At 39.5% G+C, this 144,179-nt stretch overlaps 2 protein-coding genes and 1 long non-coding RNA gene across 3 annotated transcripts in view; all 3 read right to left on the minus strand.

Annotated features, from left to right (window-relative positions):
- LOC128601443 (disks large-associated protein 2) overlaps positions 1-12,077 on the minus strand; it is an 18,655-nt gene extending 6,578 nt beyond the window's left edge. Inside the window, exons 1-3 of the mRNA XM_053614655.1 lie at positions 11,940-12,077; positions 7,208-7,267; positions 1,573-1,919 (exon numbers count right to left, since the gene is read on the minus strand). Of these exons, the coding sequence (XP_053470630.1) occupies positions 1,573-1,809 (237 nt within the window). The 5' untranslated portion in view covers positions 1,810-1,919; positions 7,208-7,267; positions 11,940-12,077. The remainder of the gene's footprint in view (positions 1-1,572; positions 1,920-7,207; positions 7,268-11,939) is intronic.
- Positions 12,078-32,748: 20,671 nt separating this feature from the next.
- On the minus strand, positions 32,749-72,062 carry LOC128601572 (disks large-associated protein 2). Its single transcript, XM_053614870.1, has 6 exons — positions 71,007-72,062; positions 42,613-42,827; positions 40,294-40,450; positions 38,533-38,752; positions 32,862-33,208; positions 32,749-32,784 (listed from the first exon to the last, which is right to left on the minus strand). Exons 1-6 carry the CDS (start codon positions 72,060-72,062, stop codon positions 32,749-32,751), a joined length of 2,031 nt encoding a protein of 676 aa, XP_053470845.1.
- A 33,413-nt stretch (positions 72,063-105,475) lies between these two features.
- LOC128601444 (uncharacterized) lies at positions 105,476-106,111 on the minus strand. Its single transcript, XR_008384710.1, has 2 exons — positions 106,007-106,111; positions 105,476-105,769 (listed from the first exon to the last, which is right to left on the minus strand). It is a non-coding gene; the product is annotated as an uncharacterized LOC128601444 (long non-coding RNA).
- Positions 106,112-144,179: the final 38,068 nt, after the last annotated feature.

Here is a 144,179-nt window from a genome sequence, read left to right on the forward strand (position 1 = left end):
GAAGAAGAACGCCTACAAGCACACGGGAGAAACTACAGAAGACGGCGACAATTTTAGCTCCGCCCTAACTCGTTGAGAGGAAAAGAGAGGAAAGCTCGGTGAGAGGGAAGGTAGCATCGGTTGTTTGAGGCAGCCGGCATTGTGGCCGTGAAACCAGCTAACCTTATGCTCCATGTAATGTTAGCGATAGCCAGTTATTTGTTAACGACCCTAACACATTGCAATGTTATAAACTACCTTCTAATGTTCCACCATGCATCGCCATTCAGCCCGTGTCCTGTCAGCCAAATGTAGCCTAATGTCACTAATAATTATTCAAATGTTCATGCTTTTAATAAATCTTTTATTTAAAAAAAAATGATATGGTGGCCTCCCACCATATCAGTGAATTTAAACTAATGCTTGCAATCAGAGTATAAGGGGTGTGTGTGTGTGCGTTTAGGAGTGCACCTTAGCACTTGTTATTAGCACTTTTTTGACAGACAGTGTTTGATAACTAAAATACCCCCCCCCCCCCCCACACGCCTCTTTTTGTCCGTATTAGCCAGAGGAGGATGTCCTCCAGCTGTTTTTAATTAATTAATTAATTATTATTATTATTTTTTTTTTTTAAACCACACCATGGTATCGACTTTGGTATCGAGTATCGTGTACTTTTGGTGGTATAAGTACCGACTACTAGATATTTGGTATCGTGACATCCCTAGTAGGAATGTGTGGATGATAGATGATAGATGATAGATGTGTGGCTAAACAATGTGTCCTGAGAGTCAGCGTGCCTGAGAGAACGAGTGAAAAAACACACCACTGATCACACAAATTGTAAAAAAATAAATAAATAAATAAATAAAATAAAAATAAACGGAGGTATTGTGTGTTTAATTGCCTGGGAAAGAGAGATATGATTAACCATTCAAAAGTGTATCTATAATTCATTTTTCAGTTCAAAGCTACAGTATATATCTTCTACTGCCATTACACTTGCTTATTTAGACTAAATTATAAGATCCTTATGAGTTTTTAAATTTACCTTTAAGTTAGCTAGAAATCTTCACTTTGCAAATGCTGAAGACAGTGGCACATTTTTATATTGTTACATAATTTACTAAAGCTAAATTGACTGCTATTAATGATTAAATATTAATCCTATATGAAGACTTAAGCTCTATCTTCCCTGCTAATCTAAGAGCCTAATTACTGTGACATAGCGTCATACTGTGAAATATCAGAATCTCCTAGTGTACTACATTGTATGTAGCTTTGTGTATTTTGACTGCTATTAATGATTAAATATTAATCCTATATGAAGACTTAAGCTCTATCTTCCCTGCTAATCCAAGAGCCTAATTACTGTGACATAGTGTCATACTGTGAAATATCAGAACCTCCTAGTGTACTACATTGTATGTAGCTTTGTGTATTTTTTGGTTGGGCATTGTCCTATGTGTTATGTATTGTCCACAGGACACTGTGTTCCTGGAGATTGGATATTTAATCACACTGTATTGTATATATTTAGATACATGGGTTGATGATGACAATTATAAATGAGTCAAGGTGTAATTTGTATACCTGTATTCCTATAGATGAACGCGGTGTTTTAAGGTATTCCTCTGCTTTCGACACGAGCACAGCCTTATCACAGGTCTGCACTGACGTATAGCTGCCTGTGGATACCAACCGTCTTCCCTCTGTGGCCAGTGTGAGCGCCTTGGCGCTGTCCAAGCTCTCTGTGGAGACATATTTCCCCCAGACATCCCTGCTGCGGGGCAAGCGGGGTAAACGGCCTTCTTGATATGCATCCTGCATGGACTCTGTGCTGCTCTGAGCTGTGACCGAGATCACCGGCTTTATTATGCTGCGTGGAGGAACCGGAGGAGGTGTTTTCTTATAGCTTGGAGTGAACGTCACTGCTGGTTCTGGATATTATAAGAGGGAGTGGAACAAAACATGGGTCATACTATTATCACACTGTGTCATGATGAGAAAAGAATTTCAGGATACAAAACTACAATCAGAAGTGTTAAATGCACCGTATATACAGGAGATTTTGATAGAGAATCAACATTTAGCAACTTGTTCAACATACCTGATTTAAAATACATATAAAAATGATGACTACACAAACCCAAACTAATGTGTTAGTGCACACATGAATAAATGATGTGTGAAGTGATTTGGCCAAATGAAGAGTGCAAGTTAAAGTTCGGTATTGCTTCTCAGGCTTTGTACTGGAGTATTAGATCAATGTATCTAATAAGTAATGTAATCTTAAATGCTTAACTTACTAATAGTGTACTACCAAATCAGGACACTGTCCGTCCTTGACAGGAGTAGTCACAATCGGCAGAATTCTAGTACATAAACAGGCAAACGATATTTATTCACTGAAAAGACTTGCGAAATATCATGGATGTGCAAGTTATATTTTCTTGTTTGACCCTTTAGCCTTTTTCTTGGTTGGGTTTGTCTTTGGATTATCCTCTGCCTTATTTTCACTGTGGTTTCCTGGGTTCTGACTACTACCTGATTTCTAGCTTAATCTAAAATTTTATTTTGTTTTGTCTCTCTCTCTCTCTCTCTCTCTCTCTCTCTCTCTCTGTGTCTGAAGTGTTAAAGCATACATCCCCTGATCTTGGGATCTGATCTTAGATGTAGCTTCTCAGGGCTAATTACTCAGAGGATATGTCTAGGCGCTTCATCAAATCTCAGGGGCAAAAGAGATGCTGGAAGCAATCATGAGCCTTCCAACACAAACCACTAACGTGTACTCTGCATGGGTCTTCCTGAGAAATATGACCAATCACCAGGCAAATATAAAGGCTCCTTGATGCTACTATTTGCCAGCTCTCCCAGACATTACTTGTGTAACAGTGCTCAAATCACCCTCACCATCTCTTCTACTGCCACTTACAGTAACTATTATGAGCAACCTATCAATAGGTTGAAAAGGAATCCCAGAAAGTATTTGTACATCTTGCATCAAACTAAACGCATGCCTTCCATAGTGTCACAGCAGAAAGTGGATGGAATGAAAATACACTTGAAACTGCTGTTCATTGTGACCTAAACAAAAATCTCCAATCTGAATTAGCTTAAAAAGATGACCAGTTGTCTAGGAACCAGTTCATACGCTGGATATCAGGACATTATAAGGGCCAGAAGCCCTTATCCCGAGCAAAACCCTTTAACACAAAGCAGTAGTACCAGAATGGATACATGAAATTGTAGCTATGGGGATGGGTCATGGCAAGTTATCAGAAAAAGAGAAAACTCATTGTTACCAAGAAGGACTTTGTCTATATTATAGAGAAAAGGGTAACTGCCATGCAACATGCTATGTACACTCCCAAAGACAATCATCGGCTCAGGTGAGTGTACAGGTCACAAAACTGTTTGTGATTATCAAAAATTCACATTTCCTCTCAGATTATTCTGGTGTTCATGTCAAGTTATGACTATTTTCCCACACTCATTGACACTGGGACAGCTGGAAACTTCATGGATGAGAAAGTAGCCAAGTAATTATACATTCCCGCGGTTCGTCTGAACAGTTCACCGAATATTCATGCTCTGAATTGGATCCCCGTAGGAAAGGGAATGAAATGGTAACCATGCCTACAGGAATCTTGCACAGTGAAACCATCAAATCTCTTACACATCTCCTTCTCCCGCTGAACAAGCCAAGTAAAAAAAATCCTGCAACAAGTCCTGATTCAAATTTCTGCTAACTATCAACGATTGTCTGAAGTCTAAAAAATCAACAGCCTCCAAATTACCCCACACAAACATTGTTGCTAATGGTCACTGAAACACATGCTGTGGAGGAGTATGAGCAGGAGGCCCTAGTCTTGGGGTACATCTGTTCTTCTACTTCCCTAGCAGCAACATGTTTCTTCTTTGTAGAAAAATATTAACATTAATCTGAACACAGTAAAGTATTGCTACATTTTTAGCGCTTGGAACGATACTCTTCCATTATCATGAGAATCCAACTAAATGGTCCCTGTGCCCTGTGCCATGAAGTCCTGGCAGTTGATGAATGTGTAAGGAGCCAGCAAACCTGAGAAGCAGCATACATCTGTCTTCAGCAGTGAATCACAAGGAAAAGTTTCAACCAGATAAGGAGGCTTTGGTAGGAGTCGCTAACATATGAAAGTGTTAGGTAGGCATGGAGCTATATATGAATCAGTCTGTGGAGAAGGAAGTGCAAACTAGTCAGCAGTACAAATCTAAAACATGAATTACAATGAAGGAGAGAGAGAGAGAGAGAGAGAGAGAGAGAGAGAGAGAGAGAGAATATGATTCACTGCACAGATTAAAATAGATTCAGAACTGAGATGCAGCTTGTCCATTGATAACTCATTCACCTACTTAGGATGGCTTATATACTTATCTGAAGCACAACGGTATGTTTCTGCAATGCAAAAGTTTCTAAACGTAAATTAGCACAGTCTTTACTTTGGTAGTTATAATAATCACAACTAAAGTAGTTTCAATTAAATACAAATTCAGTGTAATTTTTCCAGAGCAGGGGTATCGAACTCAAATTCTGCCCTGACAGTATCTATGATCACAACTGCAAGCGACATTACATGTTTTTAATGAATTCTAATTAAACAAAAACTGTATGTGACTGTATGTAGCCTTTGGGAGACGTCCTTAACAATTGCTGAAAAAATGTTTTCTGTTGTCCATGGTGTCCCATATCATTAATAAAATCCACCAAGTCCAGGATAATATGGTTAATGTATACTTTGTATTTGTTCCCTATGCTTCATTACTGTTGTAACACACCCTTATTTACCTCCCTTTATGCCTTGGAACACATACAGTGGTGTGATTTCTTCTGTTTTTGTGTACATCTCATACTAAATTGTTTCAGAAATTAAAACTAAATCTAAGATAAAACAAAGGCAACCTGAGTAAATACACAATACAGATTTTAAATGATAATATTATTTATTGAGCAAAAAAAGTTATCTAGTACCAACTGGGCCCGTGTGAAAATGTATTTGCTCCCATAGTTACTAATTCCCCAAATCTATGAAATTGCATTCATAATGGGGTTCAGCTGGACTAGACCCAACCAGGCCTGATTACTGCAAACCCTGTTCAATCACATCAACATTTACATAGAACTCAACAGCATGAAGTTGGTTAAAAGGTCTTACCCAGTAACACACTATGCCAAAATTGAAAGGAATTCCAGAAATGATGAGGAAGAAGGTGATTGAAATACATCAGTCTGGGAAGGGTTACAAAGCTATTTCAAAGGCTCTGGGACTCCAGAGAACTATAACGAGAGCCATTATCTCCAAATGGAAAAACTCGGCACAGTAGTGAACCTTCCCAGAAGGGGATGACCTTCCAAAATTCCTCCAAGAGCACCACAACGACTCATCCAGCAAGTCAGAAAAGAGCTAAGGACAACATCAAAGAAACTACAGGCCTCTCTTGCATCAATCAAGGTCATGACTCCACTATCAGAAAGAGGATACTCAAACCTTTTGAGAGAATGTTCTGTGGATTGATGAGTCGAAAGTGGAACTGTTTGGAAGACTGGGTCACGTTACATCTGGTGTAAACCAAACATAGAATTCCACAAAAAGATCATCATACCTACGGTCAAGCATGGTGGAGGTAGTGCGATGGTGTGGGGATGCTTCACTGCTTCAGGGCCTGGACAACTTACAATAATTGAGGAAAACATGAATTCTGCTCTCTACCTGAAAATCCTAAAGGAGAATGTCCGGTCTTTAGTCTGTAAATTGAAACTCAAGCGCAACTGGATTATGCAGCAAGACAATGATTCAAAGCATAGGAATAAATCCTAGTCCTAGAATTAAGTGAAAGATTGATCTCCAGTTATGGGAAGCATTTAGTTGCAGTTACTGTATTGCTGGCACAACCAGATTTTAAGTTTAAGGGGGCAATTAGTTTTTCACATTGGTGATAGGTGTTGGATAATGTTTTTGCTTCAATAATAATAAAAAAAAACTGTATTGTATGTTTACTCAGGCTGCCTTTGTTTTATGGTGTATTTCATTTTAAGATCTAAAACTATCTAACATGAAATATACACAAAAACAGAAGACATCAGGGCAAATATTTTTTCACACCACCATATGTCCCATGTGTCACTTGTGGCAAAAGGAGATGTGTATGCAGTGTGGAAAGGATTTTTAAACACGGGCACTTTCATCAGCAAGGACAATGTAATTGAAGAATTTTCTTGCCGATTTGTATGATCTTTTACATTTTAAGTATGCAGAGTTATACCTGCTTTCTTTACAGGCCACTGTTTTCCTGGAATTAATAGCGTATTTCTGTTTACTAGTTTTCTTTCCGAGTATGAATAGCTAAGTCATCACATAAAATCATGAAAACCCTAGGTGCAATCGCTGTCCTGTACAGAGCACATCGGGAAGAAAAAAATTGAGCTCCTTTACCATGTTGCCAGTAACAGGAGCAGGAACAGAAACAGAAACTTGGCTGCTGAGTTCTATGGAAGAGGAGGTGCAATTCCTTTACTGTGTTGGAATGCAGAGTAGAGCAGCTGGCAGAGGGTTTCACTAACAGCTCTTGCTCTAATATCAAGAGCTGTTAGTGGCAGTTCAATGGCAGCTGCAGAAGCACTAAGGTTGTGATTAATACCTCTGGTACAGACATCGATGATCTCACTAGTGCTAAAGGCTGATTAAGCCCTGAGCAGCATCACCAGGAACTGACACAATGGTTCACAAAGCATACGAAGCTTTGCCAGATGTGCAGATGTGATGTTGCATTAACACAGAGAATAGTTCATCCTAGTCCTAAGATAATGCTTATATATCAACACAGTGGGTACAGAAATCCAACAGACAGCACTAAACCAGCAATACTAGACATAGCAATGAAGTGTAGTTGCTCTCTGGAATTGTTAACACATATGAGAAAGCAAGCTGGCTGAGTAAAAATATCATTGCTAGGTTCAAAGGACTCAACTTGCATACTGAACAGTCCTTCTCGATGAAGAACAGAGCCATCTTAATTATGGATGCAGTCTTGAAACCGCAGATGCCGCTTGAGTAATTGCTTTTAGTTGAGGAACTTTAAAAAAAGAGGACTCAAAAGAAAGTGGGACTCTACTTAAATCTCAATTGTGCTCAATTTTGAGATTACTCATTGTGACACAAACATAACAACGGACAAACAGAGTTTTTACCTGGCGTTGGTTCCTGCGTTCGCTCAACATTACAGGCAGTAGGCAGGCGAAACTGGATCCCTGAAAGCAACAGTGCGGTTATTAGATGGGCTGCGCGTACGGTACTTAGTCCGTAAGTCCTGACAAAAGAAACACACTCCATCTTACCTCCTTTATTCTGATAATTAATGAAATTAATTTGGACATTTCCATATTGAACTGAATGGCACTTCCACAATCTGACACCAGATGATTGCAGCAAACACATTTCATAATGTGTGTCATTATCAAATGCTAATATTGCTTTTACTGATATGCCGGGATCACTGGGGTCAGATATGCACATGAATAGACACAGAATTCCTACCTAGCTTCAAAATGAAAAACAATCATATTATACACAGAAGCATTTAGTCTGCAGATATTTTTTTGTTGTTGTTGTTTACGAGTATTTAGAAAGTTCATTAGAATAATGTCGAAAAACAAACAAAAAAAAGGCTTATTGCTAAATGAAATTAAATAAAAATTCAAGCAAACTCAAGAAGAAGGTAAATGGAAATGTGACTTTAATTGTAAATCCATTATATGTGTAGACACTGCGCAGTTGTACTTATTTTAGCTCAAAGTGACCAATTATTTAATCACGAAAGAATTATTTTATTATTCAAATTAATCATTCAATGAAAAATTAAATGTCAACAATATTCTGATTACCCTACATATAGTTCATAAGATTATCTTTGGTGTCTGATATTTGCTTCTTTTTTTTTTTTTCCTGATGGACATGCTGGGTAAAATTGGCTATTCTTATAAATGTATTTTATTTCAGTTCATTCTCAGATGCTCAGCATATTTTGTACTCAAATAATATTTGAAAGCATGGTATATCTATAGTCAACTCCAGAATTATTGGCAGCCATCAAGACAATGGGCAAAAATCACCGTGTAAAATGGATATAACACCTCCACACAGCGAGGAAGATGGTGAGGGAGGAAAAGAAGAATGCAAAGATCACAATTTGAGAATTTCAGATTAATTCTTGAGAATTACATGAACTATTAGACACCAGCTCCATAACAATACACTGTTTAAAAGGGCTGCACTAAAGAATCTCCTAGGAAAACCCGCAAAATATAGCACCTAAAGACCCGGACTGTACCAAGCATAACAGGAGTCATTTGCTGTCAAACCTTTTGGCTGAGCACCCCAACAGGAAGTCTGGCAAATACTGGCAAAAGTGTAAGGCTCCTGAGTAGAGCAACAGAAAAGTTCAAATCCTGACCATGTCATAGCCATCCATGGCTGGCGGTTCAAGAGAGCAAAATTGGCCATGAAAAGGATAACATTGCTGTCTCCTGTTTCAAATACAGAGACACTAGCCAATCTTTGTGCTCATATGTGACGAAGGGGACAGTTAGTGCTTTCCTCTGAATCTGTTCAGCTGCCCTGTGACCCAGCACGGGCAGCAGTTCAAAAAGATGAGCAGGATGACTTTATGTGTTTCAGAGGAAACACAGTAGCTGGGTCTATAATGTATGAGCCTCAAAATATCACCCATTGCATATATTTTGCATTTCTTATTCATTTTCGTCCATTTCTTTGAGGGTTGCCAGTGGAGTTGACTGTACATACAATATCCACCTATTGACAAAATTTAGCAGTGCCATTTCATTTTAACTACAAATATTAACTAACACTGATATATTAGAACAGTAAAGTAAATAAGTGAATGTATGGGTTTACCATAAAAGCACAAAGGAGTGTGACATGCTGGAATACACAAGCGTTTAGGCATGTGCCGATAATTAGTTATACAATGTCATTCTGTTCAACACACACTACACTGTTTTTGTTGGAAATATAGTCACTTTTCAATGCACTCGGATTTAATTCTGTGGCACACTCTTTGGCTGATTTTCATTTATCTATCTTATTTTATTTGTTAATTTACTTAGTTTTGTTTTTTTTTTTTTTTTAAATGGATTGTCACACGTACTGTATCTTTAAGTCTATTTAACTAAAAAAGTAATTTTTATTAAAAACAAGACTAAAGTGCTGTTATTTTAGAAAGTTAAAGCATATCTTTAAACACAAAATTTTAATAATGTCATATGAAATTGTGTATAAATTGAAAACAGTTCTACTTGACTGCTAGCACGTGTCTACAAGTTATCTATGAAAAAGAAGAAGACCAGCAGAGATGGGTCTTAGTACCAAGGCTGATATGTACGTAACCATACTGAGAGTTACAGTATTTATTCTCTGTTTAGGCGTAAAATGGCACTGCAGCTCTGAACAAGATCACTTAAACATTAAATTGGCTCATGAAGCATGATATTTCAAATTAAACAACCAAAAAATATGATGATAAGAAATCAAAATGCAGAAAAGTGTGATAATTAAATCCAACTGACTGGTTAATCATTTCAATAAGCTCTGCATCGATGGAAACCAAGATCTGAGAAAAGAAAAAGTTCAGTGTGACGGAGAGAGATTGAGACAAAGACGAGACAGAGAGATAGCATGAGAAAGATACAGAAATAGATAGATGGATAGATAGAGAAAGACAAGAACAGAGGTATAGAGACAGAGAGAAAGTGAGAGAGAGGCAGGGCTGTTTTTAGCTAAAAGTGGTATAAGTAGTCATGTAGGGCCCCTGAGCCACCAGGGGGCCCCCAAAGGTTTAGGAACAGCTAAACCTTTAGAGATGGCAAGAGAGACAGATTAATCTCATAAAGACAGAGAACCAGAGAGAACCAGAGAGCGAGAGAGAGAGAGAGAGAGAGCTGTGAGTGCTGCAGGTCTCATTGCCAGTGGCTTCAGGACAAGAACACAAGACAGTTACTGCTGCATACCACAGTCAGCACTAACATTCTCCACTGTGCCATTAATTAACATAAATCATGACAGCATATTTTTACAATATGATTAACAACTTACATTTGAATGTCAAAATAAGATTGTATCAAAAAATTCACCAATATGCCTTTAAAGAATGAAATCTGAGGGAATATTTCACTTTAATTTGAATGTTTTAAGATAATTCTTTAATGTTTAAACAAATAGATATTTGTGAATGTATTTATATATTTATTAAATATTATAATAATAATAATAATAATAATAATAATAATAATAACAATAATAATAATAATAATAATAATAATACTGCTTATTCTTATTCTTATTCTTATTCTTATTATGTACATATTTGTACGAGTGTGAACTTGAAGGGAGCTCTGTGGGACCATTATGTTATATTGTATTCATTTTTAAAGGATTTTAAAGTACTTAAAGTTTTAAAAAATTCTACTCGAGCTGATGCCACACAGGAAATATATGATTTAATCCTGGTTTATTATTAAAGTCCAAATAGAGTTTAAAATTTTCCAATTTCTTTTTTTTTTTTTTTGGAGGCAAGATTCATACTCTAAAATGTCTGAAATTCCCACCTGTAAGGAGTATCTTGGTGTAATCAGAAGATTTTGACTCCTAAAGACACGAATACCACAGGTTTGTAAACACTGTGAATGCATGACTCCATTTGAATGTAGCAATAGACCTAGTCTGCTTGTTGTCATGGTTACAGTTAAACAAAGTTACACAGTATGAATAACATTGATTTCAAACTGTGGGATTTTTTTTTATTTTTTATTTTTTTTAAGCTGTATATAGTTGATTATGAATTTTTGAAAATAGATGTTGCTGTCAAAAGTAGATGTATTATGCTTAACTTATCTAGTACTAAATAGACTATTACATCTAGAATATGCTATCTAGCTAGGCTGGAGAAGGTGTTACTTTACAAAAAAGTATATCATTTACAACATTTTTATATTTCTAACATTAATAATGGCAACCAGAGTGAGTTTAACGAGAAACAAAGATATGTGAAGGGGGACAAATTTGGTTAATAAATTTTTGTTTAACGAGGAAAGCTAAAACTAGCTAGTAGCTACACCACAACCTACATGGCAAAAGAAGTTTAAACACATTAAGTATATAATTGCTGTCCCTCTTCAGCTAATTAAAAGTATTCATAATTAAAAGCTGCCCAACAAACAGTTTGACCTTGCTATCAGTCAGTGCTGTCCTTAAAATAAAATAATCTTTAATAAAACTTTAACTAACTAAAACAGGTGCTGTTATGAGAAAATAATCAATGGACCACACCACCATGTCATTAATTATTTTATATAACACAAATTGCTGCCTTATTCCTTAATTAACTAATCTAAATCTAATTTTACAAGTAGTTCGTTAAATTATCCAGCTAATACAGTGTCAACCTTGAGAATCGTAAACTTTTAGCATTTATAAATGAAGTCAGTCCGGCGAAAACATTTCATCACTGTTTGACAGCGTGAGCTATTCTCTTTACAATGTTACAGGTGTCCCTATACAGTATTAATAAATCAACAAACCTGCCACTTATCACAAATGACTGTTGCTAGTGGTCTCTTTTAGGCCCCACAGAGAATGTTGCAGGAAACAGATTATCCTCTGAACAGTGAAAGCAGTTATGGACTTTCACCTCACTGTCGTTCTGTTGTGATGTCCTGAGCCACCAGCACATGAGAATGTGCAGTAAACTCAAATCTGCTCTGTGTCACACAGCTTTGTGTTCTTTGAGAAATTGCTCACATGGATATGAAGTCATATAAATTCAAAAGTGTAAAAATGAAAACCCATCGTCCGTCTGAGATTAAACGCAACCTGATACAGCAGTAAGAGCCACAGTTTCGATCCCACCATTGTGCTGAGAGTTTGTCCACCTCAGTGAGAGAAAAGCCAGTAGAGTTCCAGTAGAGGTGTTGGTGTCTCTCTGAGCCCGGGCATTGAGGCTGGGTAGTCCTTGCCTGTGTGTGTGTGTGTGTGTGCGTGTGTGCGTGTGCGTGTGCATGTGTGTGAGCACAAATCTCACAAGATGAGAGGTGAAGGATGTGATGACTGCCAATGCAATGACACACATGATGGTTTCAGTTTATGAAAGTTGGTGATTGTTGTTAATAAATCGTTGATTCTGTTTCATTTAAAGTCTAGAAATGAGCTTGAATTTGCGGTCTACTTTTTTTTTTTAAAAAAAAAACCTTAACCCCAAAACACACGAGAACATAGTATCTAGGCTAGAACAACTGTTTGATGAGTGCAAGAGGAAGAACACAGGCAGCATTTTTGCTAGGCAAATGATGATGTCTCCTTATCCTTATTAGTTGTTGGTGGTCCACATTTCACCCATTTACTGACTCTGAGGTGACAAAAAGACCTGAGTTTCTCATCTGAGGAAGTCATTTATTCCAGGTGCTGGAATGTGAGGAGGATATTACAAAAACATTGTTCTGACTTAAAAATCAGTGATTACACATTGGATATAGTGATATTGCATAAATATGTAGGGTTTTATTATTATTTTTCCCTTTTTTTAAGCATATTGCATTTTGTTTGTATTCAAAAATATTTTATATATATATATATATATATATATATATATATATATATATATATATATATATATATATATAAATGCAGTTATTTATTATTCAAAAATTGAGAGCAATCCAAATGGTACGATTATTTTGGAATCAATTATTACTTATTTATGTCTGCCTACTGTATTCAAATGTATCCATTATGCATTTCTTAAATCCAAATATTTATATTTGCTAATTTAGAAGATACAGACAGGAAGCCATTGCAGGTCTCATTTCCATTTATTCATTTGGCAGACACTGTTATCCAAGGGACGCAGAATTCAATCCGGGTTGTCAGCTCAAATCCCGGACTTGCCAGAGAGCCACAGTTGAGCCCTTGAGCAAGGCCTTTAACCCCCAACTGCTCAGCCCTATACTTGGATTGGATTCTATCTCACTTTGGAGAAAAGTGCTTGCCAAATGAATACATGTAAATAAGCCCTACAGTGGCTCTCCAGCAATGTCAACAATTTACACTGACAACCATTCTGTTCCTCAATTATTCCCTTAACCACTGATCCACCACTGCAAAAAATGTATGAAAAATGCATTGGGTAAAGAATATTTAACATGAGGCAACTTTCAATACTCAGTCAAATTGCTTTAAGTCAACTGATAAAACCAACCAGGGGGTTAAATGTCATTTATGTGTCAGGTTTTAGTCAGGTTCTGGTTGTAGTTAGTGTTACTGGTTTAATGATGTTCCCTAAAAATCAGTTTATATAGATTAATCACAATATGAAAGGAACTTGAGCTGAATCTCTTCATCACATGGTGAGAGTGTGGAGATTAAATAAATCACTACCACGAGAGTAGATGCTGTTTTACACCGCTGACAAGTTGCAATCACACACTATACTCAAGGATATTGAGATGCCAGATAGAAAAACAGTTACACCGGGAGGATGATATTGCTTTTTTATTTGAAGCATGAAGACAACATGCCACATACCATTCAGCTCTTACATGACTTAATCTCTTCAGTGAGTACTGTAAGCAGTAAGTACTGCTTTTTAAAGAATTTAACTCTGACTTCATGTCAGAAGTTAATTCCCCATTGCACTGTATTTCACTCTCATCGGTGTGTTGTACAGTAGTCAGGCCACACTGAAATGCAAGCACTGTCCAATCACAGAATTAAGCCTTACTTGGGTACGTTATTGTAATCAGAGAAGGGAGGAAAAGGACAGAAATTGTACTTTTCCAGGAGGCATTGCCATCCATGTAAAGGAATACCTTTTATAGGCTCATTGTTTCTTCAATCTTACTGCACTGAAACCTTAATTAACAAGCTTTCCATAAAGTATGAGAGTTTTCACTTCTTTGATTATAGTCACACGCCTGAGAACAGCTTAGATCTGTGATTGAACAATGACTGCATTTCATTGTGGCACAACTGCAAAGCACTGGTATAAGTGAAATGCAATGCACTGGAGAATTACATTAACTTCTGATGCTAAGTCAGTATTAAATTCTTTAAAAAGCAATCCCCTGTTGAACAGCTCGGATGTCATGTGAGAGCTATGCACTGAAGGTTTTACTTCTTGGTTGTGAGGTCTCTGAGACTTAAATTCTGAATATAATTGCACTATCTGGGAAGTTGCTGTATGTTCATTAAGATCATACATAGGTGGCTTAGTAAGATGTGAATCAGACACCAATTCGCTTTGAAATTCAGCCAAATACAAAATTTAAATAATTTCCCTGTACCCCAAATTCAGTTGATCAGCCAAGACAAGTTTGTTGCCTGAAGATGGTAAACTGGAGGACATATTTAATTTCCAGCTACAGTACATTAGTTATGTAGCTCAAGTGAAAAGCTAAAGAAGCAAACACCAAACATGTCTTGGCTCATTGACTACATCTTGAGTGAGAGGGAAAATGTGCACATTACATTTTTGGGTAATGTACTCCTATAAATCTTCACTTTTATGTAACTAGCTATTGGCTAGGTTGAATTCATAATCTGCTAAAATGCGAACATTAGACGAATAATACATTATACAGATTATAAAGACAGGGGTAGTATGGGATGTCATTGTTTCATTGAGAAAGAGGTGTTATATTGAGGGAATATACTGTATATATCTGTTAATAAGCTAATCTGGTTAATGATAAAGTGCTATCTAACATGGCTTTCTCTCTACAGACAGGAAGTTGATTTTTTCTTTTGTCCACTGTGTTTGACTGATTATATTCAAGTGGGATATTATACCCTTTTTCTAGCTAATGTGAAATGTGTCTGTAATGATGTGTCAGTGTGTGGATATCCATCCATCCATTTTCTATACCGCTTATCCTACTGGGTCACAGGGAACCTGGAGCCTATCCCAGGGAGCATCGGGCACAAGGCGGGGTACACCCTGGACAGGGTGCCAATCCATCGCAGGGCACAATCATACGCATTCACACACCCATTCATACATTCGGACACTTTTGGACATGCCAATCAGCCTACCATGCATGTCTTTGGCCTGGGGGAGGAAACCGGAGTACCCGGAGGAAACACCCGCAGCACGGGGAGAACATGCAAACTCCACACACACAGGGCCGTGGCAGGAATCGAACCCCCAACCGTGGAGGTATGAGGCAAATGTACTAATCAGTAAGCCACCGTGCGCCCATGTGTGGATATAGTTATATTTATTATTGCATTATCATACAGCCAGTGTTGGTGATATTGTCATCTCTCTATATACAGTGCATCTGGAAAGTATTCACAGCGCTTCACTTTTCCCACATTTTGTTATGTCACAGCGTTATTCCAAAATGGATTAAATTCATTATTTTCCACAAAATTCTACAAACAATACCCCATAATGACAACGTGAAAGAAGTTTGTTTGAAATCTTTGCAAATTTATTAAAAATAAAAAATAAAATAAGCATAAGTATAAGCAGGTTTTCATCAAGGATGTCTCTGTACATTGCTGCATTCATCTTTCCCTCGATTCTGACTAGTCTCCCAGTTCCTGCCGCTGAAAAACATCCCCACAGCATGATGCTTCCACCACCATGCTTCACTGTAGGGATGGTATTGGCCAGGTGATGAGTGGTGCCTGGTTTCCTACAGACATGATGCTTGCAATTCAGGCCAAAGAGTTCAATCTTTGTTTCATCAGACCAGAGAATTTTGTTTCTCATGGTCTGAGAGTCCTTCAGGTGGGCTGTCATGTGCCTTTTACTGAGAAGTGGCTTCCGTCTGGCCACTCTACCATACAGGCCTGATTGGTGGAGTGCTGCAGAGATGGTTGTTCTTCTGGAAGGTTCTCCTCTCTCCACAGAGACACGCTGGAGCTCAGTCAGAGTGACCATTGGGTTTTTGGACACCTCCCTGACTAAGGCCCTTCTCCCCCGATCGCTCAGTTTGGCCGGGCGGCCCGCTCTACGAAGAGTCCTGGTGGTTCTAAACTTCTTCCATTTACGGATGATGGAGGCTACTGTGCTCATTGGGACCTTCAATGCTGCAGAAATGTTTCTGTACCCTTCCCCAGATCTGTGCCTCAATACAATCCTGTCTCGGAGGTCTCCAGACAATTCCTTGGACTTCATGGCTTGGTTTGTGCTCTGACATGCATTGTTAACTGTGGGACCTTATATAGACAGGTGTGTGCCTTTCCAAATCATGTCCATTCAACTGAATTTACCACAGGTGGACTCCAATCAAGTTGTAGAAACATCTCAAGGATGATCAGTGGAAACAGGATGCACCTGAGCTCAATTTTGAGTGTCATGGCAAAGGCTGTGAATACTTATGTACTTTTGTGCTTTTTATTATTATTATTATTTTTAATAAATTTGCAAAGATTTCAAACAAACTTCTTTCACGTTGTCATTATGGGGTATTCTTTGTAGAATTTTGAGGAAAATAATGAATTTAATCCATTTTGGAAAAAGGCTGTAACATAACAAAATGTGGGGAAAGTGAAGCGCTGTGAATACTTTCCGGATGCACCGTATTATTAGTCCAATACTGTCTCTTTTTGTAGTGTAAAAACATTAATTGACACATATTGAGGATTTAATATTACAGTGATGTGTAATTGACTAACTGTTAATTATTACTGAAGCAGGAGCAACATTTCTAGTTATAAGGAGTTTTTATTATTCAAGATTCCTGTTTCTCACTCCTTTTTTAAATAGGAAGTCACACAAGTTAACAGTTCCCCCCCCCCCCCCTTTTGGGTGTAATAGCGGGCCCTTGTGTTTTGCGTTTATGTTTACAGTTTATAGGTCCAAATATGAAACTACTCGATCTTCACCTTCAAAAACACTAACTGAGCAAAGAATATGATCATTTTAAAATATTCTCTGTTAAATGGCTAAAACTGGTGTACAGTGGAATTAAAAAAAAATCTACACACCCCTGCTAAAATGGCAGGTTTTTGTGATGTAAAACAAATACAATTAGATAAATTGTCAGATCTTTTTCTACCTTTAACATGATATAGCAATCAAAACAATTCAAACAGAAATAGAGGGGGGAAAAAAGAAAAAAATAAATAAAAACTTATCGCATATGTGTGCACACCCATTAAATAATACTTTGTTAAAGCATCTTTTGAGTGTGGTACAGCGCTCAGTCTTTTGGGGTTAGAGTATACCAACGTAGCACATCTTGATTTGGCGATTTCATTCTACTTTCCCTTGCAAAAATGCTCCTGTGCACAACCCTCTTCAAGTCATTCCACAGGTTTTCAATCTGGCTCTGATGGGGCTATTTTAAAAAAAGGTTGACCTTCTTCTGAAGCCATTTCTTTGTTGTACTTATATGGCTTATTATTGTGCTGGAAAGTGAAATTTTTCTTCATCTTCAGCTAACAGGTTTTGTGCCAAAATAGATTGGTATTTGAAGCTATCCATAATTTCATCTATTTTGACTAGTGCCTCGGTCGCAGCTGAAGACATGCTGTTCCATAGCACGAAGCTGACAGCACCATGCTTCAACATGGGTATGGTATCCTTTTTCTCCACTTGATTATGGCCTTCTCTGTGTTCCATGGTATATCTAATATTCTGAACATTCTTTTGTACCCCTCTCCTGATTGACAATGAGATCCCATACATGCTTTATAAGCTCTTTATGGACCACGGCTTCAGCAGTCGGATTAAACTAGCCAAGAAAATCCTACAGAAACAGTTGATCTTTATTTGGGGTTAATCAGAATCACTTCACTTTGAATACGAGTTTAAATGTGATTGACTAATTCTTACAATAATGAATTTTTCTTTTCCCCTAATGTATTTCTATTTGTTTTTCACTTGAATTTTGCTGCTATATCACATTAAGAATGGAAACTAAATCGGATATTATTTATTTTGGTTTAATTTTTACATTTAATTATTTTATTTTTTTTTTGCGATTTTACAGGAGTGTGTCGACATAACCACTGTTAAAGTCTTTAGTGCAGCTTTTATGCATTCTGGCATTTTGTATGTTTCAAATGGGCTGATGTTTAAGATCAGTATAATGGCTAAACCAACCTTCTTGAACAGGTTTGTTTTCTTTGCAAAGTGTATTTTAATTTCTGACTGCGTTCAGGAGAACAGAACAGTTAGGTGATGTGATTACAGTAACAAATACAAAATGGTTGAAATATGTAATGATGTATAGTCACGTGAAAAAACAAGTACACCCCATGGAAATTGTTGTTGTTGTTTTTTGACATATCTGGACAAGCAAACAACTGATCCTCTTTGAAACAGTGCCTATTAATAAAGGTGATACGCTCTATCCAATGACACATAAAATTTACATTTTGTAGTAATTTTCACAATTTAAATTAACAAAAAAAAAAAAAAAAAAAAACAGATCCGTCACATGGAAAAAGTAAGAACAACCCTACATTTATCAAACCTTTAAATCCATTAAATTAGAGCAGACTGTCTGATGCAAAAGAAGTCTCTAAGAACCCCAAAATTTCATCACAGGATCTGTTACCAAGTCTTACAACTGTTGGGTGCAGGCTTCTACAATCAGAAAGAGATTGCACAAATTTGACCTGCATGGGTGGCGTGCCAGGAAAAAGCCTTTGCAAGACTACAGTTTCCCAATGAGCATACAGGCAAAGACCAGGCCTTTTGGAATAATGTGCTCTAGACAGACAAATTAAAGTGCACCTATTATTTTTTTTTTTACCTATCATGTACTGTGTTATAGAGCTGTTTGTGAAACGTCTGCAAAGTTTCCAAACTCAAAGTGCACGGCAAATGGAGTTATTGACTCCCAAAAGAAAGAACTGATTCTAAACAGCCGAAACGAGTAGTCAGTAATTCCAGACTTACTTCCTGTTCAAACCTACGTAGGTTTGTAACAAAAAACCCCCGCCTCTGGTCTTCATTGGCTGCCTGCGAACAAGTGTACTTTGACCCACCCTGAAACAATACAGTTGGGATTGCATCCTGAAAGAGTTAGGTTCATGTCTAGAAGACGTTGTTTTCTGCACTGCAAAAGCAAAACCACTTTGCATGAACTCCCAGAGAATAGGGATGTAAAGCATCAGTGGTTAAAATTCATTTTAAAACCATACCACAGTAGTTCAAGTCCGACCTTCGGTTGTGTTCCCGTCATTTCACTGACGACTGCTTCTCAAATCTAGCTGAAGTCAATGCGGGATTTGTGAAACGATTATTAATTAAATAACCAACTTTATTTGGACCATCTTACACCTCTGGATCACAACCTGTAAGTATGATTAAATATTTATGTATATATTTTCTACTGAGTGTTCCAAATGCATAGTTTTGTGTTACATACAGCCAGTGCTCAGCTGTTAGCCTGTTAGCTCTTAGCCTCTGCTAACCAGCTAACTCACGTTATTGCCAAACTATATATAAATTTACCACTGAGAAACATCCTGTTCTTGTCATACTTGCGATGGTGGTTCGGGTTGATATTCTGATGTTTCATTATGGACTCAGGTTCAAATTGGTAAGGTAAAACCAATGACATTATTACTGAGCTGAAATTCAGATATGGTAATAGGCGTTTCCTTTATGACACGTGCTGTAAGCGGTAGACCAATCACAACAGACTGGGACAGCTGACCAATCAGAGCAGAGTATGCTCTCTGAAAGGAGGAGTTTACACTGAACGGATCCTGAGGAAAAAAGGTGATGCTGCAATGTAAATTATGAGAAAATTAAAGTGTTTTTTTGTTTGTTTGTTTTTTTACCTTGGATGCATGTAAACCTATTGTATGAGTCCTCTAAAACAAAATTAGGCACATTTTAAAAAGCATAATAGGTGCACTTTAAAAGATCGAGTTGTTTTAAAAGCAGACATGTAAAAGCAGTAAAAGCAGACATGTTTGCTGCAGACCAAAGACAGCTTTTCAGGAGAAGCACCTCATACCAACTGCTAAAGCACGGTGGAGGGAATGTTATGGTTTGGGGTTGCTTTGCTGCTTCAGGGACTGAACAGCTTGCATTCATTGACTGAACTATGACTTCTGCATCATATCAAAGAGTGCTTGAAGATAATGTGAAGCCATCTGTGCGAAAGTTGAAGTTGAACCGAAAGTGGACATTTCAACAGGATAATGATCCTAAGCACACTAGCAAATCCACCAAGGAACGGCTCAAAAAGAAGAAATGGAGGGTTATGGAATGGCCTAGTCAAAGACAAGATTTTAATCCTATTAAAATGGGGGGATTTGAAACAGGCAGTACATGCAAGAAAACCCTCAAACATCTTGCAACTGAAAGAGTATTGCATGGAAGAGTGGTCAAAAATTCCAGCAAGCCTGGTGGTCGATTATGCAAAATGCCTACAAACAGTTATTTCTGCTAAAGTGGGCAATACTTGCTTCTGAGGACATGGGTGTACTTACATTTTGCACAGAACAATATCACTTGATATCTATTGATATTTATGTTGAATAAATTATTGAAAAAGCTCATTTTCCTTGTGTTTTTTTCAAGCATATCAACTTTATTAATAGGCACTGTTTCAAAGACAATGTTTGCTTGTCCAAATATGTATAATAAAAAAAAAATAAAAAAAAAAAAAGCCAACCATTTCGATGTTGTATTTATTTTTTCACATGACTGTATATGTGGAGTGAATGGAAATGAATCCATACATGAGTGGATTAATGGTTATCGAGGGGAAAGGGTGCTAAAGTCTCACTAAAGTAAAGTCCATTTGAGATCAATTTGGCTCAGATGGATTAAAATATTTTAGACATAAGCGATGCTAGACATAGGTGTTTTTTGGACAACATACATATATACATACAGTGGTGATGCCCCCATGATTAGAGTGAATTCACTTTTCCTGGATGGAAAACAAATACGTCTGACAAGTCAGCATATAAATTACATCCCAGTGCGAATAGATTTTTCTTTTAGGGATGTTTGGGTATTCATAGACACAAAGAAGAAATAAGAAAACTTAATACATTTTACTGAATCCAACACAAAAGAAAGTTAAATAACACTTTAAGTAAGAAATAATATATATATATATAAATAAATAAAAAAACCTGAATAAATTCTCTGCAGCATGATGATAAAAAACATTTGATAACTGAATGATTAGCACATAAATAAATTATATCCCCTCCAAAACTGGCCATTACCTTATAAGATGCCGTGATATTTTAACGGTGTTATTTAAGGACAACAGTGACAAATAGCATAAGAGTTTATTGGGCTGCGAAAGTGCCATTACATTTTTAAATGAAATTTTTTCTGCGTCTTTTATCAAACTAATTAATTTTCTAACTTTTAATCAGGTTTTAAATTGTTGTGATCCTGTATTTGAAATAACTGCATGTTTAAATATAAACGTTATTATTCTGAGTAACATCATTATTATACTTTTTTTTTTTGCTTCATTCTGTTATATAAAAAAATCATCATCGGTCTCTTATTAGGATGTTACCCTTAATTAACCAATTAAAATTGATTAAGGAGTTAAATGATAACGATGCTCTGAAAAATAAGGTAATGATGACTAATGGAGAGGCTGAAAACAGTGTATTACAGACTGTTACAAAAACTTTCACTACGGCATGCAACTGCACATACAGAATCACCATACCACTATAATTTGAAGTGATAACATTGATAATATGTGTGTGAAATTTCATGAAATATCGTATTGTAGGCACAGGCTTCGTGCTATCAGTGAAAATACGGACAAACAGTCCTTTTACTATAATTAGCTGGATCTTATTTATAGATCTACATTTTCTACTTCAATATTCTGTTAAAATCTTTACAAACACAACTGGAAATGCAAGTGCATGCAAGTATATGTATGCATTATCTCTCCAAAAGTTATTTTACTAGCAATGATCAAATTGACAATAAAAACTAGCTTTGGCAAACTAGGTCACTAAATTGGAAGGGATTTAGACTTGTAGTATTATAGTTTATATTCATATTCTATAACAAACCTGGATTTTGTAGATAAATTTGAAGTGGGATTTTAACTGGAATTAGCAAAATACTGTATATCTTACCAAAAACTCGAACAGCCAATATAGAATTAGCATGTAGTATTAGCATTGAGTAATACTAATTTAGTTATTTAAATGTGTAAAATTACCATGCCATATATATATATATATATATATATATATATATATATATATATATATATATATATAAAATACTAATAAAATAAATAAATAAATAAGAAGAATGAGAATAAAGCCTTGTGCAGTCTGTACCCCACAGCTAACCGACCAGCTAGGAGACCGAAACAGTAAAAAGGGAAAAGGGAAATGGAGAATCGAATAAAAACACCACAGTGAGAAATTAGGCCTGCCGTGGAAGCATGCACTGGGAAGGAAATGTGCCTTTTCTGCATTCCATAAGCATAAAAACATAATCTCTACCCAAGAAATAAACTTTCAATGTGACATATAAAATCACATACTCATTCATATAGAATCTGCAATGTTCTTAAGGCATGCTGGGATTTGATTACAACAGTGTAGCTATGAACCCCATTGAAATGACAATGTCAAATTTAAAAGACCTTTATAATAGATTGTATTTCCACTTTAAACACACTCACATTCTGTTGCATTTTCTTTCAAAATAAAGCAAAGCAAATGATTAAATTAAACTCTCACATCGACAAGAATGTAAATACAGTATAAAGGAATAAAATATCGAATTCAATTACGGCAATAAATAAAATATTAAACAAAAAATACAAGTAAACCTTTGATTTAATGATCCGAAAACTTTCTTTTGTTTTTGTCACCCTGAGTTTAAGTAACGTAATTTACTCAAATTTGTTTAAGAGCACCTGAGTGTCAATTTAAATAATAATGACCTGCAGATGGGTGACAAACATGATTAACAAAGGAAGTTCTTATTCCAGATTACCCTGCCCACATCCATAGGGCAAGAGGGCTCACTGCATTGTTTGACAAGCATGAAAATGATTTTGGACTGACAGCACTCTTCAACACCATCATCTAAACAGCACTTAAGGGAATATATTTTGTAAGAATGCTGTTCGTCCCTCCAGTACACTTCACTGTAGATTTGTAGAATGGTACATGGAAGCTGTTTTGGTGGCTCATGGTGGCCCGACAGTTAACTAACCTAGTGTTGATTTTTTCCCTGTAATTTTTCACCCAGCTGTATATTATATTAAATCTTATTGTGTGATTTGCGGCAAGCAATTTCGCCACTGAGCTACTGTCTACTGTAAATGTTCATCCTAAAAGACATAGTTTAGCATAAAACATAAACAAGACCTGGATTAATGCAAAATACACCTCTTCGTTTTCCTTTTTAATGCCACAGATCATTTCTAACCATAAACTTGGAAACACAAATGAGATCATCAGGGGAAAGAAAAAACTAACCGATGCATACAATTAATAGACATTCTGACGTTATGGTACTTCTCATGACCTGGCTACAGCACTTTTACACAAAGAGTCTGGCAAAAAAAAGTTAAATTATAGTAAAATATATTGAAAATCTAGTAACTGAAGGGTTTCTTACAAAAAAAAAGTAAGTCAACAATCAGTACTAATTACAGAATTATTTATAATGAAATAGTATTTAATATAATGTAGTAAATGCACAGGTTGCAAAGAAAGGTGTGCGCAAGTAGCGAGTTCAGTTTTATATCTATTAGTGAAAAATTATTTTCGTAATATTCCATAAAACATGACAGTGTCACTTCAAAATTGATGACATACGGGTCCTGTATAATCAAGATTAATATGGCAATCTGTTCTTGATTATCTCGAGAACTTATTCAGCAAGGTTCCCCTGATTCAGTTTTAATGTCACCAGAGAAACATCAGAAATGACTTCAGCCAATCATGTGGCAGCAGCAGCACAGTATGCATTCATACAATCATGTAGATACAATCAAGAGTTTCAGTTCATTTTTACATCAAATTCACATCAGAATGGGAAAAAAGTCTCAGTGATCTTGACCGTGGCATGGTTGTTGGTACCAGGTTTGCATTTGAGTATTTCAGAACCTGATCTCCTGGGCGTTTCACACACAACATTCTCATGTCTAATGAAATGGTTGAAAATCACCACTCTTTACAACCATGGTGAGCGGAGAAACAACTCAGAACGCACAACACGTCAAACGTTGAGGTAGATGTCTACAACAGCAGAGGACAGCATCAGGTTTCACTCTTGTCAAATAAGAACAACTATCTGAGCTACAGTAGGTGACAAAATTGGACAGCTGAAGATTGAACAAACATCACAGTCTGTAGCTTTTCTTGTTCTTATCAAATGTTTGAATAATCAGTATTGAAAAAAAAAACAATCCAGTGAACAATATAAAGAAATAAATAAGACAAAATAATAAAACAAACATACAGTTACATTTAATTACATAAATAAAAGTTACAGTTAAATTATTTTACAAAAAATCCGTGTACTATGGGCCAGCATCTCTTCACATCTTTAAACCTTAAGTGAGGTTCATGACACATCATTATAGGACGTACATTTACGCTTTAATTATGCAATTTATATAATATAATCGCTACGTCTACAAACTTTAGACAGTTTAATCACCGTATAAAATAATGATTGTTACGAATGCGGTAATTGATGCTCAAGAACAAAAATTAACGGTCTGTTTAGGCTGTGGAGAAAAAAAATGAGATGTACACTTACTTGTTTTTACTTACATTTTGTGTTTATTATTATTATTATTATTATTATTATTATTATGTGTTAATATTAATTATTTACTATAAAGAATAATACATTTTAATTAGCTTGTGTTCCACAGAGCAAAGCATTCTTACCCTACAGACCAGAGATAAGATGACTATAGAAATCAATGAAATAATTTTATTTATTTATTTATTTTTTAATTTTTTTACAGCTTAAATAATGAATACTGAAAATCCCAATTATAGTTGTTAATGACACTGCAGGAAGATTTAAACTGCCCTGTCATCAGTCATTTGGCTCATAAACAATGCAACTATTTACTTGGCAATCAACAATCACATTAGTTGAAGGCCGCTTTCTGTCACTATTTAAAATTTTTTTTCTGTTTAAGCCTAACTGTAAAACTTTAGAGCTGTTAAGTTTGTAAAATCAGTCTGCTTAACAATATAATTTTATTTAGATTTATCTTCTACTCTCTGGATACAAGGTTTAGAATTTCAGAACTGCAGTATGAACTCTATTGTTCCATTTTTAGTGTATTTCTATATATACACATGGCAGTCTCTATTAAAGTACTTAATATTAATTCAGCATTAATGCTCTTCTACTACTGTGTCAGATATCTTGGTGGTTCTGATTTTTTTCCAGGGATTTACAGCCTGCATACATTTCAGCAGTGTATATACTATAAGAAAGAATTCAGATAAGAAAACAAAACAATGATGAGAAATGGAAAACAAAACAAATTCAGGGAGCATATTATCATGTTATCTATTTTTGTTACAGACAGTTACCATTATTGTAGGTCGCTCACCTATATGAAAGTGTCAGCAATGTACACACCAATGTTTCAGACTCATCATACAGTCAGGTGAAAAAATAAGTACACCCCATGGAAATTGTTGGCTTTTTTGACATATTTGGACAAGCAAACATTTGAACAAAGCCGCAAGGAAAAATAATCAATCATTGAATAAATCGTTTTTTCAATCATTTATTCAACAAAAATATCAATACATGTGATATTCTTCTGTGGAAGAAGTAAGTACACCCTCTGCCTCAGAAGCTAGTATTGCCCCCTTGAGCAGAAATAACTTTTTGTAGGCGTTTTGCATAATTGTCCACCAGTTGCTTGCTGGAAATTTTGACCACACTTCCATGCAATATTCTTTCAGTTGTAAGATGTTTAAGGGTTTTCTTGCATGTACTGCCTGTTTCAAATCCCCCACAACATTTTAATGGAATTCAAATTCAGGCTTTGACTAGGCCATTCCATAGCCATCCATTTCTTCTTCCTGAGCCATTCCTTGCTGGATTTCCTAGTGTTCTTAGTGTTCATTATCCTGTTGAAAGGTCCACTTTCGGTTCAACTTCAACTTTCGCATAGATGACCTCACATTAGCTGTCTTTGGTCTGTGCCAAACATGTCTGCTCTTACTGTGGCCAACCAACTCTATCTTTGATTCGTCTGTCCAGAGCACATTATTCCAAAAGGTCTGGTTTTTGTCTATATGCTCGTTGGCAAACTGTAGTCTTGCAAAGCTTTTTCCTGGCACGCCTCCCATGCAGGTCAAATTTGTGCAATCTCTTTCTGATTGTAGAAGCATGGACTTTGACACCAACAGCTGCAAGACTTACTAGCAGATCCCGTGATGAAATTTTGGGGTTCTTGGAGACTTTTATTTGCATCAGATGTTCTGCTCTTTGGTTGAATTTGCTGGGACGTCCAGTCCTGGACAAATTCCTCACAGTGGAATGTTGTATTTCAAATAATTTGGAGATCTGTTTAAATCCCTTGCCAGACTCATGGGCATCCGCAACTTTTTTTCTGAAGGCCTTACAGAACTCTTTAGATTTTGGCATGATGAACACCAGACACTAGATATGAGAGGGGTATAAACAAGACCGGTTCCACCACCTGCAATCCCTAAGCAGGTTCTAATCACTGGCACCCAATCTTGAACACCTGAATCAAATTTTATGGATTTGATGGGATGTACTTACTTTTTCCATGTGACTGGTCTGTTTTTTGTTCATTTAAATTCTGAAAATTACTACAAAATGCCAATTTTGTGTCATTTGATGTTTGTTTGCCCATATATGTCTAAAAGCCAACAATTTCAATGGGGTGTAATTATTTTTTCACATGAAATGTATATATCATATACTGTATGTTCATATATACAAACTGCCAAGGTATGAAAAGTCATTGAATGTTTTGATTACTATAAAATTGTAAGTCATATACTTAGCCTTCACGGTCAACTCAACATGTTTGAAAGATTTTGGAGTTACGTGTTAGACAGTGCTCTGCTCCAACAGCATCAATACACCAATTGAGGGAATATTGTAAAAATGTTGATCATTACTCCAGTACAGCTCAAGAGACTTTTAGACTGTGGAACACCACTGAAACACCTTAATAAGACATTTTCCTATCTCTCTTTCTTTCTTTTTCTCTGTCATATTAACCATTTTTACATTTTATAAGTCCCAGTTCACTATTACAAATATTTAGGTGCAAAAAAACAAACATAAGAGACCACAACTAAACAGTTTAATACATTTTAACCAAATATTAGCTCAATTTTATGAATGAAAATGCAAAAACCCTCAAATGACAGTTAAGTAACACATATAAAATTTGACTTGTTATAGCTAAATATGCTTTTCTTTCATGGAAAAAAAATCCACAACGGCAGCTCAAAGTTCCAAAGTTATGATTAATTTATTTCATGATTTCCAAAAAAAATATTAGGTGCTCAAGTGGTGCAAACTGAATCAATAATGGCAGTGAGCTATAAATAGCAGGAACAACCACAAGGACAAATAACGTCTACAGAAATAAATCATGTTTCAATCAAGTGTTTGTATGCATCATATTTGTAGCCTGAATTGCAAGTATGGTCTTTTATTATCATGACAATGATTTTTGTTGTTGTTGTTGTTGCATATGTGTATGGAGTTTGTGTCCACATCGCTTCTGTACTTTATAATAGTTTCAATGTAGGTGTCAGAGAAAGCTAGTGTTGTGTTTACTTAAAAAAAAAAAAAAAGATTTCTGAATTTAGATTTAATATCATGCTGTGCGTTGGTTAATGCATCTTCTCTGACTGTAGGGGCACAAATTAATGTTCTAATTATATTCAGAGGCAAAACTTGAGCTGCAGCCTCTAAACAATGCTGAATAGTTTTGCCTTCAGGTGTGACTGAATTATTAATGCATTTTAATAAACACAATGGGAAATATGGATTATATACCGATAGGTTATATAAGAGCAATAGCAAGGCTTATAATCTGCTTCAGCAGAGCATTTAAAGTGAGCTAATTACTCACAAAAGCAAATATATTTGGGCTTTTTTGCACAGAATCCTTCCAGTTGGTTTATTCTAAACATATATGATTTAAAATGATGGGCCTTAATTACATTGCTTGCTACATCCCAGATCCATAGACTTAAGCCAAGTGCACACTACACAACTTTCCAGATGTGTGAATCACTAATCACTGTCCTGTTCATACTATATGACTTTAATCACTTTAATCAGTTGTTTGGTGGATGTAGGAGTGTGCACACTACAAAATCACAAGACTCATACACAACCTAATCCAAAAAATAGCTGATCCCCAAATCCTACATTTTCACAAAAATAAACACAGGAAGTCATCTATCATGTCACTTTAGCTGCATTTGACTAAAACTCATAACTCGGAATTTCTGACCTCCGATTAAGAAAAAAAAAAAAAGAAAAAAGAAAACGCCCTCTTAACTTCCTACTCAGAAGTTCTGAAAGGTCTCCTCAACAGCTCCCAAGTTGAGCACATGACATCAACTCAACATGGCTGCTCATAGCATCACCAGAAGCAGCAATTATTTACATTTAAAAGAGTATACTATATATAGTGGTGCTTGAAAGAATTTTCTATATTTCTGCATAAATATGACCTAAAACATAATAAGATTTTACACACATTTTCACAAAAGTCCTAAAAAGCAGATAAAGATAACCCGGTTAAACAAATGAGACAAAAATATTATACTTGTTCATTTATTTATTGCAGAAAATGATAGAATATTACATATCTGTGACTGGGAAAAGTATGTGCTTTCAGTATCTGGTGTGACCCTCTTGTGCAGCAATAATTGCAACTAAACATTTGCGGTAACTGGTGATCAGTCCTGCACATCGGCTTGGAGGAGTTTTATCCCGTTCCTCAGTACAGAACAGTTTCAACTCTGGGATGTTGGTGGGTTTCCTCACATGAACTGTTTGCTTCAGGTTCTTAAACAACATTTCTATTGGATTACGGTCACGACTTTGACTTGGCCATTCCAAAACATTAACTTTATTCTTCTTTGACCATTCTTTGGTAGAATAACTTGTGTGTTTAGGATTGTTGTCTTGCTGCATGCCCCACTTTCTCTTGAGATTCAGTTCATGGACAGATGTCCTGACATTTTCCTTTAGAAATCGCTGTTATAATTCAGAATTCATTGTTCCACCAATGATGGAAAGTCGTCCTGGCCCAGATGCAGCAAAACAGGCCCAAATCATGATACTACCACCACCATGTTTCACAGATGAGATTAGGTTCTTATGCTGGAATGCAGTGTTTTCCTTTCTCCAAACATACCACTTCTCATTTAAAACAAAAATTCTATTTTTGTCTCATCTATAAACAAAACATTTTTCCAGTAGCCTTCTAGCATGTCCACGTGATCTTTAGCAAACTGCACAGGTGTAGCAATGTTCTTTTTGGAGAGCAGTGGCTTTCTCCTTGTAACCCTGCCATACACACTGTTGTTGTTCAATGTTCTCCTGATGATGGACCTCAGAAATCTCCTTTGTTCATGCCATGATACACTTCCACAAACCTGTCTTGTGAAGATCATACTTTGACAGATTCCTGTTCCTTAAATAAAATAGGGTCCTCACTCACATCTGACCAGCATCCCATTGATTGAAAACACCTGACTAAGTTCACCTTCAAATTAAACTGCAAATCCTAGAGGTTCACAAACTTTTGCCACTCACCGATATGCAACACTGGATCATTTTCCTCAAGTATAATATTTTTGTCTCATTTGTTTAATTGGGATCTCTTGGTCTACTTTTAGGACCTACGTGAAAATCTGATGATGTTTTGGGTCATATTTATTCAGATATATAGAAAAACATTCAAGCACTACTGTACTAATATTTTCTTTAGATCAATCAACATACACACATATTCACTTGTTAAATCTATAACAGTGACTATACAGATCGCTGTTTAGTCACTGAACTATCACTCATCACAGTTAGCTTGCTAGATTTATGCTAACAAAAGATGAACATGGTGGTGTCCATGTTTTTTTTTTTTACTTTGTACTCTAGCTCAAATGCATGGAGGTCAAAAAATGTTTAATTTCTCAACTTCTGAGTTAAGTTGAAAGCAGCAGACTTTGGCCGTGGTTGTTGCTTCTGCAATATTTTGTATGGAACTAGAAAAAGGAGAATAAGGGAAAATGTTAAGGAAGGATTGGTTGGGGAGATGCTGACAGCAAGAACTGTTTATTCTGCAAACAGAACCAAAGGGGAGGCTTTTTTTTACATTACTTTTTACATACCAGGAATCATGTAATAATAGCTGATAGAATGAATGTTGTGCTTGCATTTTGCCCTCACCCTCTCACAAATATATGGATGAAAATAAACTGGATTCAGGGATCTGCTGCACATGTCCGCAGATGAGTTTGATTTCCTCTTGAACTCTTATTGGCTTTTTCTCAGCAGTGATCATGCTACATGATTAATTACCAAGCATGTCAAACATGCTTAAAAATGTCATTTAAAATTTGGTCACTGAACTGCTCAGTTCTGACTACACAAGCAGTCACAGTGTAACAGAGACAGGGAAATCGGGACTAAAATTGTGTGGTGTGCACAATGCTTAATTCAAAGCCTAAATTTTGTTGCACTTAACAGCAAGAGGGAAAAAACAAAAAACAACAACAGACAGAAATAAGCATTGAATGTTGGACTGTAAAACAAGCATGCTTGTAAGACAGACACTTTACTGTACCCAAGAGATCATTTGCTAACAAACCAAGTGTCCGCAGTCAACAAAGCCGCTTTTGGTCTAACTCAGCTTGAAAACTTTCTTCTCCATAACTACTTTGGCATGAATATGATTTTCCCTTTACAAAATAAAATACCCTTTAAAGTCTTTACTTTTGACACAGTACATAAAACAGAACAGCCAAAAAAATATAGAAATATAATTTATGTTAAGGAATGTTTCTCATAGTTATTATATATTTAGGTTTACTGTCTGTTTCATTCTATAAATATGTTTCTCTTTTTTGAATGAAATTAAATAAATATTATGTAGAGGATTCACAGTATAACTCCAGCAGTTGTATATGGGGTTGTGCGCATAAGCCTTGTACGCACAACATAAGGTATATCTGTGTATTTTATACCCAATCATGTAAATGTATTGGGAAGATTGAAATGACTTTCATAGCCATCCCTACATTTCATTCTGAATAAATCATACTCTTTTATAAAGTACAAAATATAATCTGACATCTGTAATAATTTTCTATTCTTCGTTGCGATTACATACAAGTTTAAACTGTGTTGTATTGTCTGGCAAAAGAAAAAACAAAACAAAATTGGTCCCACTTAATTTGGATTAACCCACACATGAGTGTGGATGCTTAGATTGTAAACTGAATTAACTGGATTAGAATTTAGGATATGGACAGTAAATGTGCAACCGTTAATAAAAGTCTATCCACTATGTTAACATACTTTAATCCCAACACTAATTCTAATCTTTCATAGTTTTCTTAACTTCATTTATCTTCAAGTTTACAGCAAAAGGCTTAGTGTGAGGGAAGCATTTACGTTGATCTTTAAAATATCATGTGCTAAGTAACTCCCAACCATACATTGTTAATGATTATGACCTAAGATCATCCACAGTAACTTCATCGCCACAGTGGCAAAGTGCTGTAGTGTACAAAAAAATCCTGATGGCACTCTGATGGACATCATTTAGGATGTTTAACTTGACCAACCAATATGAATTAAAACAAAACTTTGCCAATTCAATGCACTTGAGAGCAGTTGTCTTATTTAAACGACAATGAGCCATTTTTAGTAAACTCATGTTTGATTAGATCACATCATCAGGATGTCATTGTAGAAGGGCAGCATGTGTATACTTTAGTCAATTGAGAAGCTTAGTGGTTAATGGCGGAGCATTACGAAGACAGTTGGATGAAGATGACATTCCTTGCATTGCTTGCCACATTCTTGGGTCAAATCTGTGGAGACATATACATGTATGAAGAAAAAACGCAGCAAAATGGATTACTCTGTGATGGTTTAGCTAACCTAACATACACCAGTGTGGCATCTTCTCCTGATTTCAGTGTAAAAAAATGCCTAGCTAGCAATCATCTCTGCATAGAGCAAAGGGACAAGGACTGCACCCTGGCTCTTAATGTGTGCAGACTTAAACAGTACCTTGCCCCTGTTTGCAGGGTTGGTTAAGAGGGGAATTAATTCCCGAGTTTCATTGGATTGCATGACTAGCATGATCAGAATGATAGTGACAGGTAAGACATTGGGCCACTAGTGTACTTCCTGCACCAGAGTTCCAGACTGGAGCTTCTCTGTCCTTCTGGTCGACTACGACTTTTCTTCTTCCTGCTGGTGTCCATCTTGGTCTCCCCTAGTGGTCTTTGACCTGATAGATCGGTGGGACTTACCGGGCTTGTAGGGCTTGTTGGGCTGTTAGAGGTTGTTGGGCCCTCAGGTGTTCCCTCAGTGATCTCAATCCTTGGAGGGTTCATCACCTCAAAAATGTTAAACGGTGCCGGTTCCGGTTGGCACATGACTGAGACATCCACAGTGTTTTGTCGGACTGGACCATTATTGCCAGTTTGGATCCCAACTGACACTCGTTCACTTGATTGGGTAGAGCTTCCGGTCGCTGCCTCCCTGCACAAGGTCCACATGTTATAGCACTGAGTGAAGTTAAAAAAGTTGCTATTAAAGGTCTTGAGCTCATTGCACACATCCCGGCGCAGTTCGGCCAGCTCAAACCGCATGGCCGCAATCTCTTCCTTCCATTGCATGTTGAAGGCTGCCACCATATTGGCTGATTCTTTAAAAGCTTGAATGGCCTGAGGAACATGTGGTTCAGGGATGGAGGGTGTTGGAGCAGGAACATGGTACATGGGTGGAGAAGAAGTGGGTGCCACAGAGATGGCTGTTACAGTAGAACTTGTGCTGTGATGACTCCGACCAGCATTCTCTCTCTCAAAACGCTCAAGCTCCTGGTAAGCCGAGGAGCTAGCACCGTCATCGTCTTCTATCATATCCTCATTTAACAAAGAAGTGCCTTCCATCGCATCATAGCCCTCTGGAAGACAAATTTGAATATGGAGATAGAAGAACATAGAGATAGAAGAATCCCTGTTTTAAATATACAGTCCCCTCTGAAAGTATTGGAACAACAAGGCCAATTCTTTTGTTTTTGATATACACTAAAGACATTTGGGTTTGAGATCAAAAGATGAATATGAGACGATAGATCAGAATTTCAATTTTCATTTCCTGATATTTAAATCTAGATGTGTTAAACAACATATAACATGGCATCTTTGGTGACAGACCACCCATTTTTTAGGTGCGAAAAATGATAGGAGCAGATAATCTTAATATCATGCTGTAAATTAAAATACATAACATTTAACATTTGGTTACATATCCCTTGCTTGCAATAACTGCATCAGGCCTGTGATGCACTGACATCACCAAACTGCTGAACTCTTATTTTGTGTTGTTCTGCCAGGTTGCCTTACAGCTTCTATTAGTTCTTGTTTGTTTTAGGGGGTTTCACCCTTCAGCCTCCTCTTCAGGAAGTGAAATGCATACTCAGTTGTGTTAAGGTCTGGTGATTGACTTGGCCGGTCTAAAACGTTCCACGTTTTTTCCCCTGATGAAGTCCTTTGTTGTGTTGACAATGTGTTTTGGATCATTGTCTTGCAATAAAGTCATCAATAAAGTTTAGTGAGAATGTTCCAGAAGCAGCCATGCAAGCCCAAGCCATGACACTTCCTCCACCATGTTTCACAGATGAGCTTGTGCTTTGGCTCATGAGCAGATCCTTTCTTTCTCCACACTTTGGCCTTTCTATCACTTTTGTAGAGGTTAATCTTGGTTCCAGAAGTTTTGTGAATCAACTCTGTATTTCTTTGCAAATTCTAATCTGGCCTTCTGATTTTTACTGCTGCTGAGTAGGGTGGGAGTAAGTCTTCTTCGAAAGGTGGATTGTGATACCTTCACCCCTGCCCTGTGAAGGTTGTTGGTGATGTCACTGACTGTTGTTTTGGGGGTTTTCTTCACAGCTCTCACAATGTCTTGGTCATCAACTGCTTTTGTTTTCCTTCTGGTTCAATGACTGGTTGTTAGTATAACAGTGGTTTCTTTCTTTTTCAGGACATTCCAGATTGTTGTATTGACTATGCCCAATGGCTCTAATCGATTTTCCCTCTTTTCTCAGCTTCAAAATGGCTTGTGTTTCTTCCATAGACAGATCTCTGGTCTTCATGTTGGTTTATCATCGAACAGGGCTCAAACCAAGAATATACACTCAGAGCTATCAATTGTTTAAACAGTCTAACAGGGCACATCTGAGCAACAAGAAAATCTGTCACTCCTGTCATGTTCCAATATTTTTAATCACTTGGGTGGGTTCAAACAAAAGGTGACATGTTCTAAGTTGTGTAACACATGTAAATATCAGAAAATGAAAGTTGAAATTCTGATCTCTCATTCATATTGTATTAATCTTTTGATCTCAAGTCCAAACATCTTCAGTGTATAGCAAAAACAAAAGAATTGGCCTTGCTGTTCCTATACTTTCAGAGGGGACTGTATCTATGCCTGTAGTATGTGAGTAAAAACTCTGCATAGACACTTCTGTCATCAGCTGTAATTATTCAAATAAGTTGCAAGTCAATAATTAAAATGATTGAAGTATGCCGTCTCTGTCAATTTCAAACACTTATAAACCCAAGTTATGTAAACATAATCCATGCAAGCTACTTCATGCCATTTAAGGTTTTTTTTTTTTTTACAGTATTTAGATGTGAAATAAATAAAATAGGATCTCGTACAGTATGTAGCAATATTTAACTTGTATTAATATTAATTAATAAATTAATATTTAAAGTGCACTTTGTTCCATTCCTTTGTAAGTTGAATCTGTCAGTGCTCAAGTTTTAATATATTTAGCAACAATTATTAAATAAATAAAGAAGCATCTTTTGGAAGTTCCAATTTTCTTTCTGTTTTTGTTTCATCCAGAATAACACTGTCTGTGTTTAGCTGGTTTTCCAGTGGAGGCAAAGCAAATGTATGACTGTTGGTCAGAAGTGATCAGTGCTGTGTAGACCTGCTATAACAACCAGCACTAAGACTTCACTGTCTTCACTGGTTGCAAAATGGTTTTAAATGACATTACCAGTTGGCCACACTGCTTTATATATTGTCACTGCTGGCAAACGGTGGTGTGTGATTGTTTTTACTCACATACTGTAGGCTTTGTATTGTGTGTTTACACTGCCTTCTCGCTCCTGTCAAGCATTAGCCTCCAAATGTCTTTCCATCTTTTCATCAGTCCAAGGGACAGCAGGGTTCCCTTGGCATTTGCCATCATTATCATCATCATTATCATCATCATCATCATCATCATCATCATAATCATCATCATCACCATTTTTTATAATCATAATAATCATTGTGCCAAAATCAAAAGATTTTTTTTTTGTGATAAATGCTAAATATTTAACAACATCGTTTTAAACACTGTCAGCAGATTTTCAGACTTTATGTTTTTTTTTTTTGTGCAACAGAAAAGATGAAAAGGCAATCGAACAATCACAAGTTAGTGGCCCAAGTAATAGATATGAACCCTATTGAACATATTAGGTCTTCCGATGTAAAGCCGATTGGACCGTGTGGAGATGTGGGGGTGTAAACAGAGCGTGAAACAAGACCTACAAGGGCTGCACCAGGGAGAGGCTGCAATCCCACTGTCCTACATGGCTGAAAACGTCCACACCAACAATATGCTGACATTTCAGTTTCAATGAGAGAACATTTCATTCATTTTGCAGCAATAGCAATTTAAAGATCCAAAATATTTACAGTACACTAATGGGAAAAATAGTTTCACTGTTAAATTAAACCCATATAAGAATGCTAATGGACTGCAAATCAGTTGTCCAAGAAAGCGAATAACTCACAATACCCCCACTTCTACCCCCAAGTACAAGAAACTCTAGGGTTTCGCCAGTTGGTTAGAGATTTGTCATAGTGCTTGATTCAATTTGCTTTGGGGCAATCATTATTTTCCCTAATCTAGTGTTAAAACATGGCAGCCGTCATGAGGCTAGTCCCTAATCAGTCGAGAAGGCAGTGTAAAAACACACATATACATAGATATATGTATGCGTGTTGGCAGTAAAATACCTGTGGCAGTTAGCCCTCCTGCTGCTCTTTTCCTCTGGATCTCCTTGTGTAGTGTTGGCTGGCCAAAGGAGAGGCTCTGTTTCTCTCCTTCCTTATACAATTTTATACAAACTTTCTCCTAGCTTATACAAACTTTTTAGCTCCAACTAATTATGCTTACGACTACAGGCCCTACAGGCATTATAGGAAATGTGGCACTACAGGCATTATAGGAAAATCAAGAATTTGATAACATTATCTTGATCTTCTATTCTATCACACTTATCAATGGGCAGTTGTTGAAGCCTACCTATGATTTGATTACTATCGTAGACGTAAACCATATCTGTAAATTGTTAAAAGGCACCCAAAAGCTTTGCTGCTGCCAAGAAGGGACAGAGTTGATGCTACCGGGACGTTATAAAACACATAAGCTTGACCTAAATTAATTCTGCACACAAGTTATTGGGCAAGAGTTGTCTGAGTTTCAGATTTCTATTAGAATTATTATAATCTTTTAAGATTTGGACTAACTGGACCTGCGTGTATAATGAAGCACTACAGACATTATTAAAAAAGGATTACATTATCTTGATTTCGTCTACACTTTTAAATCCGTCAACTTTCAGCTATCACCAGCCACATTTTATTTCATGACTACTGTAGATACAAACCACTTATCAAAGCATTTGAATATCTCAAAAGCTTCCTTTGCAATTTGCTGCCAAAGAGGGACACAGTTTGTGTAATTATATGTGTTATATACCAGAATAAAACAGATATAAGTGACCCATTCCACACATGTTAAAGGTCGAGAGGGAGCGTTGTACGGTGAAAGCGCTTCAGCAGGGTATGACCGTGGGATTTGGAAACTCTCCTTAATCCTCAGTTGCTGCAGTCACTTGGTTGGTTGTGATGGTTTTGACAAATTAAACCAGTGGTGTTTTATAAAAGATCCAATCAAAGAAACTCCATTTGGAAAAGAAAAAAAAAGAAAAGAAAAAAAAAAGGGAAAAAATGGAAACCCACATCAAAATGAATAAACAGATAATTCACTACAAAGTTCATTTGGATTAAACAAACAAACTGAACAAAAACAAGGAGCATTAAAAGGCCTATTTATACAGAGAAGAAAATCCAGTTGGATTACAATATTTGACAGTGAATACTGAAATAATCAAAGAGTGTTTCAATAGGGTTCATAGCTATACTTGGAATGTACACAGATGCACCATTAATGAGTGTGTGTTCAGGGAGTGGAACTGTTTGCACAAAGAACCATTGATGATACTTATACTCAATTTATGCAAGTCTTGCACCTTTAAATAGCTTCATGATAAACAGTTTATGATATAATAATTCAAATGATGCATTTTCATGATTTACTAAGTTGCCTCTATTATTTAAATCCATTCTTCATAGATGAATTATGCAGTTAGAGTGTCACTGTTTTTATCTTCCTTAAATAGCCATTCATCTTAATGGGGAAAAAATTGCATTGTTTTAAGCATTATTCTGGAAAACTACATATTCAGAACCACTTACATGCATTATGTGCATTTCTCAGTGAATAATTCCAATCAGAATCAGCCTTCAGATGCTTACATATTTTTGTAATTACTTTGTGCAACCAGATCGGAGGATTGAAATGAAGCGTCTCATCCCAGTAAGCTGCAGGTTACACCATTGTTAATAGTGCTCATATTTTTAAATAACAAAGCAAAGAAACTGCATTAACCTGTACATTGTTAAGGTCTCTGTCTCCGTCTGATCTTGTTGACCACTAAATCCCCCCCATGTTTCTTTTATCCTAAACGTTTCTGGCATGTTCTCAAACTTGTGAAACATGACTTATGTTGGAAAAAAAAAAAAAGAAAGCATGCTCTATATTTAGGAGCGTGTGTTGCATTGTGAGGCCCTCCATCTGTGTGAACTACCCTTCCCAGGTTAACTCTCGTCACCACCGGAATGGATAATGCATCAGCCGTGCAAGAACACAATCGGAGACATCTGCCATTGAACACTTAGAGGACAAAGAGGTCAAAGCAAATAAACAAACACACAAAAGGACAGGACTTAACTAGGAACATTCACATCCCAGCATCTCTCAAGCACAAGGGTTCCCCACTGTACATATGTAGGTATGTCATAGGATGTACGGACGGTATGATGGATATGTGCTCTTAAACCCCTTTTCTCTTTTTTTTTTGGAATCGAGGGGTGGTTTACCTGTTGTGGATCTGAGAGTTGAAGTGACAGTGGAGGATGTCATTGAAGGCAAGCAGTCGTCATCTTGGGAATACCCAGCCTGAATTGCACGCAGGTAACTGTGGCTTCGAGTGCGGAAAGTGGCAGGAAGGTCCAGGGCCTCCATGGCCTGGGACTCTACTTCACTAAAAACGGACTCGCAAACTGACTCATACTGGCCATTGACCTCAGTCTCACTCACCTGAGAGACAAAAACAGGAATAGCAGTCCTTAATTTTTCCTCTTCCTTTCTCTTTCTCACTTTGATTCTTCCCCTTTGCACAATAAACAAAGGAGCGTTAGCAGGAGGAAAAATGGAATGGACAAATTTAGCTTTTCAGCAGTTATCTATTTGAAATATAGAATGAAAGAATGAAAGAAAGTACAAGAACAATATTTGCACACTAAGTAACAGTCAGTGGTGTGTGTGGAAAGCATGTTTGAAGACCCTGCTTGGAAGTAAGAAGTGATTAGACACAAAATACACGTATCAAGCAGCAGATGCTATTCCTGAAGAACTACATTCCTGACATTATCAGGACAACACATGTCCTGATTCCACACCAGCACCATTTAAAGAGATGGTCTCTACTAAACCACAGCACATTCATTAATTCCATAAAATTGAATTCATTAAACACCAGCCATATCAGTAATATTGATGTACTGCTACCTTTGGAACAAGCCAAACAGTTTTGAAATCCAAATACTAAAATCACACTGAATTTATCGCAACAAAACAGACTTCATGGCTCCATCATCTTGTTCATCACCACATACAAGCTGCTTGCTAATTCCCTCTTGAAAATTGCGTATCTAATTAATCGCATACAAATATCAACCCGATCCAGTCAGTATTTAATGGCAATTGAATTCATATTTAACTTAATTCTGAGTTTGAAAAAGGGCATGCATAATGCTGATAACCTGTTACATGCAGTATAAATATATTTATAACAACTAACTGATGTTACAATGGAAATAAAAATATTTTACATCATCAAATGTGCAACTGTCTGAAATCTTTTTTTTAAAAAAATAAAAAAATTCAATGATCAATTTATACACTCATGCATTTGTGATTTTTTTGAAGCATTGGATTGTTGCGTGACTGTGGAGCAGAAAATGTGACCGTGAAGAAGGAAAAGAAAAGTTCCAAGAGGAGGAATATTCTGTCCACTGTAACAGATCTCATTGTGTTTTAAAGAAGATTCTCTGTTTATCCATTAGTCTAGTTTAGTTATGAGAAGTTTTTTGTTTTTTTTAAACATTGATTGACTGATTTATTAATTCATTCATTTGTTCATTCGTCTTTAGTAAGAACTTTATCCTGGTCAGGGTCCTGGTATATCTGGGGCCTAGCCGGGGAACACTGTGCGTGAGGCGGGACGCTAGTGCATCACAGGGTACCATGCACATTCACACATACATTCATACCTATGGGGCAATTTTAGCATAGCCAGTCCACCTACTAGCATGGGAAAAACATCTAAAACTCCACACCTAGGATCAGCATCATATCAGGGCCTTTGGATCAGTGAGACTGATTTTTTTAAACATATATTTCCAAAAACAATGGAATGTTCTGTTTTCTGCTGAGTGTAATTAACAAGTCACATGTAGTAGGTGTTAATGCATTGCTGACTTATTGTCATTTTGATTATGATTCTTTGCTAATAAAAAAGAAAAATCCAAATCAACATTTAAAAAGGTGTGTATATATGAGAACCTGCTCACACTCACCTGACTGAGGCAGCTTGCCTGACTGAGGGTGCTGACAGCGCGCATGTAGCTCTGGTTGCGAGAGCGGTATTGGGGAGGGTTGTAGGAGGTCACTGGGTCCAGAGACACACCGGGATGGGGACGCAAATCTCTCGTTGTTTGCAAGTGGTAGCCTTGGCTAAATGAAGGGAACAAGCAGGGAACTGCAGGCCATGATACTATTTTTCACCAACCTGATTTCTTGTAAATTATTGTAAAAAAAAAAAGGTCTGAAATTTGGAAGAAAAAAAAAAAAGCATCCATTCACTTCACTCAGCTTAGATACCTAGTTCCATGTGTAAGTTTACATAAACCTTAACCACAAAGACTAATATAGGGCCACAGCATTCAGAAATAGCCATTTAGTCTGAAGCAATGTGACAATACTGTATTGATGGTATATCATGAAAAGGAAAAAAAATTACCGGACTACTTAATAAAAGACGCAAAGATTCTGAGGAATAAACAGCAGGATATTCCACCAAGGTCAATCCAATCTCAGACAACATTTATAATACTTTTAGCAAAATTACTTAGTGACTTAGCTGGGTTTAGTGACTTTTGTGAAGTTGCAATCACTAATGTCTCCCAACAGCTTGACCTTAACAACTCTTCAGATAATAGTTGGATCAGACAATTTGTTATAAATTTCAAATCACACTTAAACTGTTAGCTGACTTCAGCGATTATAATGAATCATCCCTATTTGACCAAATTTAGTGGAAATTAGACTACACTGCATCATCTTAGAAAGCTTGGACTGAATTATTTTTGGAACTGAGCACTGATTCAGTTTTAAAACAACTCAGGCTGTCAGACCCAGACTGTGCAGCACCGTAATAGGCTCTCCATCTGTAGTAATAGGCTGCATTCTCTTTTTATATATATATATATATATATATATATATATATATATATATATATATATATATATATATATATATAAATCAGTGCAGCCTCAAAATGTATTAACAAAGCTTATCATTTATGCGTTTATTAGTCATAGGAGCCCACAATATAAGTACACATGGCAAGCAAGGTCATCATTCAGGTTAAATGTAATATTTGCCCTTTCTAAAATAGTGCCACAGCAAACAATAAATATGAACTCATTCATAAAGTCTCCTCTCATCTTTAGAAGATTTGTCAGATTGCAACTTTTTGTTACCTTCCTCCATTAATCTTTATTGGGAGGCAGGGAAGCTGAATTGTTCTTGGCTTGCTTCATGTCACTTCCGATCTACTGAATATTCAGATGAGTCACTGCTGACAAATTACCAGCTAGGCTTCAATATCCTGTAGACTGCAACCTTTCATAAAAATATCTCCACCCAATCCATGCAGCAAGGTCAGAGATAATGATCCATCCCAGTCAGCAGCACCATTATATAAGCCTTCAACAGACTAAGTTTCTCACATTTGAGGGATTTCTCCATCTAGAGGGATTCAAGCTAAACAGTAAGTTCTCTGAAAAAGAACTGTTAATAGGCATTAATATTCTGGTCTCTGAACATGAAAACGTTTATACTTGTGTGAATGTATCAAATCGAACTTTTTATATTTTACCCCCAAGGGGCACTTTTCCATAACGCTAAAGCTTAAAGATATACCATGCCTTTCTAATGTAACAGCATGTCTTTCAGGTATACAAACACGCATGCATGGTTGGTGGTTACAACACTTTTCATAATTGTAGACACACTAAGGCAAACAGTGTCTGCCAGCTTGCTGTAAGAAGCAAAATCATCCGTCACAGCACAGTTTTAATCCCAGTGCAGGTCTCACTGAAACAAATGCAAATGCAACCATCCAAAATGCAACAAGAAACAATAAACACATCGCACTTTCTATATATGCTGCATATCCTGTTACATATCTAATAACACATAACGCATGCATCTACTGTATGTAATAATAGAAAACATATCGCCTTCAAATGTGCAGTGTAAATGGCACAGAAAGCGCATTTCCCCATCACATTAAGGATGCTGAATCTGCTAGTCTGTAGAACAAACTACTATCAGAAATATCTCTCAGAGCAGATAGAAGTCATAGTAACTGCTACCATAACATGCCTCCTCAGGCTACTCTGTTACACCTAATGTCCACCCGTATCTTTCACTCCTCTCCCCCCCCAAAAAGAAACAGTCCTGTTAAATCATACCATACATCTGCAGCCACAGCAAGACCATTGATTTTGGCATGAACACATAAAATCAAATCATAATAAGCTTCAGCAACATTTGTCTGCTTCACCTGATCTCGACAAAAAGGACTGAGAAACCTCCGTGTCAGTCCTACCTTTGGCTGTCTATATGAGGTCTGTGGATGGCGGATTTGAGAATGAGGGCATCTGGACGGACAGATTTTTGAGGCGATGCTTTGGGACTGGTGTCTGATTCACCACTCTCATCATCCCCCATGGCTTTCACATAACTGCTGCTGCGCATCCGCCGACATGGGATCTCCTCATCCTTTTCAATTCCCGGGTAACCACTCCACTCATCCTGAGGCACCTGCGTACAAAGAAGACAAGGATCAGTCAAACAAGGGCAATGACATTTGTTACAAATAGAGATGCAGGGGAATATGGCATCAGTTAAACATAGAGCCATACAAGAAGGACAGTAGAGTGGGTACAGGTTTGGAATTTGAAGGTTTTTATGCAATCTGCAAAACGAAGATGAAGTGAATGAGAAATGTGCATTTTATAACATTTAAGCTAGACTGAAATCAGACTTACACAAAACTAGTTTGATACGTTGGACTGAACTGAATAGTTTCACAATGTGACAGAGATCAAACCAAAACCCGTGTGGACACTATTGTGTGAGAATTTATTAATTAGTTAAACCAAAAAGAGCAGAGATTAGAAACACAAAACTATTTAAATCATGCTCAATGCAAAACAAATCTAAGAAAATTTGTCACTGAAGAAATAAAAGGAATAATACATGTGCAGATAATAATGTGCAAAACTACAATAATGTAAACTAAGAATGAATAAACTCTGTATAAACTCTAGATACTGTAGTGTGTAAAAATCCCAGGAGCTCAGCAGTTCCCAAAATACTGAAAGTTGGGAACAAACGACCATGACATGGTCAAAGCCGCAATATGATTGGCTGATTGGATAATTGCATGAATGAGCAGATGTACGTGTTCCTAATAAAGTGGTCAGTGTGTGTATATCAAAACATACATGTAGAGCAGAGGTATTCAACAAGTGACTTGGTCTCAAATGGCCACCAGACCTCTGCCAATTACTAAGAAAAATGATATAAAACTAACAAGAAATGCATGGTGTATTTATTGTAGGACACTTCAGTGTGCTGCACATGAGCAAAATGTTTTTTCTATGTCAGCGTAGACAAAAACTGTGAGAAGAACAAGTGCTGAAATTAGGCCAATGGTTACAGAAGATGAAACTGAAGGAACAAACAATGTGCTGCTGCGTGGTTGTTGTTTCACCGTCACTGTGGATAATGAAGCAGAATCTCGTGTTTGTTATTTGTCTTTTTGCATTGCTCAGTCTGTCATTCTTTCACAGTATGTGTAGATGTCATTGATTAAACACAGAGTTATGTTCAATTCTCCTGCAGCAGACAGACAGACAGACAGACAGCACGTTTTCATTTTCCAGAACCTCATGCACACACTCAAGCTGCCATTTATACTTCTGCTGCAGAATATCAGAAACCTACATGCATTCAGATTGACATTTTATTCTTGCATGATGGTGCAACAGTTGTTTGGTGGGTTCAGTTAAAGATGGGTAAAATTAGTGAAAAAATATTTGGGGGGCTTAGTGGTTAGCACATTTGCCTCACAGCCCCAGGGTTAGGGGTTCGATTCCCACCACCACCCCATGTGTGCATGTTCTCCCCATGCTTCGGGAGTTTCCTCCGGGTACACCGATTTCATCCCTTAGTCCAAAGACATGCATTGTAGGCTGATTGGCATCTCCAAAATGTCCATAGTGTGTGTGTGCACAATTGTGCCCTGCGATGGATTGGCAGCCCATCCAGGGTGTCCCCCGCCTTGTACCCCGAGTCCCCTGGGATAGGCTCCAGGCTCCCCGTGACCCCATGTAGTATAAGCGGTACAGAAAATGGATGGATGAAAAATAATTTTCCCGGAAAGAGTTTTATGGCTACTCTGTGTTTCATGGCTGCTACTTGATATGCTTAAGCAGGACTTGACAACTTGAGTAGATTATTTCGCAGACAAAAAAAGAATCTGACATTTAAAGCTTAAAATTTTTAAATAAACAGAGACTGGCCCTCCATCCAAATGTTTTTCTTCAAGGCAGCCAACTTGCCAACAGAGTTAAATAGGCCTGCTATAGAGTATTTCATGGAATTCCTCACTGACAACAACCCAGATTTGGCACTTCTGATCGATGTATTGTATGTAACAGTTGTATACAGTACCAGTGAACTGTAATATAGTTAAATAAATATGTGTGAAGAATTTGTGGCTTGATTCAACTTTCAACATTTTCATGCATCATTTTTGGCCTTAGCTCAATTGGAACTGTTATATTTTGTTCAGAGGCATTCTGCTGTCATCTTTCTGTTAAATTCTGATCAATTATTGCAAACTTATTAGTGATTGCTCACTTGCTAGAAACAGAAAAACACATATATACACACATATAGTGTACAGTACAATTCCTTGCTTTATTTAGTCTTGCTTGTTAGAAAGCTGGGGCCCCTGGAGGAGAGACGGTTAAGGGCCTGGCACAAGCGGCCAGCTGTGTCAGATTGCTGGTGATGGGATTTGAACTCAAGACCATTTGATAAGTAGACCAGAACTTAATCAGTGAGCCACCACTGTCACAAAAGTAAAAACATTTAGGTTGAGGAAGCCTTTACAAAATATACCCAATATAGAAATCCAACATTATCTATTTTGTTTAAAATTTTTAGTGCTCGACTTTATGAGTCTGAAATGCATAAAGTATAGAGAAACATGAAACATCCACTAGTTAAACATATATCCATCCATCCATCTTCTATACCGCTTACTCCTTTTCAAGGTCACGGGGAACCCGGAGCCTATCCCAGGGAGCATCGGGCACAATGCGGGGACAATGCGGGGTACACCCTGGACAGGGTACTAGTTAAACATGTGCAAAATAATTATGATAAAAAAAAGACAAAGATCCATACCTTTCGATAAAATGAGCATACAAAGGGTGAGATATGCCTTACGCTCACCTAATCTGAGTTTTAAATGTACAAAGGCTCCTACTACACTGGCTAAAATGGATCAGAGAATAAATAGGCACCAATCTGTCACAATTACATAAACCAAGATGAGATGCATCGATCCACTTGCCCTTGCCCAATTTAAATTAAGTCTGAAATGCAAAAATACATATAACTCAACAAACACACCCCATTAGTCACTAGAGAGGGTGATATTAGGCAATAAATCAGCTGGCTGTCTCTTATATAACAAATAGATGCCTTACTTGTTAAGTATGAAAAAAAATCCATAGAAAACCTCCATCCAATCTGTCCAATATTATCGTACACCACACAGGCAGCACACACAGAGTCTGGAGGAAGAGTGGAGAAGAACAGAATCCAAGTTACTTGAAGTCCAGTGTGAAGTTTCCAAAGTCAGTGATGATTTGGGGTGCCATGTCCTCTGCTGGTGTTGGTCCACTGTGTTTTCTCAAGTCGAGAGTCAATGCAGCGTCTACCAGGAGATTTTAGAGCACTTCATGCTTCCATCTGCTGACGAGCTTTATGGAGATGCTGATTTCCTTTTCTAGCAGGACTTGGTAAACAAAGCCCACAGTGCCAAAACTATTAGTAACTGGTTTGCTGACCATGGTATTACAGTGCTTGACTGGCCAGCCAACTCACATGACTGTTGTACTGACATGTATTGTCAAGAGGAAAATGAGAGACACCAGACCCAACAATACAGACGAGCTGTATGAGTGGAAAAACTCAAGTGTCCATGCACAGACCCCTGACCTCAACCCCACTGAACACCTTTAAGATGAACTGGAACACTAAGTGTGTGCCAGACCTCCTCATCCAACATCAGTGCCTGACCTCACTAGTGCTCTTTTTGCTAAATGGACAAATCCTTACAACCACGCTCCAAAATTTAGTGGAAAGTCTTTCCAAAAAAATAAAAATAAAATAGAGGCTGTTATAGCAGTAAAGCGAAAGGAGTTGGGGGAGAGGTGCAATTTTGAAATGGCATGTTCAACAAGTGCATATGGGTATGATAGTCAGATGTCTACATACTTTTGGTTACATAGTGTATATTACAAATCTTGTTACAGACTCTCCAAGTAATTTACTGCATACCTTTAGCTGTTTGCATATTTGTAAGCCACTCTGGACAAGGATGTCTGCCAAAGCACTGAATGTAAATACAAAATGCAAATGTGTTGAAAAGTTTTAAGACAGCCATGGGGATTCAGCCAAGAACAAACAGGTCATGAGGGCTTGTTAAATGGAATTAAATGTAATATAGCAGTTAAAAAAAAAAATAGCAAGGTAGTGCTGCAAATATGACTTCAATGTGACTATGATGATGAACTGGGAAGCTGTTATTCGTTTATTCATGACAGTTTATAATTGAATCTCAGGATCATTAGATTCTATATCATATGACATGCTCTGTAATCAGTCTGTATGCCAACTGGGTCTGACCCACTCTGAGTTTGAGCTACTGAACCAAGCATATTTTTATCAGTCAATAGCTGTTCACCACAATAGTCACGTAAGGTCAATTCAAATCATCCCTGTTTGCTGTTACTCGAATGGTTTTTATGTGAGATTAATTTATGTGACAAATGTGTCACATCTGGAGAATTAAACTGCCGTGTGGCAGCCATTTTTGATTTCAAAACATTTCAAATTTCTTTTGCTAATTATTTTAGATCAGTTTACAGAAGTTGTTCTGGATCATGGGAACACAATGTATGGGTTTTTGTCTGTTCAATGATGGTTAATTTAGAAAAAGAATGTTTAGGAGATTAGCAAATGGGGGAACTGGACCAGAGATCATGCCTTGCATTTAACCTGACTGGTTTATAAGTGATCAAACAAACAAACTACCACTTGCTTCCATATAGTAAGTGGTAAAAGACTCTTCAATCCGAGCTCTATAACCTCAATCATGTGATTTGAAGAATCATAACAAACACAAAACACAACACATACTGTTCTCTGCTTATAACATATAATCATAGCATAGAAAAAAAAGCTCTGCCATTTCTCTGTGTGTAAATTTAGTGGTAATCATGTATTACAGTTTAGACCATTGTAGACCATTCCTCCAGTGATAGCTTGCACATCATATACAGTATTAATGTTTCTTAAACATTTCCAATGCCAAACATCAAAATTCAAAACACATGAATGATGCAGGCTAAAGTTACTATAACTTGCCAGAACCACTATAACTGTATTTTTGTTGTTGTTGTTGTTGTTGTTTTGTATCTTTACCATTCACAGTTCTAGAGTTCATTTTAAAAGAATGCAGGAAAACTTATGTGTAGGATGTGGCTGTAGCAGTAGCACATGAATCATACACATTAGCATACTGTATCATGCTGACAGACTGCTCCAGATGCAAACATGCAACTGTTTAAAAAAACAAAACAAAAAAAAAACAGTACTCTCCAGCACTCTTAATTAGACTTAGGATAATATGATTATAGATTAGATACATGCTTGTTTGAAGCAGTGCTCTTTGGGGGATTTCTGATTAGTTTCAGTGCTAGGAATCAGTTTGGATGGCCTGTACATTTGTAAGACAGAAGGTGGTAGAACTGAGCAAATTATTCAATATTCACATATACACAACATTGGATCTGCAGAAATTTAAGAGCTGAACAAAGTAGCCATTGGTGAATGAACAGTCAACTTCATGGATATTCTGCCATTTTTCCTGTTGTGACACAGCTGTGACTATTTTCTCATCTGATGTAGATAAGGCCAAAGAGTGATAGGTTATAGGATGTGTTCTAGTCATGGGCAGAATGTGTGTAGTTTAAAAAAAAAAAAAAGTGAAATGGCTGTTTAAAAGCTATAGTCTGGGGTAAAACCTTTTGGGATCCTGAGTGATGCGGTGGTCCAAGAGGCCTTTCACACTGGCAGTTTAGTCTGAAACAGAGCACGGTTTGCATGAAAAATTGGTGATGTGAAAGCTGTCATGCAAACTGGGAAGCTACCAAACCCAAGACTACCTGTAGGAGGTGGTCTGAGTTCAGCTGCACTGGACCTGAGCCACAATTCCTGTGAATGAGAACGGGAGAACTTGTACTAAGGGTCCACACATGTCCAGGAAGTAAATTAACCTGCGCATGTTTTAGCCGATGACAACACCATTAGTTTCCACAGCACACGTGTCCACACAGAAGAGGTCCACTGTTATGCATAAAATCTGCTTTACATAATAGCACCCACAGTATCTCACAAAAGTGAGTACACCCCTCACATTTTTGTAAATATTTGATTATATCTTTTCATGTGACAGCACTGAAGAAATGACACTTTGCTACAATGTAAAGTAGTGAGTGTACAGCTTGTATAACAGTGTAAATTTGCTGTCCCCTCAAAATAACTCAACACACAGCCATTAATGTCTAAACCACTGGCAACAAAAGTGAGTACACCCCTAAGTGAAAATGAATATATACATATATATATATATGCTCACGATGCAAGATGAACGCAAATGCAGCAGGGGTCGATAAAATCAAGTGAGTCTGAACCCAGACCAATGCTGTGTGGGCAGCAGAAACAATCACACTCATATTCAAACCACAGCAAATGTGCCCAGTCTGAAAACCACCTAAACAATCACCTAATTTGTTACGTGGTTAGGACAGTTTTCCTCTGTTCCTTGTCAGTTACAGGCTCAAGTCACATTTCACTGCTAAGGCATTTTCTGGCCAATGTGCATGTGGTATAAGGTCGTTACTGGACTTCATGCATTACAAAGCCTTTACAATTTGAGTCCATTTGAATTTATTACAACATGACAATATGACATGGAACTGGGAAGCTGTTAACTATTTATTCATGTGTCAGTTTAAGATTGAAATATGAAGCTTAGATCCTTTATAATAGCCCATTTGTTTCAGTCAAGAGCGTTTCTTCACAATGCTGTCATGTAAGATCCATTCAAATCATCCTCTTTTGCTGTAACTCGTGTGGATTTTATGTGAGATTAATTTAATACAGAACAAAGATGATCAGTATTACCTTCCCAGTCCCTCATCAGCAATGAATAGAATTTTAGTGGTTGCCCTATTATCTCACTTATTAGCATCTTGTCCTCTGTATTATCTTCATGAAGGAAGCTGAAAAGTACAGTATGTGAGTGTTTGAGCCTGATAGATTAAAAGCTTTCTAAAGTGCCAATTTGGATGATATAGTGTAAAAACCCACAATATAGCACAGTGTGTAGAAAGGACCATGGAAGACTACTAGTATCCCTGAAAAGCCCTATGCTCAAATCGCTGCAACTCAGGATGATAATTAGGCAGCTTATTTCTATCTGACTTCAAAGTCTTATCAGCAATGGCATCACTGACAGTAATCTGCTGTTCGATGCATTTTGCTGCTCCCACAGGAATATTGTAATAATATGCAGCAGTTGTATAGAAACCAAATGAATCAAGTTTAAACACAGCAATAAAGGAAAGTGACAGATTTTGCCTTTTCATCAGCTGGTGCAGTGATTAACAAGGCATTCATAGTAACACAAGCATTCATATTTGACTTCATTCTAATAAGTAAAGCTAACTGAGAAAACTTTATATTAAAATGTTTTTTTTTGGCCAGTGTGCAAAGATCTATAGCCTATTTTGTAGCTTGCTAAAAGTTTTCAGCTAATTGTACAAAATAACACTCTGACAGATGCTACAAGCATCAACTGGCAATGGCACTGGGATTTTGGTTTTGTTAGCTCCTTGGCATTCATGATGCTGTTGGTTTCAGTATTCCTTCTGCTGCATTTTCTCCTTAATGTGACAATGCACACACTGGAAATCCCAACCTTTTATTAATTTATTCATATATCTTCTGTAACAGTTTCACTCATCTCTGCACAGACAGTAACCTGAGTTCTGGATCGAACCATGGACCACTGTACCAATTTTTTCTGTTTCTTATTCTTTATATAAATTGGCAGCACTCTGGAGCTCAGATTGAAATCAGGTGAGACAGGATAGAGGCCGCCTGAGGCCTGTTTCACAAAGCTGGTTTAGGTGGCTACCCAGGTAAGTTCGTGTTTAGTTTGAACAAACCCTGTTTTTTCTGTCTCAACAAGGTGGATTGGTTTTAGCGAGTTTCATCGACATGGTAACTTACACCACATGGTTAACCTGCTCCGGAGCAAGTTTTATTTTGGGTAAGAGAACTCAAACACAAATTGGACCAATCAGCTGGAAGCAAAAGTGAGATAAATATGACACATGAAAGTTAACCCTGTGGAGCTCGGAGTGCAAATAATAAGAACTGCACTTCAAAGGGATAGAACTATTCCTGATGACCATCTGTACGAAAGATATGGATTTTCAAGCCCACATTAAAAATATGACACTCAGACACCACGCTCTTACTGTACCACAAACTGTATGTATTGCTTGATAATGCTTTGATGTTCTTTGCGAGTAGTACATGCAACAGGCCTCTGCTGTATTGCCCTGGCTTACAGCATGAAGACTGGGCATTTACGGTGCATCCGGAAAGTGTTCACAGCGCTTCACTTTTCCCACATTTTGTTATGTTACAGCCTTATTCCTTTATGAATTAAATTCATTATTTTCCTCAAAATTCTACAAACAATACCCCATAATGACAATGTGGAAGAAGTTTGTTTGAAATCTTTGGAAATTTATTAAAAATTAAAAATAAAAAAGTACATGTACATAAGTAGTCACAGCCTTTGCCATGACACTCAAAATTGAGCTCAGGTGCATCCTGTTTCCACTGATCATCCTTGAGATTTTTCTACAACTCGATTGGAGTCCACCTGTGGTAAATTCAGTTGAATGGACATGATTTGGAAAGGCACACACCTGTCTATATAAGGTCCCACAGTTAACAATGCATATCAGAGCACAAACCAAGCCATGAAGTCCAAGGAATTGTCTGGAGACCTCTGAGACAGGATTGTATTGAGGCACAGATCTGGGGAATGGTACAGAAACATTTCTGCAGCATTGAAGGTCCCAATGAGCACAGTGGCCTCCATCATCCGTAAATGGTAGAAGTTTGGAACCACCAGGACTCTTCCTAGAGCTGGCCGCCCGGCCAAACTGAGTGATCGGGGGAGAAGGGCCTTAGTCAGGAAGGTGACCAAAAACCTGATGGTCATTCTTACAGAGCTCCAGCGTGTCTCTGTGGAGAGAGGAGAACCTTCCAGAAGAACAACCATCTCTGCAGAACTCCATCAATCAGGCCTGTATTTGTTTCTTTAAAGCTGCTTTGAAACATTGTCTATTGTAAAAAGCGCTATACAAATAAAATTGAATTGAATTGAACTGTATGGTTGAGTGGCCAGATGGAAGCCACTCCTCAGTAAAAGGCACACGACAGCCCGCCTGGAGTTTGCCAAAAGGCACCTGAAGGACTCTCAGACCATGATGAAACAAAGATTGAACTCTTTGGCCTGGATGGCAAGCGTCATGTCTGGAGGAAACCAGACACCAGTCATCGCCTGGCCAATACCATCCATACAGTGAAGCATGGTGGTGGCAGCATCATGCTGTGGGGATGTTTTTCAGTGGCAGGAACTGGGAGACTAGTCAGGATCGAGGGAAAGATGATTGCAGCAATGTACAGAGACATCCTTGATGAAAACCTGCTCCAGAGCGCTCTGGACCTCCGGCTGGGGTGAAGGTTCATCTTCCAACAGGGCAACGACCCTAAGCACACAGCCAAGATAACAAAGGAGTGGCTACAGGACAACTCTGTGAATGTCCTTGAGTGGCCCAGCCAGAGCCCAGACTTGAACCCGATTGAACATCTCTTGAGAGATCTGAAAATGGCTGTGCACCGACGCTCCCCATCCAACCTGATGGAGCTTGAGAGGTCCTGCAAAGAAGAATGGGAGAAACTGCCCAAAAATAGGTGTGCCAAGTTTGTAGCATCATACTCAAAAAGACTTGAGTAATTGTAATTGGTGCCAAAGGTGCTTCAACAAAGTATTGAGCAAAGGCTGTGAATACTTATGTACATGTGCTTTTTTTTTTTGTCTTTTATTTTTAATAAATTTGCAAAGATTTCAAACAAACTTCTTTCACGTTGTCATTATGGGGTATTGTTTGTAGAATTTTGAGGAAAATAATGAATTTAATCCATTTTGGAATAAGGCTGTAACATAAAAAAATGTGGAAAAAGTGAAGCGCTGTGAATACTTTCCGGATGAACTGTATACTAAAATCAGCTAGCCTATCATAAGACACAAAATGTTATTACTTGAATTAAATAAATAGTCCATTTCAACCTGGATACCTACTTGTGTGCATGCGTACACATTACAAGACTTTTTGTGACAAAGACACAAAGTGATGTATGACCCAGTATTTGCAATAAATACCACTGTTGTACTGTACTTTTATTTATTTATTTATTTATTTTTACACTCTTTCTTCTTTGCACATCATTCTCCCCATTGTGCCAGGTCCTCCCTCAGTATTTTCTAATCAGAGTTTTAACCTGCTAGCAGGTTCTGTGGCTAAGCACTGCCATAGGTGCACAGTAGGTTTTCTCTCACACACTGCACTGTCACTGTCAAGCCTGCTACATTAGTTGGATTGCTAACACACAGCACTGGGGCTTGGGCCAGTCTTCCACTGTTCACCTCTAACTCTCTGCCCTGTTTCTGGTTCTTCTGCATTTTTCAGCTCAGAGTTTTCTACATCCCCCACAATCTGGCAAACTAATGGACCTGCGGCTACCATGTGTAAATTCACCTGTATTACATTAATTGAGCTCTGCAAGTCTATCACTGAATGTAACTCCTCAACCTCATTGACCCTGTACCGACGGCATTTTTTAAGCGGGTCTTTGTCAGTGTTTCAAGTTTTGTCCTGAAGGTTATAAATACTTCCCTGCAAACAGGAATGTTCCCATATGCCTTCAAAACAGCTGCTGTAAAACCATTACTAAAGAAACCCAAACCTAGATGGTAATGCTCTGACCAGCTACAGGCCTATATCCAACTTTCCATTAATCAGTGCAAATAATCTCCTTTTTAGAACACACCACAGCACTGAAACTGCTCTTACTAAAATGATCAGCGACCTTAGACTAAACTATGATCAAAGTAAGGTCTCAATTCTTGTCCTCTTAGACCTAAGTGCAGTGTTTGATATGATAGACTATGGCATCCTAATCAATCGTCTTGAAAATTTGGTTGGCCTTTCCGCCTGTGTGTTAAACTGGTTCAAAACATACATCAAATGAAGGAAAGTTCTGCATCAGTCTTGGAGAGCATGTGTCTGAGAAACATGACGGCTTTTATGGGGTTGCACAAGGGAGCTGCTTTGGTCCATTGTTATTCTCATTATAGATGCTGCCTCTTGGTGACATCATCAGAAAGCACAATGTATGTTTCCATAGTTATGCGGATGATACACAAATATACATCTCTGCTGAACCAAATGATTCTGCAGCTATAAACTCAATTACTACCTCTTCTTCTGGCAATAAATAAATGGATAAGCAATAATTTCTTGAAATTAAACTAGGACAAAACTGAAATCCTACTCATCGGCCCTTGACCAAAAAGAGAAATGATGTCTAAAATTCTGGGTAAATTAACTCCCTGGATTAAATCTGAGGTTACAAGTCTTGGTGTTATTTTAGATTCAGATCTAAGCTTCAAGTCCCACATGAACAAGGTGATGAAAACATAATTTTTCCACCTTAGAAACATAGCCAAAGTACGACCATATATAAATCAAAAATGTGCTGAAAAACTGATTCCTGCCTTTATTTCAAGCCGACTCGATCACTGTAATGAACTTTTTACTGGCCTCCAAAAAAAAAAAACACTGAGAAACTCCAGCTCATTCAGAACTCTGCTGCTCGGTTACTAACCAGAACCAAGTGGAGAGAGCACATTAGTCCAGTTTTAGTTGCTCTGCACTGGCTCTCTGTAACATTTAGAATTGATTTTAAGGTCCTCCTCCTTATATACAAAGCCTTTAATGGGCTAGGACCAAGCTACATTGCTCATTCCCTTGTTAATTATTTGTCTTCAAGAACACTGCGATCATCTGCTGCTGGTTCACTGAAGGTTCTCAGCAACAGCCGAAAGAAAATCGGGGATGCAGCCTTTGTCAATTATGCCCCAAAGCTATGGAACACACTACCTATAGATATCAGGGAAGCCAGCTCGCTAAATATTTTTAAAATAAAGCTAAAAACTCATCTCTTCACTTCAGCCGTGACTTACAGAAATTCTATTTTGCACTTTGCTTCACATTTTATGATGTTTTATACTTGAGTTTATGCATTAACTTTTTTATATTTTATAGCATTCTATTCCTGGTCATGTTCTCATTTTACTTGATTTTAGGCATGCTATGTATTAACTCTATTTTAGCATTCTATCCCTTTTTTATATTCATTCTATATCTATTTTCTTGTAAAGAACTTGGTGCATGTAATTTCTTGATTGTAAAGCACTTTGAGCTGCATTCCTAGTATGAAAGTTGCTATATAAATAAAGTTTATTATTATTATTATTATTATTATTATTATTAATATTATTATTATTATTATTATTATTATTATTATTATTATCACTAGCTTGTTTGTGTGTGACATTCTCATTTTAGCCTGCTAAATTAGCTGGGATCATAAAACAAACCCCTAAGCCCTTTTTAAAGGAGACCTATTATGCAAAATTCACTTTTACATAGTGTTTGAACATAAATGTATGTTGGCCGTGTGTGTACACAACCACCCTACAATGCTGAAAATCCACCCCTTCCTTTTTATATTCCCAATAAATCATGAACAGTCCCTCAAAATGAGTCGTTTTCATTTTCTCTCAAACGTGACGTCACATTAGAACAGGCCCAGCCCACGACAGGTGACGGACTCTTCCCTATTAGAACTGATCCTCCCCTGAGTGAGCTGCACACAGTCTGCCGTGTTCTCCACACTGGAGCAGAAATAGTGATAAGAAGAATGTCTCAGATTTGTAAGCGTTATAAGCGTTCTGTTGTTGGGTGTAAGATTGAACATAAGAGTCTTCATGTACTCCCAGAATCAGAGCCACTGAAGTGGAGTAGTTTTATTTTTTAAGGAAATGAGCCCCAAAAAATAGCTAAATTGGTATATGTTTGTGCGAATGATTGTACACCAGATTGCTTTGTGAATGAGGGTCAATACAAAGCAGGATTTGGTGGAAAGCACGGATCAATACCAACTGTCCGTGATCCAGCTTTATATCCAGAAGACATAAGTATCGCACTATATATTTTGTGAATGGCTGCAAATCTGATTGTATTCATGGAGACCAGAAATACAGTTGTAATCAAAATTATTCAACCCCCATTGCAAATCAGGTTTATTGTCAAAATGTACAGACTTTCAGCTGTTTGCAATGAACACATCAAACAAAAGCAATTGAAATAGCTCAACACAACAAATGTTTCAAGTGGTTTCCCCCAAATTCAACTGAAAATGCAACTTATAATGATTTCTCCAGTTTCAAAATTTTTCAACCCTTTCATGGCAAGCATCTTTAGTACTTAGAAGAGCACCCTTTTGCTGTTATGATCTGCTGCAAACGAGATGCAGAGCTTCTGGCAGTGTTCTTCAAATCCCACCAGAGATTTTCTATGGGGTTCAAGTCAGATGACCGTGATGGCCTGTAGAATCTTCCAGGACTTCCTCTGCAACCAAGCCTTGGTGGAATTTGAGGTATGCTTGGGATCATTGTACTGTTGGAAGGTCCAATGACACCCAAGCTTCAGCTTCCTCACAGATGGCATGAGGTTTTCTCCTAGAATTTCCTGATACTTCAATGAATCCATCTTGCCTTCCACACGCTGCAGGTTTCCAGTGCCAGAGGATGCAAAGCAGCCCCAGAGCATCACCGAGCCACCACCATGCTTGACTGTGGACAGAGTGTTCTTTCTTCATTCTTCTTCCTCCGGACATACCGCTGATCCATCGTGCCGAAAAGTTCCAGTTTTATTTTATCACTCCACAGAACAGAATCCCAAAACTTCTGTGGCTTATTTATATAATTTTGAGCCGACTTTTATTGTGCTTTTGGGTCAGTAGTGCTGTACGTCTTGGAGTTTTGGCATGGAAACTTTCTGTGTTTAGTACAAGCCTTACTGTGCTCATTGAAACCTCAGTGCCTGTTTACACCAAGTCTTGCTGCAGGTCTTTTGCAGTCACTCGAGGGTTTTTCACAACCTGCCTTCTCAGAAATCTGCTTGCAGCCGTTGATAGTTTCCATTTTCTGCCCATTCCATGTATTGCATTTATTTTTTGCTCCTTGCCAGTTCAGGTATTTCATTTGTTCCAGCTCAAGCACACCTGGTGCAACTAATGAAGCCCTTGATTAGTTTCATCAGGTGTGCTTGAGACAAACCATATTTGTGCTGTTGTGAGGGATTCTATTCAGGGGGTTGAATAATTTTGAAACTGGAGAAGTCATTATAAGTTGCATTTTCAGTTGAATTTGAGGAAAATACTTGAAGCATTCGTTGTGTTGAACAATTTCAATTGCTTTTGTTTGATTTGTTCATTGCAAACAGCTGAAAGTCTGTACATTTTGACATTAAACCTGATTTGCACTGGGGATTGAATAATTTTCATTGCAGCTGTATGTCATCATTTTTATTTTTAAACTGAATACCCTCACTGTCTGTAAAATTTATAATTGCACCTTTATTATTATGCACAATACAGTAAGGGGATTGTCTTTTTGAAAACTGTGTATGCTTTGTGCGAATCATTTTACACCAGACTGCTTTGTGAAAGAGCTTGTTAGCAGATTCCATGGCTAATGTTATTGCCGTAGTATCCGAAGCACGAGCTGTTCTCTTCCGGAAAGGGGGTGGGGAGCAGCAGTTCATTTGCATTTAAAGAGACAAAACACTAAAACAGCGTGTTTTTCCTTCCACCGAAAGAGGGGCATTTACAGCATGGTATAATAAATGAGCCGATGGGTATTTTGAGCTGAAACTTCAGACACATTCTGGGGACACCTGAGACTTATATTATATCTTGTAAAAAGATTCAAAATAGGTCTCCTTTAATATACAGAGTGATTGAATGAGCCATGCTGTAAGACTCACACTCATGCAGCCAGTGTCTGAATCCCCTGGAAGCCATAGTTGGACACTAATTTGGCAGTGGCCATCTTAATGATGCAGCGTCCAGTTTGGGTTTGGAGTGGTATTGGATAGATATGTACAATCCATAGTAAACAATTGCACTCTTTTACAAGTCTAGGTGGACCCTTCCTTTAATTACATTTTCAAAACCTTATTGACTGCCCTTCATGACTTGGCAATATAAATCATTACTCACATAAGTGGCTACTTGCAGCACGAGGGGATGAGTGTATTGGGTAGTGAATTTGTTATTTTCACTGGCTGTTTTCTTTTAATTTTGGACTGACACATATGGGCTAAATAAATAGCTGGTTTACTAACTAGCTTGCAGAAAACTAAGTTGCATCAAAAAGCTGATTTTTCTGTTCCAATTTCTCTACAGACTTTATTACCTGGCTCAGGTGTCTTTGAAGAGAGAACATACAACTGGACTAGCTCAGAGTCCCTGAAGGCTAAAACAATTTGATTACTGTAAGGGACATGATTTCATAGTGCAACTGAGGCCTAATCCACATTAACAGAGCATTTCTGACCACCTTCCATTGTTTATAATCTGCTCTCCCAGTGGATAAATCTGAAAATGCTGTTTTCAATTTGTAGTGTAGTGTAAGACGACATTTGGGCAAAGTTATTATGCAGCCGTTCAAACATACAGTGTTGTGAAAAAGATTTCTTCTGTTTTTGTGTATATCTCCTACTAAATAGTTTTAGATCTTCAAACAAAATACCTTTTAACCAACTTCATGCTGTTGAGAAAGTTCTATTTAAGTGTTGATGTGATTGAACAGGGTTTGCAGTAATCAGGCCTGGTTGTGTCTAGTCCAGCTGAACCCCATTATGAATGCAGTTTCATAGATTTGGGGAATTAGTAACTACAGGGGCAAATACAATTTCACACAGGCCCAGTTGTTATTGGATAACTTTTTTTTTAATTCAATAAATAACATTATCATTTAAAAACTGTAGTTTGTGTTTGCTCATTTTTTCATAGCACTGTATAATTTGTCGCATGATCTCCATAATTCCAAGATAGAAGAATTTATTGCGGTCTTGCTCTGTATTTGTATTTTCATTTTATGTTGTACTGCTATCTTGGTGGGTGCACGGTAGTTTAGTGGTTAGCATGTTTGCCTCACAGCTCTAGGGTTGGGGGTTTGATTCCCGCCATGGCCCTGTGTTTGCATGTTTGGAATTGGTTACATCACTCTCCTCTCCTCTGTGCGGTGGGCATTCTGGTGCACTATGGCTGCCGTCGCATCATCCAGGTGGATGGTGGTGGTTGAGGAGATTCCCCCCATACAATGTAAAGTGCTTTGAGTGCCTAGAAAAGCACTATATAAATCTAAGGAATTATTAAAAGTACTGTTTTCTTTCAATTCCAGCAAAAAAATTTTACACTGACATAGAGTAATTAATTATTAATTTAGTTTACTTGCCATCTGAGCTCAGGGATCTTGAAGTGACAGCCTGTTAAGTACTGGAGATTTAGGAGGAAAAAAAAGGTTTGACCTGGTTTTATAAGATAAAATATCATTTTCACCTATTACTTGTATTTTACTTGTATTTCAGTGGAAATGGCATAAAGATATTTTATGGTAATGTTATTAATATGGCGAGATTAACTGACCGTAGATTGTGCCTTAAATAACACATTTCTCTCATCACAGCTCCTACTGCTGTCTGACATCCACACAAATGCATAAGCACATTGTACTTATCAATATAATTATACAGATCTCCCGTCAATATACGTGGGAGTGCAGGTGCTCCATTGCTCAGGCATCCATGATTACTATAGCACGTAAGCAACACTGTGGGCTGCAAGAAAATTAGTTTTATGTTTATATTGTCCAAACAAACAAAAATGGCAGAAATGACATCAGACACCTAGTGAACATGCCTAGCATGCCATTTTGTATCGTTTTAATGTTTCATTGTGTATGGCACTAGTTCCCAACCCTGGCACACACACACATACACACACTTAGAAATGGCTGTTAATTAGCTAATTAGCTGAATCTTGTGTGCTAGAGCATGGAAAACAAGGGGCATGTGGTGGGAATACATGGTGTCTGGAAAACTTTTGGAAAATTGACTGAAGACATCAGTGAACTTTTTTTTTTCAGACTTGCCTGTGAGAGTGTCATCTAGTCCTGAGTGGTGTTAGAATGTAATATCAGTTGTATACAGAGAATCTGACAGCTGTAAATCCTGCCACATCACACAGATTTCAAAGAATTTTGATTTCGTAAAAAGAAAATACCAGCCTTGCATTTGATACGTGTCCCCCTATACTACCTGCCACAGCAACTAGCACTCACAATGATCAGTCTCACCAAGACACACCTACACTCAACATCTTATTATAATATTCACCTGGCAATTTGACCTATTTGATTAGATCCATAGCCAGATGACACTTTGTGGATAGAAATTTAGACTTGTTTGAACTGATTCTGGTTGTGCTTTCGTAATAAAGCACAACCAGAATCGTAATAATATGGCTTTTGTATTCAGTTTCCTTGCTGTTAATAAACACAGTACTATGCTTCCTCATAGCAGGAGGGCTTTAATTTATGTGCCGAAATGTAAATTGAGGCTGTTCTATGTGCAATTGAGGAAGTTAGCCAGATGTTGAAGTTCACTTTCCAGACAATTACCTTCCTTGTTTTCCAACATACTCAACCTGCCTACAGAGAAACATGGCAACATTTTAAATTTCCTACTTATCCAGGAACAATGGTATAAAGAAACTCAAAACATTGTTCCTTAACACTATTTGACCTTCACTGATCTCTGTGTATTTACATATTTTAAATAATAAAATATCCTCTAACTGCTTGGCATATGGTTTTAAATACTTATGACTATGGCATACAATTAGAACAAAGAGATTTTTTGAGAATTCTCTCAAAGAGAGTTTTTATGAATAATTAATTATGTTATTATTATGTTATGTTATTATGTTATGTAATTATAATTAATTAATTATGTAATTATGAACAAAAACATTTGTAATTCACAATTCGGATAAATTGCTGATAACATATAGGTCATATTCATGAGATTTATTTGTACTCATGAATAGGAAAATTACTTTAAAACAATATGTACAGTATGTAGTCAACCAGAATGACTATTACCATTGCATGTACCGCCGCCACAAGGTCACAGCAGTAAATACAAAAAAACAGTAAAAAATCAGTAATGACTGATTTCATGTTATTGTTATTTTCAAAGATTATTAGAGCAAAGACAAATTTTGGGCTCAGACGGGTGTTAAAAATTTGAATGATCGGTATCAGCCAATAAATTTTCCAATTTTCCACGCTATGGGCCATCGGCCAATAGTTTTAAAAAAATCCGATGATCAGGGCCAATTATAGCCTGTCAATCAAAAGAGGGCAAGAAAACACATCGATTTCGTGCTGTGTATAAAGATGTCTCTTGTGTGGAAGTTTATGAGACCAGTTACTGTGAAACAACTTGTTGAAATGGAGAGAATAAAGTTTTTATTCGCATTTCTTTCAGAATTGTGAAATTAATTATTATTATTTTAAAAGAAGGTATAAAAGGCAGAACCACCAAGGTATCGTCACCCCTTGCGCGTGACCGGCCTCTGAAGCTTGTGTAAAATCATGTCTATTTATAGGCTTGCCATGATCAGTTGATGTGGAAATTAAGCTCGTCGCGTGATATAAATATGGCACCTGTGAACCGCACCATCAGCCTCTATTATCTGAAGTGAAGACGCAATTCACAAGCCTACCCCCAGGCCTATGATAAAGCTACGCAACGTCTCATTCCCTTCTCAGGGAACAGGGTTACATGCGTAACCCAGACGTTCCCTTTCAAAGGGAACTCCACGTTGCGTTTAGCATAACACTATGGGAACGAGAATACCCACTCCGTCATACCAAGGGTACGGACTGTTCAAAAAGACCCAAGCCCGAGGGTCACTGCCAGACACTCGAGCCAGGGGCGGAATGAATATCCAGGCTGAAATCGAATGAATGTGTGTGGCGTAGACCACCCTGCAGCAGCACACATATCCTGTAAGGATACCCCGTTGGACAAAGCCTTCGAGGAGGCAACCCCCCTAGTGGAATGAGCCCTTATGCCCAGAGGCATAGCGAGACCGCACTCCTCATAAGCGATAGAGATTGCTTCCACTATCCAATTAGAGATGCGCTGCTTTGACACAGCATCACCTCTACTGTCGCTGCCATGCAGACCAGCGGCTGCTCCGACTTACGCCACTGGCCGGAGCGGTGGACGTAAGTACAGAGAGCCCTTACTGGAAACAGTCAAGTGCAATTTCCCTTGTTCCAGTATGAGGAACAGAGGAGGGCAGAAAGCCTGCAACACCACAGGCTGGGCAGCAGATGTAGGCACTTTAGGAATATAATCCGGCCTAGGATACAGGAAGGCCTTGGCTAATCCAGGGGTAAAGGCAAGGCAGGAAGGGGCAACTGAGAGAGCTTGTAGATTTCCTACTCGCTTAAGAGATGTCAGGGCCGGCAGAAGAGCTACCTTTAAAGACAGAAGCTTCTCAGAGGCTGACTCTAAGGGCTCAAATGGGGCACCTGAGAGACCTTCCAGGACCACAGAAAGGTCCCAGGAAGGTATGCGCAGCCTGCAGATGGGCCTCAGCCACCTGACACCATGCATAAACTTCGAAGTTAGAGGATGTTGCCCCACAGAGGATCCATCAACAGGGCGTGCCCTGATTGTAGAAGGAGCTGAGAAATGTTCTTGTAAGAACTCCAGGACTGTAGCTATTGCGCAGTTCACTGGGTCTACAGTGGATCCCTGTGGATGGGAATCTCCCAAGGAGTGCCATTTAGCAGGGATATTATCTCTGAGAACCATATTCGAGCTGGCCAATAAGGTGCCACTAGCAGCAGACATAGGCTGTCTTGGCAAACTCTCACTAGAACTTGTGGGAGCAGAGCGATCGGGGGAAAAGCGTACAGATGTGACCTCGGCCACATGTGTACCATGGCGTCCAGCCCTAATTGTGCGGTAGAAGTGAGGGCAAACCACAGTGGGCAGTGTGTTGTCTCCTCGGAGGCGAACACATGCAGTCCCGCTTGGCCAAGCCTCCACCATATGGACTCCACCACTTGTGAATTGAGCCACCAATCCTTGGCCCTCAGCTCCTGCCTCAACAGGATGTCTGCCCCATATTCCAGTTGCCCAGAATGTACATTGCACTCACTGACAAAACTTTCCCTCTACCCAGAGAAGAATTAGTTGCGCCTGCCTGAACAGGGGGCGTGGACATAATCCTCCATGGTGGTCAATATATGAGACCACCGCTGTGTTGTCTGTAAACACATGGTGACCTCTCAATTGATGAAGAAGGAATTTCAGTGCTAGAAATATGGCCCACATTTCTAGGCAATTTATATGCCGCTCCAGATGAGGGCCGCTCCAAAGACCGTGAGCTGGACGGCTGTCTAAGACCACGCTCCAGCCCGTGAGGGAGGTGTCTGTCATTACCGTCTTGCACTAAGGAGACACCCCTAGAGTGTGACCCAAGGCTAGAAACCGGGGACACTCAAATTCTCAGAGCGCGTAGGCATCGCCGCGTGACACTGATTACTCTCAGAGGTTTTGTCCTTGGACGAAACCCCCAACTTCTCAACCACCACTGAACAGTCTCCTGTGCAACAGGCCCAATGGTATGACATTGGCTGCCCATAAGTCTCCCATAGAGACTGGAGGGGATGCCAACATCCAGCTTTATCTTGCTCAATGTTGACAGGATTGACCCTATGCATGTTGGGGATAGAAACGCCCTCATCATAGTAGAATCCTTATAACCCCTAGAAAAGTTGTCCACTGCACTGGATAAAGCATACTTTTCTGAGGTTCAACCTGAGCCCCAAGCTCTTCATGTGGGCGAGAACAACATCTCGATGTTGAACCGCCAGTTCCCTGGATCGTGCTAGGATTAACCAGGTAGTTTAGTACATGGATGCCCTGGCGTCACAATGGAGCCAGAATGACATCCATGCACTTTGTGAAGGTGCGAGGGCATGAAGCTAGCAATATTTCTATGTGGAAATATGCACCTTTTATATCTATCGTCACAAACCAGTCCTCAAACTGAATCTGTGGAACGATAAGTTTGGGCATCAGCATGTTGAACCTGTATGTCCGAAGAGTACAGTTCAAATGATGCACATCTAAAATGGTGTCGAGCTCTAAACTGGACCCAGTAACCCTTTTCTACGGTAGACAGAACCCATGGCAAAATATCATGCTTCTGGGGGAAAACCATGCATAAGCTGTATTTAAAACCCTGCGATGACGGATTATTCGGCCATCGTGGGGAATGAACAACAGGCCTATTTAGCTATGCTGAAGGTGGAAGAGGCGCTTGCAAGCTACCTCTCTCCATCGACGGAAGGTAATTTAGGGGGCCGGCTTTGCCATCCAAGCCATGTAAGGCCACCCTGGCACTGGTGGGCAAGACCTATGCAGTAGTGGGTCTTGCTTGTGGGTCACTGCAGACAATGGCAGTGTTGCAGGCCTACCAAGCAGACCTGCTGAGTGAGCTCGACATATGACAGCATTCAGCTAGTTCCTTCCCTCTTGTGTCGAGTTCAGCGCTAGTGCGAGGGAGGCACAGAAGGTGAGTACGGCAGCCCTCCAACCCCCGCAGACAGCCAGGGGAACCGGGCAGCCACAGTCGCAGCCTGCTACTAGGCCTGATCTCAGAATGGTCATAAAAGCCAAGCAGACAAAAGAGGAGCAGTCCTAAAGGGCCATGGAGGGACGTATCAAGGGACATGAGGTTGTTAGTGTAGTAAGCTCCCAGTGCTACTGTAGGGCCTCCCATAGCCAAGGCTGTTCCAAGTTTTCAGTGTTCTCTGGGCAACAAAAATCTGATGCTTTCCCTCCAGTAGAATGTGGAAAAGTTAACGTCACTAAAAGACCATCTGGCAGTGTGGAAACTACTGCCAAATTTGTCTCCATGGGTTCTGTCTACCGTAGAAAAGGGTTCCGGGTCCGGTTCAGAGCTCGACCCCCCGGTTCAGAGGTATGCTCACCACAGTAGTCAGCACAGACCAGAGCCCGATATTAGTGCAGGAAGTAAGATCCCTCTTGGACAAAGGGGCCATAGAACATGTACCCCATTCCCTGAGGGAGGTTTTGACAGTCGTTATTTCCTGGTCCGCAAAAAATAGAGGAGTATGCGGCCACTTTTAGATCCGAGTCATCTGAACTGTACTCTTCGGACATACAGGTTCAAGATGCTGACGCTAACACTTATCTTTCCACAGTGTCAGTTTGAGGACTGGTTTCTGACGATAGATCTTAAGGGTGCATATTTCCACATAGAAATATCACCCAGTGACATAAAGTTCCTGGGGTTTGCGTTGGAGGCAATGCATACCAAGATCGGGTTCTTCCCTTCGGGCTAGCTTTATCCCCTCACACCTTCACAAAGTGCATGGATGTCATTCTGGCTCCACTGTGACTCCAAGGCATCCGTGTACTAAACTACTTGGACAACTGGTTAATTCTAGCACAATCCAGGGAACTGGTGGTTCAACATTGAGATCTTGTTCTCGCCCACATGAAGAGCGTGGGTCTCAGGTTGAATCTCAGAAAAGTATGCTTTATCCAGTGTAGTGGACAATTTTTCTAGGGATTATAAGGATTCTACTACGATGAGGGCCTTTCTATCCCCATCATGCGTAGGGTCAATTCTATCAACATTGAGCAAGATAAAGCTGGATGTTGGCATCCCCTCCAGTCTCTACGAGAGACTGTTGGAGCTTATGGCAGCAGCAGCCAATGTCATACCGTTGGGCCTATTGTACAGGAGACCCTTTCAGTGGTGGCTGAGAAGTTGGGGGTTTCATCTGAGGACGAAACCTCTGAGAGTAATCAGTGTCACACGGCAATGCCTACGTGCTCTGAGAATTTGGAAGTGTCCCCGGTTTCTAGCCTTGGGTCACATTCTAGGGGTGTCTCCTTAGTGCAAGACGGTAATAACAGAAACCTCCCTCACGGGCTGGGGTGCGGTCATAGACGGCTGTCCAACTCATGGTCTCTGGAGCGGCCCTCATCTGAAGTGGCATATAAATTGCCTAGAAATGTGGGCCATATTTCTAGCACTGAAATTCCTTCTTCCTCAATTGAGAGGTCACCATGTGTTTACAACACAGCGGTGGTCTCATATATTGACCACCAGGGACGATTATGTCCACGCCCCCTGTTCAGGCAGGCGCAACTAATTCTTCTCTGGGCAGAGGGAAAGTTTTGTCAGTGAGAGCAATGTACATGTTGGAATGTGGAGGCAGACATCCTGTGGAGGCAGGGGCTGAGGCCCAGGGATTGGTGGCTCCATCCACAAGTGGTGGAGCCCATATGTCGGAGGTTTGGCCAAGCGGGAGTGGATGTGCTCGCCTCTGAGGAGACAACACACTGCCCGCTGTGGTTCGCCCTCATTAATCCCGCACAATTAGGGCTGGACACCATGGTACGCATGTGGCCAAGGTCACATCTGTGCGCTTTTCTCCCGATCGCTCTGCTCCCACAAGTTCTAGCAAGAGTTCGCCAAGACAGCCTATGTCTGCTGCTGGTAGCACCTTATTGGCCAGCTCGAATATCGTTCTCAGAGATAATATCCTTGCTAGATGGCACTCCTTTGGAGATTCCCATCTGCAGGGATCTACTGTCTCAAGCCAGAGGGCAGATCTATCACCCTCGGCCAGAACTATGGAAATTGTGAGTCTGGCCCATGAGGGGCACCAGCTCATAGATTCTGGTCTCACAACTGAGGTTGTAGGGACCATGTAGAATGCTAAAACGCCATTCACGACAAAATTGTATGCACTCAAGTGGCAACTTTTTGTCTTGTGGTGTGAAGAACGTCAGCTAGACCCAGCAAACTGCACAATAGCTACAGTCCTGTAGTTCTTACAAGGACATTTCTCAGCGGAGTTGGCTCCTCCTACAATCAGGGTCTACATGGCCGCCATTTCGGCCAGCCACGCCCCTATTGATAGAGCCTCTGTGGGGCAACATCCTCTAACTTCGAGGGATATGCGTGGTGTCAGGCAGCTGAGGCACATCTGCAGACCATGCAGGACCTATCTGTGGTCCTGGAAGGTCTGTCAGGTGCCGCATTTGAGCTCTTGGAGTCAGCCTCTGAGAAGCTTCTGACTCTAAATGTAGCTCTTCTGCTGACCCTGACATCTCTCAAGGGAGTAGGAGATTATACAAGCACTCTGTTGCCCCTTCCTGCCTTGAATTTACCCCTGGATTAGCCAAGACCTTCCTGTATCCTAGGCCGGATTATATTCCTAAGTGCTTACATCTGCTGCCCAGCCAGTAGTGTTGCAGGCTTTCTGCCCTCCTCTGTTCCTCATACTGGAACAAGGGAAATTGCACCGACTGTGTCCAGTAAGGGCTCTCTCTACTGTGTTGAAACAGCGCATCTCTAATTGGATAGTGGAAGCTATCTCTATCGCTTAAAAGGCACGCAGTCTCACTACGCCTCTGGGCATAAGGGCTCATTCCACTAGCTGGGTCGCTTCCTCGAAGGCTTTGTCCAAGGGATATCCTTATAGGATGTGTGTGCTGTGGCGTGGTGGTCTACACCACACACATTCATTCGATTTTACAGCCTAGATATACATTCCGGCCCAGGCTCGAGTGTCTTGCAGTGACCCTTGGGCTCACATCTTTTTGAACATGCCATACCCTCAGTATGACGGTGTGGGTATTCTTGTTCCCACAGCGTTCAGGTAACGCAACATGAAGTTCCCTTTGAAAGGGAACGTCTAACCCTATTCCCTAAGAAGGGAAAGAGACGTTGCGTAGCTTTCGCATACTGGGGCATGCCTGTGAATTGTGTCTTCGCTTCAGATAATAGAGGCTGACGGTGCGGTTCACAGGTGTTGTTTATATATCACACAACATGCTTAATTGCCACATCACCTGATCATGGCAGACCTATAAATAGGAATGATGTTCCGCAAGCTTCAGAGACCAGTCACGCGCGGGGGCGCCTCCCACAGCGTTCAGCTAATGCAACGTCTCGTTCTCTTCTCAGGGAACAGGGTTACATGTGTAACTCAGACGTCTTCTCAGTCTTTTTTCATGCACTTTCCGTACTTATTTCGAGCTATGGATAGTTGCTTGCATCTGTTTTCTATGCTTTCGCACGGAATTTCTGCGTTTTCCCCATGTCTTTGATGATGTCTCTGCTGTAAGCTAACAGAGCACATCACATGCTGCATTTTGACTAATCACATCGCCAGAAATGAACTTCAAACTTCCTTAGCCAATGAAATTCTGTCTCCTTGTTTTGGTTGGCCTGTAGTTTCTCACAATAGAGGGTATACATTGACATCACTTTCCCGCCGGAATACGCCCCCTCAGCCGGACTGAGTGGCAAAACATCCAGCAAAATGGCTGCTTTTAATAGGGGAAGCTGCGAAAACGGTAGTATAACTAACGATTATTAGCTTAAATTAAAGGGAGCTGGATTCAACAGTGACACTTACAACTTGCCCAAGAACCTGTGGTCCATGGACATTGGCATGCTGCCAGAAATCGGCTTTCCCAACATTCATATGTACCTGAAGCCTGAAGGCATACAAAAGCCTTGCCGCCTGGTCCTACTTCAAGATTTTTTTTGAGAAATCTTGCAGAGGACAATACCACCAGCAAGTACCAGTACCAAAAAACACAATGCCCAAGGGAAATCCAAAATCGAGAGTTGAGTGAACAGTCCAGAAAACATAACAACACAGACTTCCTAAGAGATTGGCAAGTCTTCACAATAATTGTGAGAATGTGAATCCTTAAATAGAGCAAGTGAGATTAGCTGCAGGAATGTGTGATTAATTCGAAGCTGACTAGAATTCAGTAGAGGGAGACATCTGTTAGGCGGAAGGTATATTGCTGTGATTTTCTGTGACAAATCTGATGACTATTTTGCTATTTTTCTTTAGAATGTTTATCAACATTGTAGTTTAGACTCTGGTTTTAATATATCAGGTTAGGTGTCATCTTCAGTACACACTATGAAAGCAGGCAATGTTAATTAAAAGTGTTTTTTTATTATTTGTATTTATTATCAGATTCTAAAACATGATGTAGACTAGCAAAATGGGCTGAAATAAAACTTAATGATCACTAGAATAGTGCCATAATGCTCGTTTCAGTCTGTGTTAGGTTGTCAAACATTAATAACACTAACAGTTGAATTTGTGCAAAAGTGATAAATCATGGCAAAAACTGAAAGAGTGAAATTGACAAATATTAATATTCACAGGTGTCATTACAGAGAGTGATAAATCATATCTGATACTGTAAAAGACTAAACCTGAAAACAGCAACAGTAACACATTTATCAGATCTAATAAATCTCAGGCTTACATGCATCAGCAGGTACAGTAGAACCGATCTAATAATCTAAAGCAGGATACATCACTGATTTCATTTCATTCGATTTTCCTTATTTTTGCTCCCAGGAGTAACTGCTATGTGGGTACATGTAGTGAGCTGCGAGTGGTTGATACCTTCCTGGTTCATGAGTCAGGGCTGTTATAGTGGGAAAACCAAAAGATTAAGATTGGGCCATTTCATATGGTAAAACCACAGTTACACAAAACTCTGACTTTTTTAAAAGCCCACCTAAGGGCACATAAACCATATTCTTTGGAATCTTACAAAAAGTACCCTCTCTCATTTTCCGTGTTGGTCCCTATGTATAACAACACCTGCCAGATACCTTAATGTAATGAATTGGAATAGTGAAATATAGTTTCTTTTGAATTACATTGCTCAAGAAGCACATTGAGAGAGAATAAAATCCAAGTTTGTATCCAAGTTAACCGAGAACTGGAAATATATGAACTGACCTAACTGGTTGCAGCCCACAGGATTGAGTCCACTGTACAGTACTGGGATGATCTCACCTCATTATAAGAAGTAATTATTATACCCTATAAAATAATTCTCTAGGTCCATACAAAAAACTGCAGTGAACTTTCCTTAACAAATATTATCTAGTAAATCATAGCTTCTTATATTACCATGAACTGCATTAGATGCTTGCTAGAAAGCTGACTAACTGTTTTGCCAAGGCTCTTGTGAATAAATGGCCCAGTTGGCTCTTCTTAAAGAGTGGCTCAATCAACACATCATGCAGCACCCTTCCAAACACTATATATAGATAATCCATCAAGGAATATTTGTTCTTCTTAGTATTCTACAGATGACCCTAAAATAAAATAAATATATACCTCTTTATAGCTGCTACAATAGCTGCTAAAATGATGGCCTACTTTAGAATTTGTTTTGATAAATTACTGAGAAGTATGAAGTCAAAGTCATTGCACCTCAGCTGCAGTGTTATTGGGAAATGTGAAGTCATAACTAAATATGTTGGTGCACTTAAAACAATGATATCGGGTAGTATATTATTATTATTATTATTATTATTATTATTCCATTCCACTACTATATCAGTTCAGAAGAGCACCAAAAGCCAATTAGGAAGACATGGGAAACAATAATTCACTCAAAGCAACATTCTCCATAAACAACATGTCATTTTTGACAATCAAAATGCCTTGACATCTCAGTCATGAAGCACAGAACTACCAAAGAAATGCTAGAAGACAGCACAAACCATGACAAGCAAAGTCCCCCAAAGTATTTGAGGAAAGCATAAACACAGCCTGTATATTTGTTTACTTTGGCTACAATACGGCATTGGCTCACTAAGGGATGTTGTCCAGTTTGCTGAGATGGCTTTCTAACCTGCTACCTCAAAAACCCAATGGGAATAACCAAGTAATAATATAAAAACCACAAGTAGTTAGTCAACTAATAAAAATCAATCTATGTGGAGTATCAACTGGCTAAGCATCAACCATTATCAATTCACTACCTGTCTAATAAACATCATATGTCCATTAAAGAACACAACACAACACAACCAGCCCTAAACCTGTTCATTTCTACATGAGCAATGATTTACATATTCTCAAACCTGCACTAGAGTGCTTATGGCTATCCTTACATTTCACTACAGTATATGCTGTGGAGATGATACTGTATAACACTGTATGTCCTTCTGTCTCAATGAACTAAAAATGTACCAATTAATTGGGACATAACAAATTAACACTGATGATTAATGACTTTCTCATACAACAAACTCATTGATCCCAGTGTGGGAATAAATGTTTTAAACCATTTTACCAACTGACAACTATGGTGTTCATTTCATCTGAACACCTAATCCAATCACAATCACCTCAGATTTGCAGCCCAGGATCATCTGTACTGTACCAACCTGTAGATAGTGACTGGCGCGAAGAGAGGACTTTAGATCCTGATGGACTGTGGACTTGTCCAGGTTGAGGCAGGACTTTCGGTATGCTTCTTTGGCCTGGCTGACAGTGAGTGTGGACCAGGAGCTCCTTTTCATGAACTTTCCTTCTGGTGGCATGGCAAGGCTGTCACAGGCTGAGCACTTTACATCATTGCTGCTTTTGGAGGTTTTGAGTGAGTGTTCACCAAAGTGAGGGCGTACAGATTCCGAGAGACAATGGCCTGCGTGATGCCGGCTCATACCAACGGGAGTGCGGAAAGTGCTATCGCTGTCCAGGTTATCGTCAGAGCTCCACCAGCTGCCTGAGCGATGCTTGCGTTCCTTGCTCTTGCTGCGTTTGATCCCATGTTTGGATGAGTGGTGGCCACTGTGGTGGTGGTGGACCCCACCCTCCCCTTTAGCACCATTCATCTTGGATGAGCCCTCCAGGGAGTGGGATTTGGTGAAGAGTTTCTGGACAGAGTGCACCAGGTGGCGAATTCGTCCAGGACTCTCGCTGCGCTGCTCAGAAGGGGAAGCGCGCTGGTACTGCAACGTGTGGAAACCGTCGCGGTGCACTGGAAGCTGCTTCTCAAATTGATCTAGAAGGTTGGCGGGGATGCGATTGCCCTTGCTTACAGCATGATGAGAGGCAAATGATGAGGCAGCAGCAGCAGAAGTGGCCGACGTGGTGATGGTAGCACAGTCGTCTCGGGAGGCTGAGTCATAGTACTGGGAACCGTAGTGCATTCTGGGAAATGTGCTGCTGGAGATGTGGTCAGCAGTGCCAATGGGTTGCAGCACTGTTGGTGAAAGCATCATGCAGTCGGAGTGGATGGAGCTACGAGGAGAGTAGCGCTGGTGGTGCTGGTAGTCCATGGCACAGCTGTCTGTGGGGCTGAGAAGGTATGTGTGACGGATGTCAGACGAGTGAACGCCATGAATTTCATGAGGTCGATCAAACTCCACCAGGCCACACGGGGAGTGAGGCATGGGGAGCTGATGATGCTGGCCACGGCTGCCCGATAAGCCCTTCATGTTCCCAGTTTGAGGCAGTTTTCTGTCCTCATTGAAGTGTCGGGAAGGTGACCAAGGGGTCGATGGGGGGTCTGTAAAGAAGATGAAGAAAACATGAGTGGAGTGAAAGAGAGAGACTGCAGAATCTACATTACTTTTTAAGCACGAATCTTGAATATACTAATTAGCCTGTCCCAAACAGAACCACTCATACAAAAAAGAATCTAGAAATGGAACCCTTATGTATTCTTGAGCCTCAAGAGCTCTTCTTTCCTTAGCAGTAAATGCACTGAGGTCATCTGTTTGGTTCTTCTTGATATGTTTGATCGTGGGAGTGGCAATAAGAGATGGAGAGGATTGGGCAGTCATTAAAAATCACTGTTCTGGTTTAGATTCACAAAAGGCCTGAACGTAATCTCTGTAATATAACTACGGGCAGGACTTTATTATACACTGTACCAGGGGCGTAACCTGGCCTGAGCATTCGGGGCTGTAGCCCTGAAGATTTTTTCTTTAGCCCCAAATAATTCTCCACTTGGAGCGGTTTGTCACCACGTAACTAAATGTCAGTAAAAGAAGACCGCCTGTAATTGTGTATCTTCAGTGAACGAAGGCGAGACCAATCAGACAGGATTTACAGGAAAATACATGGAAATACTCGTGTCTTATTGGTTGACACCTCTTAATTCTGCCATACACTAGCTCACTCAGTCAATGTGAGGAAAAATAGATATACGCCAATTTTTTTTAACTAGTAAATGGGTTGAAGCTGTAACACTAACATCCTCTCATGCTGAGCAGGAAAACGAGGTGTGTAAATGTCTGTATGAGTTCATGAATATGTGTAAGTTACGTGAATATGATATGAGCTGAGCATAATGACAGCTAACATACTTTGCATGGCACTGTAGCAGCTTAGTTGTGCCTCCCCTTGGCTAGTGACCCCAAACTAACCTACTCTCGTGTTAGATAGCCAAAAAAGTTTAGCATTTTATTGGTCTGGTAGTCCTACAAACAGTGACAACACCCGAGGCAAGTTTTATGATAAATTCAACTTTTTGTCCAATTGTCTAATTTTTTAAGCAGTTAGCCCTCACATCCAAGAAAAAAAAGCATGTAAACAGTCTACTTAGAAATACATTTTCAAAAGTTTTTTGATGGAGAAGAATCGGGTCTCAACCCCGGATGATTAACAGTTCAGCTAATGCCCCTGCACTGTACAAGGAGTCAACCACCCATCTAGAAACTATCATGGACCTGAACAGTTCTTTATCTCTTCAAATATGTATCTTTTTTCTTTTTTTTACTAATAAGAGTATCCATTTATAATCGAAGTTCTATTGATTATCTACTAAAGATCAAAAAGTATTAACTGGACTGCAAATAAAAGATGAAGAAAAAAATTAAAAGTTGTTTTTTACTAAACACAGTCTACTAAAGTATAATATCTACTAAAAATCAAAAGCCATAAACAGTTGACATGCTGAGAATCATTGGATATGTTGGTTGATGACAATCAGTAGACAGATTTGTGACTTTATATGGTTTTTTGACTGTCTTAAGTGGAGGGAGTGTCTAAAGTGGAAAATCTAAACAACGTGTTAATAAAGAATAATTATTTTTGTAATGTTCATCCACAGTATATGTTAAAAAGTGTCTGCAAAATGTTTTTACATCACTTACATGAGCAACCTTTATTTTAAAAAATGGAAAGGACTACTGCACAATATTTCAGTACAGAAAACATAACACAACTAGAATTCATAATAGTTGTTTTGACTACAAAATGGACCAATATTTTGGTCACTTGGGTAGGCTTCAGCAGAACAATACAAAGGAGCTTTAGGCTGGCATGAAGCAGATCACTGGCAAAACCAAAACCTGTGGGGAGCAATCTAGAAGGCACCAACTAGCTGAATTTGTTCTTCAATAGGTTCAGTACAACGTCCTCTCACATTATCATCTCCACTCCTGTAACACCTGCATCCTCCAACCACCAGAGGGAGCACTCACCTGAATACTGATCACACTCTACTCCACTTCCTCCACTCTACTACTTCCTTCCTACAGTCACTTCCTCTCTGCTAGCCATAAAGAGCCAGGCATGCTAGCAGCACATTGTGAAGTATTGTCAGTTCACCTGCCTTACTGAGCGCTTACCCTATGGTTTCTAAGACTGCCTCATGTTATGACCACTTGCCTGTTTCTTGACTTCACATTTATTGGGTTACTGTTTTTGTCTTGGTTGCCTGTTGACCTTTGCCTGGTTTCGACCATCCCTCTCCTCTATCTGTCATTTTGGATTTAATAAACTTCTGCATATGGATTCCAATTCTCTAGCCAATGTAAGTTCATCACAACTACTCTTTCCCAATTCCCCCCAAGATCAAGATCAAATATCTTTTCCCACCCTGTCATCCACACCAATTCTTCCGTGTTCATCTCAGAACTATTCACCCCCCCCCATCTCACAGCCTTCTTCAGAGGACTCTAACCTTGCCCAATCACCCCCCACACAACAGCAATCCTCAATGGAATCACTACTCGCTCCCCCCACCTATCTGTCACTACCGGCCAGATGAAGAGACAGTTGGAGAAGCTGAAACCTGGGAAAACTGCAGGGCTTGACAGAATCAGTACCAGGGTACTGAGGGTCTGTGCTAACCATCTGTGTGGGATCCTCCAGCACCTGTTCAACCTGAGCCTTCAGCTGGAGAAGGTGCCAGTGCTATGGAAAACATCTTGCCTGGTTCCTGTTCCAAAGAAGACAACTCCTTCCACCCTAAATGATTATAGACCAATAGCCCTCACACATCACACATAATGAAGGTCCTGGAGAGACTGGTGCTGTTCCATCTAAGACCTCAAGTCAGTTGTTTTCTGGACCCCCTGCAGTTTGCTTACCAGCCACAGTATCTCACAAAAGTGAGTACACCCCTCACATTTTTATAAATATTTGATTTGCTACAATGTAAAGTAGTGAGTGTACAGCTTGTATAACAGTGTAAATTTGTTGTCCCCTCAAAATAACTGAACACACAGCCATTAATGTCTAAACCGTTGGCAACAAAAGTGAGTACACCCCTAAGTGAAAATGTCCAAATTGGGCCCAAAGTGTCAATATTTTGTGTGGCCATCATTATTTTCCAGCACTGCCTTAACCCTCTTGGGCATGGAGTTCACCAGAGCTTCACAGGTTGCCACTGGAGTCCTCTTCCACTCCTCCATGACAACATCACGGAGCTGGAGGATGTTAGAGACCTTGTGCTCCTCCACCTTCCGTTTGAGGATGCCCCACAGATGCTCAATAGGGTTTAGCTCTGGAGACATGCTTGGCCAGTCCATCACCTTCACCCTCAGCTTCTTTAGCAAGGCAGTGGTCGTCTTGGAGGTGTGTTTGGGGTCATTATCATGCTGGAATACTGCCCTGCGGCCCAGTCTCTGCTTTAGTATGTCACAGTACATGCTGGCATTCATGGTTCCCTCAATGAACTGTAGCTCCCCAGTGCTGGCAGCACTCATGCAGCCCCAGACCATGACACTCCCACCACCATTCTTGACTGTAGGCAAGACACACTTGTCTTTGTACTCCTCACCTTGTTGCCGCCACACATGCTTGACACCATCTGAACCAAATAAGTTTATCTTGGTCTCATCAGACCACAGGACATGCTTACAGTAATCCATGTCCTTAGTCTGCTTGTCTTCAGCAAACTGTTTGCAGGCTTTCTTGTGCACCATCTTTAGAAGAGGCTTCCTTCTGGGACGACAGCCATGCAGACCAATTTGATGCAGTGTGCGGCATATGGTCTGAGAACTGACAGGCTGACCCCCCACCCCTTCAACCTCTGCAGCAATGCTGGCAGCACTCATACGTCTTTTTACAAAAGACAACCTCTGGATATGACACTGAGCACAGGCACTCAACTTCTTTGGTCGACCATGGTGAGGCCTGTTCTGAGTGGAACCTGTCCTGTTAAACTGCTGTATGGTCTTGGCCACCGTGCTGCAGCTCAGTGTCAGGGTCTTGGCAATCTTCTTATAGCCTAGGCCATCTTTATGTAGAGCAACAATTCTTTTATTCAGATCCATGAGGTGCCATGTTGAACTTCCAGTGACCAGTATGAGGGAGTGTGAGAGCGATGACACCAAATTTAACACACCTGCTCCCCATTCACACCTGAGACCTTGTAACACTAACAAGTCACATGACACCGGGGAGGGAAAATGGCTAACTGGGCCCAATTTGGACATTTTCACTTAGGGGTGTACTCACTTTTGTTGCCAGCGGTTGAGACATTAATGGCTGTGTGTTGAGTTATTTTGAGGGGACAACAAATTTACACTGTTACACAAGCTGTACACTCACTACTTTACATTGTAGCAAAGTGTCATTTCTTCAGTGTTGTCACATGAAAAGTTATAATCAAATATTTACAAAAATGTGAGGGGTGTACTCACTTTTGTGAGATACTGTATGTGTATGTATGTGAGTGTGTGTGTGTGTGTGTATTTATTCTTATTTGTTTCATTTATAATGTTAAATCACTTTTAATATACATCTAACTCTGAGCTGCTTTATGCTCTAACACTTCTGTATTTCATCACATTTCATAAGTTAGTTCATCCTGATTTTGTTGTCGTAGCATTAGTGTGTATCTTGTTTTTATTTATACTATCTGCACTGTAGGTAGTTCTGGAGACTCTTTTAATTACAGTTTGTATCACAGCATGTATGGCATGAAGAAAAAATCTGGCTTGACTGCAGGCTGACTTGTGTTTCTGTATAAACTGTGTATAAAAGAGGCTTGACAAAAATTCTAAGATGAATCTCAATTATTTTTTTAAATGATTCTTCATTTTACTAACAGATAAATAAACACAAATAAAACAGTTCAAATGCAACATGTAGTAAGATATAATTTATATAAAAATTTATTTTGGCCAATATTTCTGCTGTTCCTGTGCCATAGCCACTAAATGTGAATACACAATATTTTAAAAATATTTATTTATATAGTTATCTAGTAATTTATTGAGCTCCGACTACATGATCAGGTGATTTTTTTTAATGATTTTATGCGCTCTTGGCAAAGCTTTCTTTAATCTTTTTCATCATATTTGATACCAGTGATAAATTAATAAGTTTTATGCATGTGCTTTGAGCACTACACACCCTTCAACCAAGTGATTTGTAGGAAACAGTGGAAGTTGTTTCTAATAAGTCTTGTTGCTTTGCTGTAGCTCTGTTTGTTGAGGTATCATCTTGTGCATCCTTCTAAGTGTTTGGTCACAAGTACCTTCAATGAAAGTTCATGTTTTAATGAAATCTTAAACATTAACCACATGAGACATTAAAATATCCAAAGATTAAAAATTGCCTCAAGTTAATCATGTGGTCTGCATTGGACTCAATTATCAATAATAATCAAGGATTTATACAGAGCAACAATGCAATGCTCTTACCTTCAGAATAAGAAGTAAATACCCTGCCTCCTGTCAGAAAAATTCAGACGACTGAATCGTTTAGCAAAACAGAATGCTGTGTTGTGGTAAGGTGGAGTAAATGTGACATTTATGTTCATATCTTTTTAAGATGCTTATGTTTCACAGTGAGCCTGATTAAAAATCAGCTGCCTACACAGACTCAGCATTTAGTAGGAACAAGCTCCCTAAAATGGTTGTAGAAAGGGATGTTTCTCAGAGTTGGTCTGAGAGGTCAGCCAGCAGTGAAATGCCTCAAATGGCCTCCTGCCTTTCTCTGTTCCTGCTCTCACTCTACCTTGGCTACACTCAGGGGTAGAAAATGTACTGAGAAATTAAGTGAAAGTATAGATACTGTGTCAAAATCTTACTCAATTAAAAGTGGAAGTATCCAGCAAAATATATTCCAGTCAGAAAGTTGCCATGTTTAAACATGTAATTATTGAAACGCAATATTACTTATTTACTCACTCACTCACTGACAAACGAACAAATTAAATTAATGTCATTTTTTTCATGCCAAATGTAACTTTTAATACTTTTGAATATGGGACTGAAACAAGACTTAACATGATAGATTTCTACTGTTCCATTCCTGCTTCCAAACACCATGAAACAGACATTAAAGTGCTAATGAGTTATTAACCAAGTGCTTGAATACAGTAAAACATCCTGTAAATAACCAACATTTAGCATTAGCTAGAATCTGACTTGTTCCCTAGCCAATTATGTTTGATACTGGAATTTCTAAGCTATTTATATACAGTATAGCCAGTTAGCGTTTGCGAAACCTACCTCAGTACCCCAGAAACAATTTTAAGGCGTGTCAAAACATATAAATAATTTTGTATCTTTGGTTATGCAAATATTTGGCCCGTTTGAACCCTGTGAGTTTTATGATTATACCAGAGAAATTTTCTGGCTGCCGAAAAACAGCTTTTGTGTTATTAGAACGATAAATATGATGCAAAGGTCCCATCTTCTTACAAATGCAACATGCCAACAAAATGCCCTTGCTGCTTTGTCTGAGTTAAGAAGTTATAGATGCCTTCAATGCTTTGTATGACCTCACGTTTTTTCTTTCCTGCCTGACAAGGCATTTAATCCACCATTAGAGGAAAAATACATAACTGTTACACTAGTAATGGTATCACCAAGAGATATTGAGTAAAGTATCTTAAGAATTAAGACAATGTGGATGGGATTAAAGAAGAAGGAAAAGGAGAGCAGAGGAAGCTATAAAGTTATACATTGAAAGACAGAGCGAAAGATACAGACTTTACTTATATGTGGTTAAAGGTAAAGCATTTAGAATACCCATGGAAAGTAGATGCATTCAGAGTGGTTAAAGAAAAAGAGTTTTTATGTTCTGATAAGATAGCTAGTTTTCTACAGTTGGCTTGATACACTTGATGCTTAGTATATGCCCAGAGTAACCACTGTATGTAGGTAATGTTCTTGCTTGTTAGGCAATGCTAACATTAGCTTTGTTTACTTACAGCACAAAATTCAACTTTATAGTGTTATCAATTTAATGTCCAGTAATACCATATTGTTGTAACAGAGGACAATATGAAGTGCCGATTCATACATAAGACCATACAACAACAACCCATCTAGATTATTTGATGGAACACATGGAAGTCACACATAGACACATATACTGTAGTAGACTGGTTGAGGAAACCACACTGATACACAACTGGTCTACAGAGTATTCACAAAGTTAAAATATGTTTGTACACACACACACGGAGAGAGAGAGAAATCTGCAAGAATGAGAAAGCTGTAACAATATTGCTATGTTACTGAAGATGAAATTAAACAGCAAATTTTTTAAAGGTACTAGTTAATTCGGAAACAGACGTCTTTTCTTCCACCCTGTGGAGATATAGGGTGGATGTTTCAAAAAATGCTTAATGTCAATATTTTTGCATGTGGCTACATCAGTTGGAGTTCCTCTATGGCTGCTACATGACCAAATGGTTGAATGAGCTGTCGCGGTACGTCAATACAAAAAAAAAAAAAGAGAGAGACAGAAAAAACATCCTATGTCACAAAAGGGTATGTGCAAAAATCTACAGTGTACCATAACTAGCTATAGAGACCAAAATAAAAAATTAAGATTCTTAAGATTACAGTAGACTACTAAAAATAATTGTGCCAAAATAACTACATATATAAATGATAATAATAAAACAAAATAGCAGTTGTATTTGTTGAAATATAATTTTGGGAATGCTCACAATAATAAGCCTGTGGATTTTGCCATGGCATTTTTGCTATTGAACATTTACTGACCCTTCTGCAAGCGAACGTCCGTGGAGCCACGTAGCATACAGGGGACACGTAATGAGACATTAGAGACAGATGCCAAATTGAGACAAAATAACCATCTTTTTATTATTTATGAACATATTTACATTAGCTGTGGCCTTGAATGTCTTGTATAGAAAATCAGGCCCCCCTAGAAGCCCTGTTTAACAAGGCCCATGGCCCTAGCAAGTTCAAAAATGTATATAATTCTAATACACAAAAACATGTACATAATTCAAACACTCAAAATTCATATTCAAACATTTTTGCCAGCTTCCATCCTCCATATGAGGAGAAATTGGTTATATGATGTATATTTGTATTTAGCTGAAAGGTGCATTTGTAATTGAAAAACATTTGTTATTTAGCTATAAAGTTATTTTTTGTTGATGCGCATTTGGGGTACAGAAAAGATGAATCGTTATTCGGGTGAATATTTGTTGGTTGTTACTTTTCAATGCTAATAATTATACTTATTTTGAATGTTGTATTATGGAATTGTAGGCTGGATTGTTAGAAGCAGATAGCTATAAAGTGGAACAATGATAAAGTACGCTGAATTAAGCTTTCATAGAGTTAGATAAAGTCTAATATCCACCATTAAAGTTTATGGGGAAAAAAAATGATTTTGAACAGTCACTAAGTGGAAATTATACATCCGATAGGTCTGAAATTCCCATAAAGGATCTACTGTATGTTTATGGGAAACATTTGGAGATTCTGTGTCAAAAGCTCTGTGAAAAAAAAAATCTAATAATAATAATAATAAGAAGAAGAAGAAGAAGAAGAAGAAGAAGAAGAAGAAGAAGAAAACAGTTAATAATGACACCTATATGACAGGTATACCTGATAAATTTGCTAATGAGTACAGCTTAAAATGGCAATGGAGTGTATAGTCAGACGCACAGACAAATAAATTCATAAAGAAATTTAACCCCACATTTAAGTTATATACATCTAAAGAACTTGTGAATGTGTAAATGTTAAAAAGGTGATAACTGATTTGCTTCTCAAATAAATCCCCCAAATCCCCTTCTACAGAATATATAAGGTTCCAATTCTTTTGCAGTGCATTAAAGAGCCAAAACGGCATACACAGTTGTCATGGTAACCAGTGCGGAAAACACCAGCAACATTAAAAGAGATTTTCAAGGTTGTAAGAGAAAGGGAGAGCCAGACTGTGGAATCCTTCCTTTGGTAGTGAAGGGCATTCTTTTTATGTCGTGACTGCTCTAAATGTAACTGAAACCTGAATATCAGCCAAGAATAAACTGATATATAATTCTTACAAAATCAGCAGGACCCAGTGGTAAAGGGCTTAATTGTAATGCCTTTTAAACAGGCTCATTCATTCATTCATTCATTCATTCATTCATTTTGAGTACAGCTTGATCCTGGGCCAGGGTTACTCTGTGTGCAGAGGTGAGCCAAATCACTCCAACCTTTCCATTTAATAAAAGTGCATTGTGTCAAATGGAAGAAGGCATTTAATTTCCTTGCCTGAGAGAGGGAAATGAATCCCTCATAGACCTCCAATCCTTAGGCAGTGCAGTAGATGAACTCAGAATTCTGCCATGTTTGACATGTCAATAAGCTTCTCTATGGATTTAATACACACACTGTCTCCTAAACCCCAGGAACAAATGGAGTATCTGATCTGACTGTGATGTGTATTATCCAGGTCAGAGAAATAGACTTGTAATTATCTCTTCAAGATTCTGTCTGACCCATTGGCCAGCAGATCTTGATGAAGGCATGAGAACATCTCTGCCCCTGTATCAGAGACATTGTTTGGTCACAGGGTGATTTTATTATTTTTTTTGTCAAGACGTTCACTCTGTCTTATATATTTTATGCGTGTGTGTCATGACTCTGTCTACTGCCTGGTGCTTTCAGTTTGGAAAATGTCAAATGAGTTCATGAGCTGCAAAGCATTCTGCAACACTATTGAATTCACAAATCTGATTGTTGAGAAGGTGTCTGTAATTCAAATCACAATGTTAAATTAATGCTGCCTTTCTGAGACACCATGGGCAGTGGTGGCTCAGTGGATAAGCCTCTTGGTTACTGTTCAGAAGGTTAGAAGGGGTTCAAGAGGGGGTTCAAGCTGCCAAGCTGACGCTGTTGGGCCATTGAGCTAGCCCCTCATCCCTATCTTACACAGGGGTGCTGTTTCATCACTGAGCTTGTGGTCTGACCCCATCTTCCAAACAAGCTGGGATATGCGAACAGCAGAATTTCACTGTTCTGATATATATCTGACAAAATAAATGCTTTCTTCTTTTTGTTTGAACATCTCCAGGTTTGTTCTCTCACCCACCCCATTGTTATGCAACCTTCACTGGATTCCTATAGCTTCCTGCATCAGATTTTAAACACTGATGCTTGCCTACAAAGCCAAAAACAGGCCAGCACCCACCTACCTTAAAGCACTTATCACACCCTGCTCTGGACTACACTCCATCTGCGCCTCTCGCACTGCTGGATTAGACCCAACATCTCTCAGGGTACAAGAAATACATGTATCAAGGCTCTTCTCTTTTACAACAAACTTCTACTGTCTGTCTGAACAGCTGAGTCACAGGCTGTCTTCAAACCAAAGACTAAAGACCTACCCTTTCACCAAGCACTTAAATTAGCACATAAAAAAATCTTATCTTGTGTTTTGTTTTGTTTTTTTATCATACTATACTATCCTCCCCAACAGGGTTTTAGGCTGATGGGACCCTTAGTCCCTGACTTAATGAACTAGCATGAGGATGTTTTTTGATGCAGACTATTAAACACTTCTGTAAGTCTCTCTGAATAAGGGCATCTGTCAAATGACATAAATGTAAATGTTTCTATAGTAGTAGCTAATTCACATAGACTTGCATGGTAGACACATTGAATAATCTAAGCCTAATAATAAACACATTTTAAATGTTATTTAACCACTAAAAAACACAATTATTAACATGGTGAAGTCTGTGAGATTTAGCATTTTTCGAATAAGTCTCTAGTGTCAACACTTTCTAACATATGTTATATGTTCCTTTACGTTATCTCCCATGGGAAGTCTTCAGGATGGAGGAATGTAATTTTTTGTCAATTCTTGGGAACATGACAAGCTGAATTTTATTTGTTTTATTAACTTCAAAAGATAGACAAAAAAGAACAAAGAAATGACTGTTTATAGCTGTTATAATGTAAGTGATAATGGGAATTAACTTCTTTACAATGAATGGAAATAAAAATGGTTAATGTTGCTAATTAGTTAATCCGCTGTTAGCATAGAAATTAGCTCTGTACATATTCGACACACTAAGCTAACAGAAGACACATAGATACTAAACATGTACAGTATGACCACTAGCTTTATGCTATAGCTAAGCCAACTGTACACATTATTTCATTACAGAGTCGTTTGGTTATTACATTTGTAAACATTTTGTAAACTAGTTTTCTTTAAAACCATTTCTAAGTGTTAAACTTGACTTGTAGTGTATTATGAGTAATAGACACTCTGTGGAGCTTTCTGGAAAACTTTCTATCTAATGTGACTAAGTAAGCTAGGGAACTATCTTTCAAAACAACATATTTCCCAAATCAAGGAACTGGTGAACAGCTAATAATATTTGATTAGATTTATTTTAGGTTTGGTTTTGTTACATTCCAGAAACATTCGCAAATTTTGCAGGACATGCTATGAGAAGCTACTACGAAGCTCGGACGCCATGCTGCTGTGTTTATAACGCCTGTATGATTTTACAAGAACATCCCTATTGTAACCGCTATTGAGAAGTCTGGTTGGATCAGATATAATCAACATAAATGCCATCTTAGCATTTGAAATCACAACTTTATAAAGGCTGATGGAAATATAAACTTTTTTGAGTTGATGGAAAAGTTGATGGAAAAACAAATTACCACCAGTGCCTCTCGTTTTTGCATAGAATAGATTTCTTCCTCCTAATCAGCATGATTCTTTTTCTATATTCATGGCAGTGAATACCCACACACCCCCCCACACACCCACAAGTAGATATGCTTGATATGATGGACCACTGTGAGCAATATAGTAAAAAGGCCCAAATTTACCCCATTTGCTATTTATTTGATTGGAAAATTCAACCAATTTCTCTTTTGCTAGGATGTTTTTATGCATGCATCTTAGTAGCTAAGATGGTGTCAAACTCTGCTTTACGACAGAGAACGCACATTTTGTCAAACTTTCTCCATGCCTATAATGTGACATTGAATGATATGGCATATTTAATCTATAAGAAGTCTTGTATCATCAAAATTTCTGACAATAAAAGGCACCCATTCAATAAATTATCACATGTGGTCTTCTTCTCACTGGTCCTTCTGTCTTTTTATTTACCCTCTCTTTCGCTCTCGCTCTCGCTCTCTCTCTCTCTCTCTCTTCTTTCTCTCTGCATTGCTGCAGAGCTCAAAGTTAAAGAAAATGGTGGTTGCCAAGGCAACTAAATGAGTTCAAAGTGAGTGTGGTGGTAGTTTCACAGAACACACGACACACACACACGCAGGTCAGACCATAGGTGGACACAGGTCTGAGGCATTCTAGGGTTACTTACAATATGTCAAACACACACCATACAGCTGTCAGATATGTGTAATATTTTGGATGTTAAATCAGGAGAGCATGACAGGTTACCATGGTTACCATGTGTTTTTACTATTTTCAGATAGTATTTAGAGTGTTAGTATATGCTAAGTCCTTTGAGACACATCCATACACTTAAGCCTTGTCCCCAAAAGCAGTGGGGAGGGGAGCAACCAGTGATCTTCGAAATGCCCTTTTCAAATTTCCAACTGAATGCACATAGATCTGTTTATTAGATAGATGATACTATAGTCTTGTATTAACTTTAACATTATTATCTCAAATTAACATATTAACAATACCATTTATTTAGTGTGGTAGCTACGGAAGGCCTAAGCAGCCATGCATTATTAATTTTTTCTTTTTTGTTTTCTCATGATCTCGACAGCCATCGTCAATGAGTTTTCTGAATGGGTTTTTGGTTAAATGCCTGAAATAAGGTCTGTGGTTAACACAAGCTCAAGATACTTTCACTTTTTTTTCTAAGACAAAAATGCATCAGTAATACCCCACTCGTGATTTTGTTAAGCTTTTACGTGTCTTGAAAAAGGTGGTTGCTAACAAGTGGCTAAATGGTACTACAGAGCTTGTTGAGGACATTAAACGTCATCACGCCGAACAGGAAAACAAATGTACTCATTGTGTTTATACTCACGCTCATGCAAACTATTCCAACTCAAACTTTCCAACTTGTAGATTTATCAAGCATACTTTCATATATTCCAGATTCATTACTGTCATATCACAGCAAACCAGTGACTACATTTCCCATAATGCACTGCGGCCTACAAACATGGCCGCCATGGACCGCAATTCCCAGAACACTCATTCATTCTAACCATGCACACCGGCAACCAATCTCCCACGCACTCACACCACAGTTTAAAGAGACTGTTTGAACACAATTGTTTTGCGAATTATTGAGTGTTATCACCATACCAAGCGTTTGTACCCGTTTACTTGTTTTGATTAATGTTTATAGATTTTGCTTCTTGTTCCTCGTTTTTGATTCTTGCCTTGTCTAGTTCATGCCTGTTTGTTGATCGCCTGACCAACTGCCTGTTTCTTGACTACTGCTATTGTCTCTTGATTTGGATTTGTCTGCCTGCCTCTCTTTGGTAAAAGCTCTTCTCTGCACTTGCATCCATCCTAACCTTCAATTATGTTTAATACGTGACAATTACGCATAAAGTGAAATATTTCAAGCCTTTTTTTGTTTTACTTTTGATGATTACGGCTTACAGCTCATGGAAATCAAAAATCCAGTACCTCAAAATATTCGAATAAAGAATTTATAATACAGAAATATCAACCTGAGAAGAGCTATAATCAGATAATTAACTCAAAACACCTGCAAAGGTTTCCTGAGCCTTTAAAAGGAATTGGATCATTGCTCAGTGGTCCAAAGTCTTCTTTTCAGATGAAAGTAATTTGGTATTTCATTTGGAAATCAAGGTCCCAGAGTCTGGAGGAAGAGTGGAGAGGTACAGAATCCAAATTGCTTGAAGTCCAGTGTGAAGTTTCCACAGTCAGTAATGATTTGGGGTACCATGTCATCTGCTGGTGTTGGTCCACTGTGTTTTCTCAAGTCGAGAGTCGATGCAGCGTCTACCAGGAGATTTTAGAGCACTTCATGCTTCCATTTGCTGACGAGCTTTATGGAGGTGCTGATTTCCTTTTCCAGCAGGACTTGGCACCTGCCCACAGTGCCAAAACTACTAGTAACTTGTTTGTGACCATGGTATTACTGTGCTTGATTGGCCAGCCAACTCGCCTGACCTGAACGCCATAGAGAATCTATGAGAGACTCCAGACCCAACAATACAGACGAGCTGAAGGCCGCTATCAAAGCACCCTGGGCTTCCAGAACACCTCAGCAGTGCCACAGGCTGATTGTCTCCATGCCACACCACATTGATGCAGTAATTCGTGCAAAAGGATTAAAGCCCTGACCGAGTATTGAGTGCATAAATTAAAATACTTCAGAAGGTAGACATTTCTGTATTATAAATTCTTTATTCTAATATTTTGAGATACTGGATTTTTTTTATTTCCATGATCTGTAAACTGTAATCATCAAGATTAAAACAAAAAAAGGCTTGAGATATTTTACTTTATGTGTAATGAATCTAGAATATATGAAAGTTCCACTTTTTGAATTAAATTACAGGAAAAATGAACTTTTCCATGATATTTATTTTTTCTTTTAGATGCACCTGTACACTCATTCAGTGTTTTTAGTACCAGCAAATGAAGTTGGCAAAATGCTCTGCTTTTAACATTGCGAAAAGCATACTTTTTGAATTAACTAATTAAACAGCATTTACTATAGTAAAAGACACTTCTTTACAGTATTAATATATGCATTAATATGTGTAAACTGCACAAATCTCTAGCGGAGAACAATTACTGTATGAACTCGAATGGGGTAATACTGAAAAAAGCCAGAATTCACACAAAATGCTGATACCAGTGATGTAACCAGGAATTAATTTAGATATGATACATATAAGGGCATTATGTTACACCCCTAATTCACAGAAAGTACATGCAGTCAAGTACGCTGCAGTCATGAATATGAAATTAACAAAAATTACCCATGCCAAACAAACACTGAGGCAAAATTAAACAGAAATAGAAGTGTCATTACCAGTGACAAGACATTATTAGTAACCAAAAATTCCCCATGACAAATGATAAACAAGGTGAAATTACTTTACTATCCATTCAATATGTACTATACTCATAATGACATCCCAAGGCACTTTATGTTAACAGGTAAAAGCATTACAACCTCTATAGGTGAGTTAAAACATAGAAGAGATCTGGTATAAAATGAACCATCCAACTAATCCACAGTTAATCAGTTCAACATTCCACACTGCACATTTAAGGATAATTTCATTGGGAAAATAATTCTCAACCACTAAAGACTAGTGGACACATGGTATTAGGTGATTGGGGTTTCCCAATGAATCTTATAATAAGTAATTATTGATATCACACTTTTTTCTTAAAAAAAAGTAATTTTTTTTAAAAATACATATATATATATATATATATATATATATATATATATATATATATATATATATATATATATGAGCGATGGATTAGAACAAAATGTAACACTGTACTTATCTTTTTAGGAACATCACACTGTATTCTTTTAATAAAAAGAGACAAGACATTTTTCTTCATTTTATGGATAGAAGCATCATATTTATTTTGAAGTCTTTGAAGTGTCTAGTCTCATGGGTCCTGGCTATTTCTTTAGATTTTAGAGCAATAAAGCTTTTTAAATCCCCTAAGATGAGCCATATAAACAACATTGTCCACACTGTTATGCCATCACTATAGTTTAACACAAGCTGAAAAGAATGACCACATGATTATGATGTTTAATAGGCCATTAGCTTCTTTATCAGCCAAAAAAGTGCAATTAAGACAGCTGTGGTAATAGCACAACACACACACACATTCAGACTGAAATGCAGAGGTTAAAATAGCAAATTTTCATCTGTTTGTTCTTTGGAAATCCTAATTATGTCATTATCTAACTCATTTCCCTCAGATGTACCACAGGGTCTTGATCACCTCTGACTCCAGCATGGTTTTGATTACTCTGTAATAACCCCCTCTAGACAAACTGTTGGAAGTGCTACGATTTATCAGCCATTGATGGCAATACCAAAACAATCTTCTGAAAAAAATAATTTGGCGTAAGAATTTATGTTTTTGAAAACTGTAATGTCACAGTTAACTCTCTAGCATAAATGCAACAGGTTCTACATATTTTAGCTTCGGTATATCTTTTGTGTGTTGGGATATGACTTGGCTGGGGCATGGATGTGACGTCACTTTGCTTTCAAGGATAAGTGACTTGATTTTGGGCAAATCAGAGAAAAAAAAAACACCCCTTTCTACCAAGGGGCAGTAATTATGCTGGCCATGATCTCAACCCATAAAAAAAAACCATAAGATTCTTAAGATTTTGAATAAATAAATCTGATGCAACTAATGCTCAAAATGCCACCAATATTTTACTAATTTTAATTTCAATTTGTTTTACATTCATTCTTTTTTTAGGTAATTTTATTCCACCAAACTTGTGACACTTGTTCCACCAAACTTGTGACACAAAACTGTTTAATTCCATATTATTCCATATTATTCTCATTTGTAAGTCGCTTTGGATAAAAGCGTCTGCTAAATGAATAAATGTAAATGTATAGGAAATTGCTTATACACACACACACACACGCATATATATATATATATATATATATATATATATATATATATATATATATATTGCAAAGGTTTTGCAATTCAGAAGAAAGGCTACAGGAAAAGCAGAGAGAGAGAGAGAGAGAGAGAGAGAGAGAGAGAGAGAGAGAGAGAGAGGATGTACAGCATATTATATCCAAAGGAAAACTGTTGCATTATATGGGTCCTGGCACTTTCTGGACTAGTTGCATAACTTGGCATGAACATGTGTTTCCTCCTCCACCACAGAAATCTCCTGGGACAGAAAAGATCCCCTGAAGGAAAAGAAGAGAGTAACAGGCTTTGCTCAAACAGCATATTATTCTTGCCATTCAATTCAACTGCTGCAGCTGTGAGTGACCATTATTGAACCCTCATTATAAACTAATGCCTATTATTTGCTTTAAGAATGTAGAAGGATCTAGTTTCTAGAGAAGAGTAACAGTGCCTAAAATTCAAAATATAGTGTTTAATAAAAGTAATAATCATCAGGAAAATGTAAGAGGGCATTTAATCTGGGAAGCTGTACAACAGGGATCCCAAATGACCCCAAACAACCCCACATGGACATAAGGAATTTTCTGCGACCCCATGCCTTGACCATCCTACATTTGTTTGTTTTTTAATCCAAATTTATAATATAGAACTACTGTAACATTTGAACATTTAATAATGTTATTTTAGTGACTAAAACCAAAGGAATTTTCCATGCACTGACTTACCAGTCTAGTGGGAAGTTTTGTCTTGTTATAGGAAAATCCATGCCGGTGTGGTGTGATACGGCCTGACGTAGATGCGTCTGGTTTACGCTTAATGCATGATTGTGCATGTGCGTGCAGAACCAGAGGTAATTCACACACTTGTGCATTATTCATACACTTGCGTATGTTAGTATGTTTATCCGGAAGATTTAAACGCAACATTCATTAGACCACAAAATATTCCAGACAATCAGGTTTCCAAGTCAAATTGTAAAATGTGATAAAAGCGATTTCATGCACAGCAACATTAAACACATTGATGAGCTCTGTCTCTCTTTAAAACTATCCACCGCTGTTGTGATTGTTGTCATGGTCTGTGTCTCAAATTGAAAACTCTGACCTTACATTCAAAAGTATTTAATAATCTAGAAAATCCAGAAGGCTGGTATGCAAAAACAGACTAACTTTAATAGGAAAACCAGCTAGTATGTGGGTGGCTGTGGATCAGGTGGTAGAGCGGGTTGTCCACTAATCGTAGGGTTGACGGTTTGATTCCCGGCCCACATGACTCCACATACCGAAGTGTCCTTGGGCAAGACACTGAACCCCAAGTTGCTAACCGCTAAGGTTAAAAAAGTGCTATGTAAGTGCAGACCATAGTGTTAGTACTCAATAATGCGATCTGAGACACAAGGTTAGTCCGTTGAACGGAGGTATATGGAAGGGGAATTTGTCATTTTTTGGGCTAAATTATTCTACTGCAGTGTGTCGAGACAATGAAAAAATAGCATGTATTAATTGTGGCTTGTCTGAATTGTAAAACTGAAAAAAAAAATAATAATAAATAAATAAATAAAATTTTTTAAAAATAATGGCATACAAAATTTGTCTTTGACATTTCTAATATTAATTTGTGAGGGATCTCTTTGGGAAAAGTGTTCAATCCCTCAAGTACAGTTCCAGAGACTTGTAAAAAGCACAACATTGCTTAAAACATTACCCTACAGTATGTGTTACAGATTACTGGGCCACACTATTTATTATTACATTATACTACTATTTATTTACATTTAAAAAAGGGAACTGGAAAAGGGATTCATATTTTCCTGTCTTTTTGCCTTAACTGACTTAAATTTTCCACCCAAAAACTTATTTTAAAATGAACATAATTTCATGTAAAACCCACAAACCTGACCTGAAAAGTATCAAGAATCATGCCAAATCTTCATCTGCCCTGGTTCTCATGCTACACGATGTAATTAACACTATAGCTATCAGTGTGCGTCTGAATATGAATAAGCCAGTGGACTGCAGTGTGGAAATTGAGGATGAGCATCCCTGACCCTTCCTGAGTGCAATGTTTCATTATGCTAGAATAAACAAATAGTCTTCTTTGCCTCCTTTAGAAGGCATGAATTCAGTCTAATCTGAAAAAGCAGGTTGAGGCAGGTTTTTGCCAATTTGCCAACATTAACGTCTGGGTTACGCATGTAACCCTGTTCCCTGAGAAGGGACCGAGACGTTGCATTTAGCATAACAGTATGGGAGCACCCTTGCCCAGAGTCGTAGCGAGACCGTGAGCCTCTTAAGCGATAGAGATTGCTTCCACTATCCAATTAGAGATGCGCTGCTTTGACAAAGCATCACCTCTACAGTCGCCGCCAAAGTAGACAAGCAGCTGCTCCGACTTTTGCCACTGGCTGGAGCGGTGGACGCAAGTACAGAGAGTCCTTACTGGGCACAGCAGGTGCATCCTCTCTTGTTCCGGTGTGAGGAACAGAGGAGGGCAGAAAACCTGCAACACCACAGGGTGGGCAGCAGATGTAGGCACTTTAGGAATATAATCCGGCCTAGGATACAGGAAGGCCTTGGCTAATCCAGGGGCAAAATCAAGGCAGGAAGGGGCAACTGAGAGAGCTTGTAGATCTCCTACTCGCTTGAGAGATGTCAGGGCCAGCAGAAGAGCTACCTTTAGAGTCAGAAGCTTCTAAGAGGCTGCCTCTAAGGGCTCAAATGGGGCCCCTGACAGACCTTCCAGGACCACAGAAAGTGTATGCGCGACCTGCAGATGGGCCTCAGCCGCCTGACACCATGCATGAACCTCGAAGTTAGAGGATGTTGCCCCACAGAGGCTCCGTCAACAGGGGTGTGGCTGGCCGAAATGGCGGCCACGTAAACCCTGATTGTAGAAGGAGCCAAGCCCGCTGAGAAATGTCATTGTAAGAACTCCAGAACTGTAGCTATTGCGCCGTTCACTGGGTCTAACTGACGTTCCTCACACCACAAGACAAAAAGCCACCACTTGAGTGCATGCAGTTTCCTTGTGGAAATATTATCTCTGAGAACCGTATTCCAGCTGGCCAATAAGGTGCTACTAGCAGCAGACATAAACTGTCTTGGCGAACTTGTGGGAGCAGAGCAATCAGGGGAAAAGCGTACAGATGTGACCTTGGCCACATGTGCACCGTGGTGTCCAGCCCTAATTGTATGGGAGGAGTGAGGGCAAACCACAGTGTGTTGTCTCCTCGGAGGCGAACACATGCAGTCCCGCTTGGCCAAACTTCCGCCATATGGACTCCACCACTTGTGGATGGAGCCACCAATCCCTGGGCCTCAGCCCCTGCCTCAACAGGATGTATGCTCCCACATTCCAGTTGCACAGAATGTACATGGCACTCACTGACAAAACTTTCCCTCTGCCCAGAGAAAAATTAGTTGCGCCTGCCTGAACAGGGGACACGGACATAATCCTCCATGGTGGTCAATATATGAGACCACCGCTGTGTTGTCTGTAAACACATGGTGACCTCTCAATTGAGGAAGAACGAATTTCAGTGCTAGAAATATGGCCCACATTTCTAGGCAATTTATATGCCGCTCCAGATGAGGGCCGCTCCAGAGACCGTGAGCTGGACAGCTGTGAAAGACCGTGCTCTAGCCCATGAGGGAGGTGTCTGTCATTACCGTCTTGCGCTAGGGAGACACCCCTAGAGTGTGACCCAAGGCTAGAAACCAGGGACACTCAAATTCTCAGAGCATGTAGGCATTGCCGCGTGACACTGATTACTCTCAGAGGTTTCGTCCTTGGACTGGAGGGGATGCGTACTTTTCTGAGGTTCAACCTGAGCCCCAAGATCTTCATGTGGGCAAGAACAAAATCTAGATGTTGAACTGCCAGTTCCCTGGATCATGCTAGAATTAACCAGTCATCCAAGTAGTTTAGTACACAGATGCCCTGGAGTCACAATGGAGCCAGAATGACATCTATGCACTTTGTGAAGGTGCAAGGGGATAAAGCTAGCGATATTTCTATATGGAAATATGCACCTTTTAGATCTATCATCACAAACCAGTCCTCAAACTGAATCTGTGGAATGATAAGTTTGGGCGTCAGCATCTTGAACCTGTATGTCCAAAGTGTACAGTTCAGATGACACAGATCTAAAATTGGCCGCATACTCCTCTATTTTTTGCAGACCAGGAAATAACGGCTGTAAAAACCTCCCTCCCTCAGGGAACGGGGTACATGTTCTATGGCCCTTTGTCCAAGAGGGATCTTACTTCCTGTGCTAACATCAGGCTCTGGTCTGTGCTGATTACTGTGCTGAGCACACCTCTGAACCGGGGGGGTCGAGCTCTGAACCGGACCCGGTAACCCTTTTCTACGGTAGACAGAACCCATGGAGACGCATTGGGCAGTAGTTTCCTCGCTGCCAGATGGTCTTTTAGTGACGTTAACTATTCCACATTCTATTGGAGGGAAAGCATCAGATTTTTGTTGCCCAGAGAACACTGAAAACTTGGAACAGCCTTGGCTATGGGAGGCCCTAGAGTAGCACTGGGTGCTAACTGCCCTAACAACCTCATGTCCCCTGATACGTCCCTCCACGGCCCCTCAGGACCGCTCTTCTTTGTCTGCTTGGCCTTTATGACCATTCTCAGATCAGGCCTAGTAGCAGGCCGCAACTGTGGCCGCCCAGTTCCCCTGGCTGTCTGCGGGGGTTGGTGGGCTGCCGTACTCGCCTTCAGTGTCTCCCTCGCACTAGTGCTGGCCTGGGCTCCACTCGTGGATGCCGATGGATGTGAACTCGTCAAAACAGGGAAGGAACTGGCTGAATCCCACCATATGTCGAGCTCACTCAGCAGGTATGCTTGGTAGGCCTGCAACACTGTCATCATCTGCAGTGACGCACAAGCAAGACTACTACTGCATAGGCATTGCCCACCAATGCCACGGTGGCCTTATATGGTGGCTTGGATGGCAAAGCCACCCCTCCTAAATTACCTGCCATCGATTGAGAGAGGTAGCTCGCAAGCGCCTCCTCCACCTTCAGCATAGCTAAATAGCCATGCCGTTCATTCCCCACAATGGCCGAATAATCCAATATCGTGGGGTTATAAATACGGCTTTTCACACAAACAACCGATATTCAGTCTCGCTGAAGATAATAAGGCTGACGGTGCGGTTCACAGTTGCCATATTTATATCACACGACACGCTTAATTGCCACGTCACCTGATCATGGCAGGCCTATAAATAGAGGCATGATTTTACACAAGCTTCAGATACCTCTCGCGCGCACAAGGGTGATCCCATACTGTTATGCTAAACGGCACGTCGAGTTCCCTTTAGAGGGAACTAGCTATATTTATCCTGTTAGCCTGTTTTCTTTAATGCCAAGTTAGACTAGCATCGATTCCAGCTGCTAGTGTTATTGGCTAGGCACCAAGTCAAATTCTAGCTAATGGTCAATATTGCAAATTTACAGAGATAGGATGATGTTTTCAAGCAAAATGACATAGATAAGTAATAAAAATTACTTTTCACATGAAAACATGTGAATGCACTTTTTAAAAGTAGGAACTTTTTTTAACCTTCATTTGAGTAAAAAAAAAAAATTCTAGATACTGTATACCACTTTTTTCATTGAGTAAGATTTGGATACATTATCTATACTTTCACTTAATTATAATTTCTTAGTACTTTCTCCATCCTTAAATAAATCTACATATTCTTAGCCAGATTAAATGACAATTATGCAGCACTATGGTGATCCAGGTATACACAATACAGCACTAGCAGATAATATTTCAACCAGCATCACACTGTAGAAAATCAGACATTTTCTCATCCCTAATTGACATCTTCACTAGTTTGCTGAGCTGTTCTTTGTTGTTGAAAAACCTGAGCAGCCTTTTCAGCCTCTCTGCCTGATTGGAAATGCTACAAAAGAGCAATGCACTCACCTTTGATTTGGTCTCCCACACACACCTACAGCTAATAAGCTCACACTGACACACGCAAACACACCCTCCAGTTGTACTTGCTCTCAGAAGATTTGCCCAATAAGGAGATCTCTCCGTTACAGATATGAAGAAAAAAAAAAACACCATGCATTGATGCATCTTACTAAAGCTTTGGCAGCACAAGTGCCAATCCCATAGCATTTTAAACTGCCCTAGCCATCATCTGAAATCTTTGCAAATGACATGAGCTCTCAAAAAGGAGTCAACACATTGTAATATTACTGACTTGGGTATATTTATCACAAAAGAAAAGCTCAGGCTGCCTGACAATCATGTCATTAAGCTTTAATGGCCATATGTCTATGAATGCATTGAGTCAACCAGGTCATTTAGTAAGTCAAAGCGTTTCTCCACTCTTATGGGAGTTTTCTGATTTGTTAATATATACTTAAACATGGTCAACATATCAGGGCCCTATCATGTCGCAAGCACAAAAATAAAGAATAAGAACACAGTGTAATATATTCTCTGTATTTTTGAGTCCATTAGCGCTGGTGGTCACATAATGATCATAATAAGCAGTAATATTGTTTTTTAAAGGCCAAAGTTATAATTATTACATCTTCAAGAGTTATGGTTTAGTGTGCCCCTGAAATATCTAATCAAGTCAGCTGCTTTCATTTTTTGTAATGTACGTGTGTGTGTGTATGTATCTATTTACACTCACTGGAAAAATAGCTTCTTTCCTGTTTGTCATACAGAGATGTTACTTACACGTTCATGTTTTCAGGCTAGCTAAGATTTTTTGCCATAGGTTCATCCATGTGTCCATCTATGCACCTGTCTGAGAGTCTCGTTAGTATGATATCTCAGGAAAAAGTGGTTGAATGTTAGTAGGATTTACAGTGCTGTGAAAAAGTATTTTATTTCTTCTGTTTTTGTGTGTCTCATAATAAATTGTTTCAGAAAACAAAGGCAACCTGATTAAACTCAAAGCACGGTTTTTTGGGGTTTTTTAATGATGCTATTTATTGAAGCAAAAAAGTTATCCAATACCAACTGGGCCTGATTACTGTAAACCCTGTTCAATCAAATCAACACTTAAATAGAACTTTTTCAACAACATGTAGATGGTTAAAAGGTTTTACCCAGTAACACACTATGCCAAAATTGAAAGAAATTCCAGAAATTAAGAGGAAGAAGGTGATTGAAATACATCAGTATTCCTTGATAGATTAGAAAATGTTGTTGGTATTAAGGGAACAGTCCTCTCCTGGCTCAGGTCTTATCTGACCGATCGTTATCAGTTCGTAGATGTAAATGGTGAATTCTCCATGCGTACTGAGGTTACTTTTGGAGTTCCACAGGGTTCTGTTTTAGGCCCACTGCTCTTTACTTTATATATGCTACCCCTAGGTCAAATTATTCGTAAACATGGAATTAGCTTCCACTGTTATGCTGATGATACACAGTTGTATGTTTCAGCGAAGCCAGAGGACAGACAGAAGCTTAGTAAAGCTGAGGATTGTGTAAAGGACATTAGACATTGGATGTTAACTAACTTCCTTCTACTTAATTCTGATAAAACAGAAATACTTTTATTAGGCCCACGTGTAGCTAGAAGTAATCTTTCTGATCACATGGTTACTCTGGATGGTCTTTCTGTTTCATCATGTGCAGCAGTTAAAGACCTTGGAGTGATTATTGACTCCAGCCTATCATTTGATGCTCATGTAGATAATATTACTAGGATAGCCTTCTTTCATCTCAGAAATATTTCTAAAATAAGAAACATATTGTCACTACATGATGCGGAAATACTAGTTCATGCATTCGTCACCTCTAGATTAGATTACTGTAATGCCTTACTGTCTGGATGTTCCAGTAGGAATATAAATAAGCTCCAGTTAGTCCAGAATGCAGCTGCTAGAGTCCTAACTAGAACTAGAAGGTACGACCATATCACACCGATATTATCAATACTGCATTGGCTCCCAGTAAAATCTCGCATTAACTATAAAATACTTTTATTAACCTATAAAGCACTAAATGGTCTCGCGCCACAATATCTAAGCGACCTTTTGGTTTTATATAATCCGCCACGCCTACTTAGATCAAAAGATGCAGGCTATTTGACGGTACCTCGAATAGTGAAGGCTACAGCAGGGGGAAGAGCTTTCTCTTATAGAGCCCCACAGTTATGGAACAGTCTTCCTATTAGTGTTCGGGACTCAGACACAGTCTCAGTGTTTAAGTCTAGGCTTAAAACGTATTTGTTTACTCAAGCCTACCCTGACTAGATTCTGTTCTACTACTTCGCAGTCATAATAATCTTTTTTCTCCCTCTCTCCTTTCGCCGAGCCCCACATGAATTTATGGAGATACTAGAGATCCAGATCCTTTCTGCCTCTGGATGGAGCTCAAATCTTCTCTAATTCCAGACTGCTGGGACTACGGCTGCTCCTAAGGCCATACAGACTTCATATAAATCCATAATGAACTTTTTCACACTATCTGTTGTTACCCAGATGAGGATGGGTTCCCTTCTGAGTCGGGTTCCTCTCAAGGTTTCTTCCTCTTAAAACATCTTAGGGAGTTTTTCCTTGCCACCGTCGCCACTCAGTGGCTTACTCAGTTGGGATAAATTTGCACCTTTAATATCTGTATACCATGTTGATATTTCTGTAAAGCTGCTTTGAGACAATGTCTATTGTAAAAAGCGCTATACAAATAAAATAAATAATAATAATAATAATCAGTCTGGGAAGGGTTACAAAGCTATTTCAAAGGCTCTGGGACTCCAAAGAACCACAGTGAGAGCCGTGATCTCCAAATGGAGAAACTCGGCACAGTAGTGAACCTTACCAGAAGTGGCCGACCTTCCAAAATTCCTCCAAGAGCACAGCAACGACTCATCCAGCAAGTCAGAAAAGAGCTAAGGACATCATCAAAGGACCTACAGGCCTCTCTTTATCAATAAAGATCACTGTTCATGACTCTACTATCAGAAAGACACTGGGCAAAAATGGCATTCATGGAAGTGTGGTGAGGTGAAAACCACTGCTAACCCTGCTAAATGAACTTTTTCACATTATCTGTTGTTACCCAGATGAGGATGGGTTCCCTTCTGAGTCTGTTCCTCTCAAGGTTTCTTCCTCTTAAAACATCTTAGGGAGTTTTTCCTTGCCACCGTCGCCACTCAGTGGCTTGCTCAGTTGGGATAAATTTGCACCTTTAATATCTGTATACCGTGTTGATATTTCTGTAAAGCTGCTTTGAGACAATGTCTATTGTAAAAAGCGCTATACAAATAAAATAAATAAATAAATAATAAATAAATAACCCAGAAGAACGTTAAGGCTCGTATGAATTTTGCCAAAACACACCTGGATGATCCCAAACCTTTTGGGAGAATGTTCTATGGACATTGAGTTGAAAGTGGAACTGTTTGGAAGACAGGTGTCCCATTACATTTGGAGTAAACCAAACACAAAATTCCATAAAAAGAACATCATACCTACGGTCAAGCATGGTGGTGGAAGTATGATGGTGTGGGGATGCTTTGCTGCTTCAGGTTCTGGGCAACTTGCAATAATTGAGTGAAATATGAATTCTGCTCTCTACCAGAAAATCCTAAAGGAGAATGTCCGGTCTTCAGTCCGTAAGTTGAAATTCAAGCGCAAAAAGTGCAAAGTGCATATGAATTAAAAACCGGACCAGCACGAGCAGACATTTCAGCACATTGCTTTCTTCGGTGATCACATTGCAAAAACATTCACCCTTTTATTTTATTTATCTTAATTACCAATTCAGGACAATTATCTGGATTCAATTAGCAAAAATAGAACTTCAAGAGAGTAAGGCAGTTGACATATGTGGCCCAGAATATTAGAGATATGCTGCAGCAAATGAAGTATGCAAACAGTATAAATATAACAAACATTACAAAGAAACCCCAATTCATATATATTATTTATTTGTTTATTTATTTATTTATTTTTATTTTTATTTTACAAAAAGAAAGTAAGTTCTAATACTTCATTCATGCCATCAGGGAGTAAAGTCTTGAGTTCAAAGATCCAAAGGCCTCCCTTTGCAACAATTTCTTATCTCTATCTTCGCCTCTTCTATGAGGTAAAATCCTCTCAATGCACAGGAACTTCAAGTCAGACAAAGAATGTTTGGCAAACATAGTGACGATAAGTTGGAGATATTATCCTGTCTTCTAATGGCACTTGTATGTTCAATGAATCTTGTGCGTAATGCACATGTGGTTTTGCCAACATATAGCAATGAACAAATGATAATATGGGCAGTGGGCAGTAGTGGCTTGGCGGTTAAGGCTCTGGGTTACTGAAGGTCGGGGGTTCAAGCCCCAGCACTGCCAAGCTACCACTGTTGGGCCCTTGAGCAAGGCCCTTAACCCTCTCTGCTCCAGGGGGCGCTGTATCATGGCTGACCATGCGCTCTGACACCAGCTCCTGACAGGCTGGGGTATGTGAAGAAGACAATTTCACTGTGCTCTACTGTATATATGACCAATAAAGACTCATTATAATATAGATTTCATATGTACTCTTCTTGCAAGTAATCAACTGTCTAACCTTGTATGTTTTCAATGTACAAGTATGTGTAAATGATTTACATTTTACATATTTAGTGCAAGAAGTATAATTGAAACATGGAAAATTACCCTGGGCATCAACAAGAGTAGTCAGAGAAAAGATGCAAGTATCCACATGAACAAGTTTATCCCTCAAACTAGAACTCCTAGAAAAAACACAAAGTGGTTGATGGTTAAATACATTCAGTAACTGAGAATCACTTTGAAGGATGTGCCAATGACTTAATAAGCCTCCTAATATCATTACTTAATGGACTATATGTGGATTTAAAGACACATGAGAAGCTCTTATTTCTTTTAGTTGTAATCGAGTTGCTTTCCTCCTATTCATGTAAAATATGAATCCTCTCCAATTTATTGTCACTTTAAGTTTGCCAAACATTCTTTTTCTGACATGAAGTTCCTGGGCACTGAGAGTATTTTACCTCATAGAAGAGGCAGCAAAAGAGATAAGAAATCGTTGCAAAGGGGAGACCTTTGGGATCTTTTGAACTCAAGTCTTTATTCCCTGATGGCATGAATGAAGAATTAGAACTTTCCTGCTTTTTGTAAAAAAAAAAAAATATATATATATATATATATATATATATATATATATATATATATATATATATATATATATATTTAGGGGGTTTCTTTGTACTGTTTGTTACATTATATTTATATTGTTTGCATATTTCATTTGCTGCAGTTGCATATCTGTAATATCCTGTGCCACATATGTCAACTGCCATACTCTCCTTGAAGTTCTACTTTTGCTAATTGAATCCAGATGATTGTCCCTAACTGGTAATCTACTAAGAAAAGGGTGAACGTTTGTTGCAATGTGAGCACTGAAGAAAGCAATGTGCTGAAATGTCTGCTCATGCTGGTCTGATTTTTAATTCACATGCACTTTGCATTTTTTGCACTGACTGTGAAATTTATAAAATAAAAATGTGACTTTTTTTAGTCTGGACTGAATTCAGTGTGCGGTCAGCAATTTTTTTGCTTATTTGTTTTCACCTGAATTTGCTACTGTATAGTGCATCCGGAAAGTATTCACAGCGCTTCACTTTTTCCACATTTTGTTATGTTACAGCCTTATTCCAATATGGATTACATTAATTATTTTCCTCAAAATTCTACAAACAATACCCCATAATGACAATGTGAAACAAGTTTGTTTGAAATCTTTGCAAATTTATTAAAAATAAAAAACAATAAAAGCACAAAAGTACATAAGTATTCACAGCCTTTGCCATAACACTCAAAATTGAGCTCAGGTGCATCCTGTTTCCACTGATCATCCTTGAGATGTTTCTACAACTTGATTGGAGTCCACCTGTGGTAAATACAGTTGATTGGACATGATTTGGAAAGGCACACACCTGTCTATATAAGGTCCCACAGTTAACAATACATGTCAGAGCACAAACCAAGCCATGAAGTCCAAGGAATTGTCTGTAGACCTCCGAGATAGGATTGTATCAAGGCACAGATCTGGGGAAGGGTACAGAAACATTTCTGCAGCATTGAAGGTCCCAATGAGCACAGTGGCCTCCATCATCCGTTGGAAGAAGTTTGGAACCACCAGGACTCTTCCTAGAGCTGGCCGCCCGGCCAAACTGAGCGATCGGGGGAGAAGGGCCTTAGTCAGGGAGGTGACCAAAAACCCGATGGTCACTCTGACAGAGCTCCAGCGTGTCTCTGTGGAGAGAGGAGAACCTTCCAGAAGAACAACCATCTCTGCAGCACTCCACCAATCAGGCCTGTATGGTAGAGTGGCCAGACGTAAGCCACTCCTCAGTAAAAGGCACATGACAGCCCGCCTGGAGTTTGCCAAAAGACACCTGAAGGACTCCCAGACCATGATGAAACAAAGATTGAACTCTTTGGCCTGAATGGTAAGCGTCATGTCTGGAGGAAACCAGGCACCATTCATTACATGGCCAATACCATCCCTACAGTGAAGCATGGCGGTGGCAGCATCATACTGTGGAGATGTTTTTCAGCGGCAGGAACTGGGAGACTATTCAGGATCGAGGGAAAGATGAATGCAGCAATGTACAGAGACATCCTTGATGAAAACCTGCTCCAGAGCGCTCTGGACCTCAGACTGGGGTGAAGGTTCATCTTCCAACAGGACAACGACCCTAAGCACACAGCCAAGATAACAAAGGAGTGGCTACAGGACAACTCTGTGAATGTCCCTGAGTGGCCCAGCCAGAGCCCAGACTTGAACCCGATTGAACATCTCTGGAGAGAGATGAAAATGGCTGTGCACCGACGCTCCCCATCCAACCTGATGGAGCTTGAGAGGTCCTGCAAAGAAGAATGGGAGAAACTGCCCAAAAATAGGTGTGCCAAGCTTGTAGCATCATACTCAAAAAGACTTGAGGCTGTAAACTGTGATTTTAACAGTGTAGACTTCTTTAACCGTACACCTACATGATGGCCCAACAAGGTAGGTGTGCATAATAATTTATTTTAAAAAATAAATAAATAAATCCAGCAATTCCAGCATCACCACTGATACTAAGCTTGTCCTAGCACAAAACATTTTCCCAGCAGTAAACACTGCCTCCCAAAAATGATCTGTTCAGAGGTTGTCCTTTTATTGTCGTTTTCCACTGCTAGATGGGTAGAGGGGCTACAGATGGTCTACAATTGCAAACTGTACACCTTCAAAGTAACCTATATGGTAGTGCTACTTTAGAAAAAAGCCAATCCATGTATAAACAAGACAGCTGTACCTAATTAAGTGACCACTAAGTATATATTGATCATTTGTTTGCTTAAGAGTGAAGGTTTTTTTTTTTTTTATTAATAAGAAGGGACTGTACATAACGGCCATCTAAAAAATGCTTCTGTTAAAAAGGACAGATTCACACATGATTTTTAAAACAATACAATTTGTTGGCTGAGCAAAATGCATTTGCACAATTCATATCAAACAAATGAATGCACACCACATTCCTGCATCATGCTTTGCATCATTGGTCTGTCACCTTTTGTTTGGAGTGTAATTTTTTTTAACAATAGATACATCTCATTATTTTTCTAATTAAGACCTTTGGTTCAGTTACTAACATTCAAACTAGAGCTGTAACAACTAATCGATAAAATTGATAATAATCGATTATGAAAATCGCTGTCAATGAATCTCATTATCGATTAGTTGGTCTGCGTGCGGTACATTTACTCATTACGTTACTTCTGTTCCGAAAACACGCTTCGGAGCGTAAATACTAAAGTTGTGTCCCAAATGCAGTACTGTACACTTACACTATGTACTTTGTACTCTACCGTCTAGTGCAGTGTTTCCGCGGACCCCTAGTGGTCCGTGGTGTAATTGCATGGTGTCCGTATGAAAGTTTAAAAATGTTTAAATAATATTATATATATATATATATATATATATATATAATATTATTTAAACATTTTTAAGAAAGAATTAAACTACAGTCCTAAATTAATAATATATATTCTGGTGTGTGTCTGTGTGTATTGGGTTCTTTTCAGTCTTGTATAATTGTATAAACAGTTGTGTAAAGTTTTAGTCTTAAGTTTATATTTGTAACACTCAGTTTGTGGATTTAATTTTAAATAAATGAAAAAATATATACTGGAAGTTTGCCTCCCCCCCGATTCATCAATTAATCGAAAAAATTAATCAGCCAACTAATCGATTATGAAAATAATCGTTAGTTGCAGGCCTAATTCAAACCATAATGAACAGCGGTTGTTGTTGGGTGTGTGGTGTGTCTAATGCTAGAGCACTTCCAAACAATTGTTCTTTCTCTCTTAAAAAGATTTTTAGAGATGCATGCTGCGATTAGACCTGCATTCAGTGCCGTAATCTTAGTGCACGGACTCCCACTAGGAAGATGACCTCATTTAAGTAACACAGTGACAGTATCACAGGGAGCAAACCCCAGGCCACCATTTACAGGTGGACCAGAGATCAGTTTTCCACACTGCCTCAGGTTCAAAAACAGAGTAAAAATACACATAACAGGCTACTGTAGACAAACAGGCAAATAGTTGATAGGGGTAAATACACATTGGTTACAGCTTAGAAATACACACTTAAATAATGACAAGACACAAAGATTAACTATTTAAAGAGCTTAAATACAATAAACTAATAAGACACAGACGTTAGAAAGCCTGTAACGCAGTGCTGAAAAACCCAGACAGACATAGGAGTGGACTAGCATATGACAAACTAGTATTTTTATGAAGCTTCCATTGATTAATGACATACTGATGGGCAGGGTTAATGCTTTTCGCTTTAATGAAAACTTCATTCATATCGATTATAAATGGATATTAAATATGAAGTGAGGGGGGAAAAACAAGTTACTCCCCTTTTTGCCATGTTAGAGTATGTATTACCAGTTTTAGGACACCGTTAAGTAATTTTGAAGCTCTGCAGTGAACAAAACACGAAACTGCCCATTTTTGAACTACCCAATCATTTAAAAAATATTAAAATATCCAGCAATTTTGGTTTTAAGTGCTTTGGTTCCATTCAGGCTTAATTATACCAGAACGCTGTTTCGATGCATGCAATATGCATTATGCCTAACAAGTTCACACTAGAGCAATAGAGGCTGAAAAAACCTGTTCCATCGCATTATGCTACGCTTGTTCAACTGACATCTCACAATCACACTTTCTACATGCTAAGAACTTAATATCCACTTAGTTTTGCTGTACACCAAGAATACTGTTGTTATAATTATCATAAAGCTATGCATGGGTAAAGTGGAGTACCAGGAGTACTGTATGTAAGCAGAGCCAGAGCAAAAACAAAATGTATCCACTACTCGAAAAAGCAAAATACAGAGTACCAAAGTGTGCACCAGCCCATTTAAAGCACTGAATATAACTGAATCACTCTTAATTAAATTATTATTAATTTGGGATTAGAATAGAGCTTAATTTGAACCAATGTGATCAATTACATAGGCCTACCTATAAGCATTGAATATCATTGACTACGTGAGATACTGGAAACATTTTTACATGTCTGTGAGTTCAAGAACCATGACCTTTGACGTGCCTCCCAACCTGCCGGATCACTACCCTCTTAGTGTTCCGGGTCCTGTAGATTTACAAACTAAGCACTGGATTAGACTGAATAAAAAGAGTCACTAAATCCACAAATGTAGTTTGGCAAAGGACAGTGTTTAGACCTTTGGAAAAGGATAAAATACTGCACAGCATGAAATAATCACACAAGTCACAGTTTAGTTTGGCCAGCCTTACTCTGAAGGCTGAGAATCACACTTTATAAAATGTGACGGTAGCAAATTCCTGTGAACAGAGGAGGAAAAAAATCTACTACAGTTATATAAGTCTATATAATTATATATAATTTCATACATAGTTTTATAAGCACCTTTATAAAATCCTGAGTGGGTAATCACATGTGCAGTATATTCCTGGATAAAAACAAATACTGTGTGAGTATTATGCATATATACATGCATATAGTGAACAAATAGCTGGATAGTGACAGTTTTTAATCTTTGGACTGTCCATGCCAGTCTTGTCGGACAATTAAAATGGATAAATTCAGTGGAGATTGACCATTACTGGATGGATTGTAGAAAAGTGGACCTGCTCTTAAACAAAAGCACACTATTTCATATGTGAAACATAGTGGAAGTACCGGCATTAAAGTCTTGGGCATGAACATGTCGTCTCTGTTGTTGTTATAAATTCTGAATTGAACGCGTATCATAATTGAAGAGATCCAACCCAAAGCCTCAGAACTCAGTAGATTTTATCTAGGCATACAACAAACTGACCTCAGTTATGCTGCTACCACAACTACAGAGATTTCAGAGCCAAATGTGGAACGTTCTTGACTGGCTGAATAAATCACCCACCCTGAACCCCAGTATTTCACTTCCTAAAGACCAGAATGAAGACAGCTGCTTTACCGACCTTGCAAAGCGTCATTGAGGAAGATACCCAACTTTCAGAGATGAATAATAATCACAAATGTCAGGCAGATTAAAAAAAATGATTTGGAACCTAATACTAAACACAAGATTATTTAAGATTGTGTTAAATATGACATTGTCCTTTTACTCACGGTTTCCTGAAATATAACAGTAAGTTTAAAAAGGTATGTTTTTATTGATTAGCTAAAATAGCTGTAAATAAAAGTTTGACATAAAGCAGACTGTCACTATATCCTAATAATTTAATTTCAAATCCAACATGCTGGAGCGCAAAGATGAAATAAGAACAAATGTGTAACTGTCCAATTACACTGCTCATTCGTTTTATTTATTAACTTAATTATTAATGTGATCATGCATAATGGAGTTTTATTCTGTTAATGCAGACATGACACTGGTTGGTGGTCATGTAGTTTTGCATGTTGTTTCTGCAGTGGATTAATCAATTCACTTTTAGACTAATTAGTCGAATCTGATGACAGCTTTCCTCCTGTGAGATCAAAAATCTGTTCAAAAACCTGCATCAAGACAAAAATGAATACATTCATTATAAACATTTTATCAGAGCTCATATGTCTCATATAAATTCCAACAATTCTGTAATGACAGTGCATAAACTAAGGAGCTGTTTAAAACCAGCACCCATGTCTAGTTTTCTTTGGAGTGCAAAAAATACCGTTTGTCTTTGGTAATGTTATCTTTTCCTGTTATCTCTTAGCGTAATGCATAAAAGTCAAGTAACAGGAGCAACCAACCTGGGTTGAGGACTAAAGGTGCCCTCACACACAGCGATTTTTATCGCTGCAAGTCGCCAGTCGCTGTACTATGAAGTCGCCAGTAGGCGTTCCTGTTACTGGTTGCCATAGTAACACGGGTGGTGGTGCAACTAGAATTCCATGTTTGAGAACAAACCAGTTTTCTTGACGTTAAAATGAAACATTCTGGAGGGAGAACATTTGTATATAAAACTCACCAGTGTACTGTATATAGCAGTGGTTTTCAAAGTGGGGGCCGCCAGGGGGCGCCCGGGGGGGCCTCAACAATTTGGTGTGAAAAGTAAATTCTCACTCTCAGACAACCACACACACACACAATCAATTCCTAATGTGATGTAAAGATGTAAGATGTAATTATTAATAATAAAAAGGGGGGATATATTCAGAATTCTGTATTTTTAATGTGTTTTAAAGACATCTTTGACGTTTTAAAGACGCCTTGCCCTGGAAAAGTTTGGGAACCCCTGGTATATATTCATCATATCCCAGGAGATGAAGGAGCACCAGTGTGTGCTTTTTGCCATTGCGGCCATCTATCTGCGACCATTAGCTTAGCTTAGCTTATGACCTTAGCACATTTAAAGCAAAATAATAATAATAATGATAATAATAATAATAATAATAATAATAATAATAATAATAATAATAACAACAATAATAATAATAATAATAATGAAACACACTCACTTTTGTTGCAGTTGAGCAAAATCCTGGTGTAGCTCCTATCTTGGGTGAAACGTCTGGCCTTGGTCCCGGGCGCCGAAGCAGTGCCAGGACAGACGTTTCACCCAGGATAGGAATTATTATTATTTATGTTTATTATTATTATTATTATTATTATTATTATTATTATTTATTTGCTTTAAGCGTACTAACACCGTAAGCTAATTGCAGATTGCCGCAATGGCGCTACTCCAGCTAGAGATCATGGGAGGCAATGGATCACGTGTGCTATACTATCTTCACTCCCACTGGTAGTCAGTGCACCAAGTCACTCCAAATTTGCATACAGTTTCTTAACTTCGTCGCTGGACACACCCACATCTACTGGCCAGCGGTCGCTGTTGCTCGTGTCGCCAGACATCACCAGCTCTCATTGAAAATGAAAGGTCTCTGGTCACTTTGTCGCTACGAGTCGCTGTATGTGTGAGTGCACCTTAACACATCTCCTCCAGCACATGTACAGCTCTGTCAGCACATCGTTTTGACCTGCTGTGCATGCAATGTGTCACAAGGCAGCTGAACACACTTTGAGGAGAATTTAACTGCCATCTTCTGTACACATGAACTGACAGATGCCCACAATTGGTTGGCTTCACTCTAACAGGGACAATTATGTTCTTTTTGAATCCCTTGGATTCAAACTTGTGACTGCGACATTTTACTGTTCTCAATAAGAGGAAAATCCATCTTTAACGCACAAGACTTTGATGAAAACACAGATTATGTGGTGCATTCAAACATGATTTTCTACCCAAATTCCAAAAAAAAAAAAAATGTTCATACATTTAGTAATGTTATGCTGGCCACTGCTATTGCTCTCACTGTATTGCTTTATTCCCTGCTGCAAGGTCATCTACACAGGCATTTCATTACTAATACATGCTATGTTTTGTTGTGTTTGAATAATATTCAAACATGGTGTGCTATGGAACACAACCATACATTAGGACCTCATTAATTCCAGTCACTTAAGCAAGCTTCCCTGAACAGTGCTCTCCTCCATCACAGTGATGTTTGAGGCAAATCGGCCTCTGAGACTGAACATTCCCCTTATCAGCTACTGCAGGAAGCCAAATGACTATGAGATGTACCTCCACATCTGGGATTTGAAAAGCTCTGCACTCTTTAATTAGAATGATCTATCATTTTGAATTTCCCATTGCATCGCCCAGGCAAATCGGACACCCCTGAATTGTTTCCGGTCATGTAAATACTGCCACAAAAAGCTATTGAACAGAGGCTCTACTATCAATTAGGTCCCAATATTTCTCAAAAAGTAACAAAAATGTCATCTTTCAAACTGAGACAGATTTATTTTGTAGAATGTAGATAAAAATCCTCATATTAAACTAAAATCAGTATACACTCAATCACCAATTTATTATTTACTAGATCAAAATACCTAATAATACTATAACAATAGTACTGTACATGTCCGTTTATTAGTTACTAGAGTGACATAACTAAAATATTATAACAATACTAGATATTTAACAAGTACATTTCAAACACACTGAATTTTTTATTATTATAATTTTATTTTATTTTATTTTTTCATTTCTTAAAGACAAATGGTTTTCACATATGCAGTGTTTAGTTTGTTTAAATCGATCCCTGGTACATTTTCCCCCTTGGTGAGATTTATTTAGACAGGTGAGAAAACTCAAAGACTTGAACTAACTGATTTGAGGCTGCCTGAGAGAAGTGATATCAATCCGCTTCCAAGCAAACTTGGTTTGATTGCAGTTAGAAAGTGATTCGACACTGAATCGATCCAAATACAAGAAATGGCCCGTGCGATGCATGGTGTATCACAAGGTGCAAACTGAGACAAAGTGTTGCAGAAATGCGATGTCATGTGAGTATCTTGGCCAAAGAACAGACAAACAAGTAAAACAAAAATAAATGCTGGATACGGTGGACACTATATATTAAACTATTTATTGATTTTATGGAATTATTCAGTGCTGGTTCTGTGCTCTCTGAGCTCATTTGAATTCTGTGATTTCTACACACTTGCTATAAGTTTTTTTTATATATGCCCAATGAATAAAAGACTTTTTTGAGTTAATTTTCTGCCATGCCACTTCCCATATGCTTAACGACCAATGGGTTTTTCTCCCCTTTTCTCATTGGTTTAATTGTGTCATTCCTACAGCTTTGAGTCAATAAGAGTACTGCTTCGAATACTGTGCCCTCCACTAATATTTGCACTAGGGATGTCACGATACCAAAAATCTAGTAGTCGGTACCGATACCACCAAAAGTGCACGATACTCGATACCAAAGTCGATACCACGGTGTGGTATAAAAATAAACTTACAAAAATAAAATAAAAAAACTCTCCTGGAGGACATCCTCCTCTGGCTGATACTGGCAAAGAGGGGGGGGGGGGAGAGAGGGGGAGAGGAAGGGGGAGAGAGAGAGAGGGAGAGAGAGAGGGGGAGAGAGAGAGGGGGAGAGAGAGGGGGAGGGTATTTTAGTTATCAAACACTGTCTGACAATGAGTCTCCGGAGGTACACTCCTAAACGCGCGCGCACACACACACACACACCCCTTATACTCTGAATGCAAGCATTAGTTTAAATTCACTGATATGGTGGCAGACCAAAAAGATTTATTAAAAGCATGAACATTTGAATAATTATTAGTGACATTAGGCTACATTTAGCTGACAGGACACGGGCTGAATGGCGATGCATGGTGGCCCATTAGGAGGTGGTTTATAACACTGCAATGCGTTAGCGTCGTTAACAAATAACAGGCTATCGCTAACATTACATGGAGCATAACGTTAGCTGGTTTCACGGCTACAATGCTGGCTGCCTCAAACAAATATAATATAGGACCGTCTTTCAGGTGCTTTGCCAAATACCAGGTGTTTCCTCGCTTTGTTTGAAATGAACGATAGCATCGGTTGCACACCGGAAACCGATACTAGCTTTCCTCTCAACGAGTCGGGGCGGAGCTAAACTTGTTAAGCTAAGCCAAACTTCTGTAGTGTTTCCCGTGTGCTTGTAGTTGTTGTTCTTCTTCTTCACCACTTGTGGACCGACTAAAACACTTGTGCGTATTTGCTGCCCACTTCAGGTCCGGAAGAATTGCAGCCGCGGTACTTTTGGTACTTTCGTTACAAACGGTGCTCACGCTACTGCAGAAAATCAAGTACCGACTTGGTACCGAAGTATCGGTTCTCGTGACATATCTAATTTGCACCCTTGGTAAAAATGAGCAAAACAGTTTAAACATTTGATATAATTTCTATGTTCTATTGTGAATACTGTATGGGCTCATGAGATTTGCAAATCATTGCATTCTGTCATTATTTACGTTTATTTACATTTTACACGGCGCACCAACTTTTTTGTATTGGGGTTGTGTATATATATATATATATATATATATATATATATATATATATATATATATATATATATATATAAACTAATAATAACTGTATGCTTATGCCACATATCATGACATGACTACTGACCTTTAGACTAATGTCAGCAACTTATTCCATAAAAGTTTTATGGGAGTATTGGAGGAGAGACTGAATAAAATATGCCAGGATACACAGCAGTTACGTAGGAACTAATTGCAGGTAGGAACTAAAGTTGTGAGTGGACAATGAAACAATGTTGTCCCAAGCATTTCCTATGAGCCAATAGTTTGTATTTGTCACTTTATTCCACTTTAATTTGCATGAAGTCTACTACTAAGTCATACTAAATTTGCATAAACTCGCATGTCACTTGTCGCACTGCCGCATGCTGCTGTCACTGAAATCATGTCTAGAAAATGAATGGTTGCCTGACGCTTTGTCGCTCGCTAGTGTAACTCTCACATACAGTAATCCAGCACTTAAACACTGTCAGAGTCTTGATATTAATTTCTTAGAAATTAATCTATTGCACATAAATCAAGTGATATATCCTAGCATTTCAGTCACGTGATGTTTCTGCTACAGTCTGTTTCTGCTACATATTTAGGAATGAATTTCTGGCTTCGCTGCACATCCCAGACTTAACTGGAGGTCAAAGAAAGATAATATCGACAAAGCCAATGAAACAGACTGTTGATTTTTATGTAACTTATGTAAATTTGTGTTGTCCTGATACGCTCACTCACTGGCAACTTTAATAGGAACACTGGTACACACACTCATTCATGTCCGAAGAGGAAAAATGCCAGACTAGTTTGAGGTGACAGGAAGACTACAGTAACTCAAATGACCACTCACAAACTTGTTAAGCAAAAAAGCATCTCAGAATGCAAGACATGCCTAACCTTGAGGCAGATGGGCTACAGGAGCAGAGGAGTACATGGGTCCTATGTCTGTCAGCCATGAACAGAACTCTGAGGCTACAGTTGGCACAGGTTCACCAAAACTGAACAGTTGAGTATTGGAAAAAGACCAAGGGTTATACAGTATACTTTATATTTCATACACATGCCCTCAAAGCATGTCTCAAAAAATTTAAGAGCACAGACGCCTACAAAAACACCAGGGTATTTCACCAGGAGGAAAAAACACTGTGAGCGAAAGTAGATATAAATTAACTTTTCATAATGTTTGCAATAACTGCTGCTGAAATAAACTTCCCTGTTGTCCCATACGTAGCTAGCCAGCTAACTCAGCTATAAGGCAGCATGACAGGGAGGATCCACTGTACTGTAAATGTCGGCGATTATACAGTGTGACATCACATGAAACACAAGGATTAATGGCATATACTGAGTATTGTTTGTTTTGAAGAACTGTGTTTATGAGGCCAACTGTGTTCCTCATAAGGCAGACTAGTCAGTCTAGCCATCACTCAGCCATCATCAGTCTTTTTTTATTGTCTGTTAGACTCAGTCATCAGTGCTGACTCTACAGAAGAGTCCCAATAAGAGGAAAAGAGGAAAAAGTGAATGAAAATTCAAAACAGCATTTGTGAGCATTAAAATTCTGAGAGCGTGTAGTAGCAAACTTTCAGATTAGAAAGGCTTCTGGACCTTTCTGTGTGTGCGATCTGCTTCACATTTTGTGACTCAGCAGATATCTGAATTACCAGAACACCCAGAACAGCTTTGATCCCATGTTCCTGTTCTTAATAGAAACCTATAGAGCAGGACTCTTGAAATCCAGTCTATAAAGGATGAAGCACTGCAGTATTTAGTGTTTTTATGCTCAAGCACACCCAATTTAACACAATTTGATATATTTAGGAAAACACACAACAGTGTGTTACGGTGAAAGCCTCCAGAGAAAGCAGCAGAGAAACCCTTTTGAAGTGACTATGATTGTTTTCAGTCATCCAGGTGAATTTAACATAGCTCAGAGCGACTGATAAGTTATTCTCGACACAAAGGTGACACATTGTCAGTGCTGTAGCAATTTAGAGCATTTAAAGTCATTAAGATATTTTGAGTCATTAGATATCTAGGCTGTGTAACAGGCATTATGAATCCTACAGTGCCATTTGGACATGAATCACTCACAATTTGCACTCCAGCAGAATAGAACAGATTGGTTTCATGCAACTCAAGCAGCAGGAAAACGTGTGTGTGTCAGTGACAGGTCATGCCTCTTCATTTATGTAATCTGCTCAAACAATGTGACAGTTTTGTGCATTAAATCCTCTCTAAAACTGAAAGAGAATTGCTCTGTTAGGATTCAGAAGCTTTTAAACAAAAGATCTATTATGCACTAAGATCTTAAGGTCCAAAGGAACAATGTGTCTGTTAATAAGCATTATTCTTTTTTTCCTTCAAACCTGAAAGTCAAGTCATGAGCCAAGTGCAAGGAAAACAGTAGTGTAATAATTATTAACAAACTATCCTAATCTGTAACAGCTGTTAGCCTAAATCAAGACAGGAACCAGACAGCCAGGTTCTGTCGATCGTTTATCATTCATTATTAAGATCCCAAACACAAAGATCGACAGCAGATACACAGGTACTTGAAAGTCAGAGAAAAGAGGAACAGGAAAATATAGGTGTCTTCCTCTGCACATAGAAAAAACTGGAAGAGGCCTTAGAGGAGGCAACACAATTTGGGGTTTGTTTTGTTGATATGGTAATAAATTACATTTCAGTATGCTTTTCTGATCATATAATTCTGAGCATCTACATGTATTGGGAATAATTTGGTGTATTTTTTTTTTATTTTTTAATGGAGATGCCTGATTTCTTTCAAAAGTTTGCACAGCTGTTGCATATAAAAAGGAACTGTGTGTTGTATGTGGAAATTAAGCTCACACAAGTGCATTAAAATTTTCTCGATCACTGGGTCTGAAATTGTTTTAGGGCAATATTGCTGATAATAAAAAGGTCCAATTTAATTGAAAGCTAATTTGTTGCATTGTTTCAACACAAAATTAATGCCTTTCAACCATATTTCTAAAAATATATATATTTAACACAGAATTAATGTTCCTCCGGCATACTTTGCGAAAGTATTGTGCTATCATAAAATAAAAAAGCACAGTCAGTAAATGTCTTTTTTTTATAAAGTACACTTTTCCAAAGTATATTTAGATATATATTAAGTAGGTAAAAAGATCAGTCTAAAGTGAAACAATATACTTCAAGCATTTGGCATATACAGTTGCAATCAAAATTATTCAACCCCCAGTTCATGGTGTCCCGGTTTTGCGGTCCGGCCCATGACTGGGAGGAGCAGCTGGTGAGTGCTGGGTCCTCAGCCCTCCATGATGTCTCACAATTTTCAGAACTGTTTATGGAGGAGTTTTTACAGCCCGGACAACTTCGTGGTCTTGATTTACTGGGGTGGAGAGTCAATGGACAGCCCTAGGCGGACCCGCCATTCAACCTCTATTATGAGGAGATGGACAGGGCTGTAACCAGCGATCCGCTTCAGGTTCCGGCCAACGCGGGGGAGAATTCTCCGAGATGTATGACCGAGGGCTGCGGGAGAGAGACTCAGCTTCAACACCCCACCTGCAAGAAGCTGGGCCTCCAGGAAGCTTTCTTCTGCTCTAAGGAATGCTTCAAGAGCAGCTGGCGTCAGCACAAACGTTTACACAGAAGAGCCCCAGTGACACTACGGCCAGGAGTCATGCTCATGTCCAAGCCTGCTGACCCGGTTCCGCTCATGTCCAGCCCAGTTAACCAAGTTCCACTCACGTCCAAGCCTGCTGACCAAGTTACGTTCACGTCCAAGCCTCCTGACCCAGTTGACCAAGTCATGCTCATGTCCAAGCCTGCTGATCAAGTCGTGTTCACGTCCAAGCCTGCTGACCCAGTTGACCAAGTCATGCTCATGTCCAAGCCTGCTGACCAAGTCATGCTCATGTCCAAGCCTGCTAACCAAGTCATGCTCAAGTCCAAACTTGCTGACCAAGTTCTGTTCACGTCCAAGCCTGCTGACCCAGTTGACCAAGTCATGCTCATGTCCAAGCCTGCTGACCAAGTCATGCTCATGTCCAAGCCTGCTAACCAAGTCATACTCATGTCCAAGCCTGCTAACCAAGTCATGCTCAAGTCCAAACCTGCTGAACAAGTGCAGCCCACACCCAAGTCTACTGACCCAGTCGCCTAAGTTCAGCCCACGCCCAAGGCTACCGACCCGGTCGCCCAAGTTCAGCCCACGCCCAAGTCTACCGACCCGGTCGCCCAAGTTCAGCCCACGCCCAAGACTACCGACCCGACCACCCAAGTTCTGCCAAAGCTCGAGTCTGCTGACGACACACAGCCAAGTTCTGCTCACGCCCGAGTCTACCGACACGGCCACCCAAGTTCTGCCCATGCCCAGGGTTCACCTGGTAACTTCAGAGCCCCAGCCTGAGATCTACGAGGAGATCTCAACTCCAGAGCTGCAACCTTCCTGTTCAGCTGTGGACGTCGCTCAGCCTTCCTGTTCAAGTCCAAACCTGCTGACCAAGTTCCGTTCACGTCCAAGCCTGCTGACCCAGTTGACCAAGTCATGCTCATGTCCAAGCCTGCTGATCAAGTCGTGTTCACGTCCAAGCCTGCTGACCCAGTTGACCAAGTCACGCTCATGTCCAAGCCTGCTAACCAAGTCATGCTCATGTCCAAACTTGCTGACCAAGTTCTGTTCACGTCCAAGCCTGCTGACCCAGTTGACCAAGTCATGCTCATGTCCAAGCCTGCTGACCAAGTCATGCTCATGTCCAAGCCTGCTGACCAGGTTCCGCTCATGTCCAGCCCAGTTAACCAAGTTCCACTCACGTCCAAGCCTGCTGACCAAGTTACGTTCACGTCCAAGCCTCCTGACCCAGTTGACCAAGTCATGCTCATGTCCAAGCCTGCTGTCCAAGTCATACTCATGTCCAAGCCTGCTAACCAAGTCATGTTCAAGTCCAAACCTGCTGACCAAGTTCCGTTCACGTCCAAGCCTGCTGACCCAGTTGACCAAGTCATGCTCATGTCCAAGCCTGCTGATCAAGTCGTGTTCACGTCCAAGCCTGCTAACCAAATCATACTCATGTCCAAGCCTGCTAACCAAGTCATGCTCAAGTCCAAACCTGCTGACCAAGTGCAGCCCATGCCCAAGTGTACTGACCCGGTCGCCCAAGTTCTGCCCATGCCCAGGGTTCACCTGGTAACCTCAGAGCCCCAGCCTGAGATCTACGAGGAGATCTCAACTCCAGAGCTGCAACCTTCCTGTTCAGCTGTGGACGTCGCTCAGCCTTCCTGTTCAGCTGAGGTCGTCGCTCAGTCTTCCTGTTCAGCTGAGGTCATAGCTCAGTCTCCCTGTTCAGCTGTGGACGTCGCTCAGCCTCCCTGTTCAGCTGTGGACGTCGCTCAGCCTCCCTGTTCAGCTGTGAACGTCGCTCAGCCTTCCTGTTCAGCTGTGGACGTCGCTCAGTCTCCCTGCTCAGTTGTGAACGTCGCTCAGCCTTCCTGTTCAGCTGAGGTCGTCGCTCAGTCTCCCTGTTCAGCTGTGGACATTGCTCAGCCTCCCTGTTCAGCTGTGGACGTCGCTCAGCCTTCCTGCTCAGCTGCGGATGTCGCTCAGCCTCCCTGCTTGGCTGAGGTCGTCGCTCAGCCTTCCTGCTCCATGGCGAACATCGTTCCCCCCTCCTGCTTCGAGGAGAGCTCCGCTCCTCTCCCTGGCCTCACGGAGACCCATGCTCCTCTCCCTGGCCTCACGGAGACCCACGCTTCTCTCCCTGGCCTCACGGAGACCCACGCTCCTCTCCCTGGCCTCACGGAGACCCATGCTCCTCTCCCTGGCCTTACAGAGGACGTCGCTCCGCTTTCATGCTCCACCGAGGACGTCGCTCAGCCTGCCTGCCCAGCTGCGGTCGTCGCTCTGCCTTTATGTTCCGCCGAGGACGTCGCTCAGCCTGCTTACCCAGCTGTGGTCATCGCTCTGCCTTCATGCTCCGCCGAGGACTTCGCTCAGCCTGTCTGCCCGGCTGTGGTTGTCTCTCTGCCCACCTGTTCAGCCGGGGACGTCGCTCCGCTTTCATGCTCCGACGAGGACATCGCCCTGCTTCCCTGCTCTGCTGAGTACAGCGCTCTGTTTCCCTGTTCAGCCGAGGACGTCGCTCTGCTTTCCTGCTCCGCCGAGGACGTCGCTCTGCCTTCATGCTCCGCCGAGGACTTCGCTCAGCCTGCCTGCCCTGCTGTGAACGTCGCTCTGCTGCCCTGCTCCGCCGAGGACATCGCTCTGCTTCCCTGCTCCGCCAAGGATGTCGCCCTGCTTCCCTGCTCTGCTGAGTACAGCGCTTTGTTTGGGGGCCGCCAAAGAAGTTGGATGTCTCGAGGCACTCCGGGAGGAATGCCTTTGGGGGGGGGGGGGGTTCTGTCATGATTCCCCCTTGAAGCAGCGTGCTCTAAGTACGAATGCGCGAGCACCTGCTTTTCCATTGTTGACAGTTGTGACATTTCGGCACGTGCCTTTGTTGTTGTTTGTGTCGTGTCTCCTCCCCGTCATGTCATTGGTTATGGTGCCACGTGTTCTGGATTACCCTCAGCTGTTAGCAGTTACGATGATAATCATATCAGCTTATATACCGCGTGCCTCGCAACACTCAATGCGGAAGATTGATTGAGATAAGTTTAATACGATAGTCATAGTTTCACGTCATAGTTTCATGTCAAGATTCGTTAGTTTAGTTTACTGGTTTCTCCGCTACCAGTCCCTCGCTGTATGCCACGTTTCATGTTTCGTATCTCAACCCCGTTTTCTGTGACAACGACCTTGATCCCTGCCTAGCCCTGTTAATGCCTGTTTGCCAATCGCCTGACCTTTTGCATGTTACTGGATTACGTGTGTGGATCACGTTTTGGATTTACCTGCCTGAGTGTCTCTAAATAAAACTCTCGTCCATACTGCTCTTGCATCCGCCTTATCTTCCGTTCCGTCACGATTCGTGATAATCATATGATGCCATTCGCAAAACAAGCTAGAAAAGAGCTCATTGACAAAACCCTAACAAGAAAAACATACACGATGTAATTAAAATATACATATTGAGCAGCTTGGTGGGAAAACACTGTAGAGACATTTTCAACACATTAAACACCTGTGTACAGTGAAGCTCAATAAATAAAGTGGAGCACAATAAATACATTTAAAAATTCTGTTTGTTTGGGTTGATTTTGTGCCACAAAACCCCCTTTAAACAACATATAAAGGTGCTCCTATCCCCATCCTTGACTAGCATCAGGTTTTATTACTGCAAATATTGTGTAGGTACCAATAACCATCCAACTAAAACTGTTGGTACTGCACCAGTGGCTGATGGAGAAAGACCCAAATAAACCCAATAAAGAGGGAAATTAAATCAGAAACTAGGAGACTGGGGACTTTGGCTAAGATACTGCTGAATAAACACTTGCAAGACTTCACAAGGACACAAGACAAAAGAGAGGTGTAAAGGAACAGGTTTACAAGACCCACAGTGACTAATTACCTTGGACAAGTGATAATATTCCAGGTTTCTGTTCAGGATGTCACTGGGTCAAGAGGAAACACTTGGCATTATTATAAAGATTCCTCCTGCTTGTTCCTTCTAACAATATACCATCATGTCTCTGAGAAAAATGACAGAACTGTTCAGGAACTACCTCAGTTAGTTCAACCATTATCATAAATCATATTTATAAATTGCATTGTTGGACTCATAATTATTTATAAAAGTATGTTCCTTTTCCAGGGGAACTCTACATTGCATCACGCTTGACGCTTTGGGAATGCCTCTTGGGGGAAACGGTGTCTGAATACGTGTGAAATCATGCCAATCAGATTGGCCTGCCTCATTCAGGTGAGGAAGTAGAAACGCGTCACGAAGACTATATACTGTAAGGCACCCACAAACTATTCATTCATTCAGCTTCTTTGGTTTCAGGAAGCGCATGTCTGTGTACTACTGTATATGTGTTGGTCATATTGTTTGTCCAAAAAAATGGAGAGACTATGAGTAATAGGCGTTTCAGAGGTTGTGTCTCCCATTTTCTCGTGGGGGATGACAGACACACTTTCCGTGTTAAATGTTTGGGAGCAGAGCATGCTAGGCAAGTCCTTGAGGGGGCTGTCTACATGCACTGTGAGAAATTCTCCCTAAAAAAAATTCCAGGCTCGGCTGGCTCTCTCCTCGATTGAAGGGAGCTGGGTATCTGAGCCTCGTGGTTCGGGCTCAAATCATGAGGGTCTCAGATGGATTTGGAGGAAGAGTCCCTTTCGTTTGCTCTTTCCTCCGGTTCCGAGTCTCCAGTCCCAGCAGGAGCTTGCAGTGCGATTTCTCCCCTGGGACAGCCTGCCGCCTACACCTCTAAAGACATGGAGGAGGAAGCACAACCCGTGCGGCTCTCCGAATCCTATAAAGAGTTGTTAGAGGTTGTGACTAGGGCTGTGGAGAAGCTGAAAATAGAATGGCCAGCTGAGCAGGAGGCGCCTTGTTGTAGACTGGACGAGCACTTCCTCACCAGTGGTAAAAAATCCTCCCTCCACAAGAAGCTCCCCTTCTGTCTCGAGCTCCATGCTGAGGTGTCGAGATCATAGGGAAAATGTACGGTTACAGTTCGCTGCCACAGATTGAAGAGACGCTTGCGGGTTATCTCTCTCCTGGAAAGGTAGCACACTTAGAGGGGCCAGCCTCACAGTTACTGGGCAAGGCTTATGCAGCAACAGGTCAAGCTTGTGGGGATTTGAATACTATGGCTGTGCTTCAAGCTTATCAAGCAGACCTGCTAAAAGAGCTTGATAGCAGCGAGGGTATTGGTCCTGAGGCGGTTGCGGAGCTACGCCGAGCCTCTTGTCTCTCTGTGCCACGAAGCAGACGGCCGGTGCGATGTTCTATGGCTGCTTTGGTGGTCATGGAGAGGCATCTGTAGCTTAATTTGTCAGGAATAAAAGAGAGAGACAAAGTGTTTTTATTGTATGTCCCTGTTCCTCCTGCTGGCATGTTCGGCGATGCAGTAAATACTGTCATGGACAGGTTTCAGGAAGTGAAGAAATGGTCAGAGGCACTCAATGAATTCCTCCCTTGCCACTTCAAGCTCCCAAGGGCTTTGAGTATTCCTCTGCCTGGGACTAGCACTGATAGGGAGGAACAGATAGCTAGTGTGCCTGCCCGCCTTCCCCATGCAGCGGCAGGGGCAGCCGCGATCCCAGTTCTGCAGAGGCACAAGAATGGATCTAAGGACCGTTCTAAGAGCTAGAAGGAAGAAGTAGTCCTGAGGAACTGATAAAGTGGGGTATCTGGGACTTTGAGGTGCTTGCAACAAGTATTTCTGTAGGGCATCATCTATTCAATGATCTCCCATGTTCTTATGGCCCTGTTCAGTGAGATGGGCAGGGTAACGAACCTATGATACTTATACTAAAAACCTATGATACTTATACTTTCTCTCCCTTGAGTCTGCCTGGGTGCGGGAATGCAGATGAATTTGGGTCTGTGTTACCTGAAACTGTGCTCATTATATGAACAGTTTCAGTGTGTTATGCTCAGGTTATCGTTTGCACATTAGAGTATTGATTTGTCACGATAAGATCTGCACACTAGGGATGTCACGAGAACCAATACTTCGGTACCAAGTCGGTACCAACATCTTAAAACGTGACGATACTTGTTTTTTTGCAGTAGCGTGGGTACCGTTGGTAATGAAGTACCGTGGTTGCAATTCTTCCGGACCTGATGGGAGCAGCAAATACGAGCAAGTCTTTTAGTCAGTCCAGAAGTGGTAAAGAAGAAGAAGAACGCCTACAAGCACACGGGAAAAACTACAGAAGACGGCAACCATTTTAGCTCTGCCCAGACTCGTTGAGAGGAAAAGAGAGGAAAGGCAGCATCGGTTGCCATCGTTCATTTCAAACAAAGCGAGGAAACACCTGGAATTTGGCGAAGCACCTGAAACACAGGCCCTATATTATGTTTGTTTGAGGCAGCTGGCATTGTAGCCGTGAAACCAGCGAACCTTATGCTCCATGTAATGTTTGCGATAGCCAGTTATTTGTTAACGACGCTAATGCATTGCAATGTTATAAACTACCTCCTAATGTTCCACCATGCATCGCTATTCAGCCCGTGTCCTGTCAGCTAAATGTAGCCTAATGTCACAAATAATTATTGAACTGTTAATGGTTTTAATAAATCTTTTTGGCCTGCCACCATATCAGTGAATTTAAACTAATGCTTGTATACAGAGTATAAGGTGTGTGTGTGTGTGTGTGTGTGCGCTTGCACGTTTAGGAGTGCACCTTAACACTTGTTATTAGCACTTAGCACTGTTTTATTAGTCATTGTCAGACAGTGTTTGATAACTAAAATAACCCCGTCTCTCGCTCGCTCTCTTTTTGCCAGTATTAGCCAGAGGAGGATGTCCTCCAGGAGTTTTTTTATTTATTTATTTATTTTAAATTGTTTATTTATTTATTTATTTATTTTTTAAACCACGCCATGGTATCGACTTTGGTATCGAGTATCGTGTACTTTTGGTGGTAACGGTGACATCCCTACCGCACACTCATATCCATATTACCCCTCCCTTCAGTCGAGCCTGTTTGGCTGTTATGAATCAGAATATTTCTGAGGAAATATTTGTCTCATATTTAAAAGGGGGTATTTATTATAACAGGGAAGTTGTACACTCTATTACGTGTTTCTTTCACATTGTGATTCCAGTAGCATAGTGAGACTCAGTGACTACCAGGATAGTGCTGTGGATTCTACAAATGCTTCAAATTCGCCCATGGAGAAGTGTATGCTATAAATACGTGTCGCTTCACTTCGTGGTGCAGATAGCGTCAGTTAGATCCTGTCACTGAGGTGGGGGGGGCTACTAGATGTTTCACTGGTAGACTGGGGGTGTGGCTACTTATTGGCTGACTGTGTAGTTGCTCACATGCTCATTAATCGGCAAAAGAGATGAGGGAAGGTAGCTGGCTTAGATTGTGTTATTTAACCCGTGCTCTCTTACGTTTGGCTTCTGGATGTTTTACCCAGTTTGGACACTGTTATCTAAAGTCGCTTTTCCCACATCAACATTTTTCCCCCCACTCCTCAGTCGAGGCTGTTGGGGTGGTTATGAGTCTATAATATTTCTGAGGGCTTATTTTTCTCATATTTAGGGGGAAAGTCCCTACCCCATTAAGCCAAATTTTAGGTAGCCTGAGGGGTCCTAATAGTAAAAGGCATATACTGATTTGTCATGATAAGATCCAAATGTTGCACACTCCTGCATACACCCCCCCCCCCCCTTTCAGTCGAGTCCGTTGGGCTGGTAGGAACGCAGGGTATTTCTGAGGAAATATCTCTTCTCATATTTAAAAGGGGTTATTTATTATCACAGGGAAGTTGTACACTCTATTATGTGTTTCTTTCACACATAAAAGGGGAATATTGATGAAGACATACATCCTAGCGAGGTAGGGGCTGAGGCCTGGGGAATGGCATGGTTGAGGCCACCCCTCTTTCTCGATAGCTCTGTTTCCAGAACAGGGGGTTTGTCTGCTGCTGGTAGCTCTGCTTTGACCAACTCCAAGTATGGTTTTCAGACATCATAGCCCTGATGAGGTAGTGTAGGCTAGAAGTCTGGCCCTGAGGGAGTACCAGTTCCTGGGCGTCTCTCAACCAAGGTTGGGAGAACATTTTCAATACTAGAGCTTTATCCACAGGGAAGAGTACGCTCTAATACGTGTATATTCTTTTGTGGTATTAAGATTGCCAGTAGAATCAGTAATTGAGGTGCTAGGTTTCTAGAGGGGTGCATTTAAGCAGACTTAGGTGGTTACACTCAAGGTTGTGGTTTCCACTGAGGCATTACCTGAGGGTATGCTGTAAGACGAGACATTCTATGTTTGTTAAAGAAGTGTTTTCGTGTGTATATACTTCACAGACATTTTTTGACATGCATGGCATAGTGGGTATTCTCGTTCCCAAAGCGTCAAGCATGACGCATTGTAGAGTTTCCTTGGAAAGGGAACGTCTGGGTTACGTATGTAACCCTGTAGCCTGAGAAGAGAACGAGACGTTGCATCTCGTTGGTCATACTTTGTCATGCCAGCAAATTTCGTCTTCCTTCAAACAAATAGAAGCTGAATGATGTAGTTTGTGGGTGCCTTATATAGTCTTCATGACACATTTCTACTTCATCACCTGACTGAGGCAGACCAATCTGATTTGCGTTATTTCACACGTATTCAGACACCATTTCCGCCAAGGGGCGTTCTCAAAGCGTCAAGGGTTACACAACGTCTCGTTCCCTTCTCATGGAACAGGGTGTAACCCTGACATTTTTAAGCAGTGATACAATCATTTTTGAAAACATAAATGCATTACAAGAGCATTCATTAGTTCCTGGATGATTACTGCATGCACACACACAAACACACACACAATGTAGTTAATAATGTGAAGATATATACAGTTTAGTGAAAGGGTCTGTATAGCCTGCAAATAAAAAGACAAAAAAATATATTCATTAAAGTACTATTCAGTCTGGATTAGTTTTACATGGGGAGATGGAGTAATGTAACTATTACAGGAGTATTTCTTGGATATTAATCCTGTATAAATCCATCATGTCGGTAATTTTTATGGACTTGTTTGGAAAGATTCTATTCTTCTATAAAATGATGATATAATTCTTCTATAAGATTATTCTACCTTCTATAAAATGATCAGTAGGAATAAGCCCAGGTAATATGTGTATATTGTCCATTAAAACCAAACCAAATCCAGGTATTTGCTGGTTTAAGATGTAGAACAGCAAAATATAAATGACATTTAAAGGGATATATCAGAGAAACAATGCTTTAGGTAAGTTACTGAGTTTCTAGCACAGCCTAGATACCATTTCTGGTTATCTGGCCTACTAACGATGAAGCATCGCCACAAGCACTATATCAAGCATTTATAATAAAGGCTAAAACAATTAGATTGTATTAAAAAGAGGTGTATGGTGTAAGGTGTATGGTAAGGTGTATGGTCTCTGTAAGTTATACTGAGGTCCCATCCTGTGTGAATAGATCATAGTCGTTACAAATGTACCCTAGCAACGCTACTTAATGGACATGTGTCCGGAAATTTTATCCAAATAGTATTTGAGACAATCACATGAAATGACAAGCTGTTTTGCTCAATTGAATTGCACAGACCATTATATACATCTGTGTTAGTGAATCAGATTGCATTTTAATATAAAACAGTGTATATTATGATAAATCTAAATGATATTAGTTTAAAAGTTTACGTCTCACTTTTTGAACTTTAGTGGTTCCTGTACATGGGCTGGGTGTTGGCCCAGGGGATTTATGAATGTGGAATAGGCCTATGTGGTCAAAATATGTTTGTCTCAGGGCCAGTGATATAAATATATCATGATATAAATATTATTTAATAACTCTTAAGCCTACTCTTTCCCATTATAACTGCCCCCAACCTCTCTGAATATTCTCTGCAGCTTATGGATCCTCTCAGTTATGACATCCATCCTTCAGTTCTTCCTGGCAAATTTGTTCTAGTGTTTACCTTTTTGTTAAATAAATTGTAAATTAGTGGTACATTTTCATCCAAACACTTCTACTTTTATACTATATTGAAGGATGGATGGATACCCTAATCTGGAGATTAATAAAGTATTATCTTATCTTATCTTATAGATAGATGGATGGATACTTTATTGAGGCTATAAGGAAAACTGTATTGCTCTAGAAGCTAAACAATTAAAGGGGAACTATTGCTAAATACTGTACGCAGAACATTCAATAAATACAATAAATAATAATCAACAGATAGATTTTATTCTTAAATATAATGTTACTTTCTGTAGGTCCTGGCATTTTCAAGTTTAATCTATACTATTTACAACATTTTTGCATATAACTGTTTTGCAACATCCATGCGACCCAGTAGGATAAGCAGTATAGAAAATGAAGGGATGGATGCTTTGCAACATTTTCAGTATTTCCATTTTCCAAACAAGATACATGTGGGAAACAAAACTTGCACTGGTCTAAGCTCGTGTGATGCACACTGTTGTGCATCTGAAAATAAAAAAATATATAAATGGTTTAAAAACTTAGTTTGTTATTCACATTGGAGGAGAAGAAGTGCAAATATTCCAAATATTTGAAAATATTGAGCTAAATGTATCCTAAATTATTCACCTGTTTTTTGATATAATTTTATCTCAGCTCTTGATTGGCTCACTTCAGCTCTTACCAGCTTTTAGGCAGCCCTAATAAATTAAAATGATGCTAACTATAACATATACATATATACTTGTCTAATGCTGGCTAAGTCAAACATACAGTGCTAGATTTTAGTTCACATTAATGAACTCAAAACATTCCCCATTTACCTGAAGGGAAAACAATGGTGCTTCCACAGTGCATCTTTCAAGCAGGAAAATTGAGTCGAAAGATTACTACTGTAATCTGGGGGAGGGGGCAGGGCTTTCAGCCGAGCAGTTATTATCGAAGACTTCAAAACACCTGTACAAATAATTTCAGAGTTGCATGTCAGTTGGCTCATCTCCGTTCCCTTTCAAAGGGAACGAGACGTTGTGTTTAGCATAACACTATGGGAGCGCCCCTCGCACACAACCGGCATCTGAAGCTTGTGTAAAATCATGCCTATTTATAGGCCTGCCATGATCAGGTGACGTGGCAATTAAGCGCGTCGCGTGATATATATATGGCACCTGTGAACTGTGCCGTCAGCCTTATTATCTTCAGCGAGACTGCATGTAGGTTGTTTGTGTAAACAAAAAGACGCTTAATTTCCTCTCTATCTTTTCTCAAAATCTCTGGACTTTATCCCTTTAAAAAATAGAGAAGAAAAATAAAGGAATGAGCGAGAGAGAAAAATATGAGTCAGAGAATTCAGGAAGTCTGTTACGGCTTGCTCCCGTTTCATCACGGGGAGTAGTGCACACTTTCTGTGTGAAGTGTCTAGGGGTGGCACATGCAATGGCAGCCTCGAGAGGCTGCGCATTGCAACACCTACATTAGGCAGCTACGCTCGCGATTCGGGCTCTTCTTGGAAGCCGAAGCGAGTTGGGTTTCAGAGCCTCGCGGATCTGACCCGGCCGCTGCCGAGGCAGCTAGCCGTCTCAGGTCCAGGGGATCTCTCATGGATCCGGAAGAGGAGCCGGAGACGAGCGCTGCTCTATATCTTGCTCTGTCTTCCGGATTTTGGAGCTCGTGTCACGAGTACTCCTTCCACTATGGAAGGCCAAAAGGAAAAAAAAAAAAGAAAAAGAAACACACAAAAATAATAGTAAAATTACTCTCTCACTCCAAGGAGCCAGAATGGTGTACTAAAAACTGAGAGCAACATATAAGGAGCTGCTTGAAGTGATTACTAAGGCTGGATGAGCTTTTTTCTCCCCAGTGAAAGTAAATCCCTCACACTGCAGAAAACTACCCTTTCTTCCAGAAGTACATGACAAAATATCAGGCTTCTGGGGGAAAACCATGCATAAGCCGTATTTATAACCCTACGATGTTGGATTATTCGGCCATTGTGGGGAATGAACGGCATGGCTATTTAGCTATGCTGAAGGTGGAGGAGGAACTTGCGAGCTACCTCTCTCCATCGACGGCAGGTAATTTAGCGTGGCCGGCTTTGCCATCCAAGCCATCGTGTAAGACCACCATGGTATTGGTGGGCAAGGCCTATGCCAGGCATGGGCACACTACGGCCTGCGGGGATATATATACCCCATATATCCCTGCAATGCCCACGTTCCCCCAATAGATGGCGCACTCCAGACACATTGACCTTTGTTGGAGTGTGGTGTATTACTCTCTACTTCACTTTTTCGCTTTGCCCTTTGAGCCCTTCTGTAAAAATGAGCGGACCAAAGAAAAGAAAAGTGGACAGTGAGTGCTGAGTGTTTAATAAGGAGTGGACAACAAAATATTTTTTCACTGAAGTCCGATCAACGGTTGTATGCCTGATATGCCAAGAAACTGTTACGGTTTTCAAAGAATACAATATCAGCCGTCACTTTGCCACGAAGCATGCCAACTACGTTAGCAAGCAGTCAACGCAAGAACAGGCAGCTACGGCTCAGAGGTTGACAGTTAATTTACAGAGTCAGCAAAAAAAAACCGACAAACTGCAATTCAAGAGTCAAGTACCAAGGCAAGTTTTTTGCTGGCATTCACATTAGCAAAGGCTAGCAAGCCTTTCTCCGAAGGCGAGTTTTTGAAAGAATGCATGGTAGAGACAGCAGGTCTCTTGTGTCCGGAGAGCAAAGGCAATTTTGAAAAAATCAGTTTATCACGCAGGACTGTGACTCGCCGTGTGGAACTGATTGACGAAGATATAGCCAGCGAACTAAACAACAAGGCGGAGTCCTTTAAGTTATATTCACTAGCACTGGATGACAGTAACGACATAAAAAGACATTGCTCAGCTCCTAATTTTTATCCGAGGGATTAACGACAGTTTTGAGATAACAGAGGAGTTTTTGACCATGGATTACCTGAAAGGAAAAACGCGGGGAGAGGACTTGTATAACCAGGTGTCTGTTGTCATCGAGAGAATGAAGCTACCTTGGTGATATTTGGATCACCAAATTTAACTGGAAAAAACGTTGGGCTGTTGAAAAGAATCCAGGATAAAGTGAAAGAGGAAAACCCTTACCAGGATGTTATTTTCCTTCACTGCATCATTCATCAGGAATCTCTGTGTAAGTCTATATTGCAACTTAATCATGTCGTGAATCCAGTCGTAAAACTTGTTAACTTTATACGAGCAAGGGGACTTCAGCATCGTCAGTTTATTACGTTCCTAGAGGAAACTGATGCATATCACCAGGACTTATTTTACCACTCTCATGTCCACTGGTTAAGTTTGGGCAAAGTGTTTCAATGAGTGTGGGAGCTCAAAGAGGATATTAGCGCATTTTTGGAGTTAATGGGGAAATCTGACGAATTTCCTGAGCTAAGCGACAACAACTGGCTTTGTGACTTTGCGTTCGCTGTGGACATATTTTCACATATGAATGAGCTGAACATGAATCTACAGGGGAAAGATCAGTTTGTGCACGACATGTACACAAATGTTAGAGCCTTCAAATCCAAGCTGACGTTATTCTCCAAATTTCAAACAAATTTCAAACAAATCTTTCGCTCATTTCCCCACACTAGCCATGCAGAAAGAGGCAACCTGAAATGCGAAGAAATACAGCAACTCACTGGACGACCTGCACAGAGAATTCTGCCGTTGGTTCTCTGATTCTGAAAAAATTGAAAAGTCACTTCAGCTAGTGTCCTGTCCCCTGTCACAAGACCCTGAAACAGCACCACAGGAGCTGCAATTGGAACTGATCAATCTTCAGTCTGACTCTGTCTTAAAGGAGAAGTTCAACTCTCTTAAACTGAATGACTTTTATGCTTCACTTAACGAAGCCACGTTTCCAAACCTCCGGAGGACTGCACACAAGATGCTGACGTTGTTTGGCTCGACCTACGTATGTGAGTAGACATTCAGCATCATGAACATCAACAAAGCCCCTCACAGATCCAAGTTAACTGACCAACACCTCAGATCTATCCTGAGAATTGCCACAACAAAACTAACTCCTGACTTTGATGCACTGGCAAAACAGGGAGATCAACAACACTGTTCCCACTGAAACTGAACGTGAGTTTCTCTACTGTGTTATGAAATTAATAGATTTGGAAAACAATTTGTACAATATGGCGGCATTCAGCCAGTTCCTTCCCTATTGTTTCGAGTTCACCCCGGCATCCACGTGTGGAGCCCAGGCCAGCACTAGTGCGAGGGAGACACAGAAGGCCAGTACGGCAGCCCGCCAACCCCCGCAGACAGCCAGAGGAACTGGGCGGCCACAGTTGCGGCCCGCTACTAGGCCTGATCTGAGAATGGTCATAAAGGCCAAGCAGACAAAGAGGAGCGGTCCTGAGGGGCCGTGGAGGGACGTATCAGGGGACATGAGGTTGTTAGGGCAGTTAGCCCCCAGTGCTACTCTAGGGCCTCTCCTAACCAAGGCTGTCCCAAGTTTTCAGTGTTCTCTGGGCAACAAAAATCTGATGCTTTCCCTCCAATAGAAGGTGGAATAGTTAACGTCACTAAAAGACCGTCTGGCAGCGAGGAAACTACTGCCAAATGTGTCTCCATGGGTTCTGTCTACCGTAGAAAAGGGTTACCGGGTCCGGTTCAGAGCTCGACCCCCCCCGTTCAGAGGTGTGCTCAGCACAGTAATCAGCACAGACCAGAGCCTGATGTTAGCACAGGAAGTAAGATCCCTCTTGGACAAAGGGGCCATAGAAAATGTACCCCGTTCCCTGAGGGAGGGTGGTTTTTACAGCCGTTATTTCCTGGTCTGCAAAAAATAGAGGAGTATGCGGCCAATTTTAGATCTGTGTCATCTGAACTGTACACTTTGGACATACAGGTTCAAGATGCAGTTTGAGGACTGGTTTGTGACTATAGATCTAAAAGGTACATATTTCCACATAGAAATATCGCTAACTTTATCCCCTCGCACCTTCACAAAGTACATGGATGTCATTCATAGTTTGGTACACGGATGCCCTGGAGTCACAATGGAGACACCTCAGAAAAGTATGCTTTCTCCAGTGCAGTGGACAATTTTTCTAGGGTTTACAAGGATTCCACTACGATGAGGGCATTTCTATCCCCAACATGCGTAGGGTCAATCCTATCAACATTGAGCAAGATAAATCTGGATCTTGGCATCCCCTCCAGTCTCTATGGGAGACTATTGGAGCTTATGGGCAGCCAACATCATACCATTGGGCCTATTGCACAGGAGACTGTTCAGTGGTGGCTGAGAAGTTGGGGGTTTCATCCAAGGACGAAACCTCTAAGAGTAATCAGTGTCAAGCAGCAATGCCTACATGTTCTGAGAATTTGAGTGTCCCCGGTTTCTAGCCTTGGGTCACACTCTAGGGGTGTCTTCTCAGCGCAAGATGGTAATGACAGACACCTCCCTTACGGGCTGGAGCGCGGTCTTAGACAGCTGTCCAGCTCACGGTCTCTGGAGCGGCCCTCATCTGGAGCGGCATATAAATTGCCTAGAAATGTGGGCCATATTTCTAGCACTGAAATTCCTTCTTCCTCAATTGAGAGGTCACCATGTATTTAGAGACAACACAACAGTGGTCTCATATATTGACCACCAGGAAGGATTATGTCCGCGCCCCCTGTTCAGGCAGGCGCAACTAATTCTTCTCTGGGCAAAGGGAAAGTTTTGTCAGTGAGTGCAATGTACAATCTGGGTAACTGGAATATGGTGGCAGACATCCTGTTGAGGCAGGGGCAGAGGCCCAGGGATTGGTGGCTCTATCTACAAGTGGTGGAGTCCATATGGAGGAGGTTTGGCCAAGCGGGACGGCATGTGTTCGCCTCCGAGGAGACAACACACTGCCCGCTGTGGTTCGCCCTCACTCCTCCCGCACAGTTAGGGCTGGACGCCATGGTGCACATGTGGCCAAGGTCACAACTGTACGTTTTTCTCCCAATCGCTCTGCTCCCACAAGTTCTAGCAAGAGTTTGCCAAGACAGCCTATGTCTGCTGCTAGTAGCACCTTATTGGCCAGCTCGAATATGGTTCTCAGAGATAATATCCCTTCTAGATCGCACTCCTTGGGAGATTCCCATCCGCAGGGATCCACTGTAGACCCAGTGAACTGCGCAATAGCTGCAGTCCTGGAGTTCTTACAAGGACGTTTCTCAGCAGGGTGGGCTCCTTCTACAATCAGGGCTTATGTGGCCGCTATTTCGGCCAGCCACGATCCTGTTGATGGAGCCTCTGTGGGGCAACATCCTCTAACTTCGAGGTTTATGCGTGGTGTCAGGCGGTTGAGGCCCATCTGCAGGCCGTGCATACCTTCCTGGGACCTTCTGTGGTCCTGGGAGGTCTGTCAGGTGCCCCATTTGAGCCCTTAGAGTCAGCCTCTGAGAAGCTTCTGACTCTAAAGGTAGCTCTTCTGCTGGCCCTGACATCTCTCACGCGAGTAGTAGATCTACAAGCTCTCTCAGTTGCCCCTTCCTGCCTTGCCTTTACCCCTGGATTAGCCAAGGCCTCCCTGTATCCTAGGCCGGATTATATTCCTAAAGTGCCTACATCTGCTGCCCATCCTGTGGTGTTGCAGGCTTTCTGCCCTCCACTGTTGCTCACACCGGAACAAGAGAGAATGCACCTGCTGTGTCCAGTAAGGGCTCTCTGTACTTACGTCCACCGCTCCCGCCAGTGGTGTAAGTCAGAGCAGCTGCTGGTCTGCTTGGTGGCGACAGTAGAGGTGATGCTGTGTCAAAGCAGCGCATTTCTAATTAGATAGTGGCTTATGTCTCTATCTAGTCTCTAGCACTTATGAGGCGCACGGTCTCACTACGCCTCTGGGCATAAGGGCTCATTCCACTAGGGGGGTCGCCTCCTCAAAGGCTTTGTCCAACGGGGTATCCTTACAGGATGTGTGTGCTGCTGCAGGGTGGTCTACGCCACACACATTCTTTCGATATTACAGCTTGGATATTCATTCCGCCCCGGGCTCGAGTATCTTGCAGTGACCCTCGGGCTTGGGTCTTTTTGAACAGGTCGTACCCTCGGTATGACGGAGTGGGTATTCTCGTTCCCATAGTGTTATGCTAAACGCAACGTCGAGTTCCCTTTGAAAGGGAACATCTGGGTTACACATGTAACCCTGTTCCCTGAGAAGGGAACGAGACATTGCGTAGCTTTGTCATACCGGAGCAGGCCTGTGAATTGCGTCTTCGCTTAAGATAATAGAGGCTGACGGCGCGGTTCGCAGGTGCCATATATATCATGCGATGCGCTTAATTGCCACGTCACCTGATCATGGCAGGCCTATAAATAGGCATGATTTTACACAAGCTTCAGATGCCGGTTGCGCGAGAGGGGCACTCCCATAGTGTTATGCTAAACGCAACGTCTCGTTCCCTTCTCAGGGAACAGGGTTACATGCGTAACCCGGACGTTTTATTGGGGGAAACGAAGACAAGGAAGACAGGAAACAAAGATATTAATTAGAGATATAACAAATGTAATAGTGTACAGTACAATATACAGTATAACATTATCTAATAATGACCTTTGAGTTGCTCATAATAATGAGTTGCTTGTTAATTACGTTTATACCACAGCATTGTTAAATTCTCGATTCTGACTGCCCAGAATCGTGTTGATTATTTTTCTATAACAACAGCTCTGACAATAGTGTCAGCTGCAATTAAAGCACATATGAATGTGCTCATTCTAATATGTTAATGTTTCACTTGTATGGTGAATACTCCAAATAAATGGATTTTTGAATAAAAAATGTTTGGCATTTTCTGTGAGGAGACAATTATTTATTTAGCACTTTTGGAAGGAGTCTCCAGTTCCAATACATTTAACAGGTGGAGATGCTCCTTAATTTTTCTGACACAGTAATCACTTTCGGACAGGAGGATTCGCAGGTTCTCGATAACAAGCTACATTTGTTGTCTTATTAACAGGCTGGTGAGGGAACAGCTGTTTATATAGTAGCTGTTGTAACATAAGTGATAACAGCAATTAACTTAATTCAAGGATGTTTCACAACATTAAACATAACTATAAACTATAAAGGTTATGTCAAATAGGGTTTTTTTTAATTTAATGTTAGCATTGGCAAATTTCTGCGGTATGAGGAACAAAACACTTTGCGTCAGGCTGTTATAGGAAAAGTGCCAACTTTCAGGCGATAAGAGTAACTCAGCTTCACACTGGGTCACATTACAACACCCCATCAAAGATTATTTTCCTATAACAGCACACTGTGCCATGTTTAATTCCTTACATACTGGTCTAGCAAGTAACTGGGAAATTATTCTGTCATTATTTGTTCATTATTAAAAATGTTCACCAAAAACTGCACTGCACAGGGTGTGAGAATAAAGCTTGAACAAAAACTTCTATCCAAGAATGCTTTGGTAATGTACAGTAAGAAAGGGATATACTTCACAGAAATGCTTCTCTGTGATCATGTGAATGTCACTAACGCTATTAGAGATGGATGATATACTCCAGTCTCTTAACGTAATGTAAAGTCCCAAGTGGAGACAGTTGTCTCAGGATCCCATGAACATCATTCTTCCTTTCTTCTTTTGTTGAATGTCTATATTCCCTGTATGGTGCCTTTAAATATTTAACCATCAGCCTTGCCCAAGAGAGCACTTTTTACATAAAGTTTGGTGGTACACTCTCACCAGGGTCTTATTAGATAATCTAATTAATTAGTATTTTAATCACACAGTGCAGTGTCTCAGCTGCTTGCTAACAGATTGGCAATGGGTGTGCCTCTCTCAGTCTAAATGACCATGTGAGGACAACACAATGACTTTAAAGTGCCAGCTGTTCCAGTGCAGTCCCTGCAGAGGGTCTGAATCATATCATACTGTTAATGCGCTGTTCCTTAGCTAATTGATAAGACCTGTACTGCATTCAAATAATAGTTTGTTTTTTTTAAAATACAACTCAAAATAATTTATCATGATTTGGAAATGCATATGACCTCTCCGCATATCAGTGGTCACTTGCAGCAAAAGAGAAGTTATGTAGAAGAAATTGATTTTTTTGAACAACTCAGTCATGGCAGCAAGAAAAATGTGCTTGATGTAGGGGTAATGTAAAGATAATGCAATGGCATTATTTTTATCTGTGTCTGGCTAGGTCTCAAAATATTTGTGTCTTTATCAGCATTCCAGTTTAAAACTGGAAGTGGGCATGGTTTACAATGGATTTTTTAAAAACAATTTTATGTGAACCTTACCACTACGCCCCCAGAAAAACTGGGGGGGAACCCAAGGCTGTTGGGAATTTAAAAAAGAAATTCTAACACAAAATATAACAGAACAAAACAGAAATTTCAGCTCCTGAACTTGTACAGTTCTTCATCATTTGAGTTCATACTTGGTCTTAGCCAGACTCTCTAATGTGACCAAGTAAGAACTATCTTTCAAAACAAATATGTCTTTCTCAAGTCAGGGAACTATTTGATATATTTGATAACAATAGCAGTTCGATTGACTTTTTGAGTTAGTTACACTCCAGAAAGATATGAAAACTGGACACACTAATCTACTGTAAAGCATGCTGCTATGGACAGTGTGTGGACTGTGTGGCAGTAACCGAACTGTGCTGTGCATGCATACATATTACATTTTAAACATGGCCTGATCTGTACTGGGCATCTTACAAAATTACACAGTATTTTATGATTTGTCACGATAAATCAAGTAAATGCTGAAAATGAAATGTTTTTCATTTAAATTTCATTTTATCATGCTTTAAAAAAAGTATTTTCAAAATTCTCTAGTCTTTTTGTAATGAAGATTTCATATAAACCTGTAAAACTTGCCACCATTTTAAGCTTACGGAAACATGCTAAGTTGAAACACTTCATTCATTCAATAAGAATGCAAGGTCCTTTTGAGACAAAAGAAAATGTATATATATCTGTAACGCTGCTTTGTGACAAAGCCAATTGTTGAAAGTGCTATACAAATAAAACTGAATTGAAATTGAAAATTAAAGACTAGTCTAAGCTCTCGAGTGGCACAACAGAATGCTTCGTGACACAGCATGAGCGGCAGTTCGAAAAGATGTGGTCGGCAGCGTCACGTGTCCCTGTGGACACACGTGTTAGTTTTCGCCCTCCCCAGTTGGTAGCCGCCGTGTGATCAGGGAGAGCTGGCTGGTGGCTGGGAATTAGTCAAGATTAAATGACCTAAAACTAGATTCTTACATCTTCCATTCTTGTCACCCTTCTAGAGGGTCAGTGGCTCAATCCAGTGTAACAATCGAGGTGATGCTGTGAAAAGCACGTGAAGATCAGCATGTCAGGCCAAGTGCCACAGGTTATCACAGCCATGCTGATATTCAGTACAACAGCACAATTGCAAGTGTGATATTGCTTTTAAATAACAAGAAATTCATATTAAGTAAATGACATGTCAGATATTTTTAGTTTATTTTTCCTTCACCGATGAAAAAGTTCCCAAGAAATCCACAGCTGGATAGAGTGCTGCATGTTGCCATGCCAGCACACAGCCTGACAGGTTGTAATAAGTGAAGTAACAGTTTCAATGTAACAAACTATTGCAAGAATTGGAATTTGACACTAAATAAAACAAATCTGATTATTAAACCTACTTCTAGACATTTTTACTAATTGTTTACTAAGCTTGAATTAGCCATGTTGAAAATCAATTTCAATAAACATCACATTCCACTGTACTGTATAAGTGATTTACAAGAGCAGTAAAGGAAGCCTTCTACCGAGAGGTGAAAAATAAATTATAGAGGAACAATGGTTGCTCTGTTATGCTGTTAGGCTGTGAGTCTGAGTTGTGGATGTGCTCCACAGACAGATCCAGATAAGTTCATTGCTGTCATTTCTTGGCAGTATATGAGCCAGATGGAAGTGCACTAAACCATCACTCATTTGCTATCTGTGCTGCTTAATTCCTGCTATATTTCCATCGACCACTGATTCAACAACGCAGTCTGAACACAGGCACAGTTCTTCCCATTTCAAAGACCAAAAATTCATTGTTTGCTCATTTGTTCTTGGCTAGTAAAAAGATACAGTATGTCACTGCAAGATTAGGTGTAAAGTTGATTCCAGACATAACACTTGTATGTGGAATCTGTTGCTGCCATCAGCTTTGTCATGGACCAAGGAAGTGTCAATGCCAGTGAAGCAAGCCAAAACAAACCAACCGCAGACACAGACATAACATTAGATGAGTGAAAATCAACTGTTGGTAGCTGTTGTTGAGAAGGCAGAAAGCATGGGTGATCTTGAGAACAGAAGATCAATCTGGTAAACCACAGTTGATCACCAAAGAATACTTTCAGTCATAAAAAGAACAGATCAAGATCACGCTCTAATATGTAGCTATGATGACCTCAGAGGTTTGACTACAAAATGCATACCACTGATAAACCTAAAGGAATGAAAGGTTAGGTTACAGTTTATGGGGGGAAATATATGCACAAAAAAGATTGTACTCTTATATACATATGAGATGAAGATTAATCTAGAGGGGTTTTCTTTCTAAAGAAAACTACTTCATCTGTGAAACCAGGATGCTCTCAATAAATAGACATGCTTTCCTAATCATTTTTTTCTCCGTAGTTTCCTAATGAAACAATTTTTGGCTAGTTTTCTTGAATATAAAGGTATTGCTGATAGACAGCTATCGCTAGCTATAAAATATTTAGCACACTGTGGTTGAATTCTCAAATCAGAAAATGGTGGTTCAGTGGTGGCCCATTCCTCTTTGCAAATCATCTTCAATTCCCCAAGGTTACGAAGGTCCCTCTGATGAATTCACAATTTCACAATCCTAATATATTTTCGATGGGATTCAAGTCAGAAGACTGGCTAAGCCATGCAAGGTCTTTTTGAGTTATTTTGGCTGTATATTTGGGCAGGGTCGGAGCCAGGGCATTCGGAACGAGGGGGCCTCGATGTGTCACTGGGGGGGCCTACCTCGCCCTCCTCACTAAAATAATAATAATAATTTTAAAGACTTAAGTGTTAATAAAGTACCATATATTTTCCTTATAATTGTGGATGCAGTGTGTTTGATCAGACTCCTTTACCGGACGTCCCCAGGTAATTAACGGTGGTGGCAGCTGCTTAGTTATTTCATATTACCGTAGCCAAGAATTGTTACAATAATAATAATAATAATAATAATAATAATAATACCACTTTACTAAACCTATTTTTAAGCAAAGATTAAGCAAAACCATCATGTCATCACCCGACGACGCTAAAGTGCAAGGATACACATAAAGCACTCACGTAAATAAATAGAAAAGCGTTAAACTGTGAAAGTGAAAGTGTTAAACTTTCTCAGAAGAGGTCCTTCCATTCGTTTTGAAATTTCCATTACTGTTGCATTATCAAGCTAAACGTTACATGTTTTGGACAACGTAAGCTCTGCAAAGTTTACAAAGACCGCGCTCGACCATTATTTACGTCACTGTCATAATAGCAGCATGACCGTGTATGTAATTGGCTGATTATGACTGTACGTCATGACGTTAAGTATTACGTTATCTTCTACTCTTCATTCATAATCAGTATTCAAGGTAAAACTAAATTCATGTACAAAATAGTTTTAAAAAATTTGTTAATTATTAATATTTCAAGAAGTAAGGAGGCACAGTGGCGTGTTGCCGAGTCCCAGAGGTTGAATTCGCATTCGGGGTGTGGGGTGGGGTGCTTACCAGAGGTGAGGGGGCACAGTGACCTAGGTGGCCAGGCTGGGCCCCCTGGGGCCACCTCGTGGCACCGACGCTATATTTTGGGTCATCGTCTTACTGTCCTGTCTCCCCAGATTCAGTATTTTGTCCAATGAGTTTAATTCTCCTCTAATACGTCCCAGTACATAGCTTCATTCATGTTTCCTGCGATGATGTGTAATGCCCCATAACTATTTGCACAGAAGCAGCCCCATATCATAATACTCCCACTTTCATACTTTACGGATCATACACACAACCCTTCTTGACATGATGAGATACATTATTGCCAAAGAGTTCTATTTTTGTTTCGTCTGACCAGAATATATTGTTCCAGAAGAGTTCTGATGTGTGTAAATGCTTTTAGATGTGCATCTCTATGCTTCTTTCTTAGCAGAAGAATTTTGTGCGGGGTTTTTTCGAAGAAGGATGATTGCAGGGTAGTTCATTGCTTAGTGTTTGTTCTCTGTATAAATGGTCATCCTGCAACTCTTTTTGAGTGACTAATGGTATCTGTCTTACCTTCTTTATCATTAGCCTGAGAGCGTGTTGTGAAATCTTGCATGGCGCATCTGTCCGGGGATAATTAGTATTGGTTCAGTGAACTTTTTACATGCATATTATTCAAACAATTGTACTGACAGGGACATTTAAGGATTTGCTATGGCTTTGTAGCTTTTTTCATTCAAGTTTAATAATGTTTAATAATGTTGTCCCCTCACCTTCACCATAATTGCTGCTAGTTTCGTGAAATCTTTCCAACCAATGGCGACATCTTTTACAAGGGCACCAGATGCGATTTGCCTGATAAAATCTTTTGGCAGCATTTCTATCTAGAGCTTGATTTATTTTAATGTACATTTTACATATACATTACTGTGCAAAAGTCTTAAGCGCCCTATTTTTTAATAGAAATATTGTCATACATTTTGTAAGAAAAAAAATACGTACGTCAGTAAAGAAAGAAGCGTATTAACATAATACACCACTTTTCAGACAAAAACATAATGAAGTCTGTCGGGTTATACCTGCAAAAACAAAAGCAAGTGTAACAGTCAAAGTCTCCAGAAAACCTATAGCAGATTCTTATGCTTAGAAAAACATACCAAATAATTTCCTTATAAAACTGCATAAAATGTACCTGAAACTACTGATGTATTTTTAAAAAGCAAAGGGTTGTCACACCAAATATTGTTAGTTTATTACTGTTTACTAGTCTTTATAGAGTATTTTATTCTGAAGAAAATGAATCGTTTCATTATTTCTGAAGGCATCTTTTGCACAGTACTGTGTTTGTAAATATTTCCCCATATCAGCTTCATGAATTCACAAAACTATGTGTTTTTATGAATACATACTTTTGTGTTCATATTTATCAGTACAAATTCAAAACACAATTTCTGTGTAACTTTGAAGTAGATATACAGTATGCACTGGAAGTATTAAAGTACTAAATAACAAAAACAAAAATGTCAGAATACGTAGTTCCCCCTCACTGTAAGAGATAACAGTATGGTTGGGGTTCATTTGCCCCCTTGTAGGTGGGGTGCAGCTGAAAATAGGAAACACTAAAAAATAAATATGTAAATGACCATCCATCCATACATCTTCTATACCGCTTTATCTTTTTCAGGGTCACGGGGAACCTGGAGCCTATCCCAGGGAGCATCGGGCACAAGGCGGGGTACACCCTGGACAGGTTGCCAATCCATCACAGGGCACAATCACATACACACTCACACACCCATTCATACACTATGGACACTTTGGACACGCCAATCAGCCTACCATGCATGTCTTTGGACTGGGGGAGGAAACCGGAGTACCCGGAGGAAACCCCCACAGCACGAGGAGAACAGGCAAACTCCACACACACAGGGCCACGGTGGGAATCGAACCCCCGACTCTGGAGCTGTGAGGCGCCCATGTAAATGACCATTTCAGACCAATTACAAATATTGTGCATTTTAACAAAAGAACGCAAAAATACATATCTTTTTTCCCTTTTAAAAAGGTCAGATGAACCAACTGATATGAATTCGGAATGACTGAAGGTTGTGCAGGTGTTTTTTTTTTTTAACTCTCCACTTCAAATATGCAATGATGCCCTCATTTTCTGTCAAATTTCACATTAATGAACTAAAAAAAATCATGGTAATGGACCATTTAACATGATTTTTGTAGTTCATTAATGTGGAAAAATAATACTGTCAATGTATATCAGGGAAGGGGGACTCATGGGGAAAAGGTTGGCATCTGCCTTAAAGGGAGATGTGTGAAGCTGTACATTGCATGTACATTCTCTCTTTTCCCCCTCACTTTTAAATCGCTTATGAATGCCCATGCAGCCTTGCGCATTGTACTTTCGCTTTCGAATGAGCGGCAATTCGGGGGCAGCAACTGCTTGAATGGTGGGTTCATTATTATTCTTAATGAAAAACACAACAACAAAACAGTACAGTGACAAACTTGCTTATATTAAACATAGAACCTCTGAAACCAAATCTTCCGCCATCGTCTTGTCAGTCAGCTCGCCTCACTCTCGTTAAATCTGATCTGTGCTGCGACTCTGACTCATTCGGCTCATGCTGAATTGAGCAGACGCGTTCAATTTTTAATTGTAGCATCCATTCTCTATCTAAACTAAATGATTATTATTACTATAAAAAAAAAACAAATAGACAGTGAAGGCAGTGCCACGGTGGGCAAGTGATGTAATCAGTGTGTGGCCAAACACCGTGTAACACCGGGACCACTGACTATCGCAGCAAGCCTAATTCAGTGTAATTTGTAAATAAGGTAAATAAACCGTAAGTGTGTAGTTCTAATTGCTTATTTGCATTCACTTCTGAAAATTTGTTGTTTATAAGTCTAGCTACTTAGCTAGCTGTCACTTCCTTCTTTAGCTAGCAGCTTAGCTGCTTTTTGGCACGAAATGGCAGACACTGTTAATGTTGACCTGGTTTTAGAAAAGTCTTTTGATGCTCATACTTATGATGAGAGACTGAGAATTAAACAAGGGAGCAGACCAATGTCCAATATTTTAATTTAAATGTCAGGGAGCAAAAAAAAGTACCTTTTAGCTGTCTTGGTACATTAAAATTGATTGCCTATGTTTACTATTAGTCCTGGACTATGTAAAACGTCCACAAAACCCTGTGAATGAGCTGTAACTATAGAAACGATAATATGTTAGAATGAGTGTATTAATATAATTGCTCGTGTTAAATGTGTATGCATAATGTATAATACACATTTTCTCTTTGCCTGCTATGCTTTTCTTGTTAGCAATGTGCATCATGTACCTTAATTTGCAACTCAAAATAGCTTTTCTCCATTTTAACCTCTATGATTGGTGCTCAGATTGGTGCATGCAGCAAATACATAATTTGGAATAGACTCTAGCAATATTTTTAACAAACAATTCAACAAATCTTGTAAAAATCAATGTGTTTACAAGAAATTCATGTACTCATTCACCCTTCCAAATATATTATTATTATTATTATTATTATTATTATTGTTATTAAAAATGAATGAAATCTTAGAAATATTTTTTAAAATAACAAAGCTGTAATGGGGCCAAGCAATTATTATTATTATTGTTATTGTTGTTGTTGTTGTTGTTGTTTTTGTTGTTTTATAGGCTGTGTTAGGACTACCAGTATACTACAGTATTTACCTACCTATACTTATAACCTAGCACAATATGATGAAATATCTACTGACAATACAAGGTGTAAAAAGTGATATCTCTCAGAATCTATTTCCCAGTAAGTTATCTGTACACTATAAGACAGACGGCATGTAAAATGCCCTTTTCTCTGAGATGCCAAACCAATCTGGAATATCTTTTGAATTGTGACTTTGAATTGTGACTATTTCACTTGAATGTCTTATAAATACATTTACAATTGTGAGACCATGTTCTTGTGTTTTGATCACAGCAAAACCTCCTCCTCCCCAGCAATCTCCCGCCTGCACCCGATGGAATTCTGACTAATCCTGCCCACTCCTGCAGACACTATTGAAATGAAATGAAATTAAATATTTCCCAAAATGTACACAATTTAATCATTTAAACCACAGCAACCCTGAAAAGCATAAAACATTTACTGAAAACAAATGAATGAGTATGGTAAACGCATCTCATAGCATCATCCAACACGCTCCCATGTTATTTAAACCCGCCTGCTCTCAGGACTTTTTTGTTGGTTCCCATAGGTCGTTCAAGCTACAACAGCCAGCCATGCTCTACCTATGTTACATAAACGCAACCATTATGTGAACTCCCTCTACTTAAATCCCTACTGCCCCTACCCACCAGCTGTTGCCTGGAGGCATGTCTTGTCTGCAAGGTTTTTCAGATGCTGCGCACATGTTATTTTTCACCAGTGTACAAAGACTCCCTGTCAACAGTCGTTATGTTCTGCACTAGTCTGTCTATGCCAATTCAGTTATCATAAAATCTCTAACCAAGCCACCACTGCTGGGCCCTTAACCCATTCTGCTCCAGGGGTTCTGTGTCATGGCTAACCCTGGACTCAACTTCCTACAAGCTGAGATATGTGAAGGAAGGAATTTCACTGTACTGTAATGTATACGTGTCAAATAAAGGCTTCTTCTTCAAATCCTTAATTAATCCACAAGCTTCACTTACCCAAATCCCCAACCATTATAAGAGCTCCCCCTACACTAATCCAAATAGGAATCACTGAAATTATCATATAAAAGCAGATAAAAATCTCAGCCTTTGCAGGATCTTTTTTTTTTTTTTGGACACATGGATACTTTTCTAAATACTGTATCCAGTTGCTAAGCAACTCCATGGATCTGGTAGCTACCGTATGGCCATCACTGCTGTGCTCTAGTAGTGGTTTATACTCTAAATACTGTTGAGGAGCTCAATGTAATAAATAAGTGCATGACATAAGATGGATGCAGTGTTTTTAAGTTTACATGATTGAAACATTGGGTGAATTTGTTCAACGAAAATAAGAAAAATCTGATCAAGTAGATTTTTCATTGATCTGGGGACAATTTACATTTACATTTACATTTATTCATTTAGCAGATGCTTTAATCCAAAGCGACTTACAAATGAGAGAATACAAGCAAAATGGCATGTTCATTAACCAGATACTGTGATGTTACACAGTGTCTGTGTTTTTTTAGATTTTCACTACTGTTCATTGTCTTTGCAGTGATCACTGTACACTAAATGCATGAGGCAATATTGCACCGTAAAATACTGTAACAGGTGTAACAGTGAGTATCTGTATCAGCCTGAGGCAGTTATGGGTAGCCTAAACTGTAAATAAAATCACAATTCTGTTGATTTCTTTGGTCTTTGGTCAGTTGCTAAGATAACTACTTTGATAACCAGGCACTCTTTGCTTGGTCAAAGTGAGGAGCCAAAACACTTCTCTTGTAGACAGTGCAAAATGGTGGAGGAACATTAAATTACTAAATTACATTTAGAAATCATTTTAATGATGGGATCCAGTATATGCAGAAAATGTAGGGAGAAAGACCAACAACTGAAACTCGTCCACTTGTATTACATGGAATGGGAGTCAGGGTTGGATGAATGTCATAGCCAAGATTCTTTTATTTGAATCCTAATCAATATTGCAAGCTAGGGTCAAAATACAGGTAGATGGGGTAAATGCAGGAAAATTCATTGTTGATGCAATATATATATATATATCTCGGAGAACACAAAACATCAAAACATGGCTCAGGACAGAAAGGTTTACACATTTATATTTTTTTTGTTTAGTAAATGCTTTTACGCAAAACAAGTTGCCTTCAAAAATCCTATATTACAGTGCCCAATGACTATGAATTAGGAAACTATAAATAAAAATAAGGAACTAGTAACCAGGGAAACTAGAGGTAGGCATTAAAAAACAATAACTCAAGGACACTAGAGAACTGAAAATGTTGAAGCATGGCTTTAAAATGCTGTTTGACACGGAAAACCAAGGACTATATACCGTAATCCCTTCCACTTTAGTATACAAGAAGTACACACTCCACTGTACAGCTGCCTTATAGATACTGTACCTGCACTCATTGGCAATTGTTTTATTTTCATGTAAATCCATCATATAGGTCACTATGTAGTTATATAATTGCTCACTGTAGCTCACTGTTTCACTGTACCCAGTCAATGAACAGAAGGGACCATCACCAACCTATGGTGATTTATTTGCTAATTAGGATGCATAGAAATCATTAGAATCACCAAGGATAAATGCACAATAAATCTAAAGAGATTATTTCCATTGCTGTCCACACAAGGCAAAGGCAACAAACAAGCTTTTGTTTCCAAGGATGAAAAATTGTTAGCAATTATTTTAAGGGTGTCAATAATTTACTTCATTTATAATTCCATGGCGTTTCTGTGCCTATCCTCCCTGTGCTTGCATGGGTTTCCATCAGGTTCTCCAGGTTCATGCCAGCAGGTGGACTGGCTACACTAGGTGTGAATGTGTTTACCATTCTGGGTGTCTTCTGGGTGTATTCTGGTGTACAATTCTGGGTGTATTCTTGCCTCATGCCCAGTGATTACTGAGAAATGTAATGTCATGGGATCGTATGTCCACTTTGTCCTTCACAAAGACCAAGCTGCCCAGATTTCCAGGCCTTCCTTTGTACCTTTTTATAAATGCTTCTCAAATCACACTCATAAGCTGAAGGTTTTATCTGCCCTCTCAAACAATCCACTGTGGTATTTATCATTTCCAAGACAACTCCTCCTGGCAAGACAATCTGCTCTGTTTAAATTAAATCAAGGAGCTGTTAAAGCAGATAAATGAGTTCTGTGGTGCAAATATTGGGTCAGAGTTCAAAATCATGCTCCTCTATCCCCTGACAAGAAAAAACTTTTAGCAGGGGCTTAGGAGATTGTGAGTTCATAAATTGAAATATATAAAAATATATATATATAAAATATCTAAATATCTGTAATAATTGTCTCAGTCTCTATCATGAATCCTCTAAAACTTTGCAATGATTTCTTAGGTATTCATTAAAACGAGAAAGAATTGTTCCCACAGAACAAAAAAAAACACACACACACACATACACACACCAAAACATTTTACATGAAACCAATCAAGCCTGTCCTGAATATATGTTCTGAGTGCAAAAAGATTGACTAGATCATTGAAAAACCTGTCAGTCCTTCTTCATTCGGATCATTCTTCAATGGACACCTTGGAGATAACAAGACACCAGGCAACACAAGTATACAAAAAACCCCTATTTGATTTGGCACAATACCTGCAGGCAATATGGAACTCAAAGGAGCTGAATACAGCAGCATTAAACACACAGAGATCAATCCTCCAGCCTGGGCAATAATTAGCACAAGAAGAGCAAAAAAGCTACCACTGTATTAAAGAACTATAAACCATTGTAAGGAAAAGAACTAAATATATTGGATCATACTAAAGGGCTCACACTAAATGCAGTGACAGGGCAGGCTGGACAAGAAGAAGCTACATAAACAGCTGTATATAGAAAGTTTCACTTCATGAAATCCACTCTCTTGCACTCCAGTGTTAGCTATTAGCAAACACAACATTAATAATGTCCTTTGCTAATCTGCCAATTACATTTGATATTTGTCCACCAGCAGTTTTTATATGGATCTATCTGCTAGACTCGATGTCCGTCTTAAAGAATCGCTCAAGG

Source organism: Ictalurus furcatus, chromosome 25, assembly GCF_023375685.1.
Source record: "Ictalurus furcatus strain D&B chromosome 25, Billie_1.0, whole genome shotgun sequence".
Taxonomy (NCBI): domain Eukaryota; kingdom Metazoa; phylum Chordata; class Actinopteri; order Siluriformes; family Ictaluridae; genus Ictalurus; species Ictalurus furcatus.

Coding starts and splice junctions, on each gene's coding strand:
- LOC128601572 (XM_053614870.1), bottom strand. CDS start 72,062: ATGAAGGGCTTATCGGGCAGCCGTGGCCAGCATCATCAGCTCCCCATG. Junction 33,209..38,532: donor AACTCTCAGATCCACAACAG/GTAAACCACCCC, acceptor TTTGTCTTCCAG/AGGGCTATGATGCGATGGAA. Junction 32,785..32,861: donor TGGCCGAACTGCGCCGGGAT/GTGTGCAATGAG, acceptor GACCTTGTGCAG/GGAGGCAGCGACCGGAAGCT.